The sequence below is a fragment of the Ricinus communis genome, chromosome 4 (genome assembly GCF_019578655.1).
Source record: "Ricinus communis isolate WT05 ecotype wild-type chromosome 4, ASM1957865v1, whole genome shotgun sequence".
Lineage (NCBI taxonomy): Eukaryota > Viridiplantae > Streptophyta > Magnoliopsida > Malpighiales > Euphorbiaceae > Ricinus > Ricinus communis.
In genome coordinates this window covers 31,392,551-31,530,831 of record NC_063259.1, presented here as the reverse complement: position 1 = coordinate 31,530,831, position 138,281 = coordinate 31,392,551, and the positions used below count along the sequence as shown (strand labels likewise).

The following is a 138,281-nucleotide window of genomic DNA, read 5'->3' as shown; positions in this document are numbered from 1 at the left end:
GTAAAATCTCATTGATTTGGTGAGATGGCCGGCTCACATTTATGTTATATAGTTTTCTTAGCCTAAAAGGCCATCTAGTAATCAATACTCGAAGACCCATATATCCCAACTTTAGGTTACACACAATATCTTTTACACTGTTTTCTTTTTAAGGCTATGTTTTGGTTCCTGTTAAGAACATAATAACCCCACCGAGGGTTTTTTCTATTTCTTTTTTTTTTTCGTTTTTACTTTTTATTTTAGACTTTTGAAGTTTCATAAAATGTGTTCCTGTCTGCCATCATTTGGTGGGAGAAAATTTGAGCTTCCACCTAAGCACAAAGTTGAAGGAAAGTTAAAAAAGAAAAACTACTAATTATATTCCTCCACCCATGTCAAAGTTAGGAACATATGTACTTTAAAGAAAAAGGCTCATACACTTTGATGATGCCCTTGTCGGCCATGATTTCCCCATCAGAAAGAATTGATTTTTTGTTTTATTATTTAAATATGTTATTGGGTTCATTTAAAGCCAACACAACTAATTATAAAAATTTATTAAGACTTAATAGGATGCTTTTCGTTTATTAGTTTATATCATAGTTTAGTATTTGGTTCAATGCTTGTTCACTAATATATTATAAACTTTATAGATGATAAAAAATCTATAAACTATATGATCATTTTCTTTTTAATTGAAAGACATGGTTGTTTGTTATGGCTATATTGTTGATAGCAAATTCATTGTAACTACTATATATGTTTTATATAAAAAATTATTTTCAGGTCTTTAGAGTTTTAGTTTTTTGGCCTTATTCTTTAGGCTATAAATGCAATTTATTAATTCTCAAACTATTATTTTTGTTAACATTAAAGACCCTTTTACCTAATACAAATGATGCACCATGATTGGAAGTCTACTTTGTGAGGGAGTTGAAAAAAATTTGTTTGAAGTTTTTATTGAAAATAGAAAGAGAACATTTTAATATACATCATATACTCCATAAATAGGTAAAAAGATCATTGATTATCAATTTATCTTAATAAATCAAATATCATGATTTATTTTACCAAAAAAATATTAAAATACTAAATTATGGCTTATAATGAGTTTAACAACCAATAAATTAGTACACAATTAGCGTAGCTTAATTGACATATTCACAAATAATTATAGTTGGGTTCACGAGTTAAATACTCATACCATTAAACTTCCATAACAAACAAAACTAGTAATAGATGTGGTACACTTTCGCTATTGATTCAAATCGAGAGGAATTATATAAAGTATATTATAATTAAGCAAATCAAGTAACCTCTAATTTCAAAGTACAAAAAGGAAGCAATTTGATCAAGCCACGACAATGATAATATTCAAGTGTACTGTGTCTGTGTATATATATGATTAGTGCTATTAGTTGAGTGATTAGGCACTTCGAAAGCAGGATAAGTGGTGGAATCCAAAAGGAAGCAAATACATTAATGGCTGCTTTTGAACGCACAAACAGAAGCAAGACTAATTAAGCTGTAAGCAAGTCCATTGAGAAGGAATTGAAAGCATGCATATCAACTCAATACCCCCATCATGAGGTATACCTCAAGTTATTATTATTGTATAATAAGTTATTTGGATTATATGGAGTCTCCTTCAATATTTGTTGAAGTGGATACCAAGCATTTAACATTACTTTCATTTTGCTCAAAAATGGATGCTCCATATATATTTGTGTGTTTGTGTAAATATGTAATTGCCACAGGACCCACAAAAAGACCATCTATACGTTGCTTGATTAGTAATTTCTTAAGAAGGGATCCATTACTGGGTGTGACATGTACATTTACATGTTATGAAATTCACCAATATGAGTGTCCTAAGCTATGAAATTTAACAACTCATATATGATCAATGATTTTGCGTTAGCCTGTTTTACAGCCCTTTGATTATGGTTCTAAATTTGTGGGTCCATATATATATATACATAGACTTGATTGTTCATATATCAGATGTAGATTTTAGATGTTCACAAATTTCTTTTCTTTTTTGGGCACTTTTCATGAGTGAACTTTGTTCAGCGCCGTGGGCATAACTGTAACTGTTGGGTTGGGTGATGGCTGTTTCCACTAAACCCTCTGCAATTTTTCATAATGGAAGACAGCATTACTTTGTACCTGGGTTATTCCACAACCTCACGTTGAGAGTTTTGCTTTTCCTTTTTGTTTCCTTACATCCCCTTTTAATACTATTTATCTTTTCTTCTTTTTTCTGGTGTTTTTCATAATTAAGATGATTGTCTGTGGACATTGATGGCATGAAGGAATTCAAGTGTATTATCATTGCAAACGATTACACAGATTGCCAATTGTTATATAAGAATAATAACTTCATATTTAGATATGTATAGATATTGTTATGATGATGATGACGATGATGATGATACCAAATTGTGCAAAATTTTGCTTGTATTCATCATATTATTAGCTGTTGGTTAGACTGTTTGAGTGTTTCTTTTAATTTTGTTAACAAGGAATGATTTCCCATAACAGTCCATATTATAGAGGCAATAATTGAGCCCAATTTAATCCCTATTGCAATAACACTACGGGTCTTTTTTAGCCCATGACCAATTAATAATGCAGATACACAAACAATACTTTTAGCCCATCAAAACCCATTTGAGCCAGCATCCCATTCCATATTTCTATTTTCTCTGTGCCTCCTTAGTAGTAGACCAGTTCAACAGGCGGATAGGCCTAAGGGTTTTGTTTTTTGTCTTTCCTTGTCTGTGGTCAATATCAGGTTTTGATTTGTGTTTCATGACTTAGCCTGACTCATTCGGATGAATCAAACAAGTCTACATCATATGCCAATGAAACACATAAAGATTACAAGAAGATTGAGCAAAAAGAAAAAAGAAAAAGTACGCAGGGCTACTTTCTTTACAAATAATTTACTTTTTCGGACGTGTGCTTTGATTTGGATCATTATATAAAAACTCAGTTGCCATGTTTGTTTTTTTTTTTCTAAAAAAAAAAAAAAAGATATAACTGATAATTAGGAAAAGGAAAAATCATTGGAGGCCATTGTTTGTGTACAAATGAAAGGTCACTTGAATCAAAAGGTTTCACGCTGAGATCCGAACGTTGAGGGGTGAGATAGAGATATATAGGCAGATATCTTATTGAATCAATCAAAGTAGAAAGTCAAATTTTACTGATATCTCTCCAATCTATGATCGATCTTTCTATCAATAAAGAAAGGGTTAAAAGTAATATTTTGATTATCCAATCGCATAAAACAAGATAATGCTGTGCACATGCCTTATTCCAAGTTTATTGATTAACCCCTTCAGTTAATATTTTAACATTAAGATTGTTCATCTTTTATTCTTTTTAATCTTCTATTCCCTATTGCCATTGCAAACTTTCCATTCCACTGCTTTCATTGTCGATTGTCGAGGTATGGCCAGTGGCTGTGAATGTTGAAATATTCTGTTTTTATCTTTTATTATTATTTTTATGAGGAGAAAATTGTCACCATGGGTAAACTTTAAACTTTAATATTCGAGTAGTATCCTTGGCAGGCTATTATTATTATTATTATTATTATTATTTAAAGATGGAAGCAGACCCTTACTTAGATTTAACAAGAAAAAGATAGACCATGTACAAGGAATACATTCTTCAATCTAGGATAGAGATTTGACTATTACACATAATTAAAATTGATTGATATAATTACTAATTTGTTTTATAAATTCTTTTGAATTCAATTTGAGATACTTGAAAGAATTATTATTTTTTTATTCATAGAATGGGCTGTAGGCTTTTGTGGGATTTGAACTCAAAACCTCAACTTTCTAAAAGTAATTGCTCTTGCCACTTGAGGTAAGCTTCAAATGTAGTTGAAAAAATTTTATTAGTTACATTTAAAAGAATGATAAGTTATAATGATTCAAATCCAAATATCAAAATTATCATTCCTGATCACTTGCCTCATAAAGGTAACTAAATCTCCAAGAAAATACTTATCGCACATGGGTTATCATATTATGTATTGTCTTCATTTTTGGCTGGACAAATGAGAAACATAATTCTATAGAGTAATGGGGACACTAAAATGCAACACCGAAATTCTACTATACATTAATCCTGATTTTGTTCATTGGTGTGGTTCTCCCAATATTAGTCCAAGACCGCTAGTAAAAATCCTCTCCTTTCCTTCAAAATTTTAATTGAGAAATCAGCCCAATATTTCTGTGACCAATAACTTTTTATTGACACCTAACATTCCCATCACTCAATGCAATGTAAACTGATCTAGCCCAATCATTATCTCTTTTTTCAATTTTTTTTTTTAAGATAGAGAGTTCAAGAATTCGTTGTCAAGATGTTGATCGATAACAATTTCTTGGAGAAGTTTAAATATTTTGCTAGATATTTTAACTTGTTATCAATATTCATGCACCCAAATCTGGTTCTGGATCAAAATAAGAATGTCTAGATTTACATAAATTTATAAATTGCGTGCTGTTAAGTGGTAGCTGCCTTGGCTACTGAAAAGAGTTATAACTTTTATGAAGCGTAAATAATGCTGACAATAACACATTTTTATAGGATTTGCATATTTTAGCGAAATTCAAGAGCATGGATATTTGGAAGAAGATGAGCAATTCTTAGAGGTTTAGGAGCTACCACCAAGCTAGATTTAAGTCACATTTTTTCACTTGTATTTATAATATGCTGCCGTAAATTTTTCAAGTAATGATAGATGTAATGTTTCATTACATGAATAATTTTATAAATAATTGAATAATTAATTATTTTTTATATACTTTTCACGCCCTCCTGCTTAATGTTTAATTAATTATTGCAACTCTCTTCATATAATATGATGCATTATATTAATCATTCAATAGATTTGGATTACATTTTTCAGTTTTTTTCTTGTCATTTATATTATATTTTTGTGAAAGGCTTGATTAGTATGGAAGACTGCTTGAGGGATAGTCTTTCCTCTTTCTTAATTTCCGTTCTTTGTTTGTCAGACAGAAACATTATCATTAACTTTCATTTTTCTTGTCACTAAATGCATATATATTTTTTGTTTAGAAAATGTAAGCAAGGAAGGTGCAGAGATCGGTTTTGAACTTCCCTCATTTCTTTCCAGCATGTTTACTACCCATTCACCATGCGCGTCAACAATTGTAGTGTTAGGCACTACTAATTTAATAAATTTCCATTTCCAGTTTGTATTTTTTATTTTTTACTGAAGTTGGGCTGGCATCTATTATGTTCCAAAACAACCCTAATGCTAATCTAACTAGTATTTAACTCTCTTTCTAAAAAAAAATAATTATTTTACCCTAACCCTTTTCCAAAAAAAAAACTCTAACCCTAACCCTAACGCTAATAGGTTTTGTGTGTTGTGTGAAGAAAACAAGGGTTCCGTTCCTCCAAATACATATGCCTTTCTAAATGCTTCTTTTCGAGGCGACACGAGCACTTTCCCGGCGTTTCCTCCCACCTCTTGGAAATTCTCAAAACTTTCCTCTGGATTCTCGTGACCTCATTTGCCCCAAATTAACCCCATTCACCCCTTATATTTACTTGACAATTCCCTCCACTTCCTTGTCAGTCTTTCTTTTTTGAGAGGACTTCCTTCACATATGTATTTAAACATGATTCAAGGATACATGGTTCTTTGCACACTAATTTAAACATTGATTTTATCACAGCCATCCAACATTAGGAATTATATGTACATCAATTCCCATTTTATTTTTAAACAAATGTTGAATCCCCATATAAGAATTTCATTCCACGACTATTTGCATGTAATTTATGAAACAACATGTCAGATTCAATAAAAACCATATTGTCATTAAGAGAATCTATTAGTAATGTTTACTTTCCACTTACTTCACCTAACAGAGTATATCCATTCGAGAAAATAGTATCAAACTATTGGTGAACTAAAAAAAGGTGATATTAATGAGCATGAACACAAGGACAATATCGGAAGAAAAAGAAAAGGGCACCGGGATCATGGTGATAGAATGGTCAAAGTTGCTCCTAAATTATGTTTTTTTGTGCAAGCATGCAAACCGGATAATCGGTCCGACTGGCTACAACTTTCAAACCGTAGGCCAAAAACAACTGACACGTGTCAGTCACATTCCTCTGCATTTGGCCGCAATATCTGAAACGACATGAGCTTTCGATTTAATGATTTTACCGCAAATGGCCGGTGGCTAATCCAACCCCTCATACTTCTCTCTGCTCCATTTTCAAGAAGAGAAACAAACATTGCTTGGTTTACAGACTCTGCTAGTAAGTAACTTAATGGTTCTTTCAGGCCTGCTATGCTTGTTAGACCCCTTTTCTTTTTCTTTCTCTTTTTCTTTTACTTTGCCTTGTTGTCATTTCTTGATATTCCTGTATTATTTACAACGTCAACATTTTTTTCTAGTGCCTTTATATATTCGGGAAAATAGGATTTTCTTTATTTTGTTTTTTTGTTTACGATATTCCCTTTGAGAAGTGAGTGGAATTTGAGTTTATAGGATTGCGTATGTTCTTGGAGTGAAAATTAAATTGAAGAGAGAAGAGGATAGAAGCGAGAGACGTGGGTTCTGTCCCCCTTATTGTGGTGCACTTTAATCAATTCAGTCTTATATATACATGTTCAAGAATTTTGGGGGAAGTGTGTCATCTTGGCAGTTGATTTTACTTTATTTAATCTTTTGTTTTGATTGTTAACAAATTTGTTTTGTTTATTGGTTATATCTGGGTTTAGATTCTTAGCATTTCTTTAGTTTTAGAAGGTAGTCTGAACCCCTGAAACTCTGAATACTTCAGTTTCGAAATCAATACCCCGACCCCCTTTTATATATATTTTTGAACCTTCAAAAATTATATTCTTGTCAGGTTTGGCTCTCTTTCCATTTCTTTCAGTCTGATTGTCATTGATAAAAAATTTCAACCCTAACACCTTTAAATGTTCTGATATACTATGAAAAATGTATATGTCTCTGCTCATTTAAGCATGCATGCCTATTAATATATATTGATGAAATCACATTTGCATACATGCTCACCACATGGAGACAATCACTATGCTACACATGCAGCACACTAAGGATAGGCACAAATATTTTAGGCTGCTGACCAAGAGAAGTATAGTTTACCTCAATTAGGAGTTTAAGCTATGTGATAGTTTTTTTATTGATTGCACTGACAAGATGGAGTAAATATAAAGGGAAGCTGAGATTTTTTTGCAATATTTAAACATGACCTGAGTACATAAATAACAAAAGGGAGGTTAATATAATAGACATGGCAAGCGTATTGTGTTGTGCATAAGGACAGAAGTAAGAAGTTATTTTAATGTTCAGTTTATAACTTTTGACGGGGAACGAAGATCGATTAGGTGGTCAACAGATTTCTACTTGGGGAACCGAACGAAATCCTTCAAAATAAAATTTCTTAATTCTACTGGGCAAGTTTTGGTCGTATTTTGAATGTAAGAGCAGTGCTTACTCCTTACTGGTACTTTTAATGTTTAATATGTCGGATATTTACATAAAATATTGCATGTCCGTACACATGCATCTTTAACACATGCAGAGACTCGGGGATCTACAAATTTGGTTTTGATGACTAATGAATATAACCCATTTGAGTTGAGGGAGAGATGGAAAATCTTCTGTGGTTTATGGGTTGATCATTTTCTTTTTCTTTTCTAAATATAAAATGTCTATTTATATATAGTTTCTTGAAGATGAGAGAGAGAGGTCGGTAACTTTACGTAGAATGGTGGGATTTTTAGAGTAAGAGATGATTTGCAGAGTGTGGGAATGCTGGGCTTTGGGGAGTCATATATTGCACTCAACGAGGACGAGAGTTCCGATAACCCAAGTGGGGATAGAGAGAGAAAGAGAGAATTCAAGGGTAGTATATTATTTGGATTTTTCCAGTTGGAATTGTGGGTTTGTCTCAATACATAGACTGAAATGATTTGAATTTAATTACATATAGTTTAATTTAAATGACACTCGTGTCCTTAGTTGCTTATTATTTTCCATTAGATTATAGGTACATAATTTAATAATCTACTATTGTTATTATAGTATGATTATGATTTAGTATTCATGTGTTGGAAAATGGTTCTGATGGTCTGACCGCTTAAAATGACCATTGCAAAAGGGGTGAGAAAAGGAACATTTTGGTTGATTTGGTTCTGATGGTCTGACCGCTTAAAGAAGGGCTCTCTCTCTTCCAGTTTTTCTTTTTTAAACTACTTAATGCCTTTCTCCATATTCTTTCTTTTCATTCTCTTCTGCTTCTCTTCCTCCTTTCTCATGTTTCCTAACAGTCTTCAAAAATCTTAGAGACAGAGAGGTATAGAGGAGGAGATAGAATACGACAGCATCCTTAGCTCGTCACTGGTGCAAACCTAAAGGTTGCTGTAAATTCTTTATATATACTTTACCTTCTTCAATTTTTTGATTACTTTTTTCTTTCAGCTCATGAAATTTATTTTGAATGTATTGTTTTGTTACATGCAGGAGATTTTTGATCTATTAAAGTACAAAATACTGTATCCCTTAGAATCATTCTTAAAGACTTACAAATGGGCTCCATGAATTCAAACAATTGGCTTTCTTTTCCTCTTTCTCCTACTCATCCTTCTTTGCCTACCCATTTACATACTTCTCACCCTCAACAGTTTTCGCTAGGGTTAGTCACTGAAACTATGGACAACCCCTTTCAAGCCCAAGGTATCAATATATTTCTCTGTGTTTTTTCTCACTAATTTTTATTTTTCTTTCCTTCTTTTCTTTCATCTCTTTACTTATATTTTTCCTTCTGTATTCTCTAACTATATATATAAATTTATAGAATGGAGCCTTGTTAACAGCCAAGGCAGCAATGAAGTTCCAAAAGTTGCAGACTTTCTTGGCGTGAGCAAATCCGAGAATCAATCAGATCTTGTTGCCTTCAATGACATTCAGGCTAATGACTCTGACTATATTTTTCAAAGCAATAGTCTGATGCCTGTGCAAAACACTGTAGCATCAGCTTCTAGCAACTATGAGTTTCAAGAAAATTCTAATAATTTGCAGTCATTGACATTGTCGATGGGTAGTACTAGTGGCAAAAGTTCTACATGTGAGACCAGTGGCGATAACAGTAATCATACCGTTGAAGCTGCCGCCCCAAGAAGGACACTAGACACATTTGGGCAAAGGACATCCATATATCGTGGTGTAACAAGGTGAAGTACTCACTGCAATATCGATAATATGTTTTACTTTTTCTCTTTTTCTCTCTGAATTTATACTAGCTAGAAATGTGATGTATATACAATTATACGATTTTGTAATGGTTGTAAGTTTGCACATGTAGACATCGATGGACGGGACGGTATGAAGCTCATCTGTGGGATAATAGCTGTAGAAGAGAAGGTCAATCTAGGAAAGGACGACAAGGTAAAGAATATTGACTGGTCTGATTTAGGATTTATAATTTTCTTATTGTATACTAACTTTTCCTTTTCAATTTCATGGACATCATTGGTTCTTGCTGGCAGTTTATTTAGGTCAGCAAACTCTATTCTCAAAACCTTTGATTATAATATTTTCATATTTTTTTTTACTGAATGTACATGGAATTAATTAAACCTACATTTTGTTTTTTGTTTTTTTTTTTTTTTATATGATCAGGCGGTTATGACAAAGAAGAAAAAGCTGCGAGGGCTTATGATCTGGCTGCATTAAAGTATTGGGGAACTTCTACTACTACAAACTTCCCAGTGAGTTTCTTGAGCTAAGCTGCAGGTATAAAGTTGTAAACGGGTTATATAAATGACAACTGGTATTTCTTTGATCATTCTTTTTAGATCAGTAACTATGAGAAGGAATTAGAGGAGATGAAGCACATGACTAGACAAGAGTTCGTTGCCTCCATTAGAAGGTAAGTGATAGATATTATGCAAATATTGATTATTATGCCATAAATACTGATCAGGTTAATTATAAGTTTGAATTAACTTTTACTTTCCCAACTTTCGTTTAGTTTATTGTATTGAATATTAGTTGGTGAACTGCAGGAAGAGTAGTGGCTTTTCAAGGGGTGCATCCATGTATCGTGGAGTTACAAGGTAACATAATCCACATCAGAGAAATTGCTCCTATCCCCCTCCTCCCTTCTCTCTTTCTCTCTCTCTCTCTCCCCGTCTCATATCTGGATCACTGAGCAGGCATCATCAACATGGAAGATGGCAAGCTAGGATTGGTAGGGTTGCAGGAAACAAGGATCTTTACCTAGGAACTTTTAGTAAGTCATTGATTTTTCTCTATGCCTATGCTTTTAGTATTTTTTTTCTTAACATTCCATGCAACCATCTGAAATTGCAGAATATAATCTCCCGTGTCTTTGTCGTCTTAATAAACTTAACTAATAGAAAAGTTTTATATTTAAATATTAATATCAAATTAGTGATTAAATAATCAGGTACGGAGGAGGAGGCTGCAGAAGCTTATGACATAGCAGCAATAAAGTTTAGAGGACTGAATGCAGTGACAAACTTTGACATGAGCCGATATGATGTGAAGAGTATTCTTGAAAGCAATACTTTACCAATTGGTGGAGGAGCAGCAAAGAGACTGAAGGAAGCTCAAGCAATCGAATCATCAAGAAAAAGAGAGGAAATGATTGCTCTTGGTTCAAGTTTTCAATATGGAAGCTCAAGCTCTGGCCGTCTACAAGCTGCTTATCCTTTAATGCCTTTTGAGCAACCTCAGCCCTTACTAACCTTACATGATCAAGATATTTCTCATTACACCCAAGATTCTTCATTTCATCAAAATTATCTCCAAACACAGCTTCACTTACACCAGCAATCTGGGTCTAATAATTACTTGCAACAGTCAACCCACCATAACCCTCAGCTTTACAATAGTTATATGCAAAACAATCCAGCTTTGCTTCATGGGTTATTTAACATGGGTTCTTCATCATCTATTATGGAGACTAATGGAAATTCTAGCGGGAGTTATAGCGGTGGATATCTTGGAAATGGGCTTGGGATGGCTTCAAATTCTACAGGGTCTAATGCGGTTGGACCGGCAGAAGAAGTTGCTCTTGTAAAGGTAGATTATGACATGCCTTCTGGAGGATATGGAAACTGGTCTGGAGATTCAGTTCAGGGATCAAACCCAGGAGGAGTTTTCACAATGTGGAATGATTGAATTACATCTTCTCAAGATGTGAAGATGCAGGATCAATTTACTATAGTTTCTTAATGACTTTCATTGAGCAAGCAGGAGTTGAGTTTTAATGCAAAACCCTAAAGAGAGACAGACAGGCCTCTTCAATAAGTTGGAAGAAGTCCTTTTTCTTAACTTTTTTTTGTTTTGTTATTGTTATAATTTTCCTAATCATATTTTGCTGAGAGACAAAGTTAGCTAGGGTTTGTATTGGAGATAAACTGACTGACCTAATTAATTTGCGATCTATTGGGTCTATATTTGCCATGTCAGTTTTATGGGTGGAAAGTTGGACCCAAATTTTTTATCCAAAACATATCCATCTTATCTATTCAATCACATATAGTTTATTTTGCATATTCTATGTGTATAATTTCTTGATTAAGTAATGGTAGGTTTATTAATTTATTATATGAATAGTCCTTTGACATACGACGAATTGTATAATTCTTTTAACTATGTTATATTCAATCGTTTCTATTTTTATTTTATAATAATAAACTAATTGTTAATAATATTATATGTAAGACAATAATTAGTGTATTAAAATTAAAATTAAAACTAAAATGATAATCTATTAAAATATTATTTAATTAGTTATTTATAATTATTCATAGTGCAATGAGTCATTACATAGGAATATATTAATAGAATAAACTTATAATCTGCTTTATTTCCTTTAAAAAAATGTACTTTAATGTAGATTTAATGTTTGAGAAAGATGAGATTACTTCAAAAGGTTAAAGTATAAGGATTGTCTTATACATTTAATTTTAATTGAGTTTTTTTAGTGTATATATATCTAAATTTAACTATAATTGTTGAATAAGATTTTTAGACGTGATAAAATACTTTTTTAAAAATATTAATATTATTATATATCTAAAATTTAAATTCAAAAATTTAATTAAGATAGAAGAAATCCTTACTATTTCAATCTACACATTTTTAGATAATTCTGATTGATTTTTATTCTCACTTTAATTTCTAAAAATTTATTTTGCTCGTGAAAATATATTATAAAAAAATTAAAATCAAATCAAAATCATTATAAACCTTATCTTAAGAATTCATCAAATCATTTGTTTAATTTAGTACGACTTTCTCATCCTAACAATTGAGAGCTTTGCTATTATTTATAATTATTATTTCCATTTTTAGCTGGTAAGAAAATAAAATAAAGTAACTTATTGTCCAAACTTTTCCTTCTTATCTGTTTAATCAGCTACTAAGACCTAAGCCAGGGAAGGGCAAAACTGTTTTAATAGTACAACACGAAAAAAGCAAGAAAAATAAATATTGGGTGGCTTGCAGACGAGAGTGCGGAGCACGTACTCCACAGACACACACCGCCTTCGCTTACCACCCTCAAAATCAAACTTTGACATTCCTTCTCTTCCTTTTCTGGGAGATCTTTGTTAGGGCTTTAGTTTCCGATTGTTTCCCTTTCAAAGGTGAGATCTTTAATCTCTTATTATTTTCTTTGATGTCTTCTTTTATTTGGGTGCTCCTTTATTCTCTCTCTTTTTTTTTTTTTTTTTTCCGTTATGTGTATATATCAAATCCATATATACTCATGCTTTTTGTGAGGCCAATTTTTGTAAATTGCTTATCTGTTGTTGAGAGAGACTCTTAAATTTTGATTTGCTAAACTAGCTCAAAAAGCCTAAATGTGTTGATGCTTCAATTGTGCGTTTTGGAGTATATCTGCAAGAACCAGAAACCTCGTTAGGACTCCATTGTCCTCGCCTTTTAGATAATTAGATGCTTGGTTTCTTTTCATATAATTTATTGGATGGACTGGATTTATTCGATTGTAGAAAGCAACAGTCATATGTAGGTACAAGCATGCCGTGGCTATGCAACTCCTTTTGTTTAGGGGTAATTGATAATAAGATTTTTGATCTTTATGTTTGGAAATGTTTGCTACTGATAGGTTATCACGGCATCACATCTTCATATACGTATCCGGCAATTCAATTATTCCTAGGATCATTACAAGTCCATAACACTCGATTAATTTGTGAGAGGACAAGAAACATACTTTTTAGAAAGAAAGGCTTGCATTCGGAACTCGGTGTAACTGTAATTATCCCTAAGTTTGTAGTTTTTGAACCTTTTGTTCTGCATTTATTTTTGTCGAAGTGGCGGGACTTTTGCTATCACACTTCCCATTATTATTGAGTACTAACTAAGTTCTTTATCTAAATGAAGTTTTAAACAACATGGTTAGAGCATACAAGCAAGAGCATGTTTACAAACACCCATGGGAGAGGGTAACTTCTGCGTCTTGGCGCAAGTTTACTGACCCTGAGAACAAACGTGTTCTTTCTCATGTCCTTGAAGTGGACACGTTGAACCGGAAACTTGACCGTGAAGCTGGGAAGCTATATACTACTCGTGCTGTTACTGTGCATGCTCCAGGACCATGGTTCATCCGTAAAATTATTGGTCAGGAAATTTGCCACTGTGTTGAATCGACAGTTGTTGATGCCCAAACTCGGTCGATGCAACTTTCCAGCCGCAACATCAGTCTCCAGAAGTTCATTGAAGTGGAGGAGAAGATACGTTACGACCCTCACCCTGATAATCCAACTGCTTGGACTCTTTGTCGGCAGGAGACAAGTATACGGATAAAGCCGTTGTCTGCATTGGCATCAATGGCAGAGAAGATAGAACAAAGATGTGTGGAGAAGTTTTTACAGAATAGTGCCAAGGGTAGAGAGGTCATGGAGAGGATATGTAAGTATCTTGAAGCTGAATCTGGAGGGATTTCCCTGTAATTCTTTCTTATTTCTGTCTTTTCACTTTAACCTAGTGTTAGATCATAGTTCGTTGGAGTCTCTTTAAGAGTAGAAAAAGGAAATAATCCATATGAAAAAATGAGTAATGGAAGTGTATGACACGGGAGGATTGACCTTCAAATTTTGAAGTTGCTTTCTTATTTCAAATTTAAATGTCTTTGACTGGGAAGATATGCGTTGACGAATAACCTATCTTCTGGGTATTCTTCTAAAAGTTTTGTTTGGGAAGCTGGAGCTGCTAATTGGATTGGAGATATGAAAAGAAAAGGTGGTAAGAGTCTCATGATCACTTTAATTCGTATAATTCCAGGATACTTTTAGACATGGTCTTTCTTGTTTCTACCGCCTAAAACTAGAAATCTTTTTATATCTAAAATAGAAATTCAATTAAAATGCATGATGACATTATCGAGAGAAAGAGTGAACTGATAATGCATTTGACAAAAACACAAGGATAAACAATGCCCAAGAAGAAGGCGTCTCCCACATGGATCAAACCAGGAAGAAAATAAAAATCAGAAAGATTGTTAGCAATAGCATCGCAAACCAGATTCAGTAATACCAGATTAATGCCATGAAAGCCATAAATAAAATTTACAAAGCTACGCACACGAGAGTTCATGGATGATTCCATATATCATTTAGAAATTGCACAAGCCACATTTTGTTGTACTACCAAAGAAACGCCATATGAAACAGGACACATTACAAACCTAACCAAGACAAAGTCCATCAAACCAGCACAGATTTAGACTTAAAAACACTGGAGCCAACACATAAACTCTCGCCAATCACAAGATATAGAGTTCGTATTGCAGAGATGTCCTATGATGTCTTGCTTTCCCCGTACACAATAATACAACAGGACACCTGATAAGATACTCGGCCAACCCGGAAAACTCAAAGACGAAATGATCATCAAATTTCAGCATCGCAATTTTACCCCTTCAGATCTAGATCTTATCAAGCTTCTCTGCCCTGACAATTGGGTTGGCTTTAGCTATAGCCTCACGAGCAGCATTCCGATAATCAAACTGGCAGTCATGTTTGTCTGAATAGCGATGAGAAGCACAGAAAAGGTTACCACATCGACATTTGAACCCTGTTAAACCAACCCGTTTCTTGCAAGCATTGCACCGGTTTGGACCCTCCTTTGGCTTTGCCTCAACACTCTCCCCCAGCTCTGAAATATAAGATGGCTGCACGGCGATTGGCTTTGACTCCTCCACATTTGGTTGAATATTAACAGTCCCGGCAGCAATAAGTTGTTCCAAACTGCTGCTTGATGATCCACCCAGAATACTTCCTGCAGATGATGCAGTGAGCTTTGACTGCTCCTGTTTCATCAGCATATCTTTGTGACACTTGGAGCACATGTTCATTGTGGCTGCACTTCCGAAGAAGCCACAATTGTTGATGCACAAAATTGGGCGTTCAGGAGGAGCTTGACATCCTGTTTCATCATGGTCCATCTTCTATCTCTCCTAACCAATATCAGGTAAAAACAAAAGGATATAGATTATATTATAACCATGAGATGTGTGTTTAAGTCCACCATTCATATACAAAAGAAAGGTAAATGCACACAACAATGTAATCAGCTAAACTTTTTACAGCCCCTGCCTAACAAAACTTGTGCATTGATCATATACTTTCATTACAATCTAATAGAAGGTTTAAGGATATAGTGAGCTTGTTTGCTTAAAAATTGTCATCTGGTGGTGCCGCAGCAATTGCTTTTCAGTTAAATAACTGAAATACAACTAGCAGTTTCATTTCTTAAGGATGTGTTCCCTTTGAAAATCACTTCTACAACATAGATTCATAAGCTTTAGAGGTAAGGTCCCAGGACAGGACAGGACAGAACAAAAAATCTTCTTTGTGCACACTAGTATTAAGCATATGCTACTATTAAGTGATCATTATAACATTAACCAAGTAAAGGAGGACCCATGTTATTGGCTTGTTTCTACAAATTATATCCACTAGTAAAAATGATAATAAATCTGCTTAGTGAACATCTTTTGGTTAAGATTCGCATTGGAGAACGTTACATTCTTCTAATTTTCCCCTAACAAATCATCTGACATAAAGAAAATTCATCTATTTTTCATATAATGCATTGCAAAGTAATTTAAATTTTTTAGGAAGATAATTTAAAATGGCTGGCAACGAATTGCAGACTGGTTCCCATGACAAAATATGGCAAAAACCCACCAGATAGGGCATCAAATGAGTTAATGGACAAATCCCACTTAACCACATCTATTAAGCAGTTAGCTGTGACTACCTGCTAGTTCAGTTACTACACAAGGACACCATACAATATCACATTCTGTTCCAGGTGAGAAACTGTGTCGAAACACTTCAGCAAGTCTAAGAATATGATATCCAGCATCTGATGTTTATATAGCCGCGTGGACAACCACTGATATACAGTATCGAATAACACGGTCAACCACATGCAATTGACATAAACATAACAATTATAAAACTGACCCAGAGTTATTAAAATCTATAAACCAACTATAATCATCAGAAACCGAAAAAATAGAAACCAATCCATACACATAATATCTAATTTTGTCCCAGAACACAAACAGAACCACTGTTGACTTAAAATGTAACAAAAACTGTAACTTTTTGACATGGGTCTCCTTAAACTTACAAAATTAAGCCAAGAGACTTGCAATTGTTTATACAAAAAAAGTTCCGATTATAAACAGTGAACAAACTCAAACCTTTATTAGTGATTGGAAATGATTATTCACTAAAACCGATGTAATTTAGCTCAAAACCGCATCATATGTAAGCCCTGTTTTAATAAAAATAAAACAAACACATAATCAAAAATAAAATCAACAACTCCATAAACAGACAAATCAAACCAAAATCAAAATTCTAGAAAACAATAAGAAAAAACAAGAGATCAAAAACCCTAAGCCCGGGACATACACGTACCAGATCGCCAAGGAGAGAGAAAACAAAGCCAAACAGAGAGAGAAATAGAAGCGTTTGGTGACTGCTACGGAGAGAGAGAGTTTTCTTTTTTTTTTTTTTTTAAAAGATTGCTAACATTTATTTTCTCTCTCTAACATTTCCTTTTTGATTATTAAAACTTTAAAAGGCAAAGGTGGTCTGTCTCTGCCAACGAACGATCTTTTTTATTGATGAGAAGATGACGTGTCTGTTTGTGACTGGATAAGCGTGTAAGTTCCTGAATTTCCTGTTCTGTTCTTTTAATAGGAACTAAATAACGATGTTGCCATTTTCAGAGAGATGTTAACTTCACAGGCCTGTGGTTATCCAGGTGTATCAGTGCTCATGTCATGAAGGATTAGGTGCGAAAGCGAACCCTGATACTAAATAGCAGTTTCTTTTTTGCTTTTGTTAATGGGGATTCCTTCTCTTCTGTTTTATGGATTGGCCCACTTCATCAATTTGGGTTTTCCCTTTACGGTCCTCAGCCCTCTCATCTCGATTTATAAGCCCATTTTGTGTCAATTATCAGACATTCATTCAAAGTAAAATGGTCTGGGAGAAGAGAAGCAAATAATAATATAAAATTCTAATAAATTATTATTTTTTTACCTGTTCTTTTACAAAAGTAATTTCCAAAACTCAAATAATAATATAAAATAGGAATTGAAGTTAAAAAAAATTAAAACTTTCTGTAATTCTTTGTTGTCTCTTCTTCTAGTTGTGGACTATCAAATCTACATATATAATATATCATGCACCTAACCTCTTTAAATTCCCATTTTATGAAGTGTTTGCTTTGCTAGTCTCAATTAATCATTTCCAAAGCATAACATCATTAAAAAAAGGATCAGCCAGATAATGATGGTGAGCATTTCAATTTCTCTCCTTCTCCATTGCAATCTCAAACTACCCATTTCTCTTTTACACAAAGATGCAATTTTTCTCTATTTATACTAAACAACAAAGGGAAATATTGTGGTTTTGCTCTATGTTGATCCCAACTTGGGCTCACACTTCTGTCTCTTTATATCCGTTCAGGCTGAGGTTTAGTTGGGTGGGTGGATGCTTTTATAGCTGCCACTACATGCATATACCATCTATCTATAAGTTTTAGTGCTTTGGCCAAGTATTATATTCACTTTACACTATATTTCGAAAAAATAGAAGTAAAGTAAGATAAAATTTTATGAAAATGGAAGTAAGGTTTTAGGAGGCTAGATGGAATTTTTAGTTTTGAAAAGAATGTACTATAAATAATTTTTTTAAAAGGTGACATAGTTTTTTGAAAAGATTATAACTTCCAAACCTACCAATTTAGTGGATTGAGATTTGAAACATTTTAGAAGTTTAAAAAAATCCTCTAAAAATCTTACGTGTTAATTATTACTTCATTCTTAAATAAGAATTGGAGGTCTCAAACTTTACAAAACCTTAAAAGAAACCTCCATCCGAACTGTCAGTATCTGGGACAAAAGATGGTTTCAACTATAGATGATTACAATCAAATCTTTATGATTTCATCCGCTTGATCTGGCCATCTTAATTATGTCATCCATCTTCTTCTGATACCAGGAATCAGAAGATGGCATGTATCTTTAGTGGGTCTAGCTGTGGAAGTCCAGTTTCCAGAATTGCTAGGTATGGCCCACCAACAATATAGATTTAGCAGATGCTAAATAAAAAAACCTAAATCTCCAGTCATAAAGCTCTGTTCGCACCAAAATCTAACATAAACACGTTGTTTAATGCAATACTGGGGAACCCTTTATAGCAGAAGTCGAAGCTAAGATTGTAGCTAATGTAGCAGTGATGAGAAAACAACAGAAGTTCCATGTTTGCTCGAATGAAAAAGATTTAGCAGTTGAAAGGTAAAAGGATTGATAAAATTTTCAGTCAAGGAAGACAAGGACATACCAACAACTTGGTGGCAATCATATCCTTAGAATCCCAAACTGCAAGTAATGTTAGCCTTTCTATTTTAAAAACTGCAGTTGGCACACCTGTAACTGGAAACTTTTCCTGTTTTCTTTTATTTTGTCCGTGTCTTTTGCCTCAAATTTCCTCTCTTCTATATGAATTTAGAATGCTACTTTCTTGCTTGATATATCTTTCCTTCAATTTTCTTTCTTTCCACTATTCACACTTTTCTTGAGCTTTGGTAATTCTATGAAGTCTACTTTAGAGAATTTCTTTCGTCTCTTTTCCTCTGTACAAGTCGATGTTTATTAGGGTTGCATGATGGATAAATTAATGTGGTGTCGTCATGATGCCTGCATGAGTCCTTTATATGATGTCTGCCGCAGCACGCAGCCACACAGCTTTTACTGTGTCAAATGTTGTCCCCGGCAAATAGTTCTTAATATGTACAGTGGTTACGAATCCAATTTAATGACGTTATTAGCCATTTAATGTCTAAGTTGATATGTAGTGCATTGCTTGGTTTGGCCTGCAGATATGGATAGCTTTTGCTTTTGTTAACTTTCTTAAGCCTTGAGATACTCGTGAAGGCTAGGAACAAAGAAACATATCCAAGATGGATGTCTACTGCTTCTTGTTCTTCAATGAAATTTAGTTTGTTAATATGTTGTTGATGATTCTATCTATAGCCACGTACTGAAAGAAGATCCGTTGGGCTAAACAAACAGAAAAGTTTAAGCAGACAGCACATCAAGAGGTCAGCCTGTCAATATGTGTTTAACTATGGAACAAAAAAAAGAATTCTTCTTTAGCTTCTGAAAATAATAAAAAACACTAGTATTAACTCTGTTTGTGTGTAATGATTTCTACTAGCACGAGTAGTATTTTGTATTCAAATATGACAGGTTTCATTGCTTATTATTGCAGATGAATTTTTATTGTTATCTCCTTCGGAAGCTCTGCAAATGGCTGACACAACTCTTACTTGCTCTGGACTACCTCCACACAGGGATCTCAAAGAAAGTAGGTCCAGTTTCTTTTTTCTTTTTTTTACTTTTCTTCTTTCTTCTTTCTTTTTCAATAATATATTGTACGTTATAAATACTGATCTTAGATTAATAAATATTTGGACTTTATTCCTTCCTAATACATATGCATGGAATTGGATATTAAAAGAAATAATTAATTATTATATAAAAATATATTATTTCAATGCCTCTACTACTGTGATCACTTTGATCCTGACGCAAAATTAAAAACTATCTCCAGTACAATAATTAAGTTTGAGCCGGTGATTTGAATCGAATTCAATCAGACAATCAGGATTTTTTTGGATTGTTTTAATATATTACAATGGCAATGATGACATTAAAAAAAAAAAAAGTAGCGTAAGAAGCGATTGTACAGCACATTCATATTTTGCCATAAATGCATACATACACTAATGACATGTCATGTCACATTGACATCTTCAGACATCCCAAGACAAAACAAAATAATAATAAAATGAAAAAATGGGTTTATATAATATAATACTAATATTAATATTTAACTCTCAAAATGAAAGACAGAAAGATCGTTAAGATTTTATCCTAATCTGCACTTTCTGGCTTCTGCTGCCTGTTGCTGTGCCATTACCCTTTTCAGTCATTTTTATTTACAAATCAATTCCCAACTCTCTCTGTTTCCAAATTCTTTTATTTATTTTCTTTTTCTATAAACTGATTGAATAATTTTAATGTTTTAGAAATAACAAAATTTATAAGTCCTGTAAGATTTATGATCTCAAATTGCATTATCTAAACATAGCCAAATTAAAGTAAAAGTGCTTTCTTTCTCTGTTCAGTCAAAATTAAAAGGCTAAAACATATTCCAGAGCACTGACAGACCCATATTCACTAGTAATTATCCATCCATTCCATGGAAAAGAAGAAACAGAAGAAATAAAGACCCTTGTCCATGTAAAGTCTCTCCATTAAATGATGAATCTCTGAGAAGTTGCAATACAAGAATCATATCCACAGACCCTACAAAAATTCTCGGTCTCTTTCTCTTTTCTTCCTTATTTCTGTTTCTAAAGTTGATGGGAGCCTTCAATGCGTATGTTTCAAGCAAACTCAGATGAAGAAGAGGTAACTGTTAAAAGACCCATTTTCGCTTTTGCTTTCCTTTCAACTCTGAGTTGCCCAAAATCATAGAAAAGAAGGAAATTGCTTTTATCAAAAAAAAAAAAAAAGAACCTGGCTTTGTATTTGTTTTGGCTTTTCCTTTTTCTCCACTTGCTTTTCTTTTTACCGATTTCCTCTGTTACTGAACAAGAGATGCTTTTGGTTTTCCTTATGGTATGTAAAGAAGCATAGATTGAGTTAACAATGAATGCTTTCAATAAACATGGTATAGCGCATTTGGATTATTATTAAATTGTGTTAGAATAAAATCCACGCTTTAGGTTAATCCATGTTTTCTTTTTGCAGCTTAATGAATCAGTTTGAATCAAGAAAAGGGTAAACACAGCTATACTAGCGAGGAGATGGAGCAAAGAGTATGTTCTACGTTGTACTTCTAATCTTATCTTGATTTTGTTTCTTTTTTCGTTCGAAATTTTAATTCTTATTCAAGTTCCGTAATGGTTGTCTAGTGTGATGAGCAAGGAAATAGTGGGGAAGGTCAGAATTCCCTTTTACCTTCTGATGAGAACAGAGCCAGAAATGGCAATATAAGCGAGCACATTAGTCAGTTACCAGAAGATGTTCTCTTGAACATATTGTCTAGATTGACAATGAAAGAAGCAGCACGTACCTCCATCCTCTCCACGAGATGGAGACATTTGTGGACATATTACACTGGTATTATGGACTTTGATGCTTCACTTACAATGTGGTACTTGCAGCTAGGTTTAGGAAGCAAGTCACTTGACATGGAAAGACATAGTTTTGTCAGTTGGGTAAATCAGGTTCTAAGATCACATGAAGGTCCAACTATGGAGGGATTAAGAATTTGTTTTGATTTGGACTCTGATTTTATGTACGAGATTGATAGTTGGATTACTATTGCAATGCAAAAGAGAGTTAAAAGACTAGAGATAGACCTGACAAATATCGAGCCAAGTATCAAAACTACAGGGTCATATGCCTTCCCATCAGGTTTGCTTAATGATTCAAGCTTTAGCTCTCTAAAGACCCTGCAGTTGAATATGGTCGATGTGACTGGAGAAGCTCTTCAGCACTTGCTACTGTCCTGGTGTCCATTACTTGAGGTGTTAAGCATAGTAAATTCAACAAGTCTTGTGAGTCTTAAAGTTTCTGGTTCATCACTCAAACTAAAGTACTTGGAAATGGTGTGTTGCAACAACTTGAAATATCTTGAGATTACTGCAGCAAGTCTTGTGTCTTTTAAGTATTATGGACCATTGATAGGTCTTCCTTTTAAGAGTGTGCCTAATCTTGTTGATGCTTCCTTTGGAGGACCATTTTGTCAATTGATAATCGAGAATCTCTACCAGTTTTCCCTCTATATATTGCAACTAGAGACGCTGAGATTCGATGTTGGAAGTGCTTATGTGAGTATGATGGGGATTTTCAATTTAATTTATTTTCATTTCCTGTGTTTAAGAATCTTATCAGTTGTGTTTCAATGTTCAAATTGATTCAGTTAATGCGCGAGTTCCCCACAAATTTTCCCATATTGAGTAATGTCAAGCATTTGGAAGTGACAACCGCAGTGTCTGCTGTTGCACATTGCCTCTTTCCTTGCCTCTCCCTGCTTAAAGGATGTCCTTTGCTCCATAGGTTTACGCTTAAGGTGGTTATACCTCCCTATCAAATTACAGACTGTTTAGTATTTTGAGAATTTTATGGTCTTTCTTATTCATTGTGGAACTATCAACATTTCCGTTTGAGTCGATGACAAAATCTCTTCTCACCAGGTGGATCAGTTGTGCAAACTAAAAAGTTTTTAATTCTTTCCCATTCTGTAGATATCATGTGAAAGCACTTTGGTATGTAGAGCCTCTCAGAAAGTCCCAGAGGATCATAGTCATCCGTGCCTCAAGGTAGTGGAAGTTCTTGGCTTTCAAGGGAATGCTGCAGAAGTGGAGCTTGTCCTATACTTTCTCAGGAATGCTGCAGTGCTCAAGAACTTAATTATCAGTCCTTGTGCGCCATGTTATCTAAGAAGCCCGTCGCAATTGAAATTCAAGGAAACCGAGCTGTATCAATCTGCCAAGCAACATGCGGTAGAACTAGGAGCAAGGGTACCTCCAGGAGTTGACTTTGTGGTGCTTTGATAAAAAATTGTTCTAATGATATTTTCTGCAGATTTTTTAAGAGAGTTATGTAAGAAATGCTGCTTTAACATTTTAATGGTAGTCTTCTACATTTTCCCCTACACTCTTAGCACGGAGAAGAAGTGGACATTATACGCCCCCAAAATAAAGAGTTTAGTCTTCGAATAATGAGAAATTTTTAGGTATGTTCTATGAGCAATTCCAAATTTTCAATGTGAACAATGACGAATTGCTTATATATGGGTATAACTTTATTGTATTACTCTATGCTAGAAGTGGAGGCCTACGAATAATTGCTCTTTAAGATTAGGTAGGAACTCTTTGTTAGACTTGCATTGACATTGAGTGACGTAAATGGCTCCAAATAGAATATGAATGGCCATAATGTAACTCTTTGCCAGTGTTACAAGACCCATGTGGGCTCTTGTTAAAATGGCTATAATATGAAACAAAGGAAGATGATTAGTAGATATGACCCACCTGTTGACCACCAGATAGCGGGTAGTTCTCTTTCAAACCGAATTAGGCAAGGTTAATTACGAAGGGCAATCATCTATAGTGAATCTTCATCTCCATAGCCATTGATGTAGAGCTCCTTCATCAACAGACGTCTTTTAGACATCCCAGAAATCATGTGACGAATTTGAAATCATTTGATACTATGGTAAGATTCATGCATTTGAATTAGCAGTAGTTTCCTGTTGACTTTCTAAATTCGACAATTAAGGTTCACATCCTCCAACAATATGTAAATCTACACAAGAGAGAGAAAAGGTACCATCCAAAAGCCAACCTCCGCTTGAACTTAATGGCAGTCAAACCATGGACACATTGGACCAAGGAAAATGGCTCATACTGCGCCCAGTTTAGTCCCATTTCTATTGACATATCCAGAGCAGTGCAGCACAGTACCATGCAGAATTTCTCACAGGTAAGAGCTATGAGATAATTGCAGATATGGCTAAAATTCTATCCTACTATATAGTCTAGCACATATATTTTTTCTAGCTTCGTCCCATCTAAGTTTTAGACAACTAATTCTCCACCCAACGAAAAAGAACTGTACAAGGCAAACACTGATGACCACCTCAATCTGCTTCCCGTCTGAATTGGAATAGCCAAAACCTCAGTGGCTACCCTACTTCTCAACTTCCTGGGTATACTTAGCGCCTTCCTAACTTTAAGAAAATGTATAAATTTGGGGCTAAAAACAATTCAGAGGGGAGCAATCCTACTCTGCTGCAAAGCACTTCAAAAATGATTTTTCCATGTAAACACACAAGACATCGTGTAGATAACTAATCATGCATATTATGGAAACGCAGCCATCTGTATTAATCCCAAGTTCAGGTGCCAATAACTGCAGGGTTTACAACATTCCATGCTTTTTCAGCTGTTTAACTGAATCCTACCTCTGAGTGCTTTTCCAGGGCGGGCAGTTCTGAGTTGCCACCTCCAGATCTCATCAACAATTATGCATTGATAAGGAAAGACGATGTTTTGATAGATTCAGAGAGAAAGCAACATATACAAATAAGAGGCAAACGAGGGGATATGATCTCATCTTGTAGGAGTACTATAGGCAATTGCAATATGAAACTCAAAAGTTCAATAGAAATTTGTCATACGAACCAAAACAAATGGCTGATTAAGAATATAATATGTGAAGCATCAATGAATAATGCCTATTCCCTAAATCTAACCATGTGCTCTCGGTTCATTTGCAATCTCCAAACATAGTTTCACTTTCTATCAATGAAGAGATAGTTGTTCTGATCTGTTAATACCATGTTTCTGTCTTTTGATAAAAGAAAAACAAGTCAATTCATGGATATGGAGCAGCATGAGTGAGTGGCAAAACATCAACAAGAAGAAAAAGATAAAGTTCATATTTGAACCTCTTCCTGAGTAGGCAAGAAACACGCAATTTACTCCATCTGAGAATTTTATGAAATAGAAACCCACCTGTCCTTTATCATTCTATTGCTCTAATAAATTTTCTCAATCAAACAAATATTCCAAAATTAAAATAATTTCCATCTCATAACGTTGCAAAACAACAAACCACCTAGTAAAATTCTTCAATCTATCCTCATATTCATTGGTGGCATTATTCATTACTCAGTTAACTAGAATGAATGTGCAATTACAACATCAAGTAATCCAATTCTCTCTCTCTCAAGACTAAATGTAGCCTGACTTGAACAATTATGAGCACAAACTCTCACTTCAATGTGTATAATAAAAACCAAATATTACTACATTACCAAAAAAGATCAAAATTTCACCAATTAATCCACCAGCTTTCAACTATAGCATATATCCAAAAAATTAGAATGGTAGCATACCATTACTACGGGTTAGTCGACTTTGGCTTCAGTTCCTTCAGCAGCAGCTTCAGCCAACAGCTTCTTATTCTTCTCAATAGCATCAGCAACTTCTTTAGGCATATACTTCTCATCATGCTTAGCCAAAACCTCCGTAGCCTTGAAAAAACACTCACCACTTCTGGCTTTCCCTGAAACACTATTAGCATTTCCATCCTTCTTTAATTCCTCTGTTAAAGGCTTCACAAACCCTTCTACGACAACAGAATGGCCTTCTCTAAACAAGTCTGGCAACGATCCTTGATACCTTACCAAAATATCAGTCACTAAATCTGTTATAACAAACTCCATTTCAGGTGATGTAGCAGGTTGTGCTACACTCCCTTCAAGAACCAACCCACCTAATCTAAACTTGTTTTTTTCTGGGTTTGTTTTGTATTTTTCCATAGCGTCTGTTGGGGTTATGTAAAACACCATCTGATCTTGGAAATTGTTTATTACAATTACTATGAAACCTGCTATGCAACTGAATGTTAATGCGTAGGTCCAGAGTCTTCGGGTTTGGAGTTGACGAGCTCGGGCTCCGATATCTATTTTAGATCGGGTCGGGTTGCGGCGAGCTGTGGAGAAGAAACGTAAGCTAGAGATCGTAGTGAGATCTGAAACTGGAGACAGAATTAACGGATTTGAACTTTTGATTGTCGCGGAGAGGATTGGGGAACCATATTCGAATAATCTGGTGGTTTTCGTGCGGAGGAGGTGGGATCTGAGGCGGTGAAGAGAGAAACGAAAGGCCATCCTTTTGTGTTTGTTTTGTTTGTTTCTCGAAAAAGTGAGCGAAAATTTTCGAGTAGAAGTCGGAAAAGTAGTTGGCCGGTAGGGGTTTTTGTATTTGGGGTTTTTGTGAAAGAAAGGGAAAGACTAAGGCGGCTAATTGAAGTTTCGAGCGAAAAGACCATCGAAATCGTTTCCGTTTACCAATTATAAAACGATGTCGTTACATTCTCGTTACCAATCACGTCATCACCGTTCATGCCACAATCTCACATCACTACCACTCTGCCAGGCATGATGTATCTTCGTTCAGCCTTACAATAAATAGACAAAATCCATCATAGTTTACTTCATTTAGACTCTAATCCTCAATTGAATTTTAGTTAATTCTTGTACATTCATTTTTTATTTTATTCTATTCGTTTTGTATATCAAATAACAAAAGTGTTACTTAATTTCTATTCAAATAAATTAAAAAAAATAAATTATATTAATGAAAGATGACGATGTGGCAAGAGATCAGAAGGGAACGACTGAGAATTGGGCTACAATGATGCATCAACTAGAAATAACTGCATCAATTAGGTGGAGAGACACAAGACCTAGGTGCATCAACAGGGGAACAACTGTGAACTACCGCTTCAAAAAAAAGGTTCATCATTTTTTTTTGTTATCCAATAGCTAGACTGAATCAAGCTGATAATTGGCAAGGTCCCACATAGTTGACATAATAACTTTTCTCTTGCTTACGGAGCGTTTGGCGGTATCGTATATAATATCACTCGCTACTTTGAGAACAGTGAAAGCAAAATCCTATTAAGAATAAGGCTTTATCTCGTTCCTTCCCACGTCCCATGGTAGGCTAAACCGGAAAGAGAGAGCAGTTGTCACCTTCAAGCTCTAAGTCAAGAAGTCAAGCAGCAAAGACCGCTACTAATAAAATAAAAAAGAGCTACCTTTTTCTCACCCTTGGTGAACTCCCTTTAAAGACAGAAGCGCATCCAACCCCATTCTTTTGGCAGCAAGTCAGATTCCCTTATACGAGGATATCCTAGAATGTGGCACTGACTTTTAGGACAGTCGGTTTTTATTGCTTACATGGTCAAGGAATAGATGGGCCTTGAACTGGGAACTCCAAACAAAATCGATGATTCTGGGCCACTAAATAAAGAGTTTTGATAGTGCCGATTACAGTATAGAGTTTTGATCTGAACGACAACTAAAACTGCAACGATTGTGATGCCATCATTGGCGGCGACAATGACACAAACTATTATTATTGTTGTTGTTATGGATGAGCTTGGTTATTCCACCATTGAGAAACCAAAAATACTAGCAATAAGACAGAGAGATTGAGTATTGAAGGCAACGCATGTAAATAGAAAACAAGAGATTCAACCATTGTGTGAACCGCTGGGAAACGTGACAAGGATGATAGAGGCAAGTTCTTTTCGGCGGAAATCTTGGCATCGAGTGAGGTGGAGCATTTCTGGCGAGGGGCTTCAGATTCTCAAATGTATGTTACATGAATAATCACTTAAAATTGATTTGAGCATTTCTTTTTTATCCTTGTGGAACAAAACTAGTCAATAATGATATATAGCTACACGAGTTTATCTGTACATAAATTGAGCCGGAAACACCTGTTATCATTGTTGGTTTATTTAGTTTTCAAGCAAATGGAAATATAGATGATACAATTTGAGAGGTCAAACAATTGTTGTTGCAAATTGCTCATGAGTTCTTTTCACCGATATCTTTAACATCGAGTGGAATAATGGAAGTTCGCTTACCAGAGTTGAGGTTTGTGTGTTTTTTGTGTGATTATTCCATGTTACATGCATTATGTCAACGGTGACATTCTAGGGCTGAAATTTATAGGAATTGCAGGCTTTTCTCCGAAGGAGTTGAAAGAAAATGTAAGCTGAATTTTTATAAGTTTGTTATTTTTTGTAAGTGTGGTTATTATTTAATTGTTGTTGTCATCTTGTATGCATTGGAGAAATTCAAATTTAGGATAACCAATCCTATTGATTTCATACATTTGTTCTATTGTTGTTGGATAGGTGTAATGACTATGTTGGATAAGTATAGCCATAATGATGGCTCATGTGGGTTTTTTCTAATAATACAATGATATAATTTTATTTTAAGAAATTAAGTGGCAAATATTAAGTGTCACATACGCAAGTTACGATGAATTAATACATACCCAAAAAAATAATAAAATAAAAAAAATATACAGGATTAAGTGAAATTTAATTAATAATTAGGAACTAAATGAACCAAAGTCGAAAAACATAGAGATAAAATGATGGATCTTGCCTAATAAATACGTGGCATTTAACACATCGTCTACCACTTCATCAAAACAATTCCCATATAAAAATGCCAATTGAGTTAAAGTTAACTACCCGGCATGACGTGTCAGCTACATTAAACCACTAGCAATATAAATTATTACCATAAATTATATCTTTTGTATTTAAGTAAAAGATCGATATATAAAAAACAATAATAAAAAAATATATATTGCCAAAACTAATAAAAATAAATATTATTTATTTTTTTATATATTAAATCTTTATTATATTGTCATCTTATTCTTTAAATTTATCATATAAATTCTTTTTAGAAGTAAAACTAAAAATTTATTAATTTATATAACGGATAAATAGTTATGTTGATATTACACTTTTAGATTATATTTTTAATTGGTATTAATATTTTAATCTTTTTTATTTTGATACCAAAAATTTTAATTTTCACTACAGATAATTTTTTACTGTGCTTATTAATTTTATTTCAATTAATGATACTTATAGGAATTTTAGTGATTTTTACTGATGTATTAATTAGAGTCATATATAAGTAAATATTTGGCTATCACGTCAACAAAAAAATCAATGAATGTCACTAAGTGTGTAAAGTAACAACACTATGATACGTTTTAAATATGAGCTTAAAGAATAGTATTAGCATTAATCTTTTATTGGTGTTTTAGGTGGATATTTATAAAAAAAATACTAATTATTTCTATATCAAGAGAAAGTGGATTTCAGTTTTTTAGAAATAGTATTTATTGAATATGTTAGTGATTTACGATCAAGTATTGGTGAGTTATTAACTCACCTGAAATTCACCTTTAGATGAGTCTCTGTTATGTACCATCAATCAAAACAAAATTAATGAATATGACACTAGAAAAATAAATTGAATAAATTAATACTATTTAAATACAAATAGCAAAATTTTAATACTAACATACAATTTATCAAAGCCAACCATAGCGGTAAATAAAATATAAATGTGAAAACTCTGCTTTATATATCATCAAACATTGAATACATTTTTAAGGAGTACGGTCATTTGTGATAAAAATAAAAGTTTTAGTATTAAAAAAAGTTAATACATTCGTACTAATTGAAAATATAAACCAAATTTTTGGTAACAGTTACCCCGGATATAACACTGATCCATAACTTTTTGTAAACTAATCTTTAACAGAATGTGAGAGATATTAACTTTAAAACTCAAGCTTTTAATGTAAATTTAAGTTTCAAGTCGTTTTTTTCTCTGTAATGTTTTAGCAAGCAATTTAGTTGGAAAAGCTGTTACAATATATAATTTTTCAGGATTCCCACTCGAACAACAAAACTAGGCGGCTCAATCTTTTTCTTTTTTCACAAAAAATATAGAGCTGTTAGGAACGAGAGCAGACAAAAGCAAGGAGGCCCTGAACGATAGCTTCAATTTCCCAAGGACAGTCCTGAAGGGAATTGATAGCTCTAAACAAAATCAAAGAGTCAGCAGGGGAGTTCACGGGGACCACCGAGTAAGCAGCATAAAAAAGAGCCACAGCTTTAGCAAAAAGAGGAGAGGCCGGTATAATAAAACAAGAGGATCCATCCACTAAAGCTCCAAGAGAATTCTTGCAAACCACCGCTGCAACAGCTTCACTAATATCTGGATTATAAGCGGCATCAGAATTAAACTTTAGAACACTTTTGAGGGGGAAGGCACCACCTCACTGGCCTATGATTTGTCGTAGTGGGGCTTCCTCCCAGAGCTTGTCGGTTCTGGGCTGCATTCATTAAGTCCGTAATTAGTTGCTTAGCTCTGCAAATAAAGAATAAAGGGTCACAGCTTTTTCCTTCAATAATGGCAGCATTCTTGCTCTTCCAGATGCTCCAACATAGGCAACGAGTTAATAAAGAATCAGAAGATTACTGACCTCTATATGAAATAATATCCTGTCACAAATTAGAGAAAGAAGTTAAACCCATGCCATTGGGAGAATAGCTTAAATTGGAAGCTAGGCAGGTAGCCCTAGAATGATCACGGAAAAACAAGAGATGCTATATGGACTCCTCCTCCCTGATACAAATAGGACAGATGGGTTAAAAAACCAAGCTCCCTGCTGAAAAGATTAACTTTAGTAGCAACGAAGCTGCGAAATAATTTAAGTTTAGGAGAGAGGTTAGAGTGCCAATCAGATCTCCAAAGACTAGAATCCATTGTAGCAGTTGAAGGAGACTGGGCAGGTGATATTCTGTCATTCCTATCACACAAGAGGTCGCATAAGCTTATGGGCATCAATATTCACGCAGGTATTTTTACCACCTGATGGTAATTGGCAACTTGTTTAGTTTTTATTGAACCACGATAACTTGCCACGTCATTAACTGAGCCAGGTGGCACCTTGTGGTTTGGTTTGTTCCACGGGTGAAAGTGGCCGGCAAGTCATGGAAATTGGATTTCGGGTCAAGTAACATGGACATGGAGTTGGGAATATATTTGACCCAATAGCTGAGGCGATTGAATGAGAAAGCCAGTTGGAATTGGAACAGCTTCGTCTTCATCTTCATCGTCTGATGCTACCAAAAAGTAATTATATAAAAGAACAGTAGATAACAATGGAAAGTTAGGTATAAGATAGTAGAGGAAGTAAAGTCATCCCAAAAACCCAAAACCCAGTTTTGGCCAATTCATTTCTTAAACTTCCCTATTAAAACCATCATTTATTTGTTTAGTGAAGCACAGCCCTATATCTTTCAATTTGTACCCTTTCTGACGCTATTGATATCTTGAGCTTACATATGGATTCTCAAGTGGTGGTAGCACTTGCTCTTTCTCTTGTTGGTGGATTAAGCACTTCTATAGGTCTGTTACAAACCCTTACTTCTTTTCTTTTTATTGAAGTTAAAAGTTGGTCGTTGAATTAGATTAAAACTAAAAGCTAAATTTGGTTGGCTCCTCATGTAGTTTCCTTGTTCTTTAACTGCACTCCGCACTCACCACTGGTATTATGCTTCATTTATATATTCATTTCAATATGCTTCTCTGTCTTTCTCGTTTGTGGACTGGATTTTTGTTTGAGAGGATTCATAGATTGCATTTTTGACTCTGTATTATGAGTTCATACCAAAAAGAAAAAGCAAGTGGTACATATCACTTCCTTATTGTAGTCTATAACGTTCTTAACGTATAAGCCTATAAAGTTCATCAATCTCAAAAGTTCCCTGCTGTATCCTGCAAAACTTATCTGTTTATGTCTCTCACTTTTGGGTGGTTTTAGTACTTCAGTTGGTAGTTTAGTTTACCGTATTTTTTACTTCAGCAATCAGCTTTATGGTCGAGGAAAATATCTCTATATTTTAGGTTCGAAATATGTTATTAACTTTTGTTTTGGGCATTGCTGAGTACTTTTCTATTTTGAGTTTGCTTCATGGTGCACTGATGCTGATTGTATTTCTGCATTCGGGCATTTGCTAACTTAAATTGCCCCAGGTTCATTTGAGCCTATTTCTTTTTCATTTCTGCACTGCTATTGTCGATTTAATTTCGTTAAGAAGTAATTTGGTCAATTTTGATACGTGTCTGTTAGCAAGTGTCCAGGCAAGAAATATCATGATTACTATTAGTTTCTATGATGGTACAAACATAGTAAAATTCTTTTGGTGCTTACGACATATTTCTGGTTGCTTGATACTCTACAAATGAGTGTAGGTCAAAGATTAGATTTTGTTCTGTAATCTAATAGTAATGTTTGGGTCATGAAACAGGTGCACTTTTTGTAATTCTTAATCAGGCTCCCAACTTAAAGATGCTTGGCCTTTTACAGGTGATTCCAAGAGGTTGAACCCTCCGCATCTGATCCAAAAAGCTGGTTTCTATTTTCCTTTCTTTGTTTCTTTCTCTTGTCACTTAGTTAAATACAATGCCACTTATAAAAATAACAAAAGATTGAACCTTGAACAGATATTTACTGATGGAGTTATTGTTTGCTTTATGGATCATAGTTTCTTGCTTGCTATATCTTACATAATTTTTCTTTAGTACTGAGTTTCCTCGTCTATCCTAGTTTAATTGATAAAGAGTGATGAGAAATTGGTCAAGGAATTGAGTTACCATGATCGATACAAACTTGATATCTATCTCTGAAGATTCTTTTCTCGTAGTAACGTTGTCTAAACCTCTTTGTGCAGGGCTTTGCTGCAGGGCTAATGTTGAGTATATCATTCCTAGATCTGGCTCATAATGCTATGAACTCAATTGGCTTCTTGAAAGGAAACCTTTGGGTTAGCAATATCTCTCCATTTTCTGAATTCTATCACGTTTTCTGAGAACGTTAATTAATTAAGTCGTTTTAATCTCTGAATGATTCAGTTTTTTGGAGGTGTTCTGTTCTTTGCTATTGTTGCAAGGTTTATCCCAGAGCCAACCCTTATCCCGGGTTCAGATGTTAAAAGTAAAAAGGTTCTAAGTTATCTTCTTCTGTAATTCATTAATTTTCCATTACTCAAACCTGATGTTGGCTGCTCCTCTAAGTGCTGAGATGTTAAATAATTCGATTTTGAGCAGAAAAATGGGGATGAAGGAGGAAAGGACATCATGAAAAAGCATCGTCGCCAAGTTATGTTCAGTGGGATTGTTACTGCCATAGGTATGATTAACATTGTCTCTGATGATGTTACGATTTCACTGTGTCAAGTCCTACTCTCTTTATTCGGAATTCAGAGAGTTAAAAGTTGTACTGCAAGCATAGTGAATATAACTTCAGATAGTAGTGCAGGGGGCATGTGCTTTAAGAAAACTAGTAGATATGGAAGAAAAAACTCACATTGTGTATGTAGCCTCAATAATGGTAGAAACAATATTCAGGTTGCATTTAACCCAATTTCTAATTTTGAAACTCACTTGATTTCTTTTTTAGTGATCTATTAAAAAAGAGTTCGTAAGTGGGTCTAATTGGGTTTTTTTTGTTCTTTTGTCTTTTCAATTGCAGGCATAAGCTTGCATAATTTTCCAGAGGGAATGGCAGTGTTCCTTGGGTCAATTAAGGTGGCTTAAGCCTTCTTTATATTTCACCGAAATACTGTGAGAATTTTATGAGATAATATAAAACAGTTGAAATATGTTCTTATGGATTAAAATTTTGCACCCTGTACTTTTCTGTAATCTTTGAGGCATCTTAAGTTTAAATTCAGTCACCAATACTTTAGTTTAGCAGTTTGTAAACCATTTTCAGTTGTGTTAGTCACTTTCTCTCCAATTAATTTTTTTGATCCAAGATTGATGTCCTGAAGATCAAAAAGCTAAGCCATTGATATTGGGGTTTAATGTTATGGTCTCCTATATGCTATGATATTGCATTAGAAATTTTATGACATCAAGAAGCTGTTCATTAGAAATTTTAATGTGATGGAAAGCTTTTCGTTTCAAATGCTGAAAGGACTATATTTATTTGTTTTCTGGCAACCAGTATGGTCTTTTAGCCTACTACTATCAAGTATTTAATTTTTTGTGTCACAAGTGCCTTTTTATCAACCACAAGTTACCCAAAATACTCAATATGCCTAAAAGCTGTGCAACTGATGTCACATAGTTTCTAGTGGATATTAAACTCTAACGTGCACTAACTTATAATTTATATGCAATTGGCAACTGGTAGTTGATGGTGACTGTTGTGAACTTCAGGTCTTAAGACCCAGCAACACTAATACTTACTCTTATGCAACTAAATTGTGCTGTTTGATCTTTTTGTAGGGACTACGTGTTGGTCTTAATTTGGCTTTGGCCATTGCCTTGCACAACATTCCAGAGGTATGGTAACCCAGATCCTTGGTATGGCTTATTTTTTTTCATCAGAATGGGGTGTTGGCCTCCCTTAAAAATATTGAATTCTTTCTATACTCTGTTCAGAGTTGAGTTAAGAAGAGTCAGCTTATAATACTTGGTTCCCTCCTAAGTTTAAATAGAACTTCTGTGGCACTGCTCTGATAACTTCAGTTCTAGCTCCGATGTTTTCTCTCCTGGTTTCTTCCAGGTTAGATGGAGCTTAAACAATATCTGAAGGAAAACTATATGTTGCATTACACGTTCTCCGCAAATATTTCTTTTCTTCTTAATGCTTGTTCTAGTGGTAATACGCCTGCTTATAATATTCATAACTTGTTCTTGGCATTTACCTTCAAGGCAGGCCCATAACCTGATAGATTAGTCTGATATTGCATTTCTTTTGTCATCTCTGGCAGATAGAAGGTCATTGTAATCTTGTTGTGCTTCAAGGCAGTGATCTTGCACCGGATCATGACTTTTGAACATTGAAAAATATCTAAGTATTAGTTCATAGTCTCAACAAAATCAGAGATGTAACTAGTTTATTTTGTTTTTGTTTTCCTTCTGTTTTTTTTTTGTTTGAAGACAGGAATGTGCCTAGTTAATATGTAATCAGTCAGTACTTTGACTGCTTTTGCATAGACAAGTAGTCTTCTGATAAATAAATAACTAAAATAGTGAAAATTTTACATTTTATTTCACTAACATGTTTGTGTGCATTTTCGCAGGGGGTTGCTGTTGCACTGCCTGTTTATTTTGCAACAGAAAGGTAAGAATTGTGGAGGGACTTTTAGTCTTGATGAAAAGCATGTTTCATGTTATAGTACACAGACAATTAAAGTGTTGGTTTATGCACATATCTCAGCAAGTGGCAAGCTTTTAAATTAGCAACTCTGTCTGGTCTTGCCGAACCACTTGGTGTTGTGCTTGTAGGTATGTCAGACTACTCTATTGTGCTTAATACTAAAGCTTGGAATGTATTTGTATTCTGTACATTGAGAATATATTTTCCCTTCACTGCAGCATATCTATTCCCAAGCAGCTTAAGTCCTGAAATCCTCGAGGGCCTGCTGGGATCAGGTTTGACTACTATTTTGTTCCTCACATTTCAACTGATTAGAGAAAATTAATTTACGGTTAATATTTCTCTCTACTAATTTACTTCGGCAGTTGGTGGTGTGATGGCTTTCCTGACCTTGCATGAGATGCTGCCATTGGCTTTTGATTATGCGGGGCAGAAGCAGGCTGTTAAGGCTGTATTCCTTGGCATGGCATTCATGTCCGCAAGGTACTTGAAATTCTTTTTAACTTTGGTGCGGTTTGAAGAACCAATTACAAAGCTTGTGTATTGTTTGAATGAAATTAGTGCAGCTCCTTGCCTGCTGGGTTCATTAGAAAAAACTGGCTACTCTTCAAAATTCCCAACCTCAAAAACTGGTTCATTAGAAAGATTAATGGACAACTTAATGAATCGTGCTTGTTCTTTATATTTGTTTCTCCGTTTTCCTAACTGCTTTCAGAAAGTAAAAATGGTTAATTATTCTAAAAGTTTTCCCGTATTTTCATAAAAGATTTGAAAATAAATCTAGAATAGATTTTATGGTTGTATACTGTAGAGCTAGAGCTATTACATCAGGAAATTTATGCAACTCAAGACTGTTTTATTCATCTTTTCCTTGTTCTTTGTTCAATGCCTCTAGTAGAGGCCCTCTGCTGCTACATCTCACATGTATGCTTGTGCTGGTTCTGCAGCCTTTACTTTCTTGAAATCAGCTTACCAGAGGATATAAGTTTGTAGCCATGGATCAACCACAATGTTGTACATTCCAAAACCATAGTACTTAACAAGGGGCCGCTCTCGTTATACAGAAGCGAAATCTTGTAATTTGATCTCCTTCGCAAGGTCCATAAGGCAGGGGTATCCTAAAGGGTAAAGTATGATTGTATTTCTTTTTTTCTAAATCATTGAATGCTCACCAATTTACTTAATTTCCTGTAAGAGGAAAATGTAAAGGGGATAGGGAGGAGGTGAAGAAAAGGGGGAAAAAAATTATATTGGATCTCATCATCTTGAATGAACTCGATTATCATTTACTTTTTCCGAATTGCTGATGAATCAGTCTCGCACTTATTTTCTATATTTGTTCATAGATTATATTTGTGCTGCTTGGAAGCTACAGCTGCAAGGAGCTTTTCCTTGTTCGGAAAAGCCGTTTGTCGGGCCTAAGCCAAGATGCTCTATGATCAAACAAATACTAATCAATAGTTCACATATTAAGCATGTATGGCTAATTTTTTCATAAAAGTAAAATGGAAGAAAAAAAAAAAAGAGAAAAGAAATAGACAAGTTCACATAATAAAAGTATTATTTCTTGGTTACCACCACCTTATCTTTCTCCTGCAATGGTGTGCGGACAAGTGAAAACGTTAATTGAAAAGACATTTAAAAAGGAAACAAAGACAGGAGAAAGATCACAGAGACTACTGGTTGGTATTTCAGACAGTAACTTTTGGTATCCCACTCAAGTTGCATGACATGCAGTGTAATAACCTTTAGAATCCAGTACCTGTAACTAACATGGGTTTCGAAATTTTGTTGAAAGTGTGTTTCTGTTTCTGGGGAAGGGAGAGAAAGGGGAGTTGAGTTCATTCATCAAAACTCCTCCATTTTTCTTTTCTTCTTTCTTCTTTTAAGAAAAAAAAAAAAGATTATTACGATTATGACCATCAATACAGATCATGGGAAATGGAAAAAAAAAAACTATATAAAATATAAACAAATGACAAGGGAAACAAAGATCTCATCAAGAGATTCATGGGATTAAAGGTGTCTAGTCCTATCTTGTCCTCATATAGGAAAAGAGGTGGGCTTTTGATTGGATATGTCAAAGTTGAAGGGAGGGGAAGGGAAGGGAAGGGAAAGTGGGGGTAATTAGAGGGAGAAAAAGAGAGCTATGCTGCACTTAAAAGTAAAAGATAAGAAAAAAGTGTTTCATCAACTAAAGGAGAAAGAAAGAAAGGAAGGAAAAACAAAGTTTCATTCAATGCTTTATTGGGAAGAGGAGCAACTAAATCTCTTATTTTTTATTGAATGTACTCTCTATAAAAGTTAACATGTACAAACTACCCCGCAGTAAAAAAACTGTAAGATCTTCATCCATTATTCTGTACCCTTTATTTGTTTGGAAAGAGAGAAAACAAATGAAAATAAAAGAGGAAAACAAGAAAAGAAAGTAACATTTCCTTGTCTGGAAAAGGAGAAAGATTTCTATATTTATTCCCCATTTTGGGAGAAAATTATTAATAAAAAGGGAATGAAGTAAAATTAATTTCCATTATCCTATTTGTTCAATTAGTATTCTTAACTGTATTTCTAATTCATTCAGATAGATTTTTAAAAAACTTAAAATAGAAAAATGGCAGTTTAGTTTTTTTTTTTTTTTTTATAAATAATTTTGATTTAAATGACCCGAAATAAAATTATTATTTATTAATTAGTTTTTAAAATATAATAAAAATTAATATTTTATAGAATATCTTATGTCATTTAACTAATTTATAGTGACATAAATCATTTTATTAGTAGGTATGTAAAATACTATTCTGTTTCAAAAAGAAATACTCTTAAAATGTAAAAATATTTATCAAAAAAATGTTAAAATAAATCTTAAAGAAGGAAAAACTAAATTGAGTTAAATCAAATTTGTTCAATTAACCTCTACTTTTTTGGTTTGGATGGATTTGTTTATGAGTGACTTGGTTTCTAATTTGTCTGTTCAGTTTGATTCTAAGTTATGTTTGTTTACCCCTGGATAGATTTTCTTAAATGTAATCAAACTTAAAGTACAAATTCATGAAAGAAAAGTTCGGCAATTTGTATTGCTTGCTGATAATTTCCAGAATTTCTCATTATCGTCTTTGGTATCTAAGAAAACATAGTAGACTATACAGGAGTTATCATTAAATAATTAGTAATATATTTACTTTGATAATCTAAGAAAATATATTGTCTTAATTATCATTGAATAATTAGTAACAATTTTCTTAAATAAGAAATTATTTGTTTTTTAATATATTATCTGAAGGAGCCATAATGATATTAAGAAGAAGAAGAAGAAGAATACTTGTATGTTCTGACATGCCCTAATTTGACATATGCCCTTAATCCCTTATATATTGCCATAGCATTTATTGTATACATAATTTATTCAAGTTTTCCTTTTCTTTTCACAAGAGAGAATTAGCATATCTTAGTTATCTAGTTTTATTCTATAGAAAATTAACTCTATAGAAGATAGAAAAAGGTCTTCAAATTAAAACCTCAAGCTTCAATTGAAAAAATCCTTACTAACTCAGCTAGAATTGGTAGTCAAGGTTAATACTATATGAACTTATGAAGGGAAATTGACTTAAATTCTAGTCTTCTTCTCTATCACTGCACTCCAGAATCTTGATATCTTTCTTCAATCTCAACCTTTGTTCATTTCCCTACAACGAAACCTCAATTGGGGAATCTTCGTAAACATCCAAAGAGACACAATGTTCATTAAAAGACCTTTCACAAAGGCAATAATATGGTATTTGCTCGTATAATGACGTTAACAGAAAGAGAGGCCACACCAGTCCAAAGAAGGATCTTTTCTATGTTTTAAATTTTAAATAAAATCAAAGAAAAAGTGTTTGTTCAATCTTTTCTTAAAGGTCGTTTTTTTTTCTTTCTTTCTTCTTTCTTTCAAAATCTTGACGACTTTCTTAATGAATTTTAAAAAGATGATCATGGTGCAAGATTTTATGTTGCCCTTTGTTCCTTTTCCTTTTTCTTATGGGATTCTCTCAAACAAGATTGTTTTCATGCCAATCACAAAATCTTAATCAATGTAAAAATAAATTACAACTATTTTATCTATTTTAGGAATACAGTAAATATTTATCAGTGATAAATAATTAAGTACATGGTAATTATTCAATTTTAAAATATAAAATATAAAACTACTATATATATGTATAGCATATATTTATATTTTATTAAATTATATTCCAAACAACAAAAAAGAAAAATATAAATATTACTTCAAGTTCCACCCGTTATATATTCTAATTAGAAGGATATATTTTATTATAACAATTCCGGTTGAAATTTGAGTGAGTTGAATCGAATTATTTGATTTAAGTTAGTCTCAATCGTTTATAAATAAATTGTGGATCGTAGAGATGGAAAAAAAGAAAGAAAAGAAAATTAAGATGAATAGTTAAGGTGCCAAATAGGGTATTATCCTTGTGAGCTTTACTACTCGAAATAGTAAAATGAAGTTAATCACAGGTACAATATATCACACTATTCAGGATCTAGTTTCATTCTTACAGCGAATTAGTTTAGCCCCCCACTTCAAGGACAATATCATGTTCACATTCTTACAGCAACACAACTTTTTCTTGCAAGATTACTTTTAATTCAAAATAATAATAATAATAATAATAATAATAATAGTAGTGCAAGAGAAGAGAAGGAATAGGTTTTCCATAATTAAAGTAAACACTCATTTTCCTGATAATGTATTTTTGTTTATTATCCAAAGGAATTCTTTATAGATAATTGAAAAAAAAAAAAAACAAAATGGAGGAGATATTTGTATTCTTTTACCATTTGTTTTTTTTTTGGTTACATCAACATATACTCTGGTCAAAGTTAGCACCACCTTAATAATCATATAGACGCTACCCTAAACTCCATATTTTCAAGAAAAGAAAAGAGAGATTTTAATCTTAAAAGTTACTTTTTTCTTTCCTCGTCTGCAAGTTTTAATTAAATCAGTCACATGTGATTAGAATCAGTAAGTAACATGAATTCTGGGATGGTATGTATAATAGTAAGATGGCTCCACAACAGCCGCCTCAGGAATAAGGCAACCACTATAAGTTCATGTAACATAAATATAAAGAATTAAGTACAAATGGCATTCTTCATATATAGTTTTGGATACCAGCCATCCAATTTACCCAAGAAGTGAAAGACGAGAAAAAGGAGGTTCTTGTTCTTGCTGTTGTTTACGTATAAACCAGAAAAGGATCAATCAAGTGTGGATTGTTAGTTGACAAAAGTTGGGGTGGTTTCAATTTTTAATGTTAAAAAAGAATGATGAAATTTCTGTGACATATCACTGGATTAATAAAGAAAACAAGAAAAGAATCGCACAGTTATCGCATTCATCACTCCTTTCCACTCTTCTGCTAAATCTATCTCTATACGACAGTTGGAAAAAGAAATTAATAATAACTATACTCAGAGCTATACTGCAAATACAGCAATACTTAAAGTGAACAGAGAGAAAAATGAAAAAGAAAAGAAGACAGAGAGAGATGAAGTGTGGAGTGGAGCCCAGGTTCTGTTGTTTGGGCTCATATGGGACAGGTACTGAAGAAAACTTAACAGTACATATACCCTGACTGTATAGTGATCATGAAATGACATATCAAGAAACCCCTTTGACTGCTTGCTCTCTCTCTGGTCACAACAATTGTTGCCAAAGCTGCCAACAAGATCCATTCCCTTCCATTCTTTGTTGCATTATAGTATAGTATCATAATAATCACTCATCTTTTATGTACTATATTAACATTGATCACTCATCTCAGCCCTTGCTGCCTCTTTCTCTCTCTCTCTCTCTTTTATAGCTAGCTAATCATTTGATTTGAATTTTTATTGTGAATGTAAACATAGTATAGTATGTTCTGTCCATCAGTTGAAAACCTTCTCCTCCCACTAAGTTAAACAAAGGGAAATGGCATCATCATATTGGTACATGCAGAAAGTCTTTTATTTTTTATTTTTTTGATTCTTACAGTCTTGAAAGGCTCCTTTCAGCGCATTTGCCACTATACGTAATATACTTATTCTACTCACTCTGAGGATGCTATCTCCCTAGACCCTTCTAAGTGCTCGCTGCCGTGCATAGAGAGACTCATCTTTACAAGAGGAATTATTGAAGACAAAAGGTTGATAACACATCCCACATGGCTAATAAATGGCTATGCATTTACTATCCTCCCAAAAGTAGAAATTTTTTTCTTTTCTTCCTTCTACAATATTTCGTCCAATCTTCTTTTTGTTGATTTTAACTCTAGTTTTTACACACTACTAGGGCTAACTCATCAGCAATAAGATGAGTTATTTTATTTTTCTCTTACAAGTCAAATATTGCATGCTTGGTGCTTTCCCTGTTTGTGAATTACCTCCACATTCACATATGTTGTTAATTTGTTTTTCTTGTTCTGATAATTGTTAAGATCAATAAGGAATATGCATGTTTGTCCTCTTCTGAAATACTACACAGAGAGCCACATAAACTCACCCTTTTAAGTGATCTGTTAATGTTTACCACCCCTCCCATGGCACTGGGGGAACCTTTAGTTATCTCTTTAACTAAATGAGCTTTGGCATATTCCCCATACCTTTTCTTTCTCCAGGATAACATGCATTTTACATAAATGAGCATATACCATCTTTGAATGAGAAAAAGAAAAATGGTGGAGAATACAAATATGAACATACAGAAACTCGATCTAATTAAACCAAAAAGAAATACGAACTCAGTCCACCATTTTATCTTTCAAGAGTCCACAAAATCACTAACTTCTAATGTGGAAAAGGTAAGAAAGGGAAAAAGAACTAGGGAAAAAAAAGAACAAGAGAGAAAGAAACAATAAGAAAAGAGGCTGGCCATCAAAGTGACCTAATACTTAATGGGTTCTTGCTTTGATAGGCCATGATTGTGTAAAACAATTATCAACTCATAACAAGACAATTTCATGCTATTTCACTGAGTGGATTCGTTATCTTGCTCAATTTCAGAGGCTGGTTCTTCTTCCTCTTCAAAGGAGTCAATACCATAAGCTGCATGGCCATGCCCAAATGACTTGATATGATCTTTAAGAGACCTTTTGTGTTTGAAATCAGACCCACAAGTACAATACCAAAGCTTTCCACAGTTCTTTTCATGAGTTCTCCAATCACCTCTGACAGCAAAAGCCTTACCACATTTTCTGCACATGAAAGGCTTGATTCCATGCTTTCTCTTGTAATGAGTTTGAAGGGTTCTAAAATCCTTGAGGGGCTTTGATCTTGGATGATCAATGTTGTTTCTGCAGCCAGGTGCACAGCAGTAGCAAGGAAGCCTAAGCATTGCGGTTGGCTGTGTTCCTCTCAGAGACTCTGGCCCTTTTCTATACTGAGATCCATGCCCCCACATATGCATCTACATGTTCAAGCAATGCTTAGATAAAAAGAAAATTCGAAGTGAAATTTTTTATTTGCCCGTTCCTAGTCGTCATGGGAAAAGTCCAAGTAATCAAGAATATAAATAAAGAAGCTAAACAAATCTAGATATAAAATTAGCAACTAGACCTTTAAAAATAAAGAAAGAAAAAGGGGGCATCTTTAGAGATCTTTGCACCTAGTCAAAATAAATTATTATACTTTGGGCTCATCCAGAGATTGAATTTTCTCTCTCACTGTCATGCTTAGTGGTACCAGTAAGGGCTTTTGCATGTATAGTGCATGCAAATCTTTTACAGTGAGCTCGAACCCTAAAAATTTCAAAATTAAGAATCCGTGTGTAAGTAAAATGAAGGAAGAAGGGTTTGCTTCAGAGAAGGTAAGGTTCGTACGGATCTTATATAATTCTGCCAATTGATATGCAATTTTTTTCTTACTTAGGGCATATTATGCTATGAAAGAAGGGAAAAGAAAAGGGTGCCTGAAAAAGAAATATGATTTTCAATAATAAGAAGATAAAGAACAAGAAGTCTGTTCACTTAGGAGTTGGGGCCAAATTTGGGGCTAAGTAATTCAAATATGAAGCAATTGACTCTTCAGATTGAGAAGCAAATTTGCTCTAGGGCTTTCGATGAAGATCATCTGAGACGTGGAAGAACTGGGGTTACTTATGTTTCTACACAGTTGCCAATGTACAAGAACACAAACTTCAAGGTACAAAAAGCATAGTGCCTGAGTAGTTCAATCAAATAAAGGGAGCTACTGATCTTATTCTCAGTTGGACCAGAGGCTTTGATTTATTCTTATTTTTTAAATCCCAAAGCCAACAAATCATGCAAAAAAGAAAGAGAGGGAGAGATGGAGGTGGGGATGGAAGCTGAGTAAGAAGAAGAAATAAACATAAATTAAAGAGTCAAAAAGGAAAGTTATGTCTTAAAGTAGAGAAAAAAGAAAAAGGAAAACCCTAGTCTTAAGGACCCATTTTCACTATCCTATTCTTTTTCTCAATATTCAAGCTTGTGGAAATTACGAAATCCAGCCAGGCCAGTAAATCAGAATTCTCGTAGAGAATTGCAGAAAGTGTAAAATCAAAGTATTAGGAATGAGAGGTTTCACTTTTATTTTTTTCCTGCAAAATTAAAAAGTAAATACATGGAAAGGGATAGAAGAAGGAAGGAAAGGTAAAGCTTTTTCTTTTCTTTTCTTTTTTCTTTTTTTGTTTTTGTTTTTCTGTTTGAATCGTATCATATGGTTTATTTCATGGAAACATACCTGCATGTTATTGTATCTGTTGAAGGTCTTGAAGCAAAGAGGACATGAAAACTGTGTAGGACCAATCAAAATTTGAGCAGGTGTAGGGATCCAATACTGACCCTTGTTAAGACTGCTGCTAGTTGTTTGATACCCAGAAGCAACAGTAACTTCTTCTTTATCTGATGAGATCTCTGTCGAAGACGATAAAGTTGAAACCAAATCAACAGAGCTTGGATTAGGAAGCCCTAAATGCAAAGCCACTGTCACGGTTTCATCATCATCATGATCATCCTTGTTCATGTCCAAGTCCATGGCATTGGAAGGTGATTCTTGCTGCTTTTCATGATCATGCTTTGTTGGGCTTAGGCTAAGGAGCTGAAGAGCTTCTTTGACAGGAGGAGAAGGAGGTGAGGATTGATACTGAGCAAAAGAGCTGGTGTTATTGAAGATGCTACCTGATGAGTACAAATTGCAGCCATAAGATGAATATAAAGATGGATTTGAAGAAGATGCTGAAGAGGCAGTGGATAAGTGGTGTAAGTGCTTTAGGTTATACCATCCATTGAAGTAATTGGAATAGGGATCAGCCATGATTGGAATTTGGAGGAGAGAATAGTTGGGTGGATAGAAGACAGATAGATAGGTTACTTATTAGAAAGAGAGAGAGAGAGAGAGAGAGAAAGCAAAACAAAATAAAGATGGACCAAAAGGTTATATGGTGGAGTCCGAACAAGATAACCAAATTAAAAGAAGTGTAAGAGAGAAGGGTACAAAGGAAAATGAACAAGATCAAGGTTGGTAAAGTGAACCCCAATTGAGTTAAAAAGGAGAGGCAAGATATCACTTGTGAGGTGTGACTAAACAATAGAGAATATATATACATATATATATATATATATATATATATATGCTAAAGCACAGAGAAAGAGAGAAGAAACATGAAGGTTGGGGTCAGAAAGTGGAGGAGAAGATAATCTTGGGACTTGAAAGAACAAGCTATATATTGAATAGTGTGTGAAAAGATTGTAAGAAAAAGAAAAAAAAAAAAAGAAAAAACTAATGTAAAATTAGTCCAAGAAGAACGAGGCAGTGGAAATTAAACCAAAGACAAAATCTGCAATTAGAGTCTTCTTTTTTTATCTCCTAAACACTCAACATATATATGTGTACAGTACTACAGCCTCTTTTCTAATTTGTTTTTATCTTCTTCTTCCTCTTCAATGGTGATTTTTTTCTTTTTTCCCCCTTCCTTGGGAAACAAATAGTCTCAACCAAACCCAGCACTTGCTTTGGTGGGCGCGCCCTGGTCGGCTTGGCTCAGTACCATCCTATATACAGTGTCCCAACCAACCTTACTGTTTAGTTATGTTGTTCTCTCCTCTTCACATACATTACATGCACACATCTCTCTCTCTCTCTGATCAGTGCTACACCTGCATCTTGAGACTGAGTCCCACATGGTTTAAGCTCATTCTTTGCTGGCAGCAAATGTCACAGTAATTTCCAACTACTATATTGACCTAACCCTTACTGTAGCCAAAAAAATCCAAAATTTCTGCAATTATGCAAATACTGTAATGAGATAATATTGATTTTGATTTATAATTTCATCTATCTTGATGGGTTTCTTTCAGAATCAGAAGGTACTTGCACATATCATTAATATATGCAATTGTTCTTAAGTGATGAGGTTCTTCTATCAAATAAGTAAATAAAGATTCTGATACTTTCATCTCTAGGACGTGGGCCAATCACCAATTTATACAAAAAGTAGAGCAAAAACCTATACATGTATATTTACACAGCTGTTTCGTTGTTTAGAGTTAATGCAAGTAGTAAATACAAAGAAGAGAGCAAACGGATGATGAAGTTAAATTTAACGCGAACTATAGTACATAGTAACCTGAGTACATTGCCACTTGGAAACATCTTTTGCTGCAAAACAACTTCCAGCATTGCTATTCCTACCCTTTTATCATCGTTTTTGAGTCTTGAAGAATAGCTAATGCTGGCCAAGTACCTGTTCCTTTCTATATAGAATGTGGGACCCCATTTGATGTATTTAAGGCATTTTCAGATTTTGACAAGCTGAGTTGATATCAGGGGCAGAGTAGGTTGGAGACAAATTGGAGTGATTTGGCCTTTCTTTCATGACATGGTAACCAAAAGAACAATTAATATGTACACAGATATAGTACCATGCATTGCATAAACTATTAGGCATTTCTCAGCTTCATAAAGTTGATGAACAGATACTAAACTTTTCTTTCCAAAACATTATTATGATGCACGATACAATTTGGCAACCGAATCACTTAAGTTCTAGTACTTGCAATGCAATGATTGTCTTTGGAGTTCCAGTTTGGAGATTTGGATTTGTAAGAATTTCAGAATTACTCATTTGGTTATACGGTTAATGGATTATGATAAATATATCATTGATTAATTAAGATCTGGGTTTTCTGTTCAACTAATTATGTAATGAGTTGGTCCTTGTCATGCATTCTTTTTCTCTCTTCTCAATTATATAAGTACTTGAAGAGCAATTGAAATTGGATTATTTAAGTGATACATATTTTAAATTTTATAATTATCCTATATATATTACCTATCTAATTATCTAATACAATGTCAAGAAAAAGTCTAATAGAATAAATCAATGATTTTGAATAATGGAAAAGCAAGAAAAAGACCTCAGGCATGCATATGGGGAAGCCAAGAATCCATGAAACCCATGGAGAAAGGTAAATCATCTCTTCCAAAAATATGTTCATTAATTATGGAAGATTCGGCCAAATTAAAAACCAACATGCATGTTCTTGGCATGAAGTTGGTCTATGGATGATCAACCTCTGCCAGGAAAAATTCTAGAATTTTGTTTTTCTTTTGGTTTTATTTTATGAGGTGTGTCTCCACTCTTTTCAGGTACCAAAATATTTTGTTTGGATCGAAAAACTATTACGGTAAAGACTTGCCAAGGAATGACAAGTTATTTTAGTATTAAGGAAAGAAGAACTTTTGTTTGGTGGGATTTAGCATTAAGGAAACCAATGTAGCAGTGGCTTTATAAAGTGTGTTTAAAATGGATGAAATAACAATATTATACTCTAAATTCCAACAGAATAAATAAGAATTAAAATACTGAAAGTAATTAAAGATTAAAATAAAAATGGATCCACATTCCTTTTCAAGTGTTGGGGATTGGAGCAAAGGTGTGTAACCGGGAATTTGGAAGTTGTGAGAATTGAGACACAGTTTGAATGCATGGCCAACATTAGTAGGAGACAGTAAAGTTGCATCAATTTTCGTCTCGTGGTTTTTTTAACCTTCCCACAGGATCCTTCACACGGTACCAAGCAATGAAAATTCATATTGTATTTCTTTTTTTATATTATCTTGTTAAGGTCAAAAAAAGAAAACTTTTCAAAAGAGATAAACTGTGAGAGTGAGAGTGAGAGTATTTAATTAATTACTAATTAGGTTTTGAGCTTTATAATAATAATAATAAGAAGAAGAAGAAGAAGAAGGTAATTATCACTTATTAACTTAACGACAGAGATGCATTCAGGAATGGATTGGTATGTTAGAGCAGATTTTGTGGATGTGGCCTTGAAATGTCCAAGACAACACGAGTGTGCTGTATCGTATCAGTTCATTGAAGCTACTTTGCCTTCCCTCCCTGTCTTGTTATAACATTTTTAAGCATCCGCCTCTATTTTCTCAATCCTCATCACTAATTTATGTTTATGTCTCTTCTTCATTATATTAATTCTAACTCTTTCTTTGGGATTGCAAATTTCAATTAAGCTTATTATAAATGTTTCTGAGATTTCTCTCACTTGGACTGTGATCCACATATACATATATATATTGATTATTCAATATAAATGTATAACATATTCATTTATGTATATACTGCTTTATTAATTGGTGCTTTAAACGTGAAATAATAAATAAAATTTTAGATTAGTAATAATGTGAAACATCTATATTAATAAACTAAAAATTTAATAAAATTACTGTTGAGGACAGTGGCCCCCTAATTCTGCCATTGGCGAAATTGAACTTTCACAGGTAATAAATAGCAGTAAATCTATAGCGGTGGCTGCTGAACTAATGCGACTTATTAATTTCGTTGTGTTGGACACTCTTATGTTTAGAATAGTTTTTGTGTACTTGAGCTTTTAGGGTCTTTATAAATGGAATAAATTCAAACCCCTGTGATAATAATGCTTCAATTCAATGGCTCTTCATCAATGAAATCGTTATTTAAAAAGAAAAAAAGAAAAAGAAAGAAATCTAAGTAGCTATGTTTAATGAGCAAATAAAATTGTGAGGATAAAAAAGAAAAGAAAAGAAAAAGAGAAGATGGAAACATGACAGCAGACACGTGGTGAACTGTCAGAAAAGGGAAAGAAGGAATTGCAGATAGGAAGAGCAGAGAAAATGCAGTTTCTAACTGCAATGATTGATTAACAGTTTGCTGTTCACTTCATGACATGACATCCCTTTTCATTTATTGAACTCACTCTCTCTCTCTCTCTCTCTGCATCTTCACTTCTTCACCTATACACAAAAATACGAACAACGGCAGTGCCACTGATGACATCTTAGTTCACAGAAACATTTTTCAAATACAACTCCTGATATCTATGTGCATTAAGTATGTATGAAGAACTTCATCATCTAGACGTTACTAATCCCATATACGATAAGTAACCCAAAATAAAAATTAAAACAAAAACTCCTTTATTTTCTTTACATTTCCCATTTGGGTCAATGTATCAGAAAACTGATAGCTAAGAACTCTGGCTAATTCTATTTGGCCGGAGCACGAAATATAGGCGCCACATGTTCAAAGTTGTCATTTGCATTCCAGGGAAAGTGACTTAAACTGCCCACCCATACAAGTCCCGCTGTTTCTATCAAAATAGTAAGATTGAGCTGAATATGGGTTTTGATGATTTTGTAACATCATATTATAGAATAAGAGATAGAATTTAATCAATCAAATTTACCTCAAAGAAGGTAACTTTGCTTTGGGCACAACGAAATTGAACAAAGCTAACAAACGCAAAGATATTGGCCAATCCAGGATGAACTTGATGGATTTAGAAATATATGCTCCATTTTGTTGCATCGGAGATTCATAAAATGTTTCATTAATTAGTATCTGCTGCTGGGGAAGTAAATACGGCAACGTTCATTAATCCAAAAATCGTTGGCTTATTGGAGATGATAGTAAATAAAAAAAAAAAAGCTGGAAGCAGAGAACGCTACACAAATGACAAGGCCGTGAAACATTAATTGCACTGAAGGACAAAATTAACACCCAACTAAAAATACTGGGATTGAAGGCCTTAATTTCGGTGACCAACTCCAAAGTGAAACCTCTTTGCATGCTTGTCATTAAATGCATACTCAAGACGCAAAGGACCTAAAGGGGAGTCCACACGCATTCCAAAGCCGTATCCATATCCACTTCCAGGCTTCAGCCTCGCCCCAGCAGGATCACCTAATAAAGAACAATGATCAAGTTATCGCATATGACGAGAACAAAACTATTGAACTATTAGGTAAAACATGAATGTCAGTTAGAATTGTGCTTCCTTTTTCTTTTTTTGGGTGATACCCAGAAAAGGGTAATCCCCCAAAAAGGTTTCAATGCAGTTTGATGAATTTAGCTAAATCAATTGAGCAACTGGAACTTGTCTATACAGGCAAGCAGACTATTCTTATTTAAACTAATATCACATGCTCTATCTTGACTCAATATTCCTCCTTAAATGAGCAAGAACAGAGCTATCCTGCTTTGACTATTAATCTTTCATAATATGCTAGTCGGATGCAGCAGACATTGTTATTTCAGGTAGCTACTTGCTAAAACCTGCTAGATATATGTAAAAGAGAGGAGTATGCTCCTGAAATTTGGACAGTGGACATTTCAGATCCATGTGTCATCCTGATATACACAAGACCTACCAGGTACTGTGGGTCCAGATCCCAGGTCAGTTCCATAGTCAGCAAAGAGAACTCCTTCCACTGGCCCCATCTGCAAACCAAATAAGAAGTAAAGATCATCAAGCAAACCATGACCCCAATACCACATTATAACATAATGTAAAATGACCGCCGTGCAAGAAAAGGATGCAATCACTTACCAGAGGGAAAGAAATTTCACCAGAGCCAACAGCATAAGATCTAGCAGAGCCCACAGCACCTTCTTCATATCCCCTCACACTATTTGTACCTCCAATGGCAAATGCCTCGTGAGGAGAGAAATTACCTACTACATGGCCGCCAGACAAACTAGAAAAGAAAGCAAGAGAAAGATAAATGAGATAAATTTCACAAAAATTTCAGCATAAATAAGAATTCAGACGAGCAAAATGTTTATCTTTACTATGATACAGAAGAAATGTCGCCACAGGGCTTCGGCATTCTAATGAGAGCATGCAAATTCAACATTTTGACTTGAGGATACTCTTCAAAGATTTAAGCACCAAAAGAGAAGTTTCTAAAATTTTGTTCGACCAAGAAGAAAATTCTGCACACAGTTGCTTAGATGACCAACAAGTAGGCAGTCTCTTTAGCAAGGAGGATAGTTGATTCAGAAGATTAAGAATGGCAGCAGCTAGGATGAACCTTGTTAAGTAACCTCCTCAAAGAAACCTTCAGTTACATATGAAGAACTACTCGAGGAAGTGACCTCCTAAGGAAAATATATATTGGGATGTAGCATCTCACTTCGGAAGGAAGCTAAAAAAGATCTTGCATTGCTTGTCCATTATGTTACTAGTGAATGCTCTGGCTAGTTGGACGCATGATGCATCATGTGGTATGATTCCTACTGAAAAAAATTTGTAGTTGGGTTACCCATCTAAAGTTTTATATTTTTATTTCCAGAGCTCCTATAAGCTATTAAATATTTTCATTTCATCCCTTAGACCCTAATCTGCCAACTCATTTTCAATCCAAACTTGAATATAATTGCATCTCAAACTTCTCTAAAATTATCTCTCGACTCGAAATGGGAGCAGGTTTGTAAAAGGATCTTAGAGTGTCTAAGGTGGGGCCAGGAGGGTCTGGTCTCTTAACGCCTTCTTTTTTCTTCTCATGGTAAAAACAAATTCTAAGGAATCAAAAAAACTAAAAAACTGGATCTATATCCAACGAATCGCACCTACCAGGAAAAAGTATTTTGTTTTGGTTCGAATAATTATCATAGCATTTTTTAAAGTATGATATCCAAACTGTGCTAAATGCTCTGCCTATTTGGATCAAGATGCATCATGTCATGTGATGCTGGGTTGCCCATCTAAAGTTTATATGGTTACTCACAAAGCTCCTATGCTAAATTTACCCTCCAACACAGGGGGAAAAATTTACATATAGATGCAATACCTTAGAAGGAATAGAGCAGGACCAATTTCTACACCCTTTCTAGCACGAGCATTTACTCTGTTGAAAAAGAGCCACTCAGGCCAAAGAGGAAGTCCTTGTTCCACATTCAATACAAACTGCAAAGATAAAAATGATCCATACAAAATATATTAAGAACTAAATGGTAGGAATATCCAAGTCTCATTAAGTGATGTTGGCATAAGGGGGTTAGGGTCCTTAATGACAAATGACTAACCATTGAAGAGCCATGATCACCAGAACCAGTATAGACACTTTCAAATTTAGCAAGAAGCATGTTGTCATGAGTCTTGCCACTGCACCACAAAATAGGTAAACAAACAACAGCAAATGAGAAGACAGGGACACTTGACTGGAAAAAAAATTTAATTAAGAACCAACAAATCATAGCACCCAAACTTTTAAGTTTCTTAGCCATCTGCTATCAGGCATGTCTACCTTGCAGTAAGAGGGCTGCTATAGTGATCCTTAATGATCGGATTTCCTTTCTCATCATGAGCGCCGGCATGCTGTGATTTTGAGATCAATAGAAGTAAACTATACAGATTATACTTGGAGAGAGCCAGCAAGAAATCTACTAAGCAATATGTTTCTCTTTTTGGTGATTTCTTAATTGTTATCAATGAGAAGATATCTAAAGAACTTTTCCTAATTATTAATGCACTGAAGCTAAATACCAAACTATGCTAGTGAAGTACCTGAAAAATAAGCCCAGCTGTTCCACTCCACTTTGGCCTAAGTGGTCGACTGAATTCAACACCAGCTGTTACACGGCCAATGGTAAGACTGCTATTGCCAGGTTGGTAACTGTGCACAAGATTCCCAGGGGTTCTTGAATTCTAATAAAGACAGGATTAGTTCACATGATAAAGAAGCATTCCTATCACCAAGTGTAATTTTCAAGACAAGATATGCAAAAACAATTACCTGAACCATTATAGTTCTAGATGTCCGTTTGTCGTCTCCTTGAATCCATGGGTCTGTATAGTTTATGCGAAATATTGAGTCAATTTGGCCCCTCTCTAAGGAAATATTAAGCTTCTGATTTCTTCCAAAAACATTCCTGTGTGAATATGTGAAGCTGCAAGCGAAACAACATTATCTATGAGATAGCATTCTCCCAAGTTGCATTGTGTTTATATTGCATGTAGCAGCTTATGCATCATCGACCCTCCTATCCTCGCCTCCTTTTTATTTCTTCAAAAACTAAAGTTTTTCATCATCCGATTGTTCACAAGCTTTTGAACTAAAGTAAGGGAAAGTCAATGTTGGAAAGTGGAAAAAGAAAAAGAAAGGTAACAAAAATGGGTATATGACAAGGGGTATTATTTCGGACATGGTCTGAGCACATGCAGAAACAATTAAAAGTCAGGATTGGATGGCTGAAAGGTATGGAGCAATTCAACAAGCCCCTGGCACAACTTTGAATTGGGAAGCAAGTAGAGATAACATCCCAAAATGTAAAATCTTCTATACATAGCATTTTCCTTTTAAAGGAAAAAAGGTGAGATGAGCAATAAGTAATGTCCAAACTTAAATATCATGAAAAGAAACAAAACTAGAACATGAAAATTTAACAGGTTGCATATTGTGCAGAAATACCTTCCTATAAGTCCTGACAGGGGGCCACTTGTAATCCTGGGAATTGCAACATAATCAATGTATCATGTTTCCGATATACCAGATATAACTTTACTACACAAAAATTACGTGAAAGTAGCATTGGCACCAGGGTCATCTGAGTTAGCATTACTCACCCGCTAGATATTCCACCACCAGCAGAGAAACCTCCACTTGGGCGTTCAACAACATTCATTACCAAATCAACTTTACCAGTATCTGAACACAGAGAGAAGATGGGGGAAAATTAATTTCCAAATGCAAGGTTAGAAGATAATAACGAAAGCAAATGCAGTACCCAAGTTCTTTCACCTAATAAAGCTAAAAATTATTTAGCAGTATCTAAAACCAGAAGAAAGAGAAACTCTCTAGCAGCAATAAATCTCCTATTGACATCCAAGCGATACGATCTGAATTTCAACAAAAAATGGATTCTAGTCCATATGAAGCATGATTCATAAGTTTGTTAAATAAAAGATGTTTCACAAGCCACCAAAGAAAAATGTCCTCCACTTTTTAAATCTTTGAACAGCCAAAAAGGTCTTTTAAGCACTTAATTTCAAGAATCAAGCATATTGGTGGCAACAATGGAGGATAGTGCACAATTTGCAAATTCCAATACTTTCAGGACTTTACTACAATAGTATTAACAAGTGCCTCCGTATGCTCAATGTTGCAGGACAATCCAACATGAATAAAATCACCTCCAGCAGGTTGAGGAATGATGCTAACATCTTCCATGATTCCCATGGTTAACACTGTATCTACATCTCGTTTCCCTTGAAGCATGCTGTAGACCTACAAAGCAGTCACTAAAAATGTCAAAACACTTTTTACTGGGTGTGCACCACTGGTTCAAATGAATGTTCATCAATAGGCCATCTGAGTGCAAGTTGATAAAAGCAAAGCTAATAGCAGTAACAAATTAATTAACTGGAAAGAATTTATGATACTGAATTATAGAGAATATATATTTAGTTGAATTAAAAGGAGAAACTGCTATTGGAAAAAAGGGTTAAAATTTTTTTTAAAAGAAAAAAACTTTGGGTACAAATACCAAGCCCCTTGCTCTGCAAAAGCTCATAAATATAATACATGTAGAGACATTTCTCAAAGTTAGAATACTCAGTAGGACTTGTAACAAGACTGAATGGCTACATCAGGGCTTAGACCAGAATTACCTGCCCCTTCTTAGTTGTAAGTTGTCTAAGTATTGTTTCAGGTTTGGTCTTTCCTTTAGTTGGCTCGCCCCTGAAAATAGCAATAGAGCATACATCTTTTATGAATCATAGCATTAACTTTGTCAAAGACTCGAAGAGTGATTGTCTGAGCAGATTAACTTTGCTATAGACTCCAAGAGCAGGCTCTTACGTTTTTCGATCGAGGAAACGTATGGAAATGTTGTTCACTTCAGCTTCTGCAACTTGCAACCTTAAAATACCCCCAGATAGGATCTCAACCCCTGAAACCTAATGACAACAACAACAACAACAACAACAACAACAACAAAGAATGTTTAATACTATAAATCTTCATCAACTAAAGGGTCTAGTAAGAACTAGAATAGATGGCCACAAGCACTAACCAAACCAAAAAGACCACGCTCCATATACCAGCCATTAATGGAAGTTATCACATCATCCAAATGCCTGATATTAACCACTTTTCCTGCACAGCTTGACATCAAAATTCAAAGCCAATGAAGCTTGATACATATATATCATAATTATACATTACGTTAGAAAATCTAAAGAAAAAAAAGAAAAAGAAGCCTACCATATCCCTCACGGAATGCGTCCTGTAGAAACTTTGTTGGAAGAACACTAGCACCTTCACATACAAGTCCATGAAACTCCTGGTTTGGTTCTACCTTATGCCACAAGAGAAAGCAATGTTAATAATTCCATTGACATGATTAAAAAATCTGCATTCGCAACTATTTTTGTACCATACCTGAAATACTAATCGTATGCCATCACGAGTGTCAACAGCAACGGGCGTACAAGAGCAAAAGTATCCACTATCAATTATCCTATGCACATCTTCTTGAACCTCGCGAACAGTTAGGGCTGAGTTGGCACGGCAAGCTTTCAGTGCAGCTACGGCCTCTGCTTCCAGATCCTTCCTCTCGAGCTCTTCGCCGTCTTTGTTCCTTACCAATACTTCACTTATCAATACTCTCTCCTCATCGTGTCTACTCCCTGAGAGACCGCCTCCGCTTCCCTTCTGTTGAGTCACTATGTTTTCTGACTCGCCAGGTTGAGTCAACGACAATGAAGCGGAGCAGAGGATCGGCGACTGCGTATGTGACTCGGAGATGACTGTGTCTTTGGACTGAGGGAGTGATAGTGAAGCGAAACATAGAAGAGGTAAAGTAAGTTTCCGAGGTGAATTTACAGAGCGAGATATATGGATTTTTGAGCGAGTTATGAGTGAGTCGATGAAATTAGTGAATGAGATTTTAGTATATGATAATTGAGGAGCTTGCTGTTGCTGCTGAGGTGGAGGGAGAAGTGGAATTTTGAGGGAAGATGAAGTGAACCGAACGGTATCGTTTTGTGGCATCGTGATATTCAGCGACTGAAAGGAATTGCAGAAGAAAGCGCCTCTACTCGAATATCATCTGGGTTCCAAAGAAGGAGATAAACCCTAGGTTTAGGTTTAGTTTTAGCTCGTCGGCTAGCACTAGCAGTAACCACTGACTGGCTTTGGTTTTTCCGGTTTCGTTTTTGGTAAAAGAGGAAGAGTTTTGATTTGACCCGACCGGTTGTATTAGGGGAACGGGTTATAAATACGGATCATAACTTTTCTTTACTTCATGTTCGGTGTTTATTCTGCAGCCCAACAACCATTATAGTATAGGCCTAAATCTGGCCCAAGTGTTTGAGCCAGGCTCTTTTGGGACAAAGGAAAGATGAGCAAATAGTCTCAAATTGAACTTTTCTTCTTCTTCTTTTTTTTTTTTTATAAATAATTTTAGCCCTAAATTTCTATTTAGAGCTTAATTCAATCCAAATTTGACATCAAATGCCTGAAAAAAGAGGTGGTTCAAAGTGTATTTTTTTATCTAAAAGAAAAATATAATAATTTTTTTTTCTAAACAATGTATTCTTCTCCGAAACATACATTTCAAAATAAATTGTTACACATTTCTTTTTTTGGTGCAAAGGTCAAACAAAAAATAAAATAACTAAAAATATAAATTTCAGGTATCCAAAAATCCATTATGCTAATGTAAGTCCAATTAAGCTAATGTATTGCGAGTATAATGGGGAAATTGATCCCTTTTCCAATATATTATTTGGAGTGTCTCTCTTGCACTATAATATATATATATATATATATATACCTCCTCGACTTTCTCGCACGCAAAGGAGATTGGGCAAAAGATAAGATGCATTGCAGTGAATGATGATGGGGGATGGAGATGTGAAGTGGATTACAAAAGCAAATGAGAGCGTGGAAAAAGACATTTATGCCCCTTCAATTGAATAATAAGATAAATATAAAAAATAATGTCTGAGATGGAAATGTGTTGCCATATAATTTTAGATTCCTAGTGGCAGAATTCAATCAAAGGACACCACCAGGCATCAAGCATGAAAGTCCAAATTCTCGAGCATTCTTTATTATTATTAAATATTTTTCAAAAAATATATTATAGAGATTTTTCATATTATATTTGGTAAATTTTATTTTTTAAATATTTGTAATCTTACATTAATTGGTCTATTAATTTTCCAAAATATCCTAAATCTTTATATATCAATTCTTTTTGTCATTACTTATATTCCATTTTGGCTTATACATCTATCTCATGTTTTGACTAAGATGCTTTTCTTATGTTTTTTTGTTCAACTTAACAAAATTAAAAGAAATTAGTATAGTATTACAAATCAAAAAATAATTTAATACAATATTAAAATGATATCCTCGTTATTGTAACATGATAAATCTCAAGAGATAAATTATAATTAGTTTATAATAAATTATAAAAAAATGTTAGAAAATAAAACTTAACGATTTTGATATGTGCTAAACATTAAAATCTCTATAGTCATGCAATCGAAACTAAATAAATTTTAATAATAATAAATATATTATAATTTAATGAAAGTCTGATTTTTTAAACTTAATACTCAATCTTATCGGTGGCTAATAGAAACCAAAAATAAAATAATTAAATATCTCGTCATATTATATAAATAAAATTAATGAGATAAGAGAAATAATACAGCATATTATATATATAAATATTAGTATAGAAATAATATTTTATTAGAATAAAAATTAAAAATTTTATAATTTATTGCAATAAAAGATATAGATTTAAATAGAGATTAGATAAGCAATTTCCATTAATATTAAGGAAATGACTAACTAAACCTAATATAATCGAGTAAAACCAAAAGAAAGCCCTAGTGATTAACGTCTAAACGGGTAGGGCCGAAGAGGGAAGAAGCAGATTTGATTTTGATAAACATCTGCCGCCACAGAAATGATGGGGTCACATCTTTAAAAAGAGGGTGGGAACTGGAAACCATATAAGACGTTAACATTTCAAAAATTCAAAAAAACCCATATAAAGACACAAACCCTCCGTCTGAGAGGCATTGGCATCCCTGTCTCTTTCTCTTTTTGCGGTGGCTGACTTCTGACACATCTCTTCCCCTTTCGATCATGCTGCAGGTTTCCTAATTCAGGTTTTATAATCCCTAATCCTGAATTACATTTTACAACAGAGAAAGCCCTAACAAATCCTCTCTTTCTCCACACACACTCTCTCTCCCTGGCACGTGCGACGATTCTTTCCGTTGGTATATTCTCTCTTTATATCCATCATTGAGTCGATGGTGCTTTGAGGTTTTACTTGCTAGTTTCTACCTTTATTATATAGATTATGTTGTTAAAGGTTGTTTAGGTGTCTCCTGGCGTATTGAAGTCCTAGTTAATAATATTTTGTTATTTTTTTGGCTTCTTGTCGTACAAGTTAATGGTATTTTCTCCGCTAATTCTCGCCTAAATTCTTGTAAATCTGTAGAATTGTAGTTTAGTTTTATTGTCCGTTGATTCGTTTCTAACCTTTTTGACTTTTGCCCTATTCTGTTGTTTAGCAGCGATGAATCAAGCTAATGGGAAGGATGGCCTAAAGGCACCTCTACTGCAGCCTCCAGATAATGTAGCAATTAGTGTTCCTAAACACAAGGATGGCAGAGATAATAATAAGGTTAAAACGATTAAGCTCAAAATTGGGGAAATCAAGTGCACCTCTTGTGCAACATCCGTAGAATCCGTGCTTCAGGAGCTTAATGGAGTTGACAGGGTTGTGGTATCGCCCCTTGATGGCCATGCTGCTATCTCTTACGTACCAGACCTCGTTACTGTAAGTTTTTCTGCTCGAACAACTTATTCAACTTTTCATTCATGTTTATTGCGCATACAAATTGGAGACTTTGTATGAGTTCTTACTCGCCCCATTGGTTCTTATATGTTTTTGTTTCTTTCTAGAATTTTGTTAATGTTTGTAATCTAGATAAAGTGCTGTTTGAGCTGGATTTTGATTTTGGATTGTAGCTCAGCTTCTTTACTTGCTTACTTTTGTGTTGAAAATCGGAGTTTGGAATTTTCTTCTTTTAATTTGTGTGGATTCTTTTTATCCTCGAGCATAAAAGCAATGATGAAGTAAACTGTATCAGGCTCAAAATATCAAGGAAAGCATAGAAGCTGCAGGATTTCCGGTTGATGAATTTCCAGAACAAGAAATTTCAGTATGCCGGCTGAGGATTAAAGGAATGGCATGTACCAGCTGCTCTGAGTCTGTTGAACGTGCACTCCTTATGGCTAATGGAGTTAAAAAAGCAGTGGTTGGTCTAGCTCTAGAAGAAGCGAAGGTCCATTTTGATCCAAACCTCACTGATACGGATCATATCATAGAAGCAGTAGAAGATGCTGGCTTTGGGGCTGAGCTCATTAGTTCTGGGCATGATGTGAACAAAGTACATCTAAAGCTTGAAGGTATTAATAGCGTAGAAGATGCTACTATTGTGCAATCCTCCCTTGAGTCAGCACGGGGTGTGAATCATGTCGAAATGGACCTTGCAGAGCATAAGATAACAGTTAGCTATGACCCAGAACTTATAGGTCCAAGATCCATAATAAAATGCATTGAAGAAGCTTCTGCAGGTCCCAATGTTTACTGTGCAAACTTATATGTGCCTCCAAGGCGAAGAGAAACAGAACAGTTGCAAGAAACTCGGACATATAGAAACCAATTTTTCTTGAGCTGCCTTTTCTCGATTCCAGTGTTTCTGTTTTCCATGGTACTTCCTATGCTTCATTCTTATGGTAATTGGCTAGAGTATAGGATTCAAAACATGCTCACTTTTGGGATGCTTCTTAGGTGGATCCTCTGCACACCTGTGCAGTTCATAGTTGGCAGAAGGTACTAAATAGACATCACTTATGCTACCTTATTATCATCTTCACTCTTATGTCATATGTGAATTGTTTATGTTTGTTATTGAGAAGAACAATTACATACCAAGTTTTTTTTTTTTTTTGAGAAACCCATAATGTCCTCTTCAGGTTTTATATGGGAGCATATCATGCATTGCGACGGAAATCTGCCAATATGGATGTTTTGGTTGCACTGGGCACCAATGCTGCTTATTTCTATTCTGTATATATAGTAATTAAAGCAATTACTTCAGATAAATTTGAGGGACAAGATTTCTTTGAGACAAGCGCCATGCTGATATCCTTTATCCTTTTGGGGAAGTATTTGGAGGTTCTTGCAAAAGGGAAGACATCGGATGCTTTAGCAAAGTTGACAGAACTTTCTCCTGATACAGCTCATCTGCTGACACTGGATACTGATGGAAATGTTGTCTCAGAGATGGACATCAGCACTGAACTTATAGAAAGGAATGATATAATAAAGATTGTTCCAGGGGAAAAAGTTCCTGTTGATGGAATTGTCGCAGATGGTCAAAGCCATGTGAATGAAAGTATGATCACTGGTGAGGCAAGACCCGTTGCTAAAAAACCTGGTGACAAGGTATCATTTGGGTTTACAAACTTTTTACATGGTACATTTGGTGAATAATACAATGTTAAATGGGATCTGTTTATATTGTTCTTTCCCCCACCACTTCTATGCCATTAACAGGTAATTGGTGGGACCATGAATGAGAATGGATGCTTACTAGTTAAGGCTACTCATGTTGGGTCTGAGACTGCACTGTCCCAAATTGTTCAACTTGTTGAAGCTGCTCAGCTTGCCAGGGCCCCAGTTCAGAAACTAGCCGACCAAATCTCCAAGTTTTTCGTTCCTGCAGTTAGTATATACATCCTTCATCTTGATTTTAGCCAGGTTTTATATATGATACCAGGTTTCACTTGTCTATTAACATTCAATAGTATTCTATATCTTCAGTTGATGGAAAATCAAGTATGTTAGAATTGCAGACTTAGTCCTTTCTGACCATGATCTTACACGACTATACTTTTCTTAAGTTGCTGATAATTTCTGAATCCACTTCAGGTCGTTATAGCAGCCTTTATAACATGGCTGGGGTGGTTTATTCCTGGAGAAGCTGGTCTTTATCCTAGACATTGGATACCAAAAGCCATGGACAGTTTTGAGCTTGCACTGCAGTTTGGTATTTCAGTACTGGTGGTTGCATGTCCCTGTGCCCTAGGGCTAGCAACACCAACAGCAGTCATGGTTGCCACCGGCAAGGGTGCTTCTCAAGGTGTACTTATCAAAGGTGGAAATGCCCTGGAAAAAGCACACAAGGTATGTTTTCTGTCTCTGTTTAAAATTTATACTCTGTTAGCTGAATTTGGTTTTTACTAAGTGGCTTTTGTTCACATATTTATTGAAGTTTATTTTAACTAGCTTTGCTTTCTAAGGACACCATCTCTCTGCTATTCAGTTCTAGAGAAAAAGAGTCTGTAGCAAAATTTGTGTCCAATTGAGATGAATGGAGCTTGCCTGAAAATCAAGAACATATATTAAGTCAAAATAGTTCTCTGATCCTCAAGAGGATACTGCAGTCATTAACAGTTCAGATTTTCAATGAGGTTCTCAAGTTTGAATCTTGATAGAGTAAAAGGTAGCACAGAGAGCTGCTCCTTGTGTGATAACTCACCAATAACCCCAACAAGTAGTTGCTGCCTTTATCATTGTATTTAATTATTAGTATTTTAATGCTGTTACAGAAGTGACACTCGTGCATGCTCATTCTCGTTATATTAGCTAATTTCTCATTTATATTATATTAAGCTATTAGTAGTCCCATCAAATTGTTATTGTAATAGTGGCGACAGTTTTCATATTAAGAAGGCACTGATTTGTTAGTTTGCATCTCTTACATGAGACTAATTGAACCTTTATATACATGTTGATTTGCTTTGTGGATGATTAATATCTAAATGTAACTGTGTTCTTTCTTTCCTGCAGGTGAAAACCGTTGTCTTTGACAAGACAGGGACATTAACAATTGGAAAACCAGTAGTAGTTAGTGCTGTGCTCTTTTCCAGCTTCTCAATGGAGGAATTCTGTGACATGGTTACTGCTGCCGAGGTGGGTATTTATATTGTGATCAATGATCTTACGTTTAAAAAGTAGGTTGAATACTCACAAGGCAAAGTGGAAATAAAATCCACTTATTATTTTTATGAGTTCCTGCTACTACTAGGGCAATGAAGATAAATTTTGAGCTTTTCTTTTTCCTCAGGCTAATAGTGAACATCCAATAGCAAAAGCTGTGGTGGAGCATGTTAAAAGACTACGTCAGAAGATTGGGTTTAACACAGAACATATTGCAGAGGCTAAGGACTTTGAGGTGCACACTGGGACTGGGGTGAGTGGGAAAGTGGGTGACAGAACAGTTTTGGTTGGGAATAAGAGGCTCATGCAGGCTTGGAATGTCATAGTAGGTCACGAAGTTGAGAACTATATTTCAGAAAATGAGCAATTGGCTAGAACATGTGTGCTAGCTGCTATTGATGGAAAAATTGCAGGAGCTTTTGCGGTGACTGATCCAGTAAAGCCAGAGGCCAAGCGTGTCATCTCCTTTCTTCATTCCATGGGCATCTCAGCCATCATGGTGACTGGTGATAACTGGGCTACAGCAGCTGCTATCGCCAAAGAGGTTGGAATTGAGAAGGTGTTTGCTGAGACCGATCCACTGGGAAAGGCTGATAGGATCAAAGACTTGCAGGTACTTACTTTTGTATTTTTTTTTTTTTTAAAAACTAGTACATAAATAAACAATTGAATTGACTATTGGACTTCCAACTGATTGCTCCAGTACTAATAATGTGAAAAACATTTGAGCTAATTACAGGGAAAAGGTATGACTGTAGCAATGGTGGGAGATGGAATAAATGACTCGCCAGCCTTGGTTGCAGCTGATGTTGGCTTGGCAATTGGTGCTGGCACTGATGTAGCTATAGAAGCTGCTGATATAGTTCTCATCAAAAGCAACTTAGAAGATGTAGTTACAGCCATAGATCTATCTAGAAAGACCATTCAGCGGATTCGACTAAATTACGTATGGGCCCTTGGTTATAACATACTTGGCATGCCTATTGCTGCTGGAATCCTGTACCCGTTCACTGGAATCCGGCTCCCACCTTGGCTGGCTGGTGGTTGCATGGCTGCTTCATCACTTAGTGTGGTTTGTTCTTCACTATTATTGCAGTCGTATAAGAAACCTTTGCATGTTAGAGATTGTTGAGGGCAGATTGATTGTAGACCATCATCATTCTTGTAGCAAAATTAAGTTTTTAAGCTCTCAGTGCTGTAATTGGGAACATGTGCATCTGTATATGCACTAGTCCATGTAATAATGTAGACTATGACTTCATCGAGTAAACAAACTCGACGAGTCATGCAGTGGTTATATGAGGAGGATTATGCATCTCGCTTGCTTGGATTATAGGGACTCCCATTTTAGACAGAATGGAATTGACAGGAAGCTTATATTCCTAACAGCTTCCCAAATAAAAACTCTGATCTTTTCAGGAATAAGAGATTTCCAAAAGTAAACGACAACTTGAATCTTTATATGATACATTAATTTGTCTAAGCACTTGGATCCGAGTTTATTTTTTTGGCTAGTTGCAGCCGTCGGCATGGCAACTAGTGGTGCAGTTGCTGATGTGGTAACAAAACTAGCCTATACAGTTCTTGTGTATAATTGTCCCTTTTTATTAATCTTTTTTCTTAAAAATTTGTGAGATCTAAATTTTCATTTCTAAGTTTTAGAAAAATATTTTACATTAAATATAGATTAATAGATTTATTAATTTCTTTCATAATAAAATTTATTTCAATCAAACACAATTTTAACAGATTAACATCTTAAAACATTATACTTAACGATTGCCTAATAATTATAGATTATCATCTAATTGGTATATTTCTTGGTCTTTTTTAACATATTTATTCAATTATTTTATTTACTGCTTTTATATATTAATAAAATATAACAATTTTCTTACATAAATATATATAATTTTGATAAAAATAAAAATTTAAAAGTTACCTATTCAAAGCAATAGGTTGAGGACCAATAGGATAGAGTGAAAGAGTAAAATAAATATAAAAAAAATCTTATTTAACTCATATACATCCTAATAAAAGAATTATAAATAAAATATATGTGTATTTTATATTTTAATATTAAATAATTGATAAATATTTTATTATTTAAAATTAATAAATATATTATTTTAATTATATATAAATTTAATAAGAGTAAAGAATTTTTAATTAAAAACAATAAATTTGAGGAGGGAATTGAGAAAGTACCGTACCTGTGATAACAGCACTCTTAAGGACGACAAGCAGCTCGACACGTAGTTTATCTTAGAACAGCCTCTCTCTTTCTTTCTTCTTGAAATTAATTTCAGCAAAAACTCTGTCATAGTCTTTGTCCTTGTCTTTGTTTTTCTCTCACACGGTGAAATAATTTCTCTCTGGATCATTAAAAAGGTAAGCTAGAAATATGTTCTCTTTATCTGAAAGTTTTAAGTTCTTACTATTTTTAGCTTTGGATCATTGCATTGATCAGTCTTTTGTTTAATTTATTAGGGAAGTTTCAATCTTTACTTCCAAGAATCTGTAAAAACTCTTGAATTAATTACTGGGTCTTGCTGGGACTCTTGGTTTGACTTCAATCATCAAGGTGGGTACATTCAGTTTCCAAGTTTAAGAATCATGATATATAAGTTTGGGTTATGCTTTTGGATGATTTACAACTTAGTTCAATCTGTATTGGGTTTATAGGATTCTTTGGGATTTTGATTGTATGACGAAAATGGAGGACAGTGTAATTCTGTTTTATTTTTATTTTTATTTTTAGTTTCAAATGATGAAGATATTTGTTCAGATGCTTCAGGTACTTACATTAGGTTTAGTTAAGTGGATTTGTTGGTTCTTGAACATTGGAATATGAGTAATACGAGCTTCTAGATGTTTACTCCCCCGTTTCTTCTCAGCCATTGATCAACCCTAGGGTTTTGGAAATTAGAATTAGGGAATCACTTTATTGACATATGGATGCTTCAGGTTTGGGAGGTCAGTTTTTGTCAAGTCCAGTTGGTGGGTTATTAGACCTTGAGTCACCAATTCATAGACAGCAGCAGGCCCAGTCAGGTCACTCCTCATTAGCACATCAACGCCACATGAACTTAATTAGTGGCCTTGGTAATGATCATCAACCAATTGGGCTAATGGAAGTGAAAGGTTCAAGTCCAAGAAATTATTCAACGAATTTAAGTAAAGGGAAAGGAGTTAGCCACTTTAGTCCCACAAATGATGGCAATGTGAGTGAAGATGATGAGCCGAGTTTTACGGAAGATGGGAATGGTGATAATTCCAGTGGGGCTAAGAGTAAAAAGGGATCTCCATGGCAGCGGATGAAATGGACAGATAATGTGGTTAGGCTTCTTATAGCAGTGGTTGCTTGTGTGGGTGATGATGGTGCATTTGATGGTGTTGAGGGGCTTAAGAGAAAATCTGGGATTTTGCAGAAGAAGGGCAAGTGGAAAACAGTATCAAAGATCCTGATCAGTAAGGGTTGTCATGTTTCTCCACAACAGAGTGAGGATAAGTTTAATGATCTCAATAAGAGGTACAAGAGATTAAATGACATTCTTGGAAGAGGTACTAGTTGTAGAGTGGTGGAGAACCCTGCTCTTATGGACTCAATGCCGCTTTCAGCCAAGGCAAAAGATGATGTTAGGAAGATATTGAGCTCAAAACATCTGTTTTATAAGGAAATGTGCGCTTACCATAATGGGCAAATGATACCCAATTGCCAAGATCTTGATCTACAAGGCTTTTCATTACCTCTTGAAAGGTGCTCAAGAGACAATAATGGCTCAGAGGAGGAGGAAGCTGAGGGACATGATGACAGTGATGAGGATGAATCAGACAACGAAGATGATAATAATGCTATAGAGGAAGGGGAAAGGATGGGTATGTATGCTGAGAGGAATAAAGTAAATGAAGAGGATGCCCATCTTTGGCCTCAGTCAGGTGGGTGCAACAGCTTTGAGGTTGAAATGGCTGGGATTTTTCAAGACCCGTCGGTGTCATTATGGGAGAAAAAAGAATGGATAAATAAACAGAAGTTGCAGCTGCTGGAGCAAAGAGTTAGCATCCAGGCTCAAGCATTTGAGCTTGAGAAGCAACGCTTCAAGTGGTTGAGATACTGCAGCAAGAAAGATAAGGAATTTGAGAAGTTGAGGCTGGAAAATGAGAGGATGAGACTAGAGAACGAGCAAAGTGTATTGCAACTAAGACAGAAGCAACTGGAAATGGATTTGAGGAGCTCAGAATCATCCAGGGACCCCACTTCGCTTGGTATTGACAGACTGCAAGGAAGAGATCAAATTGATTTGGGAAGGCATCAATAACTTATTTAAAAACTGACAATCCACTCCAAATATCTTGTATGATTGTCCCTCTATAAAACTCCTTTAGCTTTACATGTATGGAGTAACTAACCTTGTGTACCACATGTATCACTTTAGATTAATCTTAGGAGAGTCTATTAACGTGTTTATTTGAGCTTTTTGAGATGAAGTTGGAAAGTTTAATGCTGCAGATTTCTAGTAATCTTCTTGATTTCCCCTCTTCCACTTGTTTCCCCAGAAGCTTATGGAGCAGAAATACACCTTAGACCCCTCCATAGGCTACTTCTTTCAGGCATAATACTTTGCTTATACTGTGGCAGATATTGCTTACATGCGAGTTGCACTTTTCAGTCAGTGTATGTTTATTATTTTTTTTGTTAATTGAGTAGATATATGCTTTCAGCAGCTTCCCTTAGGGGACTGAGAATACCTACATAGTTCAGTTTGATTTTCTCCTCTTCGATTGAATTTGCTCTCCATGCTTGAGTTGATAGTGAGTTTGTAGTTTTTGGAGATTGGTTTTACTTTGTCGTCCTGAAGCAACAGGAATAGCTCCTTAAATGACATCTTCTTCTTTCCCATTATCAGGAGGAAAAGTTATGCAATCATACTTGTGTCCCTGATTGGTTGTTTGAAATACTTTCTGTAGAGGCCGTTCAATTTGCAAGTCAGACATCATATATAGGAGGAATTGCAATGTATCACGTATCTGAATTATTAATTTTCTCTTCGGCTGTGAAGATGTTTCCCTACCAGTTTCATTTTCCTTAATTAATAATTTAAGTTGATTCATTGAATCTGGAAGCAGAGGATTGATTGATTTGAGCTATTCTTTTGAATAATGTGGCTGGTTCAATCTTCTGGAAAGGCAGTAATGGTCGCATGTCTAACTAGATACATTTGACTATTTGATAGCTCTCGTAGATTGATTTCTCATTTTAATATTTGCAGCTGTTTCTTTTTTCTTTTGTTTTTTAAAAATCATATATTTATAAGTAGTTAATTCTGACATTTGGTATATAAATTCAGTGAGACAGCAGGCCAATGAGAGTTCTCTAAACTTAATAAAGTTGTAAATTTTATTTTCGGAAAATGCAAAAGTTTTCTCCAAATGTTGCCCGTAAGTAAGCCACTCAAATTTAGATACTAGCTAGTTGCCCCAGTTTGACCTATTTGAAATACAACCTACCTGGAAATACAACTGCTCATAAAAGAAGAAATGTCAAAGTTTCCAAATATAAAACTCATATCATATCATGCAGCTGCTGTTAGATCAGATGTAAATAACGTTCAACGAGCAATTAATAATCCTATAACCGTCTCGCTTGATTCTGTTCCTGGGCTCTTGGTTGTGACAAGCAAATGGCTGATAGGCACCGTCACCAGTACCAGTATGGGGGCTTTCAAAGCCCGGCTCTGCATCAAGGCCAGTTTGCATATAGTAAGTACTGCAATCCAGGATTGCAGTGTCCTACAACTAGGACATGCCAAGCTTCCCCTGATCTTTCAGTGCTTGTTCAAGCCCCATCAGAGAAAGGGCTAGCAGGATTTGCTGTAGATTTTGTTATGGGTGGAGTTTCCGCAACTGTGTCCAAAACTGCTGCAGCGCCGATTGAGCGTGTGAAGCTCTTGATTCAAAACCAAAACGAAATGATTAAAGCTGGTAGACTTTCTGAACCCTATAAAGGAATTGGAGATTGTTTCAGCCGAACAGTCAAAGATGAGGGTTTTCTTTCATTATGGAGAGGCAACACGACAAATATCATCCGTTACTTGCCCACTCAGGTTTATTTTCTCTTTGATTCTCTGCAAATTCCTCGTAATTATTTACATTTTTTACTCTCCTATCTAGCTAAGTATATTGTTTTTCTTACAGGCATTTAACTTCGCATTCAAAGATTACTTTAAAAGGCTTTTCAACTTTAAGAAGGATAGAGATGGCTACTGGAAGTGGTTTGCTGGTAACTTGGCATCAGGTGGTGCTGCTGGTGCCTCTTCTCTGCTCCTGACCTATCCTTTGGATTATGCAAGAACTCGTCTCGCAAATGACGGCAAAGCTGTAAAGAAGGGAGGGGAGAGGCAATTCAATGGTTTGATTGATGTCTACAGGAAGACTGTGCAATCAGATGGTGTTGCTGGGCTTTACCGTGGATTTAACATTTCATGTGTTGGCATCATTATATACCGTGGTCTTTATTTTGGAATGTATGATTCTCTGAAGCCAGTAGTCCTGACAGGCAAGCTCCAGGTTAGTACATAATGTTTCTCCTTTTTCTGATACTTGGAAAATCTTTAAGGGTTACGAGTGGAGCTGTCACTCTTTGAACCCTTGATTTCTTGTATTATGAGGCAGGCACTCGATACTGAGCTCTCGTTCTTGATCTTTCGATGATTTCAGGATAATTTCATGGCTAGCTTTGCCCTTGGTTGGGTAGTGACAAATGGTGCTTCTCTTGCTTCCTACCCAATTGACACCGTTCGCAGAAGAATGATGATGACATCAGGTGAAGCTGTTAAGTACAAGAACTCAATGGATGCATTATCTCAGATCCTGAAGAACGAAGGGGCTAAATCACTGTTCAGGGGTGGTGGTGCAAACATCCTCCGTGCAGTTGCTGGTGCTGGTGTTCTTTCTGGGTATGACAAGCTTCAGGTTCTTGTGTTAGGAAAGGCTTATGGTTCTGGTGGGGCCTAAAGGCTTAACTTCTGTCAATCTTTTCCAGTTTATGTAGCTATAGATGATGATGAAAATCTTGCTGTTCGGATTTTTTAGAATTTATTTGGTGTGATTCTTTACTCAATAAAACAAAAATCATTATGCAGTGAATGTTTTTTATACCCCTTTTCAGGGTTTTATTCCTGCAAAATTCCATTTATTTTTTAATATATATATGCAATTCTTTTAAAGTATTATTATTATTATGCTAATTCCTATATAGAAAAACATGTCTACTTTACTTGTGATATCACTGAGAAGTTAAATTCTTGTTAACTTAAGATACCATCCCTCTAATTAAACATCATAATTGCTTAAGGAAATCAAATTATTTCTAAATAATTTTATGCATATCTTTATATTTGTAAAGAATACGATTTAAAAGAATATATATATATATATATATATATATATATATATATATATATATATTTTTTTTTTTTTTTAATTTTTCATATTTTAAAAAATATCACACATATTTAACTCGAGCCTATCGCACTTTAAAAAAATAAAAATAAAAAAAATAAATCATAATTAATTTTTTTACATTGAAAAATAGATATTTTATTATTAAATCATTGAGTTAATAATAATCAGTGCTTCCAAAAAATTTAATAGATTTATTTACATTCTATAGAAGTAAAAATAAATTAAAAGTTGAGGATTCAGTTGCAGACATTGTTTGTTAGAGGACTGCATAGAAATTTGAGAGAGAAAGCAAGATGGCTAGCCTAGATTTGAAAGTGCAGCCCTTTTTCTTTCTTTCTTTTTTTCCCTCTCAGGCTTTATATTATTATATTCATCCGTTCGCTGTTGAATAGCACCGTTCCTCATTTCTCTCTGACCACTCTCACATAGAAAAAGGGTAACCTTCTTTGTCTTTTTTTGTTTTTGGTGTTGCTGATACTTCGCAATTTGAATTTAATTTTAATGTCTTGTTTGTTCTTAACATCCAACACTTGATTGTCTCTTGTTATATATCTAACCCTTTTCACGCTTTTATTAATTTCTCTCTTGGATCTGTTATTCTCTCTCTCTTCTTCTTTTTCTTTTCCTCAAAGGATCATTTTTTGTTTTTTTTTTTTCACAGAAAAGGTTAGTATGTTTTATTGCGTATTTTCTTTGTTCCTGATATTGGAACTTTTAATCCACGAATCTAAGTGGTTGTTCTTGTCGTTATTTCTTTGCATTTAATGTTTACATTAGCGTTATGTCAGGGATTGCTCTGGATGACATTGATTCCCTCACGATTGATTATATACAATGGAGTTGTTAATAATGTTGATTTCATTTTGGAGACTCAATTTTTGCTCATAAAGCACAGTTTTTTCTTTTCCCCTTTTTGAAATTTATACCGACATTGCTGTTGTTTAATGACTTTTGATATAATAATTAGTTTATTTATCGTATTTCATTTTGAAATATTTGTTCTCCATTCGTGACCCAAGACTTCTTTTCTTTTTTTAATTCTGCAATTTAGGCGAGACATTTCTTATTGTTCAAAATGGAAGGTTATGAGTTGTTCTTTTATCTTCTAGCATATATTCCTTCTATTTTGTTTGATGGTGCCTGCTTCTCTAATCTAATAACTGAAGAATCATGGTAAGAGCCATATTAGTTTGATCACTTTCTTGGGAGGATAAATAGATGTCTTTTCTATCATTAGAAAGATATGAAGTACAATTTTTTTATCAATACTTGGAATGCCGTTCTTGCAGCATGATTTTACTTTTTCCGTTGTATGGAGAAATGCTATTCAACAACTTTAACAATTATTTCATTTACTTTAAATTATTCTCTCTCAGAATACCAAGTTTGTTTGGCAATGCTTGCAGAATTCCATAATTGAGAAGAAATGGCTGATAGGCACCAGTACCCATCTCTCATGCAGAAGGTGGCCAGCCAGATCCATCTTAGTTCTAGCCTATCCCATGATGTTCGATATCGATATGGGGGCTCTCAAAGCCCTGCCCTACACCAGAGGCAGTTTACACATGGGAATTACTGCAATGCAGCATTCCAGTACCCTATGACTAGGGCATGTGAAGCCTCCCCTGATCTACCATTGATTGCATCAACTGCGTCACCAGTTTTTGTTCAAGCTCCATCGGAGAAAGGGTTTGCTAGCTTTGCTACAGATTTTCTTATGGGTGGAGTTTCTGCAGCTGTGTCCAAAACTGCTGCAGCTCCAATAGAGCGTGTGAAGCTCTTGATCCAAAACCAAGATGAAATGATCAAGGCTGGTCGTCTCTCTGAACCCTACAAGGGAATAGGAGATTGTTTCAGCCGAACAATCGAAGATGAGGGAATGATGTCATTGTGGAGAGGGAACACAGCCAATGTGATCCGTTATTTCCCCACTCAGGTCTGCTGTTTCTTCTTTTGCAAATACTTCACTTAGCCATCACCTTTTTTTTTTTTTTCATGAGTTCTAATCTCTCTTTTGCCTATCAACTTGATGATTTCTCCTCCAGGCCTTGAACTTTGCATTCAAGGATTACTTTAAGAGGCTTTTCAACTTTAGGAAGGACCGTGATGGCTACTGGAAGTGGTTTGTTGGTAACCTGGCATCAGGTGGTGCTGCGGGTGCCTCTTCCCTACTCTTTGTCTATTCTTTGGATTATGCTAGAACCCGTCTTGCAAATGATGCTAAAGCTGCCAAGAAGGGAGGGGGGAGGCAATTTAATGGCTTGGTTGATGTCTACAGGAAGACCCTGCAATCAGATGGCGTCGCTGGGCTTTACCGTGGATTTAACATTTCATGCTTTGGCATCATTGTATACCGTGGTCTGTATTTCGGAATGTATGATTCTTTGAAGCCAGTTGTCCTTACTGGAAAGTTGCAGGTCAGTACATTTTTGTCTCGCGTTTGCATTTTTTCTCATTACCTTTTACAGTTGAATATCTTTGTTAGATAAAAGAATTTCTCATGCTCTGTTATGATGATTTCAGGATAGTTTCTTTGCTAGCTTCGCCCTTGGTTGGGTTATCACCAACGGTGCTGGTCTTGCCTCATACCCGATTGACACCGTCCGCAGAAGAATGATGATGACATCAGGTGAAGCTGTCAAGTACAAAAACTCACTTGAAGCATTCTCCGTGATCCTTAAGAACGAGGGAGCCAAGTCCCTCTTCAAGGGTGCTGGTGCAAATATCCTCCGAGCAGTTGCTGGTGCTGGTGTGCTAGCCGGATATGACAAGCTTCAGGTGATTCTGTTGGGAAAGAAGTATGGTTCTGGTGGGGCATAATTGAGACTCGATCTCCTCACATTACACAGCCACAAATGGTGATGGAAATTTTGCAGTCATCAACAATTTAATTAGGCTGATTCTTTACTCATTTAAAATAAACCTAGTCTAAGGAGTTGGAATGTTATTTGGCTTTTCATGCAATTTATATTCCTGCGATAGCTCACTTGTCATTAATTTTTATAATACATACATATATTAATCCACTTATTACTTTTCTTATTGAATTATGTGAAGAGAAAAATTATCAAAGCTTTAAGCATGAAGTCCATGAACGACTCGGCAAGGAACTTCTTTTTCTGCTATACATGCTCAACAAGGAAGATCAGCAGCCTCTGCATCACTTAACAAATTTACCATATTCGTCCAAGTAATAGAATAGGACCCACTTAAATTTGATATTTAGTAATTCTATTGATTAATAAATTTTATAAGGAATCATCCCATATTAAATATTTTATTGTTCAATAATTAATTATTCTTTAAACAAACTCTTTTAATATTATTAATCTCTCACATATTACCTGTTGTAAGTAAATAAATAAATAAACTAATATTGCACTAAATCATAGCTTCTTTTTTTCTTTTATTCATTTCAGAAAGAAAGTTAGAGGATGAATGAATAAAACAAATACAACTACTATTGGTGCAAATAAATATCGAAAGTTTTTTTAGAGTATGATTTTCTTTTCTTGGTTGATTTGAATATATTGGTCTCACTTTTGTTTTATAGTTTCAATCTGTTAAAATTTAACAAATTAATATTTATAATATTTAGCAGTTTCTTAATCTAACAAATATATTAATTATATGAGGGTACACCAGCTAGCAATTCTTTACCATACTGGGTCATGTAACGAGTACAAGGCAGGAAAATTGTATTTGGAAAACGACAACGTTTAATCTCCGCCGTAGGCTCACAACTGCCACGTATTCCCGCCTTAAAGATATTGATGGGTGACGAGGATCAAATCTCAACATTAGATAACAACTCACAGCTTTTTGTACTCTCAGACCCACTTCTTTTCTCTTCTAAAGAGAAATGCAATTCTCTCACTCAGTTGAAGCAAATCCAAGCCCAAATGATTGGTTTGATCACTGAAGGGCTCGCACAGTATCAGAGTCTAGAAAGGCTTGATTACTGCACCATAATTTTGTGTAATGCACAAAAGCGAATTGCTTTTTCTTGGAATGTAGCAACTAGAGGGTATTTAGGAGTGAAAACCCTAGGGAAGCCGTAGGTTTGTATAAAAGGATGTCGAGGAGGAAAAATGTTAGGCGTGATAATTATACGCAGCCCTTTGGTATTTAGAGTTTGTGCGTGCTTATTGTTGACATGTATGAGTTGTTTCGGATTGTTGGGCATGTAATGCAGTTGGGTTTTGATAATTATCATTTTGTGCACAATGCATTGATACACATTTTTGGTTTATACAGGAAATTGGTATCAGCACATAAGGTGTTTGATGAAGGTTATGTAAGAGACTTGGTCTCTTGGAATTCATTGATAGAAATTGGAAGGCAATGGAAGCAATAAGGAATTACGAAGAAATTATGAAAGAGCAAATAAAGTCTGATGAGGAGACAACGATCGGTGTCATATCATCGTGTGAACGATTGGAGGAATTGAAACTTGGGAGGGAATTTAATGACATATTGAAGAAATTGAATTGACCACGTGTCAAACTTACTTAATATATAAAGTGTTGGGAACTAATCTCGAGGCAGCGGGACTACGATGGTTGTTGTATACGAGTATGGGCTTTTATATACATCGAGGAAGTTGTTGCATGCAATGGCGGAGAAAGTTTGTTACATGGAATGCCACCTTTGGAAGTCATGCGAAGGTCAAGCATAGCAAGGAGTCATTGGCTTTGTCCAATAGTAATATTAATCCTGATGAGGTGACTATGTACATGAAATCGGAATATGGATTCAACATTATATAAAAAAGTACATTCTTTCTGCAGATATTATTTTAGGTATTGCTTTGATTGACATGTATGCAAAATATGGAAATGTTCAAAAGGCTCCTCAATTTTTTTCATGAAATGCCAAGGAAAAGCTCGCTGACATGGGAATGCACATGTGCCATATTTACTTCTCCAAGATGATTGATATTGGGCTGATTCCAGATGAGATCACGTATTTCGAAGTACTATCAGCTTCTTGTCATGTGGGCTTGGTTGAAGAGGGCCGCAAATTTTTTTTCTCACAGATGAATTCTAAATTTAATGTGTTACTCAGCTTAGACACTACTCTTGCATGGTGTAGGGCTGGTTTTTGTTGAAGCACGCTAAACAGCTGATTAAAAGCATGCCAACAGAGACAGATGCTGTGGGCAGGGTGCATTGTTGATCCATGAAATACCTTTGCTGGGGAAAGAGCAGCTTGAAAGCTTCTTGAGTTGGATCCCATTATAGTGAAATACATATTTTGCCTGCAAACATATACAAGGAAGCCAACATGTTGGAGGAGGCTGTGAGTGTGAGTAGAATGACGGGAATGATGAGGGAAAGAGGAGAGAATTAGATTCCTGGTTTTAGGTTAATTGAGGTGAACAACATTGTTTTAAGGAAAGATTGCATCCTCAATCAATTCAAATATCTGAATGTTTAATGCAGTTAACACGACAGTTGAAGTTTGTTGAATGTATTTCTGGTGTTCCAGGCTATGGAAATGATTTCCTCTCAGGCTTTGAAGTTGAAACCCTTTCTGTTAGATACTTATGACATATGGAAATTATTGATAGAACTGTTTCCCATGGCGTTATTAATTATATTGAGTTGGTTATATTTGTTTTGAAGCCATAATGGGAAAGCCTCGCCATCTTTTCTCAAGGTTAAAGATTTTGCTTTAGGTCCAAAATGCCTGCCATGAAGAGATGATGTGAGTTTGGGTCCAAAGCCTGATGAGATCCTACAAGAGACTGGTATGTGAGTGGAAGATCAATATGCAAAAGGAGGTTTGCCATTGTGCCAGAGGAACAGAACAGGCTAATGCCAAGTTGTTACTTCCCCAATCAGATATGTTTTCCTATACTATCCGATAAACATAAGAAAGAACTTCTCTATCCTTTTCTAATTTCTATATGATGTATTCTCATTACTCATCAGTCTAAATTTTTCCTCAGCCGTAATCATCTTCTGAAGTGAGCACACAGGAAACTGTTTTATGTCGATTCAGATCAGGAAAATAATAGATGCTGGACATCCTAAATTCTAATTATAGCTGGCCCATGTTATAGGTAAACAAATCAATTTTCTGCTGAGACTTTGGCATATCACTGCAATAGAACTTGCTTATACACTATATTTTTCTGATTTACTTCCTTATAGATTATGCTGCAATTATGCTTCAGATAGCGCAATGGAACTTTAGCATTGTTATGTTTCTGAAGTAGTTTAAGCTCTGAAGCCCAGAGAAATTGATGGTAATATCTCACCATCATGCAAAACTGAATAGCTTGATCTCAAAATGAGAGTGGGTTATATAAGATAGGCTTCATGGTTTGCAGATACCATTGACTATACTGAAAAGATACCAAGAAGGTCTGAACTTATGACATGATGTCCATAGCATAGAATTCCTATAAGAGAGGAGCAGTATGTTGGGATGGGATGATTAAACTTGTCCTAATGATGTAAGAAGTAATGATTACTGTAACCATCAAAGCAATGAGTGTCGTGGTTAAAAACTGTCTCTTAAAGGTGTTGACAATCATTGCAAGAGAAAAATGGGAAGGGGGTGGGGGTGGGGGCTATGGGAATGTGTTTATAGAATACATATTTACTTGACCAGTTGACCTGTCTCCCAAATGTGCAACTGTTAAGTCCTGAATCATTTCATTTGGATGGATGAATTGAAGAACAAAGGTTGTGCATTCAAAAATCAAAATCTTTTTCTTTTTTTATGTAAGTAGGAGAGGAAAATAAAAAGCTCTGTTTTGTTCAGGGGTTGACAATAAGTTGGTTCTAGATCAAATTTTAAAATTTGCTGAGTTTAGATTTAATCTCATTTGCTACGAAATGGAAAGTGGAAACAGAGTTGCACTTTTAATGAATGTGTTTTAAGTGAGAAAAGGGGAGGAGGGAGGGAAGGGAATATATGGATAGGTCATTGCTTGCACGCTAGGTTATGTTCATTTCATTCCTGTTTCTTTGTCTTCTTTCTTTTCCTCCCACATGCCTGACAGCCTTCTTTTCGGCTCTCTAGTCAGGCCACTGATTACCCTGCTGTGCATATGGGCCATGGCACTGGCCAATTTCTAACTCAAGAATCAAGATCACCCCATGAAAATTGATTGGACAACATAACTATATCGGGATGCACAAACACCTTTTCCTGTCCTTCTCCCGCCTGCTTTGCATCTTCTAAGACGTGTCCAGTTGCCATGACTCATCAGGCTCACAGGAGATTGCAATTTTCCCCTTTTTGTTATTTTCCGTATCAAGAACAAGAACTAGGAAAAGAGAAAAAAATAAAAAACAACAATCAATAACCGACCGGTCCAAAAGCTATTATACTTCATGCAATGCAACTGCTAGCTTTGAACTTTTTAACCCACAATTATTTATTTATTTATTTATCATCAAACATCTCAAAACTATAGGCTAGATTGAGTTGCGCACTACATTGTGGCAATTATGGTTTCATTATACTTTCATCGTTGTTGGAAACTGAACATAGTGCCTGAACCACCCACCCAAGTAACATATGTTGACAAGACAAATTAGGTTTTGTAATTTGGTTTCATGGATGACCAAATTGAGGAAAATAAAGGATTGTGGGGAGAGATTCCATGGTGGCATTGGCATAGCACAAGGTGGTGGACCTAATGAGTGCATTTCGGAATAATTGCCTTGAGAACCTTAACCAACAAGCACATGAGAATTCCTTTTTGGGCCCACAACAATCCAAAAACATACAAACCCAACTGCTAAAAAAGAAAAAATATTTCTTTTGCTGTTTTTTTTTTTTTCCATTGCATTCTTTCAAGTTATAAAAACTTTAGCACCCAAAATTTGACTTCTTGAGAATTATGTGCTCGAACAACTTCGAGTAATCTTTTGCTTTAAACAGTGGTGGTGACCCATTGGTTATAAAAAATTATGATTTAAGTATGGATTATGAGTACAGCTAAAACAAAAACCTTTTACTTTTATCATATTCTTTAATGAATGTGAGCTTTGCAGATTGATACCTAACCAACCAACTTAACTTAACTGATACCAACTTAGCCTTAGAGAGAGATCAGATGGCTTTTGGTGATCTCCTCTTTAACCATATTATCACATGGGTCCATTTTATATGCACAATCCAACTACTCGCTGCAACCCCAACCATAAACGGCAGGAGTTAGGAATTCCTTCTACCGCCTGCAATTTTTTCTTTCTTTCTTTCTTTGGCGGATTGCGATTAGGGTTGAATTTTCATAATTATCCCTTTTTGATTGTTTGATAGGCACTGGTAGGTTAGATCACTAGATTTCGGCAATACAATTAACGAAAAAATAAATCCAGCGGTTGTATTATATTACAGAATTATTTGAATCATCCATTTAATTTAAAAGGCTGAATTTATCCAAAATAAATATTGGCATAAAGTAGATATATATTAGATAGTCAAGTCACATTAAAAATTTTCTACTCCAACGCACATGCATTATTTTGTTCACACACACAAGCGTCAACGTGTACAGAGAAGAGGAAAATAGGAGAGTGACAAAGCCTTCAGTCAAAAGAACTGAAGAAGAAGAAGAAGAAGAAGAAGAAGAAGAAGAGTATGTATGGTGAAGTGTGATGGAGCTTTAATGTCGGTTTGTTACTTTGTTTAGCCCAAAGAATCCCATCTCTTTCTTTTATTATTTATTTTAATTATTATTTATTTTTTATAAACATCTCATTCTTTTATTCTTTTCTTTATAATCATTATCTCTCTTGATCCACTCATTTCACCTCTCTCTCTCTCTCTCTCTCTCTCTCTCTTCTTCTCTTTCTCTTTCTCTTTCTCGCTCTCATTTTCTCCGAGAAAATTTCGCTTCCGATTCACGCGATACTCTCTTTAATTTCACATTTTTATTCTTAATGTTCTAATCTGGTGGTCTAAACTCTTCAGGTTAGCTCATTCGGATATCAAATTTTTACTGTTTGATCATTCAATATAGAGATCAAAATCATGTAGTGCTACGCTTTCTTTCTGGTTTTTGTTTTCTAGTTTCTATATGTAGCTCTGCTTGTTATTTTTCTTCTCTCTCTTTCTTAACCAAAAAGTTGATATCAGTTTGAAGATCAAAATTGTGCAATGAAAAATTTAACTTAGAATGAAGAGCGATTATGAAGTCTGATATTTGTGATCGTAGCTTTCTGGAGATAAAACTGTTTAACGAGGCAATTGAGTGTTTTTGCTTTTGTTGTTGTATTTGGCAATAAAGAAGATTAATGGAATTTTGTCTATTTATTTAGTTCTCTTTGTGTTTTTGTGTCCGTAAATGCTGTTGAGTTTTAGTGATTTAAGAAACTTCAGTAATTGTTTACTGTTGAGTTGTTTTTATGTGTTTCAGTGTGGAACTGTTGTTGCCTGATTTAATTATCGAGCTTTTCTACATTCCTCTTTTTTCTTTTTTTGGCGGGAGACATTCTTCTGTTTGTGCTGAATGGATTTTAAGTCTAAATGTTAGAGAGTAGGTTGCCATTTACCTTTTTCTTTTTTCGTTGAACGATTTCTTGACATTTTGGTGCTTCCTTGTACGACAAATTAGTGATTTGAGATGAGTTGGAACTCGAATATGGAGGTTCATTACACGAGCACTAGCTATCCTTATAACTCTGCCGGAAGCTTCATGGAGTATTTCGAAGGCCTTACATATGAACATGTGAATTTCATTTTTGATGGTGCTTCCCATGTTGAGGTACCTTATATTTCCACAATGGATAGAGGTTGAATTATTGGTTCTACTTTTCACATTGAGCAAGTATAGGAAACCACTTACAGAAAATTCCTATTTGAGTTGTGTGCACAGAAATATCATTGTTGAGACAGCATTATTTTTCTAGTGCAATTGAATATTGCATCTTTTGTCTTCAGGAAAGTGTATACCCGTCCATAAGTGCAAATTTCTATAAGTTTGGCATGTCTCAACCTGGGAGTGGTTCATACTATGATCATAGTCATGCTTATGAGGTCCATGATCACAGACCGCAAATCAATGACTACAGAAGGCCCCTAGAGAATTCTTCAACAATGGTTAACTCACCGGCTGCTGCAGTTAATGCCGAATGGGAAGGAAATGAAAATCCGAGTACTCAAACTGATCCTGTCGAATGTAAGTTCTGAGTTGTATTTTTGCTTTATCTTTCCTAATAATGTCTATAAGTCCTCCTTGGGGAATGATAGCTTATATAACCTTCTATGGATGGGTGGAGAGTGGAGAGGGAAGAGATAGAGGGAGAGAGGAAGGGAAGTGAGAGGGAGCTAATCTCTTGAAGGGGCAACACGATCCTGCTGCCTCAGCATTGTTTTTCTTCTCTTATCAATCTAGTTGTTTACTGGAGCCACCCCTCTATCTTTGTTGACTCTCTGCAATTTATGTCTTTCGTTATTGTTGTTCCATTCTATTTAGGAGCTGAATGGCTGAGCCTTGAAATACCACTTAGAATATATTCCATCTCAACCCCTGGCATTTGTAACTTTGTTTTGCCAATAGCAACATATATATCCTGTTTGGATTCAGTGTAGTGATCTCATCATACGCGGAGAACAGTTTAGGAGTATCTAGGGATAGCATGGTTTTGTCTATTACTTTTTATTTCAGTTGCACTTGGTGTTGGAGCTTAGTTCAATTGAATAATTCTATTTGCTGATCTCTTGTATCTCATTCACTTAAGATTTGAGCAACTTTTCCCTGCTTCTAACATCTTCCCTTACTTTCTAGGTCCTCGGAGACATCTTAATGCTCCAGATATCCAGGTTTGTTACTGTTAGCTTCACAGGGTTCCTTTTATACCTGATATATTTTTATGTGGAAGATTTACCTGCACCATACCATTAGCAGGTGCCAACTCGTTAAGAAATCCTTAAAGTGGCTATTGCTTTTATTAATTTAAAGCTAGAAGTTAATACGAAAACTGCAACTTTAGTTATATGGTTCCTTTCTTTTGGCTTTGTGCATTGCACTTTTGGTGTGTATGTTTCTATAGACATAGACACAACTTTCCCTCCATATTCCATGTTGAGTCTCTTTATTTTTTTTTCTCTTTAATTTTAAAAAGATATAACAAATGTAAAAGAGTAGTGATCAGAATGCAGTGCCTTTTAGATTGAGGAAAAGAGAAACAGTCAACTAACAATATAGATTTTGCTTTCTTGCCCATCAAATAAATGTTTGTTATGGTTATAGACAAATTAATATACTCCTTATCTGTGAACTCTGCAGGTCATTTGGCAAGACAATGTTGATCCTGACAATATGAGTTATGAGGTTAGAGCATAGATCTCTATTAAAAGGGGTTAGAGAACGTGCATTTCAGTATATGAAACTGCATGTTTTTTTTTAAATCTTTCTTCCATGATTATGGTAATAACATTAGTGTTTGGTCCTATGATGGACCATTATTTCTTGCGTTAAAAGGGGTTAAAACACATCCACTATGAGGTTCATAGAGTCCCCATTTGTGGAGTGGAGTTTTTTCTACATTTTAACTTGCAAAAAGTATTCCAGTTCGTTGTTTTGTACATAAAGTTCCAACCAGATGCTGCTCCAAAAGAGCATAATCCAGCTGCAGGAGAAGGTAAAAGATGATGTTTCTAATTTAGAAATATCTGAGCTATCTAACTGAGTACAGATTCTATATGCTGCCTCTTGGGGCTTGTCTAGGTTTCCTTTGGCTTTTGTCATCTTCTTAAGGAGGCTTAAATTCCTTTATATAGTTTGATGTTGATCAGTTGACATGCACTTTTGATTGAAGTTACTTTGGATAATTATATTTACTCTTTGAAAAATCTTTCCGGTTCAGGAATTACTAGAATTAGGTGAGGCGGTTGGAATGCAAAGTCGTGGTCTTTCCCAAGAACAAATTGCTATGCTTCCAGTCTCAAAGTACAAGTGCAGCTTCTTCTCAAGAAGGAAATCAAGAAGTGAAAGGTACTATCTGGGCTTATATACATCATGTGTGTTGATCAAGTCTTCATCTTGCATGTGGTACACTGATTGCTATTTTTTCTATACTTCTCACGTAAATCTTTCATGGTGATGTGGATTAAGCATTCAGATTATAACATTGAAACTGGATATTTGTTTTAGCTTTTGGTTTTATGGGACTCTGCTCAGTATACTACCTGGTGTGCACTTTCAGACTTCCGACAGTCTTTAACTTAGATATGTAAAATATCATTCATCGCATGTAGAGTTCATCCAGCTTTTATATCAAATTGCGCCTCTAGATTTTTGTTAGTACTCATTGATTGACGCAATGGATCAGATAACTAAGGGATTATGGAGAAAAGCATAAAAGGTAAACTAGATATGGACAATTGATGCCACAAATAATCAAGCCTTGATATTTCTAAATTTTATAGTCATTAAGGAAAAATATTCAATATTGACAATTCACAACCCCCATTTTGAGATAAAAAAAAATTGTATTCCTATCTAATTTTCATGGAGTATTTTACATCATTGTCCTGTTGCCTACCCTTTCTCCTTTTGTTATAGGTGTGTAATTTGCCAAATGGAATATAAGCGAGGTGACCGGCGGATTATACTGCCTTGCAAACATGGCTATCATGTTGGTTGTGGGACTAGATGGCTTAGCATCAATAAGGTGAGCCGTTCATTTTTACTAGGCATTTCGTACATGCATTACACATGATGCATTAATTTTTAATTCGTTAATACATTTATTCTATATTACCGAAAATATAAATTAACTATCCAATGTTACTTTTTGCATTTTTGCTTTTTTAATAATATTGTTTTACAAATGTTCAAAAAAAAATAATATTATACACATTCTTTTGTATATCTCTATGTCTTTTCATCCTTATATGATTTTATAAATACTAATTAACACATTAGGGCTATTTTATAATAATTAAAAAAATCATTGACAATTATGAACTTTTATTGTATAATAAATATGATAATATTAATAATTATTTTTTAAAGAAAGCTGAGCAACAATAAACATTCAAGTCTCATTAAATTATTAAGTTGCAAAAGGTTAATGAAGAAAATATAAGCATAGGAATCTTAACTATTCAAAAGCTACAATATATAGATCAACTAACAATTTAAAAAATTAAATTAACGAAAAAATTATATATAGAAAGGGAATCTTATCTGATTAATTCTTCAAAAGATTTTAACATACTTTATAGTTGAATTATTGGTAAACTTTGGATTGTAATTTGCAAGGTAACATATCCTAAGTTTGGTTATTATAAGATAAATGGTATTAGGTTTTCCTTTAGTATATATGAGGATTATCAACTTAAGTTTTTTGTAATTTGTATTTAGAAAGTTACTTCTTAAGTTTTAACAATTCTTATGGATTAGAAACAGGCATTTTTGTAAACAACAAAAAACTTGAAGGATATTCTTTATTCATGCATATGTCCTTATTCAATTACAAGTCCTTCTGATTGAAAAATAAAGTAGTGAAGTATTTTAGTACATAATCAAAATTATTAAGGACATCCTTTTTATATATAGTTTAGATAAAATGAAGGGAGAACCCAGTCATGCTCGTTTTCTTTGACCAAGTCTTGAGAAACCTGACTCTGTTTTTGTTATCAGGCCTGCCCCATATGTTACGTGGATGTCTTTGGTGATGCATCAAAATGTTAGGAAATAATCACTGGTGGACATATAGAAGAAGATTGTCAACTCGTTTTTTTTTTTTTTTTTTTTTTTTCTATCGTTTGGGTTTTGGGTAATTTCCCCTGCACAAATAGTTGTTTGCTTCAGCTTTTCCATTTTCTGGTGTAGAAAACTAGGTTTTGCAATAAACAAGCTATAAACTTTATGCAAGGTTGATTTGTCTGAATCCAGATACTTGTATCAACTTTATAATTGGTCTATATTTCACGGTTCTCTTCAGAAGGAGTTAGTGACGCTTGAGTTTGTTCTGTCATGGAACTTGGCTGATGAAATCATCTGTAATGGTTGTGAATTCTGAAATTATGGGTTCGAACATATTTTGATGAGTTGGCGCCCTAGCTGGTCAGAATAAGCGAGAATAGTTCGTGTTTAGTTTTGGTGGTAGACAAAAATTAGTATCGGCAGGACAGAAAGGCCTAACTAATTGTCCGTTAAGCAAACAAAACGCAGTATATACTAGGATTGGTCTTCGTTGTTGTAGTAGATAGAGGTGGCGAAGATGAAGGGTCCGCTTCATCATAATGTCTTTGGTAGGTGGCAAGTTGAACTCTTAGTTCCTTTCTCTGCGGGATAAACTTGGGGGCGAAACGGGCCTAATTGTAACCATCTTCGTGCTTTAAGAAAAGGAAAAAAATAAAATAAAAAACACAAATCAAAGACGTGGCTGCCTGGTGCAATTTATTATTTGTAAAATAAATAAATAGAATATCAATAATACCCCAGTTTTTCAAGCAATTTATTATTTGTAATACATGAATAAGAAGATTGGTAAACTGGATAAAAACCAGCAAGACAATTGGCTTATGCCAAAATGACCTTACAAAGAAAAGAAGAGTATATATATTAAATAATTATAATAAGCTACTGTGTATTGCTTTGCAGAACTGTGTTAGCGTTGAACTGTTCATTTTTAATTTTCTTAGGTCTTAAAGCATAGTTTTCTATTACACGCTTGGCTGCTAACAGATTATAAAAGGATAACTGAGATAAAATTCTCTCTCCTATTTTCCACTGGGTAACCTTATATATATATATCATTGAGAGCAGCAATTGATTCAATTTGTATGTGGCTATATATCGTTTGTTATGTTTAATTGGTTAGTTGTGAATCCTTTCTCATTCTGAGGGATCTTTGATTTCTTACAACTTAAAGTTCGATGGTTGGCTTATCTGACTAGTGCATGGACTTGTAGTAATGCTTATTTGCGATGAAATTGTAATTTTATGAATTTGAACAAAAGGAAAAAAACAAAAAAAAAACAAAGGACAAATATATAGTTTATTGAGCATGATGCTTAATGAAGTCATACAAGAAGAACATAATTACACAAACTTTCCCTTATAATATGGTATCAATAATTTAGAGAAATGAGTATCAGTAAAATTTTATTTTGATGACATTTTGTATGATAATCCATGTTTATTCATGATTTTTCGGCTTGGAAGACAATCCTACATGAGTATATCGCTATCTGCAATCACAAAAAAAGTCAAGTGAGGAATTTTATGCATACCAATGCTAATATATAATAGACTAAATAAAATAAACACATTCTTTAATTTAATCTAGTATTGAAGTAGGAAAATATTACTTCTTACCTTTTTTCTTGATAAAAATATTTAAGAATATATTAGGCATTTGGTGGAGGCGGTGTTCTGATAGGGAATGGAAATGGAAAAGGAAAAGGAAATGGCCAAAATCTAGGAGGTGGAGGCGGGGGATTGCGAGGTGGAGGAGGTGGCAGTGTGCGAGGTGGAGGTGGAGGTGGAGGATTGCGAGGTGGTGGTGATACTGGAGATTTTGGAGGTAATGTAGGAGATCTAGGTGGAAGTGATTGTGGTGGTGATACTAGAGATTTTGGAGGTAATGTAGGAGATCTAGGTGGGAGCGATTGTGGTGGTGATACTGGAGATTTTGGAGGAAACATGGGTGAAGATCTTGGCGGCAATGTAGGAGATCTAGGTGGGAGCGACTGTGGTGGTGATACTGGAGATTTTGGAGGTGGTGACGATGGGGATTTAGGAGGAAACGTGGGTGGAGATCTTGGGGGCAACGTAGAAGATCTAGGTGGGAGCGACTGTGGTGGTGATACTGGAGATTTTGAAGGTGGTGACGATGGGGATTTAGGAGGAAACGTGGGTGAAGATCTTGGCGGCGATGTAGGAGATCTATGTGGTGGTGATACTAGAGATTTTGGAGGTGGTGACGATGGGGATTTAGGAGGAAACGTGGGTGGAGACCTTGGCGGCGATGTAGGAGATCTAGGTGGGAGCGACTGTGGTGGTGATACTGGAGATTTTGGAGGTGGTGACGATGGGGATTTAGGTGGAAATGTAGGTGGAGATCTTGGCGGCGATGTGGGAGATCTAAGTGGGAGTGATTGTGCTGGTGATACTAGAAATTTTGGAGGTGGTGACGACAGAGAGTTAGGAGGAAAGGTGGGTGGAGATCTTGGCGGTGATGTAGGAGATCTGTGTGGTGGTGATACTGGAGATTTTGGAGGTGGTGACGATGGGGATTTAGGAGGAAACGTGGGTGGAGACCTTGGCGGCGATGTAGGAGATCTAGGTGGGAGCGACTGTGGTGGTGATACTGGAGATTTTGGAGGTGGTGACGATGGGGATTTAGGTGGAAATGTAGGTGGAGATCTTGGCGGCGATGTGGGAGATCTAAGTGGGAGTGATTGTGCTGGTGATACTAGAAATTTTGGAGGTGGTGACGACAAAGAGTTAGGAGGAAAGGTGGGTGGAGATCTTGGCGGTGATGTAGGAGATTTAGATGGTGATAAAAGTGGAGCTTTTGGTGGCAAAGACGGTGGAGATTTTATTGGTGGTAATTGTGGTGGTAATATAGGAGTTTTAGGTGGTTGTGAGGGCAAAGGTGTCTTAATAGGTGAAGGAGGCGGCGGCGGCGGTGAATTTGTTATTTTAGGCGGAGGTGGTGGTGATTTTCTAATTTTAGGTGGTGGTGGTGGTGGTGACTTTTTAATTTTAGGCGGCGGAGGTGGCGATTTTCTAATTTTTAGTGGTGGCGGTGGGGGTGGCGACCTTCTAATTTTGGGTGGTGGTGGCGGTGGCGACCTTTTAATTTTAGGCGGTGGAGGCGATCTCCTATTTATAGGAGGTGGTGGTGGTGGTGGTGATTTGCGACGAGTAGTTGATAGTTGTTCATTTGATTCAGCTACTGTAGTAGTAGTAGTAGCAGCAGCAGTAGCGGCCAGTAAGTAGATCACTAACACATATACGAGATGACACCATAGTGGCGACACCATCTTGGGAGGGAGTCTTGTTTCTTCTCTCCTATTACTCAAGGAGAATATTACAAGTGCATAAAGAATGAAAAATGCAACCTTTAAATACTAAGGTTGATGCACTTGCTGCTTTGGTATCTTTAAATCGATAATAGCATATTATAGGGACGGGCCCTTGTTTAATAATCCCCTTAATTTTAGGTCCGACCCTCATTCTTCCATATTGCCAATTAAGTGCTTTTTCATGAATATTTCTTTTTCATTAATATCAATACAAAAAAAGAAAGAAATCTAATCTAACCTAATCTAATAAACCGAACGTGAATTTAATACAGCCTTTTTGCATTTATATGTCTACATCCACCTTCACATACAAATTTTTGATTTTTCTTTTTTTGCTTATTTTTTCTGAACTTTTACTTTTTTTTTTTTTACTTTTTGATAATTTATAATGTAAAATATAAATTCCAACGTAGCGACAATTCAAAATTCTAGACATGAAGAGTATAAATTAATAGAATTTCTTTCTTGTTTATGCAGTAGAGTTCAGAATATATATTATTATTTAAAATCAATAATCAAGTTGTTATGATGATATGAATTTTCAAAACAGCATAGTTGAAAATTGGCACACCTTCAATTGTGAAAAATTAATTAATGAGAAAGGTACCCAGTCCTAATCCTACCTTGTACCAGAAATATTACCTGCTTAACATATACAAATACAAGACATGGACATAATTTGGTCTACATAAATAGAGTGGTAAAGTTACACTTGCATACATTCAAGTTTTATACTTAATGCACTCTTTATTACAACAAATTAAAAGAGGGAAGTAAACTATTTCATGTGACAAAATATATATATAATATATATATATATATATTTATTTATTTATTTTAGAGCTTTAATAATTTATTTTTATATATAATATGATATAAAGATGTGTTTTACCTCACTTTAGTTTTTCTTGTCTAAATTCAGGAAATAATGCAAAAAATGAGAATTTGAGCTAAAAGCGCACTAATGGGCGTAATTGGACTGCGGCTATTAAAAGCTCGAGAATCAGACACGTGGACTATTAATAGTTTGGGCCTAGCTTAATTCATTAAGGCCAAAAAAGGGGAGTTTAAGTAATTATTATATAATTAGTGGATAATTATCATTTGAATTGTTTAGTTTGTTTAGGACAACAAGGGATAAACTATAGGAGTTGTATGTGGAGAAAAGAACTCTAAAGAAGGAAATCTCTACAAGGAGCAGAGGTGAATTAGAATAGGGAGTCCTTTGGCTACTGGAACTCTCGGAAGAAGGATTCTATTATTCTCTACAAAAAATTCTAGAGTTCATCATTTTTTACATCTTTCTAGCTTGTGTTGCATCATTCTTTAAAGAATCAGATAAGCTTTTCGAAGACGTGGAAAAAGAGAACCAATTTTCTTCATTCCTTGAAGAGCCTTTGAACTTTGAGGGAGTTTTAGTTTTTTGTTTTATGAATCTTAAGTTTTTCTATTTAATTACAATGATCATTGGATTAAGTATATTAGGCCAAGTCCTATAAGTGTTTAGTTTGGTTTTTTACTTATATATGAATCTTATATATTTTGAGTTTAACGAATGATTTCTTTTTCTTCATATGTTCATTAGTTTCATCTATTATTATTGATTGACCATCATATCAATTTAGTAGTAATATGTGTTATGAAAATCTTTAAGTTAAAAGTATTAGAGATACCATCTTTACTTTAATCTATGTTAGTATAAGAAACCTAAATTGCATCATTAGCTTGAGTGACTTGGAAAAAAGGAAAAAGAAACATCACCATCTCATTTGTTAAATTAGGCTTAAGGGAATTAAGGGTATTACTAAGTAAAAGCTAGACTAAATGCTATTTTATCATATAGTTTATATTAATCATTCTAATTGCATATTTACTTTCTGATTATTTAATTTCTTTTATTAAACTAAGATAATTTTCAAAACATCGGCTTAGAGTGTTTATATTTACTTTCAGTAATTTGTGTGATAGTTGGTCTTTATAATATATACTCTACAATTCCTTGTGAGATCGACCTCGTGGTAAACTTACCCGAACTACCATTAAGTTCGTACACTGCGAATATTAATTTAGACACACACATATATATATATAGAGAGAAAAAAGAATTGCAATCAAACTGTTGCTTTTTTTCTTTTTTCATTTCATCTCAGTACTTGGGAGAAAATCTATATATTTAAACTCTTAATCTCCATGGAGATTGTACCAATTGAGCAATTATGATTGATATGTACCCAGAAACTTAGGATTAATTGAAGTTGGTCGTGATTAGAGTATTCGAGCTCAATTGATAGACCTTGGTTATTTGCAGCGGCTCAAAACCCAAATCCTTCAAAAGTTATGTATGGCAGAAAAGCACCGGGCAATTAGCCTGCTGCAGATAGATAGTATTTATATTCCCAGTACCTTAGGAGAAGAGGACATCTGGTGAAGTTTGGAAAATTGGCTCGTCGGAGACCACATAAAAATAATAATTTAGAAGAAGAAAGCTCCCCACTTTTACAAGTAGAAAATAGAAATATACATATGCTGCTTTTGATTCTTTATTTTCCATTTCATTATAATGTTAAAAAGAAATTTCCTGGGTTACATTGGAATAGTATGCTGTTTTTATTTATTTATTTATTATGGAAGAGATATTACTTCTTTCGATCCAGAAAGATAAAACTTTTTTATTTCTTTATTCATCCTAAATTGTAGTACATTTTATTTTTTCTACTTATTAATTAGATAAGTATTTCTCTCCATTACCACATAATAGTAATTTTTACAAATTATAGCTTTTATAGAAAATTTATTAATAATAAATATATAGATAAAAAATCTATATATTATAATAGAAAAGAGACGAGGTATAGAGTTGAGCATGCGTAGAAAAGTTAAATCTTTCTTATCCGCAAATTTGGAAATGTAATCGGCAAAGATGGGAGGATGCATCTTTCAAAGGTCCCTTCAGAATGGAAGGAAAGGCGAGTTAAGGGGGACAATTCCCTTTACTCAGCTCAAAGAAGTAGTCGATGGCCATCTTGCATGACATTAAAAGCATAAACTTGAACTCCGGCATTAAATCATATCCAATCATTAAGCAATTACTCTCTTCAATATAATTTAATATAACTGAGACCTGAGAATCCGACCTGAGTGCTTTGTATTACTCAATCCAACAAAACTTCATAACAAAATGACGGCATGCTTATAGTCTTCAGAACCTACTAAAGTAAATAACACCAACTTTTAAAAAATACTGTCGTAGCTTAGCTTGCCTCTGCATCAACCCTCTCCACATCTTCAATTAGAACTTTGGTTGGTTTACCCAAAAGATCAGTATACTCCTGGAATGGAGACTTGGTGAAGTGGGTTTCCCTCCAGAAGTCAGGAGTCAGGAAACCATAGGTCTTCAAAAGACAGTCAAAAGTGGCCTGCATTCAATATGGGCATGTAGATGGGCTCAACAACAAAGATCAACGGCATCCACAAAGCAACTAATCAAACATAAAAGCATCTAATAAAATCATTCATCTCTGCAAAAACATTTCCTAGTCCAAAGTCCATCACAATTTCACATGCATTTTGGACATTAGCGACAGAAAGCTTTTCTTAAATATTATTATCTACCTATTAATATCAAAGCTATTGAGCATTGGACATACTCAACCTCCTACTAGGAAATGTCTACACAAACCCTATTTAAAGCACTCCGATGAAGGCAGAAAGTGTGAAAACTTCTACCGGCACAGCCAATAAGAACAAATTTACAGAGCCTTGCATGATTACATAATCTCATGTTTAGCATTCCAGGAACCAGTACACAGCCCAGATTTTTCTCTAATGATATTAGAATTATCAATTAAGCAAGAATCAACTGATTTCAGAGCTTCCAGAAATTTCTTTACAAGATTAAGAACCTGAACAAGTGCATAATCAGAGCAATAAACACTTGGCCTTGTTTAGACTTATATCACGTGCAAGAATTGAATACAGTTCTTGTCAAATAATGCCTTATGTTAAGTTGATCTAACTGAACTCTAGTAATTGTAAACTTAGCAAAGGTGAGAATTGAATTCTTGCTTTAAGAATTTCCAAATGATGGCCAAATCGCGCACAGCAAATGGATCCATCAATAACAAGACACTTGTTTTGGACCCCTTATTTACTACCCAGAAAATGATATTAGTATCGCACATTCATCTTGTAACTATTTCAAGTAATAAAGAAATCACAATAGTCATAACATGTGAACAACAAACTACAGAAATCAATCCAATAATAAAATATAAAAATAACCATGTGGAAGCAAATAAGGAACAAACCTTGACAAAGTTTCCAAGAGTCTTAGTAGAACCCCTGGAGGAAGTGAAAACATCTTCAATCCCAGCAAACTGCAGAACCTTCTTAGGAACACGTGCAGCCACTATCCCAGCACCACGAGGAGCCGGAACCATCCTCACAGTAACAGATCCACACTTACCAGTCACCTTACACGGGACCGTATGTGGCTTCCCAATCTTATTACCCCAATATCCTCTCCTCACTGGAATCACTGACAGCTTAGCCAATATAATTGCGCCACGTATAGCAGTGGCAACTTCCTTAGAACACTTAACTCCCAATCCTACGTGTCCGTTTCCGTCACCGACGACTACAAAAGCCTTAAACCTTGTCCTTTGACCAGCACGAGTCTGTTTCTGGACGGGAGTGATTTTCATGACCTCGTCTTTCAGAGAGGGTCCTACTAGAGTGTCGATGATTTGATGCTCTTTGATTGGCAGTGAGTGAAGGTAGATTTGTTCTAAGCTTCTAATTTTCCCTTCTTTCACTAAACGGCCGAGCTTTGTCACTGGCACCCATTTTTCCTCCTCCTCACGACGTGGCCGGCGGCGGCCTCTTCCTCCACGGTCACCGCGTCCAGCTCCACCAAAGCCACGGCGGAAAGCGCCGCGTTCTCCTCCTCCTGGTCTTTCTGACATTATTGAATGAATGCTAGGATTAGGATTTGGAAGAAAGAGAGTTTAGGGTTTCTCGAGAGAGAGGAGATGATAGAGAAATGAAAACGGCGATATACGGTTTTATATACTGCTAGGGTTTTTATTATTTTGATATGGGATGCGTCCTTTATGAAATTTCGAGATTATAAGGCCTAATTTTATTTTTTATTTATAACTATCCCTCAAATTGTCTAATTGTATTAGGATCAATTTCATTATTGTAAAAAATATTTTATTACTTTTATTCAAATAATTTAAATATTTTTGGATTAATTTGTATGTCAGTTTGAGATTATTTATTATACATAAAATTATTAAAAAATATAGTAAAGTATACACAAATTTTTTTAGATTTACTTGCTATAAATGTGTTATAAATGACTTATTTAATTTCTTATAATTTTAGCTAATAATTCATTAATTAAGATTACAAATATAACACCCCAACTCAAACTTCCCATTGAATAGCAATATATATATATATATATATATATATATATATATATATATATATATATATATATAACTTTATAAATATAATTTACTACTTAGTTACAATATACATTCATACAATTTAAGTGGCATGACATACTTAATATATATAAGAAATATTTATACAAGTGGTTTAATTCACAGGGTTCCCAAAATGCCCCAATGCTTTAGATAACTCCTCCCACCGATAATATTGACTGATGCAAAAGAGCAATGCATTTAAGGCTATCTACAACTGCACTAACCTGAAAAAAAAAATTGCTAAGGAATGAGCTAGCGACTCAATAAGCATTTAATTTACTAAACTATAGTATATTAGGCTAGAATTATCAAATCTTTATCAATACAGAAATTATACCAACACTTAACTAACAATCACAAAATCAACCATTTCGGTTATTCTCATAAACATATAATTTCATCTCACGTAATGCAAATAATCTCAAACTCAACCAAGTCAAATAATTCAATTCCACATTATTTCTAACAAATTAGGATCAAATGACTCATCCTTACATTTCCTCACATTTTTAAATTTCAGTGACCACTTGACAAGACTATCCACTTCGGTCTTGCCATCTCACATACTCGGGTAGCTATCCGCTCGGCTTTCCGATCACACAATATCCATACAAAAGTCATCAATCCTTAATCACAATCATTTCACTTCACAACACATCACAATCAATTCACTTCACAACACATCACAATCAATTCACTTTATAACAAGCCAAAACATAACTAATATCAACTCAGTCAATCAAGAAATTATCAAGTAATCAAACAGCAGTCCCTACTCAATATACACAAAGTTTAGTCTATTAAATACTTACCAAAAGTTATAGGATAACAAAGTAATCCTATTCTTTTCTCTTACCACTTCCTTGCCTTTGGATGAACTCTATTCACATATTCAATACAAATACAATTCAATCACAAGGCATAAATATATATATATATTTACTATCAATAAAATATCACATTTCAACAAAATAACATATATTCTAGATATTAATATGATGCATGAGATGAATGACAACAAATCAACATATTTGTTGATGAAGGCAGCTTGTAGGTACTGACTTAGAAATTACACCAAAACTTATGTACAATTAATAAAAATCTCATATTTTCCAGAATTATACTTTCATTTTTATAGAAACCATAGCAGAAAGAATCACCTCAAAATCATTGGTATAGAAATAGTTATGGCATTTTCTATACAGCTGCTCAAATTTCCATCTAAACAGAACAGAAAAACGTTTCCTATTAAATGACCAATCAAACGAATGAATTTTCTGATGAAACTCTCCAGATATAAAGTTAACATTCTAAAGTTTCTATAGACACTAATTTTACTCAATTTGGACTTTTCTAGCTCAAGTTGTGAAACACACAATTAGCAACAAATTTCTGAATCCTAAGCCCGATTTCTGCTTAAAACAGTTTCGGGCAGGCCATATTAAGTTCAACATATCTCACGTTATACTCAACCAAAAATTATGAAATTTTTCAGACATATACTACATATATAAATGAACAACTTTCATGTTTAACTCTCTGCTTGGTTCAGCCTCTAAATGCCTCAAAATGTCAGCACAAAAACCAGGTCACCTGCTGAACTAAAAATAGAGCAGCAGCAAAATCGAACCTCATAAGTTCCTACTCACTCAACAATCTGCAAAACCATTTTACAGAGATATTCTTGAGACATATACCTACAACTTTCATGTTTGAAAATTTTCGAGATAAAGTCTCTAAGGTCACGAAATCATAAGTGAAAAATCTGCCCAGAAATTTCAGCTTCAAGATCACAAGTAAAAGCATGTTTACTCTTGATTAAACAATTCCAAAACACATAATCATCAACAATTTCATATCATTAACCCTAATTTACAGCAAAATCAAGCAATTAAAATTACTCACCTTTATTTTCCTTGATTAAGAAAGCCCAAATCTTTCAAGCTTAAAAGAAGAATTTGATTTTCACTTACTAAAAGTTTTGTAGAGTTTGATTTGGAAAATCAAAGTTGAAGAAGGAAAGGAGAAAAATGAGAGAGACAAAGAAGAAAAGGAAATTGGAAAGCATACGTAGATAAGAACAAATGAAAGAGGTGGTATATTGGTGTGGAAATATGCAAATTACAATTTAATCCTCTTTCTTTCTAACTTTTCAATTTAGTCCAAAATCATTACTTTTCAATTAAATCAATATGTAACTAAATAATTTATTTATCTACCACATAATATAATAAAATAGATCATATATAATCATGATGCAAATGACATGTTTAATGACATGCTAATGAATATTAATTATTAATAAAAAGAAGTAAATAAATTTGGTTGTGACAATTCCTACCCACTTAAAAAATTTCGTCCTCGAAATTAACTAATCGCCAACAGACATGCCAAATAAGCTCGGATATTTATCCATCATATGCTTCTCTACTTCCCAAGTTGCTTCCTTAGATGAATGTTGACTCCATTTCACCTTTACCATAGGAATTTCCTTGTTTCTTAATTTTCTAACCACGGTCTAATATCCGAATCGGTTCTTCAACATATGTGAGTTTCTCAGAAACTTCAATTTCTGGTATCTTGATGACATGGCTAGGATCAGATCGATATCGTCGAAGTATAGAAACATGGAAAACATTATGTACTTGAGCTAACTCTGGGGGTAATGCAAGTCTATAGGCTAAAGGACCAACCCGCTCTAAAATCTCATACGACCCGATATATCGAGGGACTTAGTTTACCTTGTTTACCAAATCGAAGGATACCCTCCATGGTGATACTCTCAAGAAAACCTTATCCCCAACTTCATACTCAATTTCCCTTCCTGTGTTTATCTGCATAGCTTTTCCTTCATCTTGTGCGGCCTTGATACATCGCCCGCAACTTGTATCTTGTCTACTGTTTCTTGAATAATTTCAGGACCTTCCAATTGTCTCAATCCTTCTACATCCCAACATATAGGGCTTCTACATTTTCTCCCATATAATGCCTCGTATGGTGGCATACCAATACTAGAATGAAAACTATTATTATAAGCAAATTCCATAAGTGGTACCTGTTCATCCCAATTTCCGGCTATACTCTAATGCACAAGCCCGTAACATGTCTTCAAAAGTTTGAATAGTTCTCTCGGATTGCCCATCCTGTTTGAGGGATGAAAAGCGATCTTGAAATGCAATTTAGTTCCCATTGCCACTTGTAAGCTCTTCCAGAAATGAGATGTAAACCGAGGATCCCTGTCTGAAACAATGGAGATAGGTACACCATGCAACCTAACAATTTCTTTCATATACAAGTTGGCTAGCTTATCCAATGAATCATTCTGTTGAATAGGTAAAAAGTGCGCTGATTTTGTTAACCTATCAACTATTACCCAAATAGCATCATTTCTCCTAAAAGTGCGAGGCAAACCAACAACAAAGTCCATAGTAATTCTTTCCCATTTCCACTCAGGTATAATTAAGGACTGTAATTTACCTGCAGGTGATTGATGTTCTGCTTTCACTTATTGACAAGTTAGGCATTTAGCTACATATTCTGCAACTTCCCTCTTCATGCCTGACCACCAATAATGTGGCTTCAAATTGTTATACATTTTGTACTCCCCGGGTGCATTGAATAAGGAGAATTGTGAGCCTCCCAAAGAATCTTTTGTTTCAATGCGGCTACATTAGGTACATATACTCCGGTTTTCATAACCCACATTCCATCATCTCGCTCGATTAGTTCACTTGTCTTACCATCTTGCACCTTCTTCCTTAACTTCTTTAAGTATGCATCACTACCTTGTGCATGTTTGATCTCATCTAGTATCCGGGGACTAGTCTTCATTGTAGTCAATAATACCCCATTCTTTATAGAAAATGCATATCCATAGCTCTTAGCCGAAATTAAGGAACTCATCCGATATGAAATCATACCTGCAACCCTTTCCAAAGTCTTCCTACTAAGTGCATCCGCCACAACATTTGCTTTTCCGGGTGATAATCAATGGTACAATCATAATCCTTCAATAATTCCATCCATCTTCGTTGCGAGGTTCAACTCTTTCCTGTGTAGGTATGTACTTTAAGCTTTTGTGGTCGTTGAATATCCGAAATGTCTCTCCATAAAGATAATATCTCCAAGTTTTCAAAGCATGTATAATTGCGACCAATTCTAAATCATGTGTAGGATAATTTCGTTCATGAGGTTTAAGTTGTCTAGAAGCATAAGCAATAACCCTTCCATTCTGTATCAATACACAACCCAAACCATTAAGTGAAGCATCCGTATAGACTACATATTCCCCTCCTTGTATAGGTAATGTAAGTATAGGTACGTAATCAATCTATTTTCAACTCCTCAAAACTAGCTTTACATTTATCATTCCAACGAAAAGTCACTTGTTTCTTTAACGGATTAGTCAATGGCTTTGCTAAAATGGAGAAGTTCTTCACGAATCTTCTATAGTACCCGTACCAATCCCGGAAAACTACGAACTTCCGAAATATTTCTTTGGTGATTCCCACTCCGAATAGCCTTCACCTTAGATGGGTCCGGTTGAACACCTTGTGCGGATATAATATGCCCCAAAATGCAATGTTATTCATCCAGAACTCACATTTACTAAACTTACCATATAACTGTTTTTCTCTCAAAGTTTGTAATATCGTTCTTAAATGATGTTCATGGTCTTCGGAATTTCCGGAGTATATCGAATATCATCAATGAAGACTATCACAAATTGATCAAGATACGGTTGAAAAATATTATTCATCAAAGACATGAATGCTGCGGTGCATTGGTCAAACCAAATGGCATAACAACAAACTCATAATGACCATATCGTGTCCGAAATGCCGTTTTTAGGTATAGAAGTCTCTCTAACCTTTAATTGCCAATACCCGGATCTCAAATCAATTTTGGAGAATATGATTGCCCTCCGAGTTGATCAAGCAAATCATCAATGCGAGGTAAAGGATATTTGTTCTTGATAGTAACTTGGTTCAACTTCCTATAATCAATGCAAAGTCTCATACTTCCATCCTTTTCTTCACAAACAACACTGGAGCTCCCCACGGTGATATACTAGGTCGAATATAACCTTTCTCCAATAAATCCTCAAGTTGCTTTTTCAATTCCTGTAATTCTGCCAGTGCCATTCTGTAAGGTGCTATAGAAATAGGAGCAACTCCTGGAATAGTTTCAATTTCAAAATCCACTTCTCGTTGAGGTGGCAATCCGGTAATTCTTCTAGAAATACATCCGGGAATTCTTTGACTATTGGTACCTCTGAAACCCCTGGACTAACAATTCCAGTGTCTACCACATTCACAAGATAAGCATCACACCCAAATTTCATTAAATGAAAAGCAGTAGCAGCAGAAATCAAACATGTAGGTACAATTTTCCTGTCACCCGTGAACACTATTTTTATTTCCCCATCTATAACCATTTTTACTTCCTTCGTTAAACAGTCAACTATGACATGATTTCTAGATAACCAATCCATTCCCAATATCACATCAAAATCTCGCAAATTGATCACAATTAGGTCTACTGACATATTTGTACCACAAATCATCACAGAACAAGCCCGAACTACGGTATTCACCATTATTACTCCTCCAAAGTATCAAACACAAATATCATGTCCTAAAGATTCAATGGCATAATGCATTTTCAATGCAAAATCACATGAAATGAATGAACATGTAGATCCGGGGTCAACTAACACATATGCATCATGCCTACAAATAGGAATTATACCAGTTATTATCTCTGGAGAAGTAGTTGCTTCCTGCCTCGTAACATCATACACTCTTGCCTGCGGTAAGGATTGGTTCGCATCTTCAATATGGACATATGCTACTGTGCACTTCTACCTCCCCTACCTCTACCACGACCGGTCGTTGTAGGTACTACATTATCCCCAACACTACTTTGTCCTCCCCGAATGGTAGGTACTCGATGCTCCTCTACCTACCACACACTCATTGGCATAATGCCCAGGTTTCCCACATCTATAACAAACCCGCACTCTCGGTCCCCAACACTCTCCCCGAATGGGTCCTTCCACAAGTGCCACAAACGGGTCTATATCCTCTACCAAGTGAAACCCAGAATTACCTCGCATGTTCAACGATCCACCACTTCTACCCAAAGTTATACTACTTGGCCCTCTAAACTGATAACTACCCCTTCCTCTAAAACCTCCTCGCTCGACCTCCCCGATCCTCCCCTAGGTGTAAATGAGGTACCTCTAGAGAAAGATGGAGTAAATGTCCCAATTATCTTCTTTTTCTTTGCTTCTAATATATTTCTTTCTAAGAATAATTCTTCCCGCTCTTGTTGCGGCCTTCCAATAAAGCAATAAAGGTAGGTGGTTGCACCGCCAACTTTTCACGAATCTCCAATCTCAAACCCTCTCAAATCTATTTCTCTTCAGTTCATCAGTTGCCACTTCCTCCGGTGCATACCTAGATAACCTTGTAAATTGTAATTCATAGTCGCAATGTGACATCTCATTTTGTTTCAATTCAAGGAATTCAAGTTTCTTCCTCTCTTGATATATTGGTGGCATATACTTCATCTTGAACTCCTTTAAGAATTCTTCCCATGTCATTGTCAATGGTTGTGTTTGGCTACCGGGACTGCCTCCCACCGATTTCTAGCATCCTTAAGAAATAATGAGGTTGCATACCTCACTTTCATTTAGGTTGTCGGTTGGGTATTAAATTGTGTAAACACACCTTTAACAGGACTTTAGCCATTCACGCTACAATTGGATCAGTTGTCCCTCAAACTCTTTCCCGCCATGCTTTCTTAACTTTCCAAAGTTTGCATCCAATACAGTGCACGTTTAGTGGAGGTGGTGGTCATTGTTGAGCTAATCTTCTTAACTCTTCAGTATTTCATGAGCATACCCTTCGACTTTTCCTTGTGACTCATTTTCATGCATATGTTCTTGTTCAATATGATGTGCATGAACCGAATGTGAACCTCTGGGCCGGTGGAGTGCTCATCCATGCCTATATCATTAACAAACTTCACAACAATAAATGGTTGTGCATAATTACTATATGCTTGCATGTTATGCTCTTAATCCCCTCTATTCCCATCAATTCAATCACACAAGCATTTAACATATTGGAACATATTAAAAATTCCAACTCACTTTAACATATCACAACACATACACACCTTCATATAACATAACATAAACACAAATATAAGTACTCAAACTTATGTCCCAATGGTCTAATCCCCGCTCTGATACCAAAAACTATAACACCCCAACTCAAACTTCCCATTGAATAGCAATATATATATATATATATAACTTTATAAACATCAATTCAATCACACAAGCATTTAACATATTGGAACATATTAAAAATTCCAACTCACTTTAACATATCACAACACATACACACCTTCATATAACATAACATAAACACAAATATAAGTACTCAAACTTATGTCCCAATGGTCTAATCCCCGCTCTGATACCAAAAACTATAACACCCCAACTCAAACTTCCCATTGAATAGCAATATATATATATATATATAACTTTATAAACATCAATTCAATCACACAAGCATTTAACATATTGGAACATATTAAAAATTCCAACTCACTTTAACATATCACAACACATACACACCTTCATATAACATAACATAAACACAAATATAAGTACTCAAACTTATGTCCCAATGGTCTAATCCCCGCTCTGATACCAAAAACTATAACACCCCAACTCAAACTTCCCATTGAATAGCAATATATATATATATATATATAACTTTATAAACATAATTTACTACTTAGTTACAATATACATTCATACAATTTAAGTGGCATGACATACTTAATATATATAAGAAATATTTATACGATGAGTTTAATTCACACAAGTTCCCAAAATGCCCCAATGCTTTAGATAACTCCTCTGGCCCACCTGATAATATTGACTGATGCAAAAAGAGCAATGCACAGCTAAGGCTATCTACAACTGCACTAACCTGAAAAAAAAAATTGCTAAGGAATGAGCTAGCGACTCAATAAGCATTTAATTTACTAAACTATAGTATATTAGGCTAGAATTATCAAATCTTTATCAATACGGGAAAATTATACCAACACTTAACTAACAATCACAAAATCAACCATTTCGGTTATTCTCATAAACATATAATTTCATCTCACGTGAATGCAAATAATCTCAAACTCAACCAAGTCAAATAATTCAATTCCACATTATTTCTAACAAATTAGGATCAGATGACTCATCCTTACATTTTCTCACATTTTTAAATTTCAGTAACCACTTGACAAGACTATCCGCCCAGCTCAGTCTTGCCATCTCACATACTCGGGTAGCTATCCGCCCGGCTCAGCTTTCCCGATCACACAATATCCATACAAAAGTCATCAATCCTTAATCACAATCATTTCACTTCACAACACATCACAATCAATTCACTTCACAACACATCACAATCAATTCACTTTATAACAAGCCAAAAACATAACTAATATCAACTCAGTCAACCAAGAAATTATCAAGTAATCAAACAGCAGTCCCTACTCAATATACACAAAGTTTAGTCTATTAAATACTTACCAAAAGTTATAGGATAACAAAGTAATCCTATTCTTTTTCTCTTACCACTTCCTTGCCTTTGGATGAACCTATTCACATATTCAATACAAATACAATTCAATCACAAGGCATAAATATATATATATATTTACTATCAATAAAATATCACATTTCAACAAAATAACATATATTCTAGATATTAATATGATGCATGAGATGAATGACAACAAATCAACATATTTGTTGATGAAGGCAGCTTGTAGGTACTGACTTAGAAATTACACCAAAACTTATGTACAATTAATAAAAATCTCATATTTTCCAGAATTATACTTCCATTTTTATAGAAACCATAGCAGAAAGAATCACCTCAAAATCATTGGTATAGAAATAGTTATGGCATTTTCTATACAGCTGCTCAAATTTCCATCTAAACAGAACAGAAAAAAGTTTCCTATTAAATGACCAATCAAACGAATGAATTTTCTGATGAAACTCTCCAGATATAAAGTTAAATTCTAAAGTTTTTATAGACATTAATTTTACTCAATTTGGACTTTTCTAGCTCAAGTTGTGAAACACACAATTAGCAACAAATTTCTGAATCCTAAGCCCGATTTCTGCTTAAAACAGTTTCGGGCAGGCCATATTAAGTTCAACATATCTCACGTTATACTCAACCAAAAATTATGAAATTTTTCAGACATATACTACATATATAAATGAACAACTTTCATGTTTAACTCTCTGCTTGGTTCAGCCTCTAAATGCCTCAAAATGTCAGCACAAAAACCAGGTCACCTGCTGAACCAAAAACAGAGCAGCAGCAAAATCGAACCTCATAAGTTCCTACTCACTCAACAATCTGCAAAACCATTTTACAGAGATATTCTTGAGACATATACCTACAACTTTCATGTTTGAAAATTTTCGAGATAAAGTCTCTAAGGTCACGAAATCATAAGTGAAAAATCTGCCCAGAAATTTCAGCTTCAAGATCACAAGTAAAAGCATGTTTACTCTTGATTAAACAATTCCAAAACACATAATCATTAACAATTTCATATCATTAACCCTAATTTACAGCAAAATCAAGCAATTAAAATTACTCACCTTTGTTTTCCTTGATTAAGAAAGCCCAAATCTTTCAAGCTTAAAAGAAGAATTTGATTTTCACTTACTAAAAGTTTTGTAGAGTTTGATTTGAAAAATCAAAGTTGAAGAAGGAAAGGAGAAAAATGAGAGAGACAAAGAAGAAAAGGAAATTGGAAAGCATACGTAGATAAGAACAAATGAAAGAGGTGGTATATTGGTGTGGAAATAGGCAAATTACAATTTAATCCTCTTTCTTTCTAACTTTTCAATTTAGTCCAAAATCATTACTTTTCAATTAAATCAATATGTAACTAAATAATTTATTTATCTACCACATAATATAATAAAATAGATCATATATAATCATGATGCAAATGACATGTTTAATGACATGCTAATGAATATTAATTATTAATAAAAAGAAGTAAATAAATTTGGTTGTGACAACAAAGTGTTGTTTCATCTATGAAAATATGACTACAAAATTTACAAATTATTGAATATATGAATTAATTATAAAAATAAAGTGTAATTTATTAAAATTTGATAATAAAATATTTATTTATACATGTTAGGTTTTCTCTTGGATACCTCATGAGCCGGGCTTCTAGAAATGAGGCCTTTTGGCGAAGCTAAGTCAATTTTGGGCTACCAAACCCTGCAACTGATGAAAAGGCCTATGGAGTTGAGGAAAGCGTGTACGTTGTCGCACTCCCTGCCTTTCAAAGGTGCCTATAGGATGGGCTAGACGCATCAGAGCGACAACCCGGGACTTAATATGTCTCTTTTTTGATTTATTGTTCGTACTAATAAAACTTTCAACAATGCTTTTTTTTTTTTGTATAAAAGAATAATTTTTGAAACGATTTCCTCTCTCGCATAGAATTCATGATCCAAAATTCAGGGAGTTAAAGCACAAAGTCTGGATAAAAAATGTTTTCTCCTCTTTCTTGCTCGCTTGAGATAAAGACTGAAAGAGTGAGTATAATCAAAGTGAGTTTTATTAGTTTAAGTTTAGTCTCTTTGAAAAGTCTTTTATCTTTGACTAGTTAGTAAGGGAAATATTTAAGTAGATTAGTAAGGTAGTTGAGAAAGTAGAGTACAAGGACATTATTGGGTAGGTGTGAAAAGGAGAATGGCATCTTTCAGTGGCAAAAGTAAATAAGGAAAGAGCATAAATATTGAAAAATAAAGTGTTATCTTTATCTCTAGGGGATGACATTGATTTTGAAGAAAATGTATCAAATCTGACATTAGTCGAAAGGTGTTGGGAGACAAGATATTCAATGTTAGTATTATGAGAACTATTATTGCTGGGATATGGAGCTTACAAGAAGGGGTAGAGGTGTGGCTGCTGAAGGAACCAAATTGTTTCTTGTTCAAGTTTAATTATATCTGTGATAGGAAAAGGGTGTTGTTTGGAGTACCATGGAGTGTGCATAATAAGTTGTTAGTTTTGAAGAAATAGCCTCTAGATCAGACTATCGATGATCTGGAGTTTGACAAAGAGTGGTTCTGGGTACATATCCATGGACTCCCTCTTAGCCAGATGACTAAAACAAATGCGGAGCAAATTGGCAAGAGTATATTCAGGGATTTTCAGAAAGCGGATGTCCTGGTCCCATGGACCAAGAATGGAGTAGTTTTATTTGAATAAGAGTCGCAGTAGAGGTGTTAAAGTAATTGCCAATAGGCTTTATGAACAAAAGAAAAGATCAATAGAAATGGGTTACTATTCTAAATGAGAGATTACTTGAACTGTGTTATAAGTGTGGCATCCTAAGCCATGCTACGACATCATGTATAAATATGAGGATAATGGAGGAACTGGAGGCAAGAGAACAAGATAGCTAGGTGTATAGGCCATGGATTAAGGTTGATGTGGTAAAAAATTCAAAATATGCCTATAAGAAAGCCGCTCGGGAAGGAGAAATAAAGGAGAACTGATATAGAACCTCCATGAATCTTGAGAACTCCTTTTAAATTGTGAACCCCCAACATATTAATATGAAAACTCCAAGAACCAATTCGGTTAAATCCCTAAGAAAGGTTAGAAAATAGATTCCTTAGAAAGATGATTAAGAATTAGAATTTAGAAAACATGTTCCTAAATCCCAATTTCGAAACACTCCATAAAAAGATGATCAATCTACTTGAATGTTTCTTAATCATGCATTCTATACAAGAACATAAAGACAAAGCAAACAAGCTTTAATGTAAAAATACCAATTATCATTCAACTTTTAATTTCAAATTCAACTTTTTTTATTTCATTACATCAAAATTCGTACTAGCCTTATATAAGCCTTAGAAAATCCTAAATCTTAATTAGTAAAGATTTAAATATGATATAGGATAAAAATAATCTTCCTAACTAAAAGAGATAACTTAAACAAAGTCTTAATTAAGTTAAAAAACACATGTGACCACCTAAAATAAGCTATATTTAAGTCCAATAAACTGAATTAGATTAATGAAAATTTTTAAATCTTGATATATTCTTAGCCCAAATGTCTTGGATGAACTTATTGACTTGTAATTTGAATCGGATTAGGACTCCTAGTTGAATTAGTATTGCTAGTTGAATTAGGATTCTTCAAAGAATTACAATTGTTTAATACTGCCTATGCTGACGAAACAAAACTGGAGGCTTTTTTAAGAACCAGACGCATGGTGGGCGCAGATTGTACGTGGAATCTATTATCCAATGTCAGCTCTCTTTCGAGCCAAATAAGGGCATCGACCATCATAGATTTGGGCGAGTTTATTGAAAGGGAGGGACCTGGTTAGGAAGGGAATCAGATGGAATGTACTCTAGAACAAATATTGAAGTATGGGGTGAGCCTTGGGTTTCGGGTTTTAGGGGTTTCAAATTAAACTCAATGTATCCAGAGGGCTTAGAACATCTAGTAGTGGATGATCTCTTGAAAGAAGGGTCTACGGTTTAGGATGAAGAGAAGCTGGAGAGCTTGCTTACTGAGGAGGAATGCAGAGAGGTCGTACGGATCCCAGTTGGCAGGAGGCATATGGTAGATAAAAGAGTTTGGCATTATGAAAAGCACGAAAGGTACACTGTGAAATCTAGATATAGAGTGGCAAAAGAAGAAAAGATAATGATAACAGGAGGAGTGTAGCTTCAGTCTCTCATAGGAACGATAACATGTATTGGATAAGTATCTAGCAGCTTAAGGTTCCTCCGAAAGTAAGGGCGTTCATGTGGAAATGTGCCCATAATGCTTTGGCGATGAAGATAAACTTGGTTCATAGGCACTGTGGAAATAATGGATTGTGTAGTAATTGTGGTATGCAAGAGGAAGCATTGGAACACCTCATGTTTTTCTGTGATAGAGCGAAACTGATATGGTTCTCCTGTGCCCTTAGCTACAGGCCTAAATAAAGGGGTTTTGTCAAGGTCCAAGTTCATATATGGACTTTAATGGGGAAGATAAACCAGAAGTGGATTTAAGAAGAAGAAGAAGTAGAAGAAAGAGAAAGAGAGAATTTGAGAGAAAAGAGAGAGAGAGAAAGAGAGAGAATATATGTATTAATCTGCTGCCCTTTACATTGTCATTACATTCCTCTCATATAGTTGATTAATTGAGAAAAAGACAAAATATCTAGCTGTCACAGCAGCTGAATTTGTAACAGAAAATAAGGACTGAAAATAGAACACAATAATAGAATTGCAAATAAAAAGGACACTGCCATTGAATCTTCAATTATTGCGTCATTCAATTCCTAAGATGGGGACCACAAGACTCTCACATTCCTAACAGAATCCACCTCCTCAACCTCACCCTTCATACCACCCAGTATCCTGATATTACCCTTTTGTTGCAGAATTTCCTTGTCCTCAAGGAAGAATTTAGGAAATTGATTCTGTATAAACTCCAAATCTTCCCAAGTAGCATCCTCTGGTTGCATTTGAACCCATTGAACCAGCACTTGCTCTATTTGTAAATTTTTCCTTTTAATTGTTCTTCTTTGCAGAATAGCTTCAGGAAGAAGCTTGAATTGACCATTCTGGTGCACTGCTGGTAATTGCTTACTCACTATTGGTTCAATTCCAATGTACCCTTTGATCAAGGATACATGAAAAACAAGATGAATGAAAATTGAATCGGGTAACTACAACTTGTAAGCTACTTCACCAATTTTCAATAACACTCTGTAAGGTCCATAAAACTTAGCAGAAAGTTTAAAGCATCTCCTATAAGCCACAGATGTTTGTCTATAGGGCTGCAACTTAAGAAGCACCAAATCACCAACTTCAAAAGTTCTTTCTGTCCTTTTGTTATCAGCAAATTGCTTGTATCGATTTCTGGCCTTCTACAACAATTCTTTGATGGTTGCATTCATATCCTGTTGGTGATGAATGAATTCATCCACGGATGCCACAAAGGTTTGAATTGCAGGAATATCAAGTACTTAAAAGGGGCTTCTACCATACAATGCTTGAAATGGTGACATGCCAAGACTTGAATGATAAGTTGAATTGTACCACCGCTCAACAAGGTATAACCATTTGCACCAATTACTAGGCTTCTGGAAGGTCATACACCTAAGGAAATTCTCCAAGCACATGTTAACTCTTTTTGTTTGCCCATCACTTTGTGGGTGGTAGGCAATACTAAGATTAAGCTTCACATTTATCAATTTAAACAATTCTTTCCAAAATAAACTTGTTTAAAAACATGTAGTTGATAGACATTGTTTAAAAACAGTTGTGCCACCTTTTCAGCCGTGAAGGGGTGTGTGAGTGGAATGAAATGAGCATACTTTATGAACCTATGAACTACCACCAAAATAGTGTTCTTACCTTCAGATCTAGGAAGGTGCTCAATGAAGTCCATGGAAATGGAACTCCAAGCTGCATCTGGAATTGGTAGGGGTTGAAGGAGGCTAGGAGAGCTGACATTCTCAACCTTGCATCTTTGGCATATATCACATTTCATAACCCATTTGTAAGCATCATCCTTCATGTTTGGCCAATAGAAATGACTCTTAAGCCTGTAATAAGTGCTTCTAATTCCTGAGTAACCTCCCATAGATGAATCATGCACAACTTGTAAGGTTCTAATTCTCAATTCTAGGTCATCGCTAATAATAATTCTTCCTTTATACCTCAGTACTCCATTAGTAAACGAAAAAGGTGGCTTGGTTGTAGCATTGATTAGTAAAGCCTCAATAATGACTTGAGTGAAATCACCAGCCTTGTAGCTATCAATTACCTCTTGAGCCCATTGAGGATTAACCACATAAATGTGATTGTAACAGCTCTCCATGTTGCTCTATGGCCAGCCCTTCTTAGATAATGCATCAGCTACATTATTCTCTACCTCTTTTCTATAGAGAATATTGTAATCAAGCCCCAATAACTTGGACAGACCCTTTTGTTGCACATGAGTGTGCAATTTTTGCTGAAACAGGAACTTAATACTCTCTTGGTCTGTTTTAATTATGAAATGAGCATTACCTAAGTAATGCCTCTACTTGGTCATTGCAAAAAGAATTTCCATTCATTCCTTCTCATATACAAAAGCTTCCAGATGTTTTCGACTTAAGGCCTTGCTTATGAAAGCCAAAGTTCTTTAATCTTGCATCAACGCTGCTCCAATTCCCTTGCCGCTTGCGTCAGTCTCTAGAACAAATGGCCTTGTAAAATCTGGTAAGGCTAAAACTGGTGCTTGACACATTGTGGACTTCAAGGTTTGAAAAGCCTATGTTGCCTTATCACTCCATATGAATGCATTCTTCTTCAATAATTCAGTCAACGGCTTGCTAATAAACCCATATCCTCTTATAAATTTCCTGTAATAGCCTGTGAGACCTAAAAACCCTCACAACGATTTGATATCTTTTGGTATTGGCCAGTCTTTCATAGCTTCTATCTTGCTTTCATCAGTACTAACTCCCTCTTGGGAAATGACATACCCCAAATATTCTACTTTGTATTGAGTAAAAGAGCACTTAGATTGCTTAACAAATAATTGATGCTGTTTGGGAACCTACAAAACTGTTCTCAAATGATGAACATGGTCCTCCAGAGTTGGACTGTAAATAAGAATATCATAAAAAAAGACCAGCACAAATCTTCTCAAATAAGGTTGAAATATATGGTTCATTAATGCCTGAAATGTTGTTGGGGCATTGGCAAGCCCAAATGGCATCACTAAAAACTCATAATGGCCTTGATGAGTTTTGAAGGCTGTTTTGTGCACATCTGCAGGCTTAACTCTAATTTGATGATAACTTGCTCTCAAATCCAGCTTAGTGAAATATCTAGACCCCTTGAGCTCATCCAGGAGGTCCTCCACAATAGGAATAGAAAACTTAACTTTGACAGTAACGTTGTTAAGCTGTCTATAGTCAACACAAAACCTCTAAGTTCTATCTTTTTTCTTGACAAGCAACACCGAAGAGGCAAATGGACTAGTACTATGTTGAATTATACATGTCTTAAGCATCTCAGAAACCTGCCTCTCAATCTTAGATTTCTGAAAATGAGGATACCTGTATGGTCTGATATTCACTGGCTCCGCTTCTGGTTTTAAGGAAATTGAGTGATCATGGCTTCTCATGGGAGGAAAGGAACTGGGCTCTTTAAATACTTCATCAAACTCTTCAAGCAACCCTGAAATCTCATCTGGAACTTCATTGGATTCTCTAATGGCATGATACTGACCAAGGCTGCCCAAATTATCCCCTACATCAAATGGTAAGGAAGTGCAAGTGACAGCAAAAATGTTACCCGCTACATTACGCCACCCTTTCTTAATCATCTTTTGCAATTGCTTGCACGTAATGGACTTCAAAGCAGCCTTTTCTGGCATTCCAATCAACTCCATTTGTTGTGCCCCAAGTTTAAAGGACATCTTTATATTGGCAAAGTCAAAGATCATTGGGCTGTGAATCTTCATCCAATCAACACCTAACACCATGTCATGACCTCCTAACGTAAGAACCCTGAAATTGAAATCAAATTCATGTTCTTGCATTTTCCACCTGAATTGCTCACAAGTGTATCTACTAATCATGTTTTGCCCATTTGCAACAGTCACCCACAGTGTTTTTGCTTTTGTAGAAGGATACCCAATAGACCTCACCAACCTGGAATCCACAAAGCTGTGACTGCTGCCATTATCTATAAGTATTACCATCTTTTTGCCGTTGACTTCACCCTTAATCTTAAGTGAATTAGCAGCCTCAGTCCCTTTGATTGCATTGCAAAGAAATCTCTACACTATCTGAGATATCCTCTGATGGTTCTTCCTCGGAACTATCTTCCACCACCTCCTCTTCATTTGTACCAGTGATTGCATTCGGTTGCTTTGGCTTACATACATGCCCTGAAGAATTGTTAGAACCGGAAATGCTAATGGCTTTCTGGGTGGCTGGTGGTTGCTGATGTTTAGAGTAGACTCTGGTGGAAGAGGTGGAGGTGGGGGCCTGGAAGTATTGCCTGGATTGAATGACTTCATCATTTCCATCATCTGTGTCATTTGTTGCTGCATAGCTTGTACAACATTGCTTTGTTCCTGAAACTTCACCTCATGAATTTTCAGGTGGTCAAAAATCTCAGATCTAAGATTCTCCCCATATTGATCCAGACGAATAACGTGTTCCTCGACGGTCTGGAGCTGAGTAGTCACAGTTGCAGGTGCCTTACTTTTTCTTGCCATTTCTCTAATGGAAACTAAAGTTAGTTCCTCAGGACTTGACTGCTCTGATACCACGTTGTCAGGGTCCAAGCTCATATATGGACTTTAATGAGGAAGATAAACCAGAAGTGGATTTAAGAAGAAGAAAAAGAAGAATAAGAAAGAGAAAGAGAGAATTTGAGAGAAAAGAGAGAGAGAATACATGTATTAATCTGTTGTCCTTTACATTGTCATTACATTCCCCTTATATAGTTGATTAATTGAGCAAAAGACAAAATATCTAGTTGTCACAGCAGCTGAATTTATAACAGAAAACAAAGACTGAAAATAGAATGAAATAACAGAATTGTAAATAAAAAGAACATTGCCCTTGAATTTTCAATTATTGCCTCATTCAATTATTGAGAGGGGGACGACAACACTCTCAACATTCCTAACAGAATCCACCTCCCCAACCTCACCCTTCATACCACTCAGTATCTTGATAGGTTTCTCGTCTTTCAATGTACAGGACAATTGGCTTTTGTGATAAGAAATGATATAGGCACTCTCATTCAGGCAGGTGCAAAGAAGTTAGAAGTGCAAGTCGAGTCTAGTAACAGACGCAGAAGCACTAAGGGAGGCAGTCAGATGTGTGCATGATAGGAAAATGGATCGACTGACAATAGAGTTTGACTCCTCAGTGGAACAGCGTGTTGTGCGGACCACAATAAGGAAACTCCTTGGGAGATTCAGGGGATAGTAGAGGAGATAAGAGCCATTATCTGTAGGTTACCAAATTGTAGTGTCAAATATGTAAGGAGAGAAGCTAATGCTGTAGCTGATTGGCTCTCCAGAAACGATTTCTTGTTTTTGAGTTGTGGGGCTCTTGCTAGCTACCCTCCACAACTGTACAACCTTTTAAATCATGATGTGTCTTCTCTATTGCAGTAATGAATGTGATTTCATTGATGTCCAAAAAAAAACATTGCTTTGTTAAAGTACTGTCTCATACAGTAAATAGGCCCAGATATTTATCCCTTAAGGGCATATCCTTTATTCCCAAAATCCTCGAGATACTCCTCTTGAGATCAGACTTCACCTTCCTATCAAATTGAATACAAGACTTTTGAAAGTTAATCTCCTAGCTCGTGGTTTGAACTGTATTGATCCAGGATAGCCTTGATTCCTCTAGCTTCGGTTTCAGACGCCATACGAAGCATTGGAGTATCATCTACAGATAAGGCACAAGTTAGAGTAAGACACCAAAGGTTAATAGAGGAAAAACTGATATGGTGATGTTGGTGGTGTAACGACTGGTGTAGTGTGAATAGAGGCGATGAAAATGGTGGCATTACTGATGGTGGTGGTGAAGCAGTAGCTTGAATTATGGTGTGGTGGTGGGCAATGGAATAAACAACGGTGATGGTAATGACAGTGAATTGAATGACGATGATGGTGGTGGTGGTGGTGGTGGTGGTAGAGCACTAGTGACTGCTTTTTGTATTTTTAAATTATGAGAAATAGAAAATTAAAAAGTCAAGATTTTCTAACATTAATAGAAATTGTTATTTTTTTATTTAACAATTGGGGCGATTGTAATTATGGAATTTGTAAGATGCACGTCCATCCGGCCAAGATTTAGACTTACCTGGTTTTAAAATTGAGATTTTTGGGGCTATTTGTGAAAAATGTTCAAATCCAATCTATTTGACCCCTTAACAGATTTTTGGGGGTAGATTAACTCTTTGTCCGTTTTTAACTTCTTAATTTCTCATTTGAGGTATAAATTAGTGCATTACTAATTCATGAAGTCATAGGCTATATTGAAAGCGAATAAAAATGAAAATGTAACTCAATAAATAAGATCCCTATCCCTCCATGTAATGTAACTAAAATTGAGAAAGGGAAAGCAATAAAAAAAAAAAAATGACTATTCATGGACACAATGTATCTATCCTTTTATTTACAATGTCTGGTAGGACAAAATAATAGTGAAAGCAAAAACAAATAATAGTTATCGGATCATAAGAAGAAGAATGTATCTAGGAACATCCTGGCCATGCTGCTCCTTGTGTACCGTATGAGATAGAATGGAAGAAAGCGAACCCCCCAAGAAATCATCGAAGTCTTGGAGCTTACTCTCTTCGCTAATTTATAACCTATAGTTCAAAACAACATCTTTCTGATCAGTTTACCATGCACAAAGATATACAAGAGAAGACAATAATGCAAATAGAATAATATGCTCACATGAAATTTAAAGTTGTGATTTTCTTAATAAACAGGCAAAGGTGGAGGAGAGTACTAGTAATATACTGGAGGAGGTGGCGATGGAGAGGAGGGTGGTGGGGACTTGTAGTAATAAGGAGGTGGAGGGGATGGAGATGGTGGTGGTGGGGACTTGTAGTAATATGGAAGTGGAGGTGAAGGGGATGGTGGTGGTGGGGACTTGTAGTAATATGGAGGTGGAGGTGAAGGGGATGGTGGTGGTGGGGAGTTGTAGTAATATGGAGGTGGAGGTGAAGGAGATGGTGGTGGTGGGGAGTTGTAGTAATATGGAGGTGGAGGTGAAGGGGATGGTGGTGGTGGGGACTTATAGTGGTAAGGGGGTGGGGGCGAAAGAGATGGTGGTGGTGGGGACTTGTAGTAGTAAGGGGGTGGGGGCGAAGGAGATGGTGGTGGTGGGGGTGAAGGAGATGGAGGTGGTGGAGATTTATAGTAATATGGGGGTGGAGGAGATGGAGAAGGTGGTGGTGGAGATTGGTAATAGTATGGGGGAGGAGGAGACGGTGATGGAGGTGGAGGTGACATGTATTTGTAAGGTAGCGGTGGTGGTGATGAATAATAAGGCTGGTATTCAGCAGCCACGATATTGGCAATCAAGCACATTGCCAAGGCATAATAGACCAAGTTGGCCATTTTCGGGGACATTGGTTGCTCTACAATCTTGGGATTGCTATCACTCAAGTAAGGATTCAAAAACTCAGTTTTCGATGGGATTGAAACTAAACTCTAGCACTTTATATACTAATCAATCCCGTTTTGATTATTGTTTTGTGCTTATCAACTTGAAACAAAAGTTGATATTTTATTCTTTATTAATAATAGATATTATCAATTAACCTTGAAACAGTCAAGATGATCGATGCCCTAACCATGCGTACATCTTTTTTTAAACCCAAACCGGAGAGAAATTTTCTAGTTCTGTAAGAGAACAGCAGATATCATCTGGCCTTTTCAAAACAAAAGCAGGTGCATGTGGGACTTGGTCGTAATTTAAGATTATAGTTTTAATTAGAATGGGACAGACAGACGTCAATAAATTTGTCAAAAATTCATTTATTAAATTATTTATTTTGCGTAACCTTTATAGCTTTTGGATGCCCGAAAATATATAAAATGCGAAGATTTGTGAAATGGGATTCTTTGTTACAAATAAGAATAAAAATAAAAATAAAAGTATTAGTCAAATAAACATATTATAAACACATTCATTCATCGTCATGGAATGGAAGAGGTCTCTCCAGCACAATTCCTCGATATGAATTTATTTGTTGTAGAAATGGTAGCATACTGTATTACCTAATTTACATTTCATTAGTATCCAACTTGTTCAAGGAAGAAAAGAAAGAACTAGTCTCAATTGTAGGATAGTTTAATATGATAGATTCAGCATCTCCATTAGATTAACTAATAATCCATTAATTAATGCCTGTGGATCAGTAAGCAAACAGAAAAAGATAAGAAGACGCATATGGAAAGTCAAATGCCTGTTGCAGGCGAGTAGGGGGTAAACTGTCGGCATCAATTCCTTCATCAAGCTTCGGTAACCGGTAAGAGATGACGGCGACAGGTAGTCAGTCGGCAGGATCTCAATGAAACAAGATTTTGCGGTTACCTCTAACGGTGATGGGGATGATCATGATGTGTGAGAAAGATAAGTGTGATATAATTGAGTCCTCCATTTGTCGTTTCTGACATGAATTCATGCCATTATTAACTGCATTTTGTATATTGTTATAAGAAAATGTGAAAAAACAATGTACATTGTACAAAATGGCAAGATTACAGTATCCCAGTGCTGGTATGAGAGAATGGCAGCACATCAAACGCTAAGCTTGGGGCGGTAATCAGACTTTATAAATCGTGCTGTGATTTCATCTAAACAAGCCATCCGGATCCGTTCAGGTGTTGCTGGATTATCAAGAGGAAACCACTCGTGATGCTCGACTTCTGCTCTTGCAGCTATAATGGCATCTTTGATGGCGAAAAAGACAGCTGAAGCCAGGAAAAATGGAGGCTCGCCAACAGCTTTGGATGAATGGATGGCCGTTGCATTTGGATGTCCCTGCCAATTACAAAGAAACCAAGCAGAGAAATAACAACCCAACTTCAAAACCAAAATTCAACGCATCGAATATATGACAAAACAGTAAGATTGGTTTTAGCATTTAGAAGGGAGTTGCTTAAAAAAAACATACCTTTAGAAGAGAAACGCTGAATTTAAAAGGGACATCATTTAGGGAAGGAATCTTATAACTTCCAGGCCCACATGTATACAAGCAACCAGGTGGTATCCACTTATGAGCTGAATCTCCCCATTTTAGTTCTTCCAAGGCCGCCCACCCCAAGCCTTGTATAAATGCCCCTTCAATCTGTAGAGTTGCAGTATACAACAAATCATCATGTTAAACTTCTACATGATTTCTTACTAAAAGAGGGGGTGTAGCAGAATAAAGTTTGCAGCCTTTGCAATTACAACATTAGGATATTAGATAATATTTATTTCTAACTTCCATGAACTTTAGAATAATGTAGGACTAAACAAAAGTTGAGGAAAGAGACTGCACCTGTCCAACATCAATGGCGGGATTCAGAGAATATCCAAGATCCATGATGATATTTGCTGCCCTCGTGTGGAAATCTCCAGTCAATGTGTCAATTTCAACCTCAGCAAACGCAGCCCCATAGGTGAAGTACCTAAATGGGTTTCCTTTACCAGTACTCCAATCAAAGCCAATCTCTGGTGTAATGTAAAATCCATGAGCAGAAAGGTCTATTCGCTGCACGTAGCATGCGCTTGCCAGCTGCAAACAGGATTAAAACACAAAATAAGATTACAACCATACTCTGTTCATGACAACAAAGGACCTTACTGGGAGTAATGGCAAGATGCAACCTTTTAGAACAGCTACTCAATAGATAATCTTACAGAATATGGTGCTATCCTGATCAAAATTACTTTCAAAATTTTCCGCATTAAAATTAGTAAGATAATTCCTGTTTTTGTATGATAATAGTCCCAAAACATCCTTAGCCTATGTTTGGAAAGAGAACAAAACAGGAGGAAAAGATTGGATGTTGGGAGCACAATTGCAAGAAACAAAATTGTGAACCCCATTAACCAATGTTCCTCCTGTTTTCCTCTGTTCTTGAAAAAGCCCTCAATAACCATTTGAGTTCTATTTTTCTTCCTCAGTCTTTGAATTCTCATTAGAGTGTACTTCATAAGGGTCTTCTTCTCCAACTTGAAGTGGTTAAGTTTCCTCTTAAGCATCAAGATTTAACAAATGAACGTGTTAAAGTCTCTGATAATTGAGTTCTGATCAGATGCTAAGGTGATAATCTTTAATAGGTAAGGTGTGAAACCCCACATCTTCATTTCGAAAAAATATGCATAAATTTTGAAGCAGAAACAATAAGGATAAAGCAACCTCAGCAAACGAGCTGAAATTATGTTTTGAAGCAACGGGCTCCATCCGTGCCTTTATCTGCTCACATGCATCCAATACTGCTGCTCCATACAAATCAGAGCTTGCAGAAGCAGCTGTTGGCGACGAATTAGGTACCTGCAACATTTGAAAATTGATATAAAGATATTTCTGTAAAATACTGGGAGTTACCATGGATATATTAATAAAAATCCTACATAAAAAGTAGTTAATTCCTATATTTACAAAAGAAACCCATTCTATCTATCCTCAATTCGTAAAAGAAAACAACTATAATAAGTTATCCTTTTGTTCTGAGTCACCCAATAATTATTTTGTTCAAGATTATTAATGAAATTATTACTAGTTTTCTTAATTGGTCAATTTATAAGCATTGTTAAAGATCAATTCATACCTTTAGATATATTATGGAAGGAATATCAGAGCTATTATTTTATGATAGAGATTTAATACCTTGTCAGTACTTGTCTCCGATATGAACACAGAGCTGAGAGGGATATTAAATGCAGAAGCAGCAACCTGAGCCACTTTTGTATGTAGACCTTGCCCCATCTCCACTCCTCCATGTGTAACTAAAACAGTTCCATCTGTGTAGACATGAACCAGAGCACCTGCCTATAGACATCACAAAGTAATGCGAGCAATCAGGAATTGGCTAATAAATTCTGTGCAGGAAAGTCCTTGCATTGCAAAAATTTTCAGGTCATTCCTTGCTAGACAGCAACAATCCAAAAATATATAGCCAATTTCCTAGAAAATCTTTGGCAACGAATGCAAAAGAGTGACAGCACGGAAGACATGATCCGAGGACTTGTTGCAGGACCTAAGGTAGTGCGTATAGCTTTCCTTAATCATGCCCTTGTTCATATGGAACTCTTTCTTTCCAAGTGAATCTCAATATCGAACAAGATTTTACTTTGTCATGCTGTCATTAGTTACAATCTGAAAGAAAAGTTAATTTTCATATTTGGAACTCTTTTATACTGAACATTCACGGCATATGATCCACAGAAGGCATCAGCTAAAAGGTATAAATCCAGACTATTTGACAGAAGTCATACCAAACCTATTGTAGAACCACTGCAGTAATATTCTTTCAAGGATTACCTGGTTCATCAACTTTGCTGTAAAGGATATTCCGAATTTTGTTGGGACCATAGCAACACCACGCTTCTTCCAGCGATTGTGAAGGTTAAATTGGATAGCTTCTTCACGAGCCTTTAAAAGGTTGCAAGATAACTTCAGTTCATTCCAGAGCTGGGCCAGTGTACAATACTGAAGTTGTTGGCCATAATGCAAAATCGATCCATCACCTTGGAAATTGATTTCCTAGAAATATTTTGAAAATATAAGGAATTATAAGGACAGTGCTTATATAATGTCAATTGAACAGCCAAGTAATTAGCTTATATAACTTACCCTTATTTCTTCCGGGCTTTTGTTAAGTTCTACAGCAATTCTTTGAATCCAATTCTCAGCTATAATCATTCCTTGAGGACCCCCAAATCCTCGGAAAGCAGTATTACTAGGAAAATTAGTAAAGCAAACCTTTCCCAATATTCTGACATTTGGTATCTCATAGACATTGTCAGAATGAAACATGGCACGCTCAAGAACAGCAAGAGACAGATCCAGAGAATTTCCAGCATTATTGTAGATTTTAAGATCCAACGCCAGAACTTTTCCCTCATTTGTAAAGCCAACCTAAGAGAGGTATTTTTGTCAATCATCAATTTCCGTTCCATTATAATTAATCCAAAAGGAACATAGATTTAATGAATGAAAAAGTAACAGCACTATTTAATTCCGTTTAATATGTATGAGAGGTAAAATATTTCTCATTCTTCCTCCTCTTTTCTGTTTCTTCCTTCAAACAAATAAGTCTAGTCATCTTGTCCCACCCTCCTTCCCACTTTCTATTCTTTCTAGAAAAAGGAAATGATTCAATTATGATAAGGAATGTACATTACAAAATGTCATCTTCTTCATTAGGTGCAATATTATACTACAAAGATATAATTCAGCTCGAGTACCATAGATGAATGACTCAACGTGATACCTTGTATTTTCCAAGAAAGCTGTGGCGTTGCCCAGTAATCATCATATCTGCATCTCTGTCTAAAGTGATTTTCACCGGCCGATTCAACAGATATGATGGTATAGAAGCTACAGCAGCAAGGAAAGCTGATCTTGTCTCCTTTCCACCAAATCCGCCACCAATTCTTTTGGTTCTACAAACTACTTTTGACATTGGGAGACCAAGAACATGAGCCACATACTTCTGGTGCTTTTGAGGAGCCTGCACAGAAGAAATGACACCATGAGACTTTAACAGGGGAAAAAGAATAAAGCCGTCTGAGAACAGAGTTAGCTCAAATGTATGTTCAAGTAGATTGCAGCCAAAAGGAAACTTAAAGAGCAGCAAGATTAAAGATTAGATATATTTTTGGTCTACATTTCCAGCGGGGCATCTTTGATACCTTATAAACTCTCTTTTAGTTATGGTATAAAGGTTCAGTGTGTTAAATCAATTAAACAATAGACAGATGGTTATCTTCAGTTTTATTAGTTAAGGGTGGTTGATAATTACCAGATTTTCAGGCTGGCAGTAGAATCTTGGGTCTTGTTTCAAGATCTTCCTAATATCGTACCGTCTTTATCTCTAGTCCCAATCCCAACGGAATTTAGTTAGTTTTGTATTTGGAGCATAAGCCCTAACTCAAACAGAAATACTAGACACCTCTCCACGCATATCCATTAACACTTACAATTGATCATTTATCAGCATCTCAGCAAAATAGAAAAAGATTTTCAATGACAATGTTTCTTTCAGATCATATGATGCAAATCTAAGTCTAGATTTGATGCCAACGGGAAATTTAGCACTATTCCTTAAGGAATGCCAGATGACAAACTAAAAGATATTTGTTTCTTTTGCAAATAAATCCCCGCATCTCAGATTTGATACACGCAACAAACAATAAGATATTCCTTTTTGAATTTGTATAGGAAGGCTTGGACTTGGGGTTGTTGCCAAGTATAGAATTGCGCCGAACAGAAAGCTAAGCTTGTGGGTTCCCTGGAAATCTTAGATTAAAACCTAATTACTTCCCAATAACATCAAAGAAATAAAGAACCAACCACATGTTTCCCTTAGTTAATATTCATGTACTGTTGGCAGTACCAAAACCTGCAGTGCCAAATAGATTTGATCCATTATTTTCTTGTCTTCAATTGACCCCCCAATAACTATATCCTTATGCAGACCCAATGAAGCACAAAACATGACTAGAGTTCAATTATCCTATTTAAATATGTCCATGCTAACGACCTTCATAGCAGAAGAGAAGAAAAGATAATAACCAGAAGCATAACCACTTATCTTTGATTAGCACAATTGGTAACAATAGACTAAAATGATATTAACTAATAAATGCCTCACTTATCCACATTTTTAGTCGTCATGTGTCAGCCATAAATACTTCTGTGAATATTCATTCACTCACTCGAGTCCAGTTCAATCACTCACCAAATCATAATATAGTGTCATTCTACCCGTTCTGAGTATGTCATCTATTGGTAGATTTAACTTTGAAGTGGCTGTTGCTCAAATACTGTATGAAACAAAGCTTATTAATTAATGTATTGAAAGGGAAGGCGACCTGGGTTGATGAGATCATATGGACTTCATTGCCACTATCCATTGTCCAAACCAAACTGCCCTGAGGCTCCAAGTAAAAATGTTCCTGGCCACCCACTTGAACTTCCCCCTCTATGATTCTGTCACATTGACCTGAGTGAAAACAGAGTTCGACATCACCCTTTTTCAAACACTTCTCTGAGTTAGGATGGAAACTTTCAGCATCAACGGCTTCCTGTATTGATAATATTGCTGGAAGTTCTTCATACTCCACATAAACTTTTGTTGCAGCCATTTTTGCATTTTCATGTGTATCCGCAACAACCACACCTATAACCTGCAGAGAATGTAAATGTGATTCCGTAGACCAGAAAGAAAATTAGAGAGATGAGATCATTCTATGACACCCTTTTGAAAATATTAACGTGACAAGTTTAGTCCAATGGTAAAGATCTTAAACTTGCAAGCATTAAAGAACTTGTCTCCAGATCTAGAGTTTCTTCTCGAAGACCTTCTCTTCATGACAAGGCCATGGCCTTTCAATTTCAAATTATATTAGTATGATTTCAAACTGAATTGCTTATTCAGTTTCAATTGCTTAATTCAACGCACTGTATAGTTCCTATTATGGGATCTAACACGCCATTAGTCAACAGACATCAAGAAATGGAAATAATTTTTTTCTAAATAACTCAACTAAAATTTCAGAGTAAGTTTCTTACCTGGCCTACACAAGTGACAAATTCTGAAGCAAATAATTCCTCGTCAGCAATTATTGCGCCAATGTGATTATCACCTGGGATGTCTTTGGCAAAAAAGATGCCTGCAAATCCAGGTGAAGACTTGGCTTCTGAATCATCTATTGAAACAATTCGAGCATGGGGTTTTTTGCTCAATACTAATGCAGCATGCAGACCATTAGAAGACATCAGTGTATCATCGACATATTCTGCCTCCCCTGTAACCTAGAGAATGTTATACATGGAGAAGATCACGTATATATTCATTTCAAGGTGTACATAAATAAATTCTCAAACAAGTATGGACCTAAATTCTGAACAGAACTTCCATCCAAGAATATCATCAACAAAAAGAAACCTATACATTAAAACACCATTCAAGTAATGTTTAACACATCAAATAGGATATCCTCCATTTTAAATGCCCCTGCTATTCCAATCTTATCAAGAAGAGGAGGGAAACAGATTCCCTTACATACTTAATCTCATTGTAAGATGAGAATCTGCATACACACCAATGATCAACTTAAGATCAAACTACGCAGTAGTATAAGCCCAACATACTGCATACTTAAAGAGATTATTTCTCGGAAGTCCTAAGATTATGAGTGCTAAACAGAAACATGCAATTTCAACATAATTCAAGGGGCAAAGGAGAATGAACATCTGCTATATCAGCAAAATTACAATTATGTAGCTGATAATTATGTATTCTCTCCTTTTGTCTGATTAGCATACCTGAAGTCTTGATGAGAGGTGAACCTCAGGAGAACCCACAGCTGTCCCATGCTTCCTAATTTCATAATCCTGACAACCCACAACTGATGGCCGATGAAATGGTTGTACAGCTGACAAATGGGATGATGGTATAGTTGCCCTGATGGATTTCTTCCCATCCATCTGATGTGAAACCCACAGGAAAAACTTAAAGAAGAAGCTAAGAATTAAAGATTTCCGAAACTCCACCATCCCACCAGGTGCATCTTCCTTGAGCAAGATATCTGTTTCTAAGACTTTCAAAACACCCTCTAAGAGTTCCTGATTCCAATTCTTACCAATGAGAAATTTTTTCGTTTTTGCTGCGGACAGAGTAAGAGGAGCTACACCGCCATAGACAATTGATGCATCTGAAACCACCCAATGATCACCTTTTTCTTCAAGAAAGACACGCATCCCAGCATTCACAATTGCAATATCATCATCCCTCCTATGAGCCTGCTTAAATTCTTTCACATGCTCAAAAGGCCTAGTCCATGGTAAAAATATTGAGAGTAAAACTTCATCACTTGCAAGATCCACCTTCCTATAACCTAGGAAAAAATTTTCTGCCAGGGTAGTCCTCCTGTTCCCTTTGCAATCAATGATTTGAAACTTTGCTCTTGCAGCCATCCAGAGAGGATTCAAGTCTGATATTGGGCTGGCTGTACATATATTTCCTCCAACAGAGGCAACATTTTTTATCTGGGTCCCAGCAAACCATTTTAATTGCTCAATAAGAGCCTTACATGAAGACATTTCATGAGTCACATGTTCATTTACAACCTTCCTAAGCATTTTCAGGAGTTCAGTCAGTCTTACTGCAGCACCAATCTCTAAACCATCATCCTTGACTGTCAAGACATTGAGTTCAGGTACATGTGCAACAGAGATCAAAACCTGATACTGTATCCTCTTCAATCTCATCTCTATTCCAACCTCAGTATTACCTATCAACAGTTTTGCAGCTGGGTATTTTGCTTTTAACTCCAGCAAATGTTGGACTCTCAAGGGTCGATACCACTTAAGCCCACCAAATCCACTTAGACTTAAGGGAGTTAATTTCCTTAGTAACAGCTCAGGAGGAAAAATAAGCTCTTTGTCTGTGTATGTGCTCCCATTTACTTCACTATAAGATATGGGTTTGCAACTATCACCACAAGCTGCACTTCTTTTGCAGTTTCCAGGATCAATTACAGTTTTTGATTTACATGAACAGGGTTTACCAGTTGACGGGCATACAGATTCACCTTCTTCAAGGCTTAATGCAGAATGATCAGTGTATAATGCATCATTACTTTTGGCAAAAACTTGGAAGGCATCAACAATGGGCCTGTAGCCAGTGCAACGACATAAATTTCCAGCAAGGCATTCTTCAATTTGCTCTGCAGTGGGTGGTTCTTGGCTTGACCTTAATAGTGCATACATTGACATGATAAACCCAGGAGTACAAAATCCACATTGCGAGCCGTGACCACGTGCCAATGATTCCTGCGGAAGATTAACAAGAAACAGACAGGCTTGACAACCTCATTGAAGCATTAATGCCTCAGAAGATGGCAAAAGAGAGAAAGAAAGACTTCAGTGCTGTATTGTCACTTGAAGATCAGTTAAAAGTAAACTCCTGACCAATTTTTCAAGTGTTGTGAAATAACACTAGTCTTAAAAATATTTCTTTTCAGCATTTTAATTTTAAACATCAACTTATATGCTTAATAGAAAAGCTAACCAAAATGCTTGGAACTAATAAAAATTCTTTCTCAGCTATCACCAGTACCATCATCTACGGATGTTATCTAACACTGCTATCACCATTACCATCAGTGCAAGTCCACAATCATCATCACCACCACAAATACCTATTAGCACCGCCACTTGCTATCTTGACCAGTTTATACTTTATTGAAAAACATAAGTACACTCAGACCAACAGTAACTAATTTTACTCCTAACACTCGATTCTATTTCAGTTCTGAACAACAGTTAAGGGAACAATATATTAAAGCCTTCAAGCCAAATGTAGAAGCAAAAAAATGTATAATATTGTAGCTAGTGCCAAACGAAAAACAGTAATCTTTTCGAGTTAGTGAAAATAGATTGTGGTAATAAAAAAAATGATAAAGCTGAAAAGCAATTATTACTTGAATTGGATGCAAGCCACTTTTCCGGTTCCCAACTCCTTCCACTGTAATTACATGCATCCCTTCTACTGAATACAGAGGAGCCAAGCACGCATTGATAGCATAATGCCTGGGGAAAGATTTTCAGGGATTTATTACCAATTTAAAATAAGAAATCCAGAATACTGCAAATTGCATAAATTTAAGCCAGATAAGGAAAAAGTAACTCACACGCATTTGTTTAATTTTCTGTCATAATAAGAAACCATAACTGTGCAAGCTCCACAACCACCTTCACCACAGCCTAGTTTTGTCCCTGTCAAGCCAATGTCTATATAAACCCATCCCACCCGCACACCCACCAAAGAAAGATAAATGACAAATTAGGTTCTGTAAATTTAAGAAAATAGGAATTTGAAGAATACAAGAGAAATTGATCTATAGAACACGACATTCGACATCTAACTTCAACCCAAAACTTTCAAATGAAACAAAATAGGAGAGACAAATACTTAAATTGTAATAGAGAGATTTTCACCAAAAGGAACCATGATTCAATGACATTAGGTCCATTAAAGTCTCTCATCAGCTCAATGTTCAATCATAAACTTATACTATGAACCTTTCAGGAACACCAGATGAAGGTCAAAAGTAGCTCAGACCATTGCTCAGCTGCTCAGCCCATAGGAAAAGACTAAGAACCCAGAAACTATGCAATTTTGAAATAATGCAAGCAGGCTAAGGTGACTTGGATTCAACTGACATTCAGTTCAACGACTGATTGACCAAGCCTAAACGCACCTATGCCATGTTTCCCAGTAAGTTTTGTAAATCAAACATTTCTCACTAGCCTATAGAACAATTATTTTGCTGTGTACCACATAAAGTCGAATAAATGTTAACTCAGTTAGGTTACTTAACATTCATAAATTTCTCCTCTTTCCATTACATAACAAATTATTATTCTTTCACCTCAATCAAACAAATCCTAAAGCAGAGCCAAATCATAAAATTGTCCATCACCAACAAAAGATGAACTTTATTTAAGCAAGTCAAGACTCAAATCACAAGCAGGGGAAAGAAGCATTGATTGATCAATTAACCAATTTATTGATTTGACTCAAACTATACGACAGACAAAACAAGAACATTGAGAGAAGTGCTTTCTTTCCAAGAATTAAGCATAACCCTATTAAAAACTTGAACACAATTACCTCTGAGATACTCGATAAGAGTCAAGTGGGCCAACCCATCAGGCAACACTCTTCGAACTCCATTCACATATAAAATTGCTTCCTTTGCTGATTCCTCTATTTCTCCTTCGCTCCTCAAGGAACCCATTACTGTTTCCTTTTCCTGTTACTTACTACATCCACTAGCAATAAATTAAACACTGATATACAATCGAGTCCAAATACAACCAACCAACAACTATACTAGAACATCATAGCTTGATCTGTAAAATAATATTGGAGTTTACTCGCAGCCAAAATAATGGGTTTAGAAGTTTCTGAATAAACCTGGTGCAAAAATTGTTTTCTGATTTTATGTGTCAAGATGATGCAAAGTTGTGATCTTTTAGTTTTGTTTTGTTTGATAAGAAAGTTTGGTACTTTAATGCACTTGATAAGCTTGGCTTCTTTGGCTTTTGCAAAAATGCCAAAGTACTTGCATCAGCAAGATTCAAAATGGATACTGAGGACGTGGCCTTTCTTTAAAAAGTTAAATCATTGCACCTTTAACCTATCATATGTAATTTATAGATAGGAAAGAAATTGGAGGAATGAAAGTCGTAGAGTTGAAAATTATTACTCCCTACTTTTTTCAATGGTGAAAATTATTACTTCTATAAGTAAAGCAATCATATTTGTTATCACAATTACTATTGATTTTGTCTTAAAACTATAATATTACTACATTACAAACGAGAGATGATAAATTTCAGTACAGAAACGAGCTTCCTTGGAATAATTTGCAGTAATTTTGTGAGACATGATTACTACGTAGCTATTACCAATTACAACTTTTGAAAAATAACCAAAGTTTTACCTTCATGCATTCTTTATCATTTTCTTTTACCAAAAACTCTCATAAGTATTAAACAACTCATCCTGATTAAGGTGTCTCACCATTAATTCCTTGTTAATAACTGTGATACCGACCTCTCCGTTCCCTCTGAATCTGATTTCAGAGCATTTTTCAGTGCCTGCCGCATCTTTCTTAGAAGAGCGAAGCCCCATTTATGTCAGTTCCATCAAATATGGTACCAGACTGAGCTTTACAAGATCGCTTAGCAGTTAGCACTATTAATTTTCTCAGAAATCAAAGCAATTAAGGAGTTGATAAGTATCGCTTATAAAAATAATGTGCTTCTACCAACTGGATTTCATTCCAAAGAAATAACTTTAGTTAATTACTTGTCATGAACATCGATCCAACTGATTATGTGAGATCCATTTGTTTGCATTATCTTCAGCTATAGAAGCATCTATCAGAAATTAAAATTAGATACAATTTCTTAAATCCAGAATTGAACATCTTAAACTCGAATCAAAAGAGAAAGAGACAATAGATGCATAGTCCACCGCAGTGTCAATCACATATGTAGACACATAAAATTTGAAGAGAACTGTTCCAGAAAGTGTCTCGTGATGCGCAAGGAAAAGAAGATTGAGGTGCTAAGAATTATTAAGCATTGAATTCAATTATGAGTACTGAGGTACAAGGCTCGCTCTTTCTCGTAAAATTTCGAAGTGGTTAATTCCTATGAGAATTTTATACCAATACCCATTTATTGAGTGCATCCCCAATCCCATAAACACAGGAAGATCTGCACAGACTAATTGGCCCAGTAACAAGGCAAGCTAAGTCTTGCTTGTATATTCAAAGATTGGCCATAATTAGTTTTTCAGTTGCACTGTTAAATTTCCCATGGAAGCTTTTCTGGCTTGTGGCAATTTTGTGTACTCAATTACAGCATGCAAGAATACTGCATCAAGTGCCAACCCAGCTGCCAATGAGATGACGCCTTTCCTGGTAGATAGCAGGGAATACCTTTGAATCAAGCTGATTACTACCAGACAGATAATGCAACCCAAAGTGGTAAGGACCTGTTTTAACAAATAATTTATCATAAAAACAGAAGTTCGGGAAAGACGTAAAGCACAAATTTTTGTTGCAAACATCACATATTATATATTTCCTGGTTATTTCTAGGTTGCTAATAACTTACAATCAATGACTTTCTTGGTCGACCAATATCTGTATTTTTTTGGTTTTCAAATGTGCCTTTCGCTTGAAATTCATCCAACATATTATCCTAGTATATAGACAAGGAAATTATGAGATTGTATAAATAAGAAAACAAATTAATTATAGTAAACAGAAGACACTGATTGAATATGATATATTACCTTAGCAACAAACTTATCTCTGCACCATTGAGCAACGGCTTCATCTGACTCTGGTAACTCTTTCATCGAGTATCGCTTTATGTGAATTTGGACCTATAATTTCATGAAATCAAGCAAAACCCTATTATTGTCAAGGGTTAGCATTATTTGTTTTTATCCTTTCAAAAATCAAGGAATGCTATCTACTTACAGCAGTAGGCTCCCTCCCTAAAAATCCTACCAGAGAAGGGGTTCGAAGACCTCTCGGTACAGCTAGCGTAATATCATAAATTGCTGGAACAAATGAACGCATATGTCGTACTGCTGCCACAAACCCCTGAATTCAACCAAAAGAAGAAGAAAAAGAAAAAAGAATACGATGGAAAATTTTACTCATTTTAATTAATTATTCTTTAACAATCACAGCAATCTATTAAGAACATTGATTTGAATACTTGAACTCTTGCACGTTGAAATAGTTACCTTGGTACGAGGGATCAACACATTCCTAGGAACTGGCAAACCCTTGGAAGTGGCGAAATTTTGAGCTGCTACTAGTTTATCTGAGGTCATACGAGTTCCTTCCACAAAAAGGGTCAACCAGAAAGGCCTTGGGAAATCCTGGAGGCTTTGAAACCTTGACTGCAAGAATCAAATTTCAGCACATTAATACTGTTCGATAAACAGAACTAAGACAATCGTAATATCTACAGTACCTTCAAGACCTCTTCATCTTTGCCCCAGTTTCTACTTACAAATACATGCTCAGCAAACCAAGTTGCCCACCCATAAATCTACAGCATATGTACTGAAGCAAATTATTTAAAAATATAAACATTACTGATATCAAAATAAATATCATTCCAGGACATAAAACTCACCGGAATATACATGGAAGATCTCTTCACCACCATTAGCGCGCCACGGAGGCAAGAAGAACGCTGCAGAGTGAACAGGATCAAATTTCAATGAAGGATATTAGAACTGGTAATGCAGGAAGGATCAGAAACCATAAAACTTATTACAAGAATTTGAAAAATGTTATCCTAGTACATAATTAAGGATGATGGTAATAAAAAGAAAGCACCTGAGCCAGAAGCCACATAATAAATATATCAGCATCACAGATGTGATTAGGCATGAGAAGTGCATGCTCTTTACCTGGAATTTCCCATCATATATAACATTTTATACAAGACGTTACATACTATAATGAAACTATAGGAAATACATATATTGAGTGCATGCTCTTACCCATCAATTGATATGTCTCAAAATCTGTATGGAGATGAACCTACAAGCACGCAACTTAACTGATTAAATTTGTGAAGTACTAAAGATGTACGTTAACTTTCTAAGGAGAATAAATTATATTGGTTAATGCATAAATACATTAATTCTGAACTGGGAAACGTTTACATGTGTGATCTGTAGGTGACTTCATACACCAAAAATATTATTTCAGACACTGACTAGTGCTATTGTTTATAAGAAACATGCATACAAGAACATGAACAAGTGAATGAAAAAAAAAATATATTAAGGAAATTAATGGAGAAGCAAATACATAAAAGGGATGGTGGCCAATACCTTAAAGCCTGACCACCAGTCCATGAGAAATATGAACTCTAGCCATAAGATTTCCGTCACCGCTCCAATGATCCTTCTGTGTGCAGTTTTAGATAGAGGCTGTACTAGGATGTAGCAAGCTCCCTGCAAATGCTCGTAATGTAAAATAAATTGTAGGATTTGAAAAACGGGAATTGACAGTATACATTTTAGCATTTATTCACAAAGAAAAAGGTAATGAATTAGAATTTAAGCTTGTCATTACTTGGATTAGATTGATGATAAGGCCACTGAAAAGAAAAACAAAGCCAAAAGGAATAGAGAGAAGAACAGCCTTAACTTCCATTATCTTTATGCCTTCAAATAGAAGGGGTCTACTATACTTTATAGAAGTAACAACAGTATGTTAATGTTCATTCTTATACAGTTAAAGAATGGAAAGTTAGGCATATATATCAATAGTAGATTAATTACATTTTAATTTTTTTTTTTTTTACTTTAATGAGGTTTAAAATCTGCATCCACTTTTAAAATGATCGTAAATTATTTTATTATAAATTAAGAAATTAAAATTGTGAGATTATTATTATTACATATATGTGTAAGTATTTTACATTTTGGTATTAGATAATTGATAAATATTCTAATTATTTAAAACTAATGAATATGCGTCAATAGTATAAGCTAACTAAATGAAATTCAACCCACAAGGTTTGGCCCCCTAGGGAACAAAAGTACTACTTCATCCATGGTAATTTTAAATCTTATTAAATAGTCTATGGATTAGACGTATTAAGTCAACTAAAACTTATAAAACTAGAAAATGAGGGGGAATTCTTTTGAAGAAAAAGAAGTTGTAATGAACCTTAAAATGCGCTTAGTGTGTGTGTGGTAAACAGGAAATAAAAGAATACGGCGGTTAAATAAATTTATAACGACGCACATTTTGTTTTTCTAAATTTGATTTCAAGCATCATTTGAAAAATTCAGTGCTAAAAGTACCCAATTCAACCGCGCCTAGTTGCCCGTCTCTAATTGTTGAATTGTCGAATTTTTCTCTGGAGTGGACGCGTCGCTAATATCACTGCAGTCGTAAACTTCCTTATATTTCCATAATAAGATGGCGATGAAGATTAGCGGCGATTTTTTCAGATCTAGAGATCGTAACTAATGCGTCACTAACTAATGTCGAGACTTTCTTTCTGTCAACGACCATTTAACGACCTCTAGTTTTCATCTGAGGACATCACAAAATTAAGCAACGGCTTTTATTTTTTATTTTTTATTTTTTCAATAGTTTATGGTGTAATATCAGGAATTTATTTTCTTAATCTGCGAATGAACGGAATTAGCAAATACGTCAGGGAGGAAGTTAAGTTTGATAATCCATTTTGATATGTTCCAAGGAAAAGTATCGGCTTGTTTGACTTGTAGCATGCCTAACATAATCAATGGCAGAAAGATCATTAATCATATGAGACGTGAGATTTACTTGGTCCACACCTCACCTCCTCACCCAACCCTTCCCCAGATTAGGTGGACCGGTCCTTGCATACGTACAAGGAAGAAGAGCAGGCAGGGCTGGAATTCAATGGCTGGGGCAGAGAGTTTTTTAACTTTTAAATTTTTCTTAAAAAAATTTACCTTATGATGGGGACGGGAAACAAAACTTTTCACCATCGCTGAAATGGAGACCACCATCAAGACTTCTTTTTGGAACCATGAAGATTTGACGCTGCGCACACAGAATTTTCAACTAGGTTTGGCTATCCATTTCATTATAATTTCAATTTATGTGTCATTTCCATTCAATTTAACAGCTGATATACCAGAAAAGAAGAGGGAAGACGAGTGAGTTAGTTTATGATAACAAACTACACGAGAAATTAAGTTTAATGAGTAGAGTAATATGGCAAACCTCATGGGGGAATAGTATTTACCCCATATCTATGCACAGGAATATTCATCAGTTGGTTTTTCTTTTTAATGTCATCAAGAGGTACAGAAAGAACATAACTAAGCTCTACCAATTGGTTAACAGCTCCCAATCTCCAAAAGAAGAAGAAGAAAAGAAAAGTTTGCAGTTTCCTAGCAACATAAACTGGATAGCTTACGGACTGATCAATTACCAGTGTAGTCTGTTGACTCATTTCTGAAGCAGCCTCTCCTTTGCTTGGTCAGAAAATGTTAGCTTGGGTGGGGGAGTAGAGTGCTCCGACTCGGATGAATGGATCAAAATTTGCATAACAATTGTAACAAGGACCAACAGAGTGACTGAAAATGAAAGGACTTGCCATGAGTTTAGGAAGGACAGAAACTGGAATGACATGACGATGCCGAAGATAAGGAGATTTGACCAAAATATTACAACCTGTAACAAGTAAATAAATAGAGGGAAGAAGAAAAATATATACATCAAAACTGGAGGCAACAAAAACAATAGCTTAATATAAAATCACATTTGTTCGTAGATTTTGTCTTACAAACAAAGATTTTTTGGGTCGTCCAATGTGTTGATGCTTTTGGTCACTGAATGTGCCCTTAGTATGGTATTTCTCCAACATTGCGTCCTGAATGGAAGGGGAAAAAAAGAACAATACAGACACAATTTAAGTAAGCTGTTCCTAAACTGCCTCTGCCCCCTAAAAGAGCATCAAAACCTTCAGCAAAAAGTTTATTTCTACACTCAATGAAGTTAGATAAGAAAGCAATGAATTTACGATGTTCATACCTTGGTCACAAATACATCTTTGCACCATTGCGAAATACCATCAGCAGTTTCTGGAACTTCCTGCATTGAATGCCGCTTGATTTGCAGATTTATCTGTATGAAATAAAGCAACAAATTGTCATAAATTATTTAAAGTACACATATAGAAGAGATAGACTGATGGGTCCATTAGATTCAACTATGACATCCAAAAGAAAAGGAATATAATGAGAAGGTCTCCCCTAGCTCTGCCACCGTTTCATGATGTTCATGGTTTGATCATTCTGTTAATAATTATAGTCTACAGCTCCAATTTATCCTATTTTATACATCTTCTACTAATTTTAAGACTATCAGGCTAGCCCTGGTACATTAAGAAATCTTCAGACTAACCTAACTTGAATCCAGTCCACTGAATGTTTCCACCCATCCCATCCAGCTTAGACACATACTGGCTTTCAGTAACCCATGAGTTGATTAGAATTCAAGGCAAAAAATTAATTCATTTAATGCAGCTTTATCATAAAAAGAAAAGTAGAGAAAAATTAATCTATACACCTAATATTGTTCTTTTTCTAAGGTTCAGTTAGCTTACAACAGATGATTGTCGTCTAAATATCCTTAGCATTGTTGGTGCAGGCTGACTTTTGTCCACATCTACTGTGCAATCATAAATTGCTGGAACAAATGAGCGCATGTGAACTACTGCTGATACGAAACCCTGCAAGCAGCATAAATCAATAGCACACAGTAAGTAAAGACTTCAGCCGCGAACTCAAAAATTATACTTTATATCAGGCTGACTAGTAATAATTTTTTAAGCAATGGACTGCTAGCACAGACCATATGAGTTTCTATTTTAATTAAATAACACTCTTGCGAGCTTTTCAATTTCTAGAAAATACCAATGATATGCAAATTGGAATATAAAAGCTAAAGTAATGAAAAATAATTCACCATAATGACTTGCAAAGAAATATTATAAAATATTATATGTCATCACCCTTGAAGAAATTTTCAACTCTATTCACCTTGGTACGAGGAAGCAACACATTTCTAGGAATAGGCAACCCCCTTGTAACAGCATACTCTTGGGCTGCTTGAAGCTTTGCTTCTGTAAAGCGTGTTCCTTCCACAAAAAGAGCCAGCCAAAAAGGCATAGGAAAATCTTCTAGCCGTTTAAAACCTGACTGCAGTGCTGAATCCATAAGATATAGTCAAACAAAAATATTTAATTGCATGAAACGAATGTCATCTCAAATGCTGTAAATGTTACCTTCAATGTTGTTTCATCCTTGGCCCAGCTTCTTTCAAGAAACAGATAATCAGAAAACCACATGGACCAACCTATAATCTGCAATTTTTTCAATATACGTACAAAATCATACATAAATACTGAACCTATAAATTAAAAGACACACTGAAGAATAAATGTCTCAGAGCCAAACTCAAGTAAGAAATTCACAATTTCATTTCACCAGAATATGATGTTGTTTTATTTGGTACTGTAGTGATGTATTGTCATCAGAAATCACCTTATTTCAGTATACAAGGACTCAAGAATTAACGCTAGTAATACTGAAAACTCACAGGGAGGACTTTGGCTTGTTTCTTCATGACAGCTAGTGCACTACCAAGGCAACCTGAGCGCTGTTATAATGTCAACATTCAATTAGAAAGGAAAAAAATGACACAGCAGAGTGTGCAATAAATCGGAAAAATTCTAAATGGATTATTAGAAATTAAAGGAGGCATGTACAATCATGAATTTTAAGGCTAAACAGCTAGATGAAATATACAGTATAGAGAGCATATTTAGCAGCCAAGGTGACCATCCAATTGAAGATTTTAGGAAACAGAAGATTTAATGTGTGCTAGGAACAGTATCAGATCAACAACAACTTCTCCTGGCATAAGAATTTTGGGGTTGGTGAAATTCTATCCAACGAAGCCGAACAAAATGAAAATTTGAGCCCACATGCATAGAAGCTGAAAGTTTTCCTCTTATAATTTAGAGATTCAGATTTTGTAAAAGTTAAAGAGTAAAATATATCTCAGACACAATATACACTTGTTTCGTCTGCTTGTTACGACAGATTAAAAATTGAAAAAAAAGAAGAAAGAAATAGGACCTGAGCTAAGATCCATCCGACAAGCCAGTCAATGTCGCTCCTGTGATTGCAAATGAGAAGCGCATGTTCTTTACCTGAAATTTCTCAAATAAAAAGACAATTATGAACATGTCTGGTGAATAAGGGTTCCACTTTAAGTTCATAGTATGAGAAGGAAACAAAATGAAAAGGGAACCTTGATGGATCAAAAGAAAAACTTCCCAACTTACCCATTAATTCAAAAGTTTCATCATCAGCATACACTTCAATCTGCACCAAAAGGACAAGTGTTCTACACCCAAATCAGAAAAATTTGGCTGTGCTACTGAAAAAAGTTATGCAGAGGCATGAATAAAGTAAAATGTAAAAATTTTGAATTTCCCCCTAGCTTCATGTTATGTGGCAATGTCGTATGGAACGAGTTCTCATGAATCTGGAAAGGCAGAAGCAAGGTATGTTTAAAAATTTGGCAGGTTTTACTTTCTCACTGAAGACCAGGCTTTAAAATGTTAGTCACGTGCAGTCTTTTGGCTAATGTGCAATCAAGTTACCTTGTCATGTTCGTTCAGTTTTAACTTTATCAAATATGCAAGCACAATGCATTTTTTGAAAAAAGATTGTGAATTTAGAGATTTGAATTATCAAATAGGACTAATATGACAAATTTAGGAGCAAATGCTAGCTAGAATCGGAAGCAAAAGAACTTAGTAAACACAGACGTAAAAAAAACCCATGAAGGAAGTCAAGAAAGAAAAAAATCTATTTAAACACCTTTAGATGTGCCCACCAATCAACCAGCCATATGAGCTCCAACCAAAGAAGTTCTGCAACTATTTTGTTAATCCTTCTATGCAGAGACTTTGATACTGGCCTTACAAGTATGAAGAGAACTGCCTGCAAAGAGTAAATAAACAATTCACAACTAAAAAACATGAAAGCAAGCCGAGATCACAACATATCACAGGCATTGCACCTGTAAAACATCAATTTAACAGAAAATAAAAATAGAACTTGACCAATCAATTAGCAGAGGGATCTTAAGTGCATCAAAACAAATACATTCAAACCCGATCCGTAATAATGGTAATACCGATTTGCATTCTAGTTAATGGATGTATTTTCAGATGTGTAATCCTATTTAAAAGAAGAGGAAAGAAAATAAAAATTGAAAAGAGAAGCAAATGAGTTTTGAAAGATCAACCTGAATAAGATTGACTACGAAGCCAGAGACAAAGAAGAGAATCCCAATAGGGACGATAGCTAATGCAGCCGGAATAGCCATTATTGTTCTGCAAATGCTTTAGAGAGAGAAAAGGAAAATTTTTGAAAAGGAAAATCAAATTGCGGAGAGAAGTGAGTGAAAACTCTGGATAAGTTAGTGGCTGGGGTATTAGCGATCCTGTGATTCGGCAAAAAGAGCGGAGGTTGTGAGATGGTGATTCAATGCAATAACTGGCTACCGTTACATTATATCATACTTTCTCTATCATTTATACGCGCCATTATCGGGGTATAATATTAGGACACAGAGGTTCTCTTCATCTGTTGGAGTAGTGTTCTGAAACTTGTTTTAAGTCGAAAACAGAGCTCCAAACGACTCCGCGCATCAAGAAACGACCCTCTGTTTCTTGTCGTTTATTTATGGTCCTTGGCCAATTGGCAGTTAACTATGGGTTAATCTAAAGATGCTATCTACCTTTGCCTTTTTATTATTTTTGACAAAATACTATTTCTTTTTTAATATTTATCCTATTTAACGAATAAAATATCTAAATCGTAAACAAACAAAATAACCATATTAGCAACGTAATGTTTGTCTTAATATAAACATCTTATTCATTATTTACTTTAAAATTAAATAATTAGTGCTTAAACTTTTGGTAATAGCTTTAATTTCTATGATTTCTACGAGTTTTGCCTTCATAGGCATATTCATCCTTATTACTTTACAATTAAGCACTTTAGTCCTTCACTCAATCATTTACTCTTTCATCCTCAGTAAAAATTAAGAAACCAAATATCATTACAAATTAATAATTTTTTTAATTAAAATGAAGTAATGCTAATATTTCCATTTTTAAGTCACTTGCTAAATTTTTGTTAATTATTCTTAATTGTCGATCAATAAAAGAATTAATGTATTATACAATTTATAAATTTTTAAGAATTATAATTTTCTATATAATGTAAATGAAAGTCCATGTTGAGATAATTTTTAAGAGTATTATAGTAATTATTTATACTTTTTAATGTATTTTCATTATTCCTAAAAAAAATGTATTTTCATCATTAACTTCTTATCAATATACTAATAAAAGTTAAAGGTGCTAATTTTCTGACACAAAAAGTGCTAATTTTGAGCATCATAACATAGAGTAAAGTATATATTAAGCTTAAGCAAAAGGCACATTAGTAACTAAACCTAAATTTTATTTGGTCTTACATTTAAAGAAAAATAATTCCAAGAATTAAATCTTTTTTACGACGTCGTTTGGCAAATAGTTATTATAAACCAAGCGACATTGCACCTGCAACCGTAAACAGAGGCAGGAGCGTTGGTAGTAGATTAATGGCAGCGCCAACGGCAACGAATCCAGGAGGGTATCATCAACCCGCTACTCTAGAAGAAGTAAGAACGCTTTGGATTGGTGATTTACAGTATTGGGTCGACGAAAACTACCTCAGTTCTTGCTTCGCTCACACTGGAGAGGTCATTCTCTTTGTCGCTCTCTCTGTATAATATACGTGTATATATATCACTCTTGAGAATTTCAATTTCAGCTTTCTTTGTTTGTTTGTCAAGTTGTTTGCTTTTCTAAAGATTACTTGCCTTTTGCAACATTTACCGGGTTCTTGCGTAATTTATGTTTTTGAAGAAGAACTATAATAAAATGACTTGACTTCTAATTGTTATCTTTAGTGAGACTTGAGCTTGATTTTCTTCATAGTACTTTTAACAGACTGCAAATCAGTTTTCTTTTGGGCGCGTTTGCTACGCCTTGAAAATTTAATGGGAATGGAAATGGACGTCTAAGTCCAAGGAATCATGTTCTATTATATTTGTTTTTTGAAATAATCAAACAAAATTTAGCTTATTCAAAGATATTTACATAAAAATTGATGTTACTATCACTCAAATTCAACATTCAAAGTAACCATATTTTAAATAATTATGATTTGTTGTGCTGCGGATAATGGAATGCCATTCCAGTAATAGGATTTCATCTTAGTTCGGTTAGTATCAAAGCAACCTTGCCTATTCAGAAAAGAAATGTGCACTTATCTTTAGGTAAATTAAAATGCCATGATTTGCAAGTTCTTAGTTTGCACTGTGCATTACACTTCTAAAGTCATTTTGCTAAATCATAGGTACTTTCTATTAAAATAATACGAAACAAGATCACTGGCCAGCCTGAAGGTTATGGGTTTGTAGAGTTTGTTTCTCATGTAGCAGCAGAAAGGATTTTACAGACATATAATGGGACACAAATGCCTGGAACTGAACAGACTTTTAGGCTGAATTGGGCTTCTTTTGGCATTGGAGAAAGACGGCCTGATGCTGGACCTGAACATTCTATTTTTGTTGGGGATTTATCACCAGATGTTACCGATTATCTCTTGCAAGAGACATTCCGAGCTAATTATCCATCAGTTAGAGGTGCCAAGGTTGTGACTGATCCAAATACTGGTCGTTCTAAGGGATATGGATTTGTGAAATTTGGTGACGAGAATGAAAGAAATCGTGCTATGACTGAAATGAACGGTGTTTTTTGCTCAACTCGTCCAATGCGAATTAGTGCAGCAACTCCAAAGAAAACCGCTGCTTATCAACAGCAATATGCCACAGCAAAAGGTCTTATTTTATAGCTAAAACCATCACTTGTTATCTTCAGATACTCGTCTTTCTTGCTTCTCTCATCACTTTGGTTGTCCTTAGGAATCTATGAGGTTATGCAATATATATTCTCTCAAAAGGGATGTTTTGTCATTCATGTGCATAACTGTCACGCTTCAGTTGGATCTTGGATTAGAATTTGCTTAGCTCTCAATTTTTCTGCAGCCATATATCCTCTTCCAGCATACACTGCACCAGTCCAGGTGGTTCCAGCTGATAATGACATCACTAATACCACTGTAAGTTTGCTAGGTTTGAGAATTTTGAGAACTTTTACTAGTCCAACTTCCTAGTTCAGTTTTCATAATATGCCTTTTCCTTTTGCAGATTTTTGTTGGTAACTTGGACCCCAATGTCACGGAGGAGGAACTGAGGCCAATTTTTCTGCAGTTTGGGGAGATTGTCTATGTCAAGATTCCTGTGGGCAGAGGATGTGGTTTTGTACAATTTGCAACTAGGTATGCTTATTTTCTAGAGTAACAAACAGTATTTTATTACTCGACCAGTATAAGTGTCTTAACAGGAACTGATATCTTCACTTATCTATTCATTTATACATGATTCAGTCATTTGGTAATTGAGGTAGGGGGTTGGTTGATTGTCATTCTTTTCATTGCACATTGTCATATGTGATGGAGCATGATACCAAGGATGGACAGTGACAAACAATACTGTTATGGGGATAGTAAAATAGGGATAGCTCCTATTTATAATTTATATACTATAGCCATGGTTTTCGTTCACTTTACTTCTGTGTGATGTCTCTGACCTCTGCCATTTGTCTATATAGGGCATCTGCTGAAGAAGCCATACAAAGGATGCAGGGGCATGTGATTGGTCAACAGCCAGTGCGCATTTCATGGGGCAGGAAACAGGCACGTTCAACTCTAATCTGTCTTCTGAGAATATTTTATCCAACATGCTTGCCTCCTAATTTAATGCTTCATTTCAAAGCCAGAAACAATAATTGAGAATATGCTATACAGCAGTTCTGCCTTATTACTGAGCACTTTGTTTTACATTTGTTCTCATATGTAGATCCTATATTTTGAATTAGCATTCATTAAATTCTCATTTATGTATTGGGAAAAAGATGAACAAGGAAGTTAAACCCTTAGGTGGATGGCACTAGTCTACTATCAATGTTTTATCTTGATATGAATTAAGAGTATGATTGAAGGTTTTCTCAAAACATATAGATTCCTACATGTATTAATGACATTTGAGGAATCAATTTCAATCTTTTTATGCTCATGCTCTTTTTATAACGGCCATGGTAATATTCGGTACTGATTTATTGTAGGATGCAACTGGCGGTTGGGGTCAGCAAGTGGATCAATGGAGTGCATATTATGGTTATGGACAAGGTTATGACGCCTATGCTTATGGGGCAACACAAGATCCATCATTATATGCATATGGTGCATATGCTGGTTATCCACAGTATCCTCAACAGGTTGGTATATATTTGTTACACTAATTACTGTCAGTGTTTCACAGGTAGAAGTTATGGTAACTTCAAAGAGTAATTTCTGGTCTTTTAAAATTTTGGTATTTCTGAAGAGCATTGAGTATTGCTAAACTTCTGTAATAACATGTTCTGGTTCTTATCTTCTTTCCTTTCAAAGAAAAAGTGTGACTGTCTTAACACTGGTAGTAAGGTACTTCCAAGGATGGCCGTAAAGATAAAAATCTCGAGCCTACAGCTCTGAACATTAGTGAAATTATAGTTGGTATACGAGTTCTGCGCACAAGGAAGACAGCCACCATGACATTTATTTCTTGCTTTCTTTGGTGCTCTCCTGAATAGATAAACATTATTGTGATGTGAACGCAGCAACATGAACTTTCAAATACTGTTGAGAGAGAGAAATGCTTGGTGAAGCATATTAATAACTGGTTGTTTCAAAATGACTATATCTGGATGCCAATTTTAGGTTGATGGTGTCCAGGATATGACGGGTGCTATTCCAGTAGTAGAACAAAGAGAGGAACTTTATGATCCCTTGGCTGCCCCTGACGTTGACAAGTAAGGCCTCTCAGCTTTGTGGTAGAAAGATTTATATAATTATTCTTTTTTTTTTTTTCTGGAACTGCTATATGCGATTCTGTTGGTTAATACTTTTTGGCTCTTTGCATTTGATTGCCAGGTTAAACGGCGCTTACCTTTCTGTGCATGGAAATGCTATACTGGGTAGACCCTTATGGATGAAAACATCACTTTCCCAACAAGCATAGGCATCATGGTGTCTTTCCTGATTCAGTATTGTTCTTGTCTTGTGCTGAAGACTGAATTGTAGTCCGAGAAGTCTCCTTGGATACAAAAAAACTGCTGCTTGGAGGGAAAACAAACATTCGGTGTAGCATTTTTTGTTATATCTTTTCTTTTCTGAATTATGTTTGATTTTATCTTTTGTAAAGAAGAAAAAGAAAACTAAAGCTTCAACCTTTAGCCACTCCACAAGGTTCTGTTCTCGCACATGAAAATGAGTCGCTTTAATGTGCCCTTTTTATTTATTTTCTTTCGGAGATTACTATGCATGGTGGATTATATATTTCAATCAAGATAGTTGGCTGTAAAAGAAAAAAAAAAGAATCAAGGTCCCAAAATTCTGAAGTGTTCTTGATAAATATATAAATCATCCACATGAATGAAGAGGCGAGAATTTTTT

The 138,281-nt window shown here is 35.2% G+C and overlaps 19 protein-coding genes and 1 pseudogene across 40 annotated transcripts; 11 read left to right on the top strand and 9 right to left on the bottom strand.

Moving 5' to 3' along the window:
- The first annotated feature begins 8,209 nt into the window (after positions 1-8,209).
- On the top strand, positions 8,210-11,606 carry LOC8267590 (AP2-like ethylene-responsive transcription factor PLT1). Its single transcript, XM_048372628.1, has 10 exons — positions 8,210-8,440; positions 8,547-8,759; positions 8,881-9,256; positions 9,388-9,470; positions 9,572-9,580; positions 9,705-9,793; positions 9,881-9,954; positions 10,091-10,141; positions 10,241-10,317; positions 10,495-11,606. The coding sequence occupies exons 2-10, from the start codon at positions 8,612-8,614 to the stop codon at positions 11,229-11,231; spliced, it is 1,644 nt and encodes a 547-aa protein (XP_048228585.1). The 5' UTR covers positions 8,210-8,440; positions 8,547-8,611; the 3' UTR covers positions 11,232-11,606.
- Positions 11,607-12,545: 939 nt separating this feature from the next.
- On the top strand, positions 12,546-14,222 carry LOC8267589 (protein slowmo homolog). Its single transcript, XM_048372760.1, has 2 exons — positions 12,546-12,703; positions 13,464-14,222. The coding sequence occupies exon 2, from the start codon at positions 13,475-13,477 to the stop codon at positions 14,030-14,032; it is 558 nt and encodes a 185-aa protein (XP_048228717.1). The 5' UTR covers positions 12,546-12,703; positions 13,464-13,474; the 3' UTR covers positions 14,033-14,222.
- Positions 14,223-14,604: 382 nt separating this feature from the next.
- LOC8274417 (zinc finger A20 and AN1 domain-containing stress-associated protein 8) lies at positions 14,605-17,173 on the bottom strand. 4 transcript variants are annotated; one of them, XM_002513420.4, is made up of 4 exons: positions 17,015-17,173; positions 16,795-16,868; positions 16,344-16,481; positions 14,605-15,537 (listed from the first exon to the last, which is right to left on the bottom strand). In XM_002513420.4, exon 4 carries the CDS (start codon positions 15,523-15,525, stop codon positions 15,007-15,009), a length of 519 nt encoding a protein of 172 aa, XP_002513466.1. In that variant the 5' UTR covers positions 15,526-15,537; positions 16,344-16,481; positions 16,795-16,868; positions 17,015-17,173; the 3' UTR covers positions 14,605-15,006. The 4 variants fall into 4 exon arrangements, with proteins under 4 accessions (XP_002513466.1, XP_015571243.1, XP_048228716.1 ...); XM_015715757.3 differs by lacking the exon at positions 16,344-16,481; XM_048372759.1 differs by lacking the exon at positions 16,795-16,868 and having other exon boundaries at positions 17,015-17,131.
- Positions 17,174-19,157: 1,984 nt separating this feature from the next.
- Positions 19,158-23,405, top strand: LOC8274418 (putative F-box/LRR-repeat protein At5g38386). 3 transcript variants are annotated; one of them, XM_015715606.3, is made up of 6 exons: positions 19,158-19,709; positions 19,880-19,975; positions 21,427-21,494; positions 21,591-22,511; positions 22,604-22,753; positions 22,929-23,405. In XM_015715606.3, the coding sequence occupies exons 3-6, from the start codon at positions 21,483-21,485 to the stop codon at positions 23,235-23,237; spliced, it is 1,392 nt and encodes a 463-aa protein (XP_015571092.2). In that variant the 5' UTR covers positions 19,158-19,709; positions 19,880-19,975; positions 21,427-21,482; the 3' UTR covers positions 23,238-23,405. The 3 variants fall into 3 exon arrangements, with proteins under 3 accessions (XP_015571092.2, XP_015571091.2, XP_015571093.2); XM_015715605.3 differs by lacking the exons at positions 19,158-19,709; positions 19,880-19,975 and adding an exon at positions 20,671-21,084; XM_015715607.3 differs by lacking the exons at positions 19,158-19,709; positions 19,880-19,975 and adding an exon at positions 21,142-21,346.
- Positions 23,406-25,324: 1,919 nt separating this feature from the next.
- Positions 25,325-26,650, bottom strand: LOC8274420 (cytochrome c-type biogenesis protein CcmE homolog, mitochondrial). Its single transcript, XM_002513423.4, has one exon. It carries the CDS (start codon positions 26,360-26,362, stop codon positions 25,598-25,600), a length of 765 nt encoding a protein of 254 aa, XP_002513469.1. The 5' UTR covers positions 26,363-26,650; the 3' UTR covers positions 25,325-25,597.
- Positions 26,651-30,421: 3,771 nt separating this feature from the next.
- Positions 30,422-36,564, top strand: LOC8274421 (zinc transporter ZTP29). Of its 2 annotated transcripts, XM_002513424.4 has the most exons (12): positions 30,422-31,501; positions 32,404-32,462; positions 32,827-32,919; positions 33,008-33,097; positions 33,203-33,284; positions 33,627-33,682; positions 34,388-34,444; positions 35,188-35,228; positions 35,325-35,392; positions 35,483-35,539; positions 35,630-35,747; positions 36,212-36,564. In XM_002513424.4, exons 1-12 carry the CDS (start codon positions 31,438-31,440, stop codon positions 36,255-36,257), a joined length of 831 nt encoding a protein of 276 aa, XP_002513470.1. In that variant the 5' UTR covers positions 30,422-31,437; the 3' UTR covers positions 36,258-36,564. The 2 variants fall into 2 exon arrangements, with proteins under 2 accessions (XP_002513470.1, XP_048229159.1); XM_048373202.1 differs by lacking the exon at positions 30,422-31,501 and having other exon boundaries at positions 32,415-32,475.
- Positions 36,565-42,035: 5,471 nt separating this feature from the next.
- Positions 42,036-44,831, bottom strand: LOC8274422 (zinc finger protein WIP2). Its single transcript, XM_002513425.4, has 2 exons — positions 44,004-44,831; positions 42,036-42,711 (listed from the first exon to the last, which is right to left on the bottom strand). The coding sequence occupies exons 1-2, from the start codon at positions 44,574-44,576 to the stop codon at positions 42,274-42,276; spliced, it is 1,011 nt and encodes a 336-aa protein (XP_002513471.2). The 5' UTR covers positions 44,577-44,831; the 3' UTR covers positions 42,036-42,273.
- A 4,236-nt stretch (positions 44,832-49,067) lies between these two features.
- Positions 49,068-55,919, bottom strand: LOC8274423 (outer envelope protein 80, chloroplastic). Its single transcript, XM_002513426.4, has 16 exons — positions 54,981-55,919; positions 54,804-54,897; positions 54,613-54,695; positions 54,399-54,496; positions 54,209-54,278; positions 53,732-53,825; positions 53,165-53,246; positions 53,010-53,045; positions 52,335-52,488; positions 52,106-52,246; positions 51,846-51,916; positions 51,625-51,703; positions 51,390-51,505; positions 50,147-50,294; positions 49,968-50,037; positions 49,068-49,500 (listed from the first exon to the last, which is right to left on the bottom strand). Exons 1-16 carry the CDS (start codon positions 55,590-55,592, stop codon positions 49,346-49,348), a joined length of 2,103 nt encoding a protein of 700 aa, XP_002513472.1. The 5' UTR covers positions 55,593-55,919; the 3' UTR covers positions 49,068-49,345.
- A 1,608-nt stretch (positions 55,920-57,527) lies between these two features.
- LOC8274424 (copper-transporting ATPase HMA4) lies at positions 57,528-62,974 on the top strand. 7 transcript variants are annotated; one of them, XM_048373184.1, is made up of 9 exons: positions 57,528-57,730; positions 58,145-58,410; positions 58,724-59,469; positions 59,613-60,084; positions 60,196-60,363; positions 60,571-60,825; positions 61,492-61,614; positions 61,769-62,254; positions 62,381-62,974. In XM_048373184.1, exons 2-9 carry the CDS (start codon positions 58,147-58,149, stop codon positions 62,771-62,773), a joined length of 2,907 nt encoding a protein of 968 aa, XP_048229141.1. In that variant the 5' UTR covers positions 57,528-57,730; positions 58,145-58,146; the 3' UTR covers positions 62,774-62,974. The 7 variants fall into 7 exon arrangements, with proteins under 7 accessions (XP_048229141.1, XP_048229140.1, XP_048229139.1 ...); XM_048373183.1 differs by having other exon boundaries at positions 58,142-58,410; XM_048373182.1 differs by having other exon boundaries at positions 57,528-57,840; positions 58,142-58,410.
- Positions 62,975-63,883: 909 nt separating this feature from the next.
- LOC8274425 lies at positions 63,884-66,162 on the top strand. Of its 2 annotated transcripts, none has more exons than XM_048373162.1 (2): positions 63,884-64,032; positions 64,132-66,162. In XM_048373162.1, the coding sequence occupies exon 2, from the start codon at positions 64,596-64,598 to the stop codon at positions 65,958-65,960; it is 1,365 nt and encodes a 454-aa protein (XP_048229119.1). In that variant the 5' UTR covers positions 63,884-64,032; positions 64,132-64,595; the 3' UTR covers positions 65,961-66,162. The 2 variants fall into 2 exon arrangements, with proteins under 2 accessions (XP_048229119.1, XP_048229120.1); XM_048373163.1 differs by having other exon boundaries at positions 63,884-64,225; positions 64,609-66,162.
- A 635-nt stretch (positions 66,163-66,797) lies between these two features.
- LOC8274426 (ADP,ATP carrier protein 1, mitochondrial) lies at positions 66,798-68,787 on the top strand. Its single transcript, XM_002513429.4, has 3 exons — positions 66,798-67,745; positions 67,837-68,208; positions 68,359-68,787. The coding sequence occupies exons 1-3, from the start codon at positions 67,323-67,325 to the stop codon at positions 68,653-68,655; spliced, it is 1,092 nt and encodes a 363-aa protein (XP_002513475.1). The 5' UTR covers positions 66,798-67,322; the 3' UTR covers positions 68,656-68,787.
- A 562-nt stretch (positions 68,788-69,349) lies between these two features.
- Positions 69,350-72,152, top strand: LOC8274427 (ADP,ATP carrier protein, mitochondrial). Of its 2 annotated transcripts, none has more exons than XM_015715609.3 (4): positions 69,350-69,541; positions 70,512-71,041; positions 71,151-71,522; positions 71,629-72,152. In XM_015715609.3, the coding sequence occupies exons 2-4, from the start codon at positions 70,532-70,534 to the stop codon at positions 71,923-71,925; spliced, it is 1,179 nt and encodes a 392-aa protein (XP_015571095.2). In that variant the 5' UTR covers positions 69,350-69,541; positions 70,512-70,531; the 3' UTR covers positions 71,926-72,152. The 2 variants fall into 2 exon arrangements, with proteins under 2 accessions (XP_015571095.2, XP_002513476.2); XM_002513430.4 differs by lacking the exon at positions 69,350-69,541 and adding an exon at positions 69,588-69,771.
- Positions 72,153-72,765: 613 nt separating this feature from the next.
- Positions 72,766-75,064, top strand: LOC112533886 (annotated as a pseudogene).
- Positions 75,065-77,257: 2,193 nt separating this feature from the next.
- On the top strand, positions 77,258-87,124 carry LOC8274431 (E3 ubiquitin-protein ligase BIG BROTHER). Of its 8 annotated transcripts, none has more exons than XM_025156323.2 (8): positions 77,258-77,695; positions 78,686-78,835; positions 79,012-79,249; positions 79,859-79,893; positions 80,360-80,404; positions 80,940-81,067; positions 81,638-81,746; positions 82,721-83,037. In XM_025156323.2, exons 2-8 carry the CDS (start codon positions 78,695-78,697, stop codon positions 82,769-82,771), a joined length of 747 nt encoding a protein of 248 aa, XP_025012091.2. In that variant the 5' UTR covers positions 77,258-77,695; positions 78,686-78,694; the 3' UTR covers positions 82,772-83,037. The 8 variants fall into 8 exon arrangements, with proteins under 8 accessions (XP_025012091.2, XP_048228479.1, XP_025012089.2 ...); XM_048372522.1 differs by having other exon boundaries at positions 77,258-77,707; XM_025156321.2 differs by having other exon boundaries at positions 77,258-77,739.
- Positions 87,125-89,196: 2,072 nt separating this feature from the next.
- LOC8274432 (40S ribosomal protein S2-4) lies at positions 89,197-91,185 on the bottom strand. Its single transcript, XM_002513435.4, has 2 exons — positions 90,426-91,185; positions 89,197-89,534 (listed from the first exon to the last, which is right to left on the bottom strand). Exons 1-2 carry the CDS (start codon positions 91,080-91,082, stop codon positions 89,370-89,372), a joined length of 822 nt encoding a protein of 273 aa, XP_002513481.1. The 5' UTR covers positions 91,083-91,185; the 3' UTR covers positions 89,197-89,369.
- Positions 91,186-110,881: 19,696 nt separating this feature from the next.
- LOC112533887 (extensin-like) lies at positions 110,882-111,948 on the bottom strand. The gene is made up of 2 exons (XM_048372582.1): positions 111,250-111,948; positions 110,882-111,103 (listed from the first exon to the last, which is right to left on the bottom strand). Coding segments are annotated over exons 1-2 (627 nt in total). The 5' UTR covers positions 111,876-111,948; the 3' UTR covers positions 110,882-111,102.
- Positions 111,949-112,908: 960 nt separating this feature from the next.
- On the bottom strand, positions 112,909-123,556 carry LOC8274436 (xanthine dehydrogenase 1). Its single transcript, XM_002513439.4, has 14 exons — positions 123,147-123,556; positions 122,164-122,263; positions 121,954-122,062; positions 119,795-121,303; positions 119,039-119,281; positions 118,339-118,653; positions 116,736-116,975; positions 116,096-116,380; positions 115,784-116,005; positions 115,130-115,291; positions 114,659-114,793; positions 113,795-114,031; positions 113,426-113,599; positions 112,909-113,292 (listed from the first exon to the last, which is right to left on the bottom strand). The coding sequence occupies exons 1-14, from the start codon at positions 123,271-123,273 to the stop codon at positions 113,050-113,052; spliced, it is 4,101 nt and encodes a 1,366-aa protein (XP_002513485.2). The 5' UTR covers positions 123,274-123,556; the 3' UTR covers positions 112,909-113,049.
- A 1,040-nt stretch (positions 123,557-124,596) lies between these two features.
- LOC8274437 (1-acyl-sn-glycerol-3-phosphate acyltransferase 2) lies at positions 124,597-127,425 on the bottom strand. The gene is made up of 11 exons (XM_002513440.4): positions 127,159-127,425; positions 126,915-127,037; positions 126,579-126,618; positions 126,412-126,485; positions 126,206-126,265; positions 126,041-126,118; positions 125,808-125,966; positions 125,536-125,661; positions 125,346-125,438; positions 125,165-125,251; positions 124,597-125,042 (listed from the first exon to the last, which is right to left on the bottom strand). Exons 1-11 carry the CDS (start codon positions 127,237-127,239, stop codon positions 124,833-124,835), a joined length of 1,131 nt encoding a protein of 376 aa, XP_002513486.2. The 5' UTR covers positions 127,240-127,425; the 3' UTR covers positions 124,597-124,832.
- A 1,332-nt stretch (positions 127,426-128,757) lies between these two features.
- LOC8274438 (1-acyl-sn-glycerol-3-phosphate acyltransferase 3) lies at positions 128,758-133,270 on the bottom strand. The gene is made up of 11 exons (XM_002513441.3): positions 132,916-133,270; positions 132,486-132,608; positions 131,945-131,984; positions 131,736-131,809; positions 131,194-131,253; positions 130,880-130,957; positions 130,635-130,793; positions 130,199-130,324; positions 129,625-129,717; positions 129,377-129,463; positions 128,758-129,264 (listed from the first exon to the last, which is right to left on the bottom strand). The coding sequence occupies exons 1-11, from the start codon at positions 132,994-132,996 to the stop codon at positions 129,040-129,042; spliced, it is 1,146 nt and encodes a 381-aa protein (XP_002513487.1). The 5' UTR covers positions 132,997-133,270; the 3' UTR covers positions 128,758-129,039.
- A 961-nt stretch (positions 133,271-134,231) lies between these two features.
- LOC8274439 (polyadenylate-binding protein RBP47B') lies at positions 134,232-138,126 on the top strand. The gene is made up of 8 exons (XM_015715823.3): positions 134,232-134,424; positions 135,084-135,567; positions 135,775-135,848; positions 135,937-136,067; positions 136,400-136,484; positions 136,913-137,065; positions 137,547-137,638; positions 137,760-138,126. The coding sequence occupies exons 1-8, from the start codon at positions 134,284-134,286 to the stop codon at positions 137,845-137,847; spliced, it is 1,248 nt and encodes a 415-aa protein (XP_015571309.1). The 5' UTR covers positions 134,232-134,283; the 3' UTR covers positions 137,848-138,126.
- Positions 138,127-138,281: the final 155 nt, after the last annotated feature.

What these genes read in the sequence shown, in the direction of transcription:
- LOC8274427 (XM_015715609.3), top strand. Translation starts at nt 70,532, where the DNA reads ATGGCTGATAGGCACCAGTACCCATCTCTCATGCAGAAGGTGGCCAGC. An exon ending in TCCGTTATTTCCCCACTCAG is followed by an intron (nt 71,042 to 71,150) that starts GTCTGCTGTTTC and finishes TTTCTCCTCCAG; the next exon opens with GCCTTGAACTTTGCATTCAA. An exon ending in TCCTTACTGGAAAGTTGCAG is followed by an intron (nt 71,523 to 71,628) that starts GTCAGTACATTT and finishes TGATGATTTCAG; the next exon opens with GATAGTTTCTTTGCTAGCTT.
- LOC8267590 (XM_048372628.1), top strand. Translation starts at nt 8,612, where the DNA reads ATGGGCTCCATGAATTCAAACAATTGGCTTTCTTTTCCTCTTTCTCCT. An exon ending in TTCGTTGCCTCCATTAGAAG is followed by an intron (nt 9,955 to 10,090) that starts GTAAGTGATAGA and finishes GGTGAACTGCAG; the next exon opens with GAAGAGTAGTGGCTTTTCAA. An exon ending in TCTTTACCTAGGAACTTTTA is followed by an intron (nt 10,318 to 10,494) that starts GTAAGTCATTGA and finishes TTAAATAATCAG; the next exon opens with GTACGGAGGAGGAGGCTGCA.
- LOC8274421 (XM_002513424.4), top strand. Translation starts at nt 31,438, where the DNA reads ATGGATTCTCAAGTGGTGGTAGCACTTGCTCTTTCTCTTGTTGGTGGA. An exon ending in GTTTATTTTGCAACAGAAAG is followed by an intron (nt 35,229 to 35,324) that starts GTAAGAATTGTG and finishes CACATATCTCAG; the next exon opens with CAAGTGGCAAGCTTTTAAAT. An exon ending in ACTTGGTGTTGTGCTTGTAG is followed by an intron (nt 35,393 to 35,482) that starts GTATGTCAGACT and finishes CCTTCACTGCAG; the next exon opens with CATATCTATTCCCAAGCAGC.
- LOC8274436 (XM_002513439.4), bottom strand. Translation starts at nt 123,273, where the DNA reads ATGGGTTCCTTGAGGAGCGAAGGAGAAATAGAGGAATCAGCAAAGGAA. An exon ending in ATATGATCTCATCAACCCAG is followed by an intron (nt 116,976 to 118,338) that starts GTCGCCTTCCCT and finishes TCTTCTGTGCAG; the next exon opens with GCTCCTCAAAAGCACCAGAA. An exon ending in GCTTTCTTGGAAAATACAAG is followed by an intron (nt 116,381 to 116,735) that starts GTATCACGTTGA and finishes TACCTCTCTTAG; the next exon opens with GTTGGCTTTACAAATGAGGG.
- LOC8274424 (XM_048373184.1), top strand. Translation starts at nt 58,147, where the DNA reads ATGAATCAAGCTAATGGGAAGGATGGCCTAAAGGCACCTCTACTGCAG. An exon ending in ACGTACCAGACCTCGTTACT is followed by an intron (nt 58,411 to 58,723) that starts GTAAGTTTTTCT and finishes AAACTGTATCAG; the next exon opens with GCTCAAAATATCAAGGAAAG. An exon ending in CAGTTCATAGTTGGCAGAAG is followed by an intron (nt 59,470 to 59,612) that starts GTACTAAATAGA and finishes TGTCCTCTTCAG; the next exon opens with GTTTTATATGGGAGCATATC.
- LOC8274437 (XM_002513440.4), bottom strand. Translation starts at nt 127,239, where the DNA reads ATGGAAGTTAAGGCTGTTCTTCTCTCTATTCCTTTTGGCTTTGTTTTT. An exon ending in TTATCATCAATCTAATCCAA is followed by an intron (nt 127,038 to 127,158) that starts GTAATGACAAGC and finishes GAGCATTTGCAG; the next exon opens with GGAGCTTGCTACATCCTAGT. An exon ending in TTATGTGGCTTCTGGCTCAG is followed by an intron (nt 126,266 to 126,411) that starts GTGCTTTCTTTT and finishes TTCACTCTGCAG; the next exon opens with CGTTCTTCTTGCCTCCGTGG.
- LOC8274426 (XM_002513429.4), top strand. Translation starts at nt 67,323, where the DNA reads ATGGCTGATAGGCACCGTCACCAGTACCAGTATGGGGGCTTTCAAAGC. An exon ending in TCCGTTACTTGCCCACTCAG is followed by an intron (nt 67,746 to 67,836) that starts GTTTATTTTCTC and finishes TTTTTCTTACAG; the next exon opens with GCATTTAACTTCGCATTCAA. An exon ending in TCCTGACAGGCAAGCTCCAG is followed by an intron (nt 68,209 to 68,358) that starts GTTAGTACATAA and finishes CGATGATTTCAG; the next exon opens with GATAATTTCATGGCTAGCTT.
- LOC8274438 (XM_002513441.3), bottom strand. Translation starts at nt 132,996, where the DNA reads ATGGCTATTCCGGCTGCATTAGCTATCGTCCCTATTGGGATTCTCTTC. An exon ending in TCGGATGGATCTTAGCTCAG is followed by an intron (nt 131,254 to 131,735) that starts GTCCTATTTCTT and finishes ACATTATAACAG; the next exon opens with CGCTCAGGTTGCCTTGGTAG. An exon ending in GACCCAAAAAATCTTTGTTT is followed by an intron (nt 129,265 to 129,376) that starts GTAAGACAAAAT and finishes TACTTGTTACAG; the next exon opens with GTTGTAATATTTTGGTCAAA.
- LOC8274425 (XM_048373162.1), top strand. Translation starts at nt 64,596, where the DNA reads ATGGATGCTTCAGGTTTGGGAGGTCAGTTTTTGTCAAGTCCAGTTGGT.
- LOC8274422 (XM_002513425.4), bottom strand. Translation starts at nt 44,576, where the DNA reads ATGGCTGATCCCTATTCCAATTACTTCAATGGATGGTATAACCTAAAG. An exon ending in ACAGATACAATAACATGCAG is followed by an intron (nt 42,712 to 44,003) that starts GTATGTTTCCAT and finishes TTGAACATGTAG; the next exon opens with ATGCATATGTGGGGGCATGG.
- LOC8274420 (XM_002513423.4), bottom strand. Translation starts at nt 26,362, where the DNA reads ATGGCCTTTCGTTTCTCTCTTCACCGCCTCAGATCCCACCTCCTCCGC.
- LOC8274417 (XM_002513420.4), bottom strand. Translation starts at nt 15,525, where the DNA reads ATGGACCATGATGAAACAGGATGTCAAGCTCCTCCTGAACGCCCAATT.
- LOC8274418 (XM_015715606.3), top strand. An exon ending in TCGATGTTGGAAGTGCTTAT is followed by an intron (nt 22,512 to 22,603) that starts GTGAGTATGATG and finishes AAATTGATTCAG; the next exon opens with TTAATGCGCGAGTTCCCCAC. An exon ending in TCCATAGGTTTACGCTTAAG is followed by an intron (nt 22,754 to 22,928) that starts GTGGTTATACCT and finishes CCCATTCTGTAG; the next exon opens with ATATCATGTGAAAGCACTTT.
- LOC8274439 (XM_015715823.3), top strand. Translation starts at nt 134,284, where the DNA reads ATGGCAGCGCCAACGGCAACGAATCCAGGAGGGTATCATCAACCCGCT. An exon ending in GCAATATGCCACAGCAAAAG is followed by an intron (nt 135,568 to 135,774) that starts GTCTTATTTTAT and finishes ATTTTTCTGCAG; the next exon opens with CCATATATCCTCTTCCAGCA. An exon ending in TTTGTACAATTTGCAACTAG is followed by an intron (nt 136,068 to 136,399) that starts GTATGCTTATTT and finishes TTGTCTATATAG; the next exon opens with GGCATCTGCTGAAGAAGCCA.
- LOC8274431 (XM_025156323.2), top strand. Translation starts at nt 78,695, where the DNA reads ATGAGTTGGAACTCGAATATGGAGGTTCATTACACGAGCACTAGCTAT. An exon ending in CTGACAATATGAGTTATGAG is followed by an intron (nt 80,405 to 80,939) that starts GTTAGAGCATAG and finishes TTTCCGGTTCAG; the next exon opens with GAATTACTAGAATTAGGTGA. An exon ending in GATGGCTTAGCATCAATAAG is followed by an intron (nt 81,747 to 82,720) that starts GTGAGCCGTTCA and finishes TTTTGTTATCAG; the next exon opens with GCCTGCCCCATATGTTACGT.
- LOC8267589 (XM_048372760.1), top strand. Translation starts at nt 13,475, where the DNA reads ATGGTTAGAGCATACAAGCAAGAGCATGTTTACAAACACCCATGGGAG.
- LOC8274423 (XM_002513426.4), bottom strand. Translation starts at nt 55,592, where the DNA reads ATGCCACAAAACGATACCGTTCGGTTCACTTCATCTTCCCTCAAAATT. An exon ending in TTACAACTAAGAAGGGGCAG is followed by an intron (nt 53,826 to 54,208) that starts GTAATTCTGGTC and finishes ACTGCTTTGTAG; the next exon opens with GTCTACAGCATGCTTCAAGG. An exon ending in CAGCTGGGCTTATTTTTCAG is followed by an intron (nt 51,917 to 52,105) that starts GTACTTCACTAG and finishes TCAAAATCACAG; the next exon opens with CATGCCGGCGCTCATGATGA.
- LOC112533887 (XM_048372582.1), bottom strand. Translation starts at nt 111,875, where the DNA reads ATGTCCCCGAAAATGGCCAACTTGGTCTATTATGCCTTGGCAATGTGC.
- LOC8274432 (XM_002513435.4), bottom strand. Translation starts at nt 91,082, where the DNA reads ATGTCAGAAAGACCAGGAGGAGGAGAACGCGGCGCTTTCCGCCGTGGC. An exon ending in CTCTTGGAAACTTTGTCAAG is followed by an intron (nt 89,535 to 90,425) that starts GTTTGTTCCTTA and finishes TATTGAATGCAG; the next exon opens with GCCACTTTTGACTGTCTTTT.